The sequence below is a fragment of the Stegodyphus dumicola genome, chromosome 4, assembly GCF_044657685.1.
Source record: "Stegodyphus dumicola isolate Sdum_Otavi_A_Nest chromosome 4, ASM4465768v1".
In the NCBI taxonomy this organism is placed as follows: Eukaryota; Metazoa; Arthropoda; class Arachnida; order Araneae; family Eresidae; genus Stegodyphus; species Stegodyphus dumicola.
This window is the reverse complement of record NC_140771.1, coordinates 193,116,001-193,251,527: the sequence shown is the minus strand read 5'-3', so window position 1 is coordinate 193,251,527 and position 135,527 is coordinate 193,116,001. Positions and strand designations below refer to the sequence as shown.

At 32.1% G+C, this 135,527-nt stretch overlaps 1 protein-coding gene across 1 annotated transcript; it reads right to left on the bottom strand.

The window, feature by feature from the left end:
* Window positions 1-22,271: 22,271 nt before the first annotated feature.
* On the bottom strand, window positions 22,272-88,309 carry LOC146997785 (choline/ethanolamine transporter flvcr2a-like). Its single transcript, XM_085814398.1, has 10 exons — window positions 87,647-88,309; window positions 59,573-59,924; window positions 53,139-53,317; window positions 51,874-52,018; window positions 48,343-48,410; window positions 44,035-44,138; window positions 39,795-39,905; window positions 39,128-39,233; window positions 25,940-26,051; window positions 22,272-22,525 (listed from the first exon to the last, which is right to left on the bottom strand). Exons 1-10 carry the CDS (start codon window positions 88,307-88,309, stop codon window positions 22,461-22,463), a joined length of 1,905 nt encoding a protein of 634 aa, XP_085670524.1. The 3' UTR covers window positions 22,272-22,460.
* Between the last annotated feature and the right edge of the window lie 47,218 nt (window positions 88,310-135,527).

Genomic DNA, 135,527 nt, shown 5'->3' with positions numbered 1-135,527 from the left:
AAAGTGGCTGATCAAAATAAAATGCATAAAAACGGAAAGTTATAAATCAGGAAGCTAAACAGTTCGAACGTTTCGGTATGGAAATTTAAGTTGAAAACGCTGCTAATAGAAGACTTTAGAAATCATCCAAGATAAAGTATCAGACTTTTATTAATACAAAGTGTTCAAAATGCTATCACTAAGCGTATCTTTAAAACGATGCGCATGGACAACAGTAAAATAAATTATTTTGAATAAAATTTTCAAAAAATTAACAAAAGATTTAGAAAAAATCTATGAAAAGTAAATGAAGATAGAAATCGATTAGCAAATTATTCTTCATCAGTTATTTAGTACATTTTAGTACAAAACTAAAAGAAGGCGGTAAAATAAACAGTCACGTTACCCCATGTTGCAACCAACGAATAAATTAAGAAGCATAGGTGCGAATTTAAATATAGGTATATATATGCACTTCTTTTAGTTCTTAACATATTCAACAGCCTTAGAAGCAAGAGCATTTTCTGCACGAGTCATAAAAGAAAATAATCAGCAATTGCAACAGAAGATATATGAACGAATATTTAAATACGCTGTTGGTGGTTTGTTTTGTGTGTGTGGTCTTGAAAAGCGTATAAAAGTAATTCTTAAAATTACAAATACTTCATAATGTAGAAGTGTCAGAAAACAAATTCAGTTTAAATCCAAATTCAAAGTCCTTCGACTGAACGCAATTTTGAATGTAATCATAAAGAGCCCAATGAGGAAGTGACATTATATAAAAAATGGCACATTCTCAAACGAAGTATTTCTGTCCAGAAATGATTGCAAGTTAAAACGAAGCGAAACTTTAGCTGTAGTGCTTTTCCGGCTAACAGCTTCGAACGGTGAAAGCTCAATAAGCAATAAATTTTAAGGCAAGATTACACGTACACAGACGTAAAGTCATTTTCCGAATTACGTGCGAATAAGTAAACAATGTAATTATTATCAATTGTTTAAAATTAAATTCTTCAGGAGTCATGAATACATTTTTGGATTGCAAAACAATAGAAAGAAGTTGTATAATTGAACTGATAAACGGGTGATATGCACCAGAATTTAAAAGAAATGATTTATGTTAGGGAAACAATAAAATCTCTCTCAGTAGCTTTCCTAAAAAAATAAATGCTCGAAAAAGAAAAATAATATTATGTGTCTAGAAGATACACTGCGAAAAAAAAATCACTTTAAATTACGCTAAAAGCGGCGTTTTTTTAACGTTTTGTGTGTTACCTTTATTTATTAAATAGCATGTTCTACGTACTCAAACCATAAAATTCAGTTCAACAGGAATATCGCATAATTTTAAAATGAGCACATCTTTAAAATTTCCAATGCAGAATGCGCCCTGGAGATAATTTTTTTTTCCGTACAGTTATAAGGTATTTCTCCCACTTTCCTAGCGTGCCTTCGTGGTGTAGTGTTTCTGCACACTGGGTCGGTATTCCAGAGGTCAGGGGTTCAATTCCCGGTGAAGGCGCTTGCTAATTTTTCATCTCTCTTGCTGCACAAAAAAATCCTATTGTTTCTACACAGTGTTGCCATTGCTCGCTTTGAAATCGTTCAGTTTGTTAATCAAAAATTTGTTGAAGTATTACAAAATATGAAATCGATAATAAAACAAATTTCAAATTCAAATTAGGGCTTCCACATGCCTATATTCTATGGAGGATTATGTTATTAAAATTTTGATGGCTCTAGGAACCGTTGTTTTATCACAATGCGGGAAATATACATACATTCTTGCAGATTCTTCACTATTTAATTTCTTTAAATATAATGTGGGGCGATAATATTTGGTGCCACGGACGTGAAAAGTGAAAAAACTCTTATCGTTGAACCGACGCAAAATGCCAAAACAACATTAAGAGTCATTCAGGGCAAATTACCCTTTTGGACTAAAAATGGAACAGTTCTATATCTCCCGTTCTACTGGGCCGATTGACGAATTTCAAATTGTGTTTTTCATGCATCGAAAGAGCGACTTATGATATATATTAGATATACACAGTAATTGTAATTGTTTTAATATAAGTATTTTAACACAAAAATTGGACCTTTTCTGAAATGACGTGTCATTTTTTTTCATACTTCGATTCTACGACTAAAATTATGCCAAAATATTAAATATTGTAAAATTTTATGAGAAGTTTAAGGATAAATTTAAAAATTTATCTTGGCGCATTTTTTCAGTTTATGTCAAGAATAATTCACTTGGCGAACTCCTTAATTTATAGCAACCTACTTTCGTTTTCTTTTTTTCATTGTAAACGAGTGGGAAAAAGTCATCGTTCATTATTTCAAGTAATTTGGCTAAGTGCGTAAACCACATGTGGCGTTATTATCGATTATAACAAATATGCCAAATTTGAAAACTCTCCAATATGTAAGTTCACGTATATTGTAGGAAATTTTGAATAAAAAACTGAATTTTTGCAGATATGCTTAGAAATGCATCTATTTTAAGATGATGGTAAAAATTTTATAGGTTATAAGTAGAAACGTTTCTTCGAAAAATTTGTAAAATTTCTTTAAAAACACAAATTTGAAAAATAAATTATAAAAAATGGGCGAATTTTATTTGGAATGAACCTATATTTCGAAATCTGAGTGAAGGAAGAATCAAGGAAGTTTAATAAAAGAAGATATATTAATAAATATATATCAAATTCAATTAACAGTGAGGAGCCAAAATTTTGATAACTAATTTTTTAAAAACTACTCGTGCGGTTTTTACAAAACTTGGCAGTTTGGCATAATTTGAGCCGTGGAATCGAAATGCGGAAAAAAATTGGTATGTCATTTCAGAAAATGTCCGATTTTGTGTCAAAATACCTATATGTAAATCTAATACATATCCTAAGCTGAACTTTCAAGACATTGAAAACGCGAGTTGAATTTTGTGAATCGGTTCAGTAGAACGGGAGATATAGAACTGTCCCTTTTTTTGTGTAGTGTACGTTAAAAACTATCTTTATGAAGTACTGATTTGTAATTATTTGTATAATAATAGTAATGCTTACCTTGTAGATATATTAACAAAACTTCCACAGACTGTTTTCATAAACGGATTAAACTATGAATCAATAAAGTTGTTGATTTTTGGCAAGTAAATATCTTGTTGGAGGAAATTACTTCGATAGCTGCGTACACGATATTATGTGCATTCACTAAAAGCAAGGTAATTGAAATATCATATTCGAAGGAATTGAATTAGCCTTTTCCGAAAATCGTTAGATATGATTCATGTAAGTACACGCTCCAATTCAAATTCTATTTGGGCCCACCAGCGGCCGAGCGGCGAAATCGCTGAACACTGGTAGTTCGGTCCGAGGTTCGAATCCCAGGAACGGGCTAGCTGCATGGGCGTTTTCGTTGTTTTCCTCATGTGTAACGTGCATACGAGCCAGTTTCACTTAGAAAGTCCTCCACGAAGGCATCCCTCCTCTTAGGCAGATAGCCCTCGAAGCTTTGCCATAATCACACACACTCAAATTCTATTTGCTAGCAGTAACATATATTTTATCTCGTTCGTTGACGACTGTTACAGATTAAAAATGATTAGTACTTAATATCTTCGAAAGCGAACTGCTTAACAAATTGAAACAATATGCTGAAAGATCAGTACAATATTTGACAAAAAGGTAAAAACTCGTAGAAGAGATTTAAAATTTTCTTCGAACATTCAAAGAAAAATTTAAAAATTCGAAAATCGATTTTGAAAATTACCTAATTGGAAGCTTTCCTGCCTTTAATAGATAAATGGCTCTCTCGCCGCGCACCGAGAAAAGTATAAAAAAAGAACTTGATGCTTAGAACTCTCTTGACACTTGCACCTCGTAGAATTATGGATACTTGACCCCTGAAGTTTGAAAAACTTGTTATGATTTCCATGGCTGCTGCTAGATGGGGAAATTATATAAATATATTGCGTTTCGTAATGAAATGTTGTTTTGTGCTGCTCAATTAATTTAATCTTGGATTATAATCTATATTGATGATTATTCCCCTCACTTGAGTGTTCTATGCAATTTTGGAAATGGTACTATAGTACTTTCCTATTTAAACATGGAATTTCTTGAGTCATGACATCATCAACACATCATTTTTGGTGCCGAAAACCCGGAATTTGGTTTGCCTATTAAAAAGTAAGAAATTTGATCTTTTTGTATCAAAGAGTAATAACGATCTGTTAAAAATAATTTATATAGTCTGCTTTGTAAAAGGCAAAAACAGAACTTGAAAAACTGATATCGAAACGATCTTAATTAAAAGGTGGAGTAACAAAAACTTTAACTTAAGTTGAATATAGTTTGTTAGATATTTAAACAATATTTACGCATTGCGCAGACTTTATGGTTAATAATCCGCTTCAAATGCAGGTTAGCCTAAGTAATTCTTAACGGGCAAGATATTATTCAAAGAAGTCACTTCAATATGTGAAAATCACACCTGAACTAAAACTATATACAGAATTTATTTACAAAATGTTAGCAATTCTAAATTACTCTCAAAACGAGAATTCAGAATCATTGTTAGCGACTCAGTCGATTCTTGCTACAATTTTCTCGAACAGAGTGCAACAGGATTGCTCCAAAAGTATACAAAATCAAGTTATGCACTTCAGCGCTACCTAACGGTAAACTCGGCAATCACAATACACTGTCCCCGTATGAGCAATCACTGTTGTTCATCATTATTAAAAGAAAATAATTAATTCAAAATACAAAACAAATTAATCGTTATGTATTCAACAATTTTATATTAAGTATTTCAAATTCTTGAATAAAAATAAAATATACTAAATTATACTACATACGGTAGGCAAATAACATTCAAATTCAAAATGCAATATAAGGCTGGAATCTAGCATAATAAAAATAATAAATGAATTATATAAATAAATGAAAAGCATGCAAAAAGGTTTATGGCTGCCCATTCAAATATTCGTCCATTAATTCCACTTTAAATTTATATAGCGGGCTGGCTGAATGGGTGTTTTCGTGGTTTTCCTCATTTGTAACGAGTATACGAGCCAGTTCCTTTAAAAAGTCCTCCACGAAGGCATCCCTCCCTTAAGGCAGATAGCCCTCGAGTGTTTTGCCGTAATCTTAATAAACCGAACAAAACCAAATTTATATAGTAATTGAATGGGTCTCTTTATAATTCCTGTTGGTGGTTGAAGCACACAGGATCTAACTTTTGAATCACGTCCTAAACACGGCTCTTTAATACATCCGTACTTCCAAAGATGTTTCGGTAAACTTCCGTTATGGATCATCACTACCGTCACCAACTTTAAATGATGAGGATTCTGATGAAGTGACTCGACACGCAGAATAGTGCTCTAACAGGTATTCTTTACTCCAGCTTTTCCAAATGTGGTTAATGGCTTGCTGACGATATTTACATTTTTTTAAGCATTCTTCTCTTGGATTCAGATCCAGTTATACAGGGAATCCATGAGGAAATGATGTTAGTAGTTTTCCTACTAAATAATGGGCTAGAGTTAAAGGCTCTGGTTCAGAAGGCTGTTCGTAGATACAACACAATGGTCGAGAGTAGATAACTGCCTCAATTTCAGTCAATGACGTTTCCATTTCTTCAAACGTAAAACAAGTCTTACCAAGAGCCTTTTTCAGTAGTGTGTTCACTGTGCGAAAGATCCTTTCTCAAAAAACCGCCCCACCAAGAGGATCTACGCACAATAAATTTCCATGTTATTTTGTTTTTGAGAAATAATCTAGAGGTTCTTTTGAAATGTTCTTCCAAATTTCTTTCAGTACTGAATCAGCTTTGATAAATGTTTTCGCATTATCGCTGTAAATTATTTTAGAAAGTCCTCTTCGTGCAATGAGCCTTCATATAGCTTAAATAAAGGTGTCAGTGCTCAGATTTGCTACCAATTCTAGATGTACAGTCCTAATCACCAAGCAAATAAATAATAAAATATAAGATTTTTCTAGACCAGATGTTGTTGTGATACAAATTGGTCCCGCTCGTTGTTTCAAATGGTGGAGTTTCAATAATCCTATCTCTAAGTAGTGGTTCTATTACTTCCTTACCTGGAGCAGCATTAAATATTTTAGAAATTATGCAAGTTTTTAGAATACATTTCACGCATCTTCTTCCATTGATGATAAGATATTTCTCTCTAAGATGTGATAATGTGGTAGCTACACCAAAATGATATAATCTCTAATATGTATCCATAATCAACAGCTTAACAAATTTGTTTTGTCTGGAAGTACCCATGGGTGTTCTTCTCGTTTTTAGAATTCAGAGAACCGTAGTCCACCTTTCAGTACAAGCAATCTATTTTCGTCTAATTCGGGATTATGGTTACACAAATTTGATTCCTTACTGATAGATTTTCCACATTTTAATTGGTCTATTTCAACGTTAAATGCGTTTCTTGATTACATTTAATCCAATACAGTTCTGCTTTATTCAGGTCTGAAGCTGTCATTGGACCGGAATTTCTTTTATTCGAATTATGCATAAAGCGCATTATCAGTGCTGTGATACGATAAACACTTCTGAGACTGCTAAATTTCTCAACATCTAAAATTGTTTCCGGTATTACGGTGCAACATAATTGAGTAATTTCAGATTCCATCTTTCTTTCAATGATCGCATCTTCGCTTAATTCAGTTATTAATTTTGACGGCCATGAATGATCTTGAAGGAATAACCAAACTGGACCTTGCCACCAGACATTATTTCCTATAAGTGTTATCAGCTTTTCACCTCGTGTCACTTTTCTTTTCCTCTACCAATAGTTCCAATTTTTAGGATTTGTAAGGGATCGAATTTCTCTGATTCTATTGGAAATAAAGGGCTTCCAATCCATAGCTGATCCTTTAATCCAATGAAGTGTTATTGTTGAGTCTGTCCAAAATTTTATCTTCAAATTTTAAAAGTCTAGTGCCATCTTTAAAGTTTTAGACATCTTTGCCGCAATTACGGCAACCGTTAATTCTAATCGGAGAAGCGTAATTCGTTTCACAGGAGATACTCTACTTTTTTGCCCAGATGAAGCTTGTTTTAATTTCATTATATTTAGAAGTACCTAAAATAGGCTATTGCACTATTAGGACTAGCATCACAGAAAATATGGATTTGTACCTGATCTTTTAATAAATTTATTTCTTGTTGGAAATATTTTTAGGTATATATAATCTCTTAAGATGTTCCGTTTCAGAGCACCAACCCTTCCCTTCATTTTCCTAATCTAGGGGTAACTCATTATCCCAAGCCAAACTTCTTTTCCAACTTTCTTGCAATAAACTTTTAATTCGTATGGTGAATGGGGATATAAACCCTACGGGATCATAAAACTTAGCATAGTTTTTAAAACACAACGCTTAGTAGATTTGACATTCTCTAGGTTATCTATAAGAAGCTGAGTATCCAATCGAAAGGTATCAGAATCGATAATCCACAATATTCCTAAAACTTTAAAATGGGGATCAGAATTTTCTTGTTCACTGCATAGCATATTTTCTTTCTACATTTCTTTTAGTTTTTTAGAATTAGAATAAAATTTGCGTAAATGCATCCCAGCATCTTAAAGAATTTTAGCGCCAGTAGAAGATAAATAGTAAGCTTCTTCATCTGAGTTTGAACAGGAAATTAAATCATCAACATACAGGGATGTGTCTAACATTTCATAAACTTTATAATGTTCCTTCTTATATTTCTGAATATGACATTTGACAGTAGCAGCTAAAATGAAGGAGCTACTGGTAACACCGAATGATACTTGTGTAAATCTAAGAATTTTGAATAAGTCAACTGCCATATAAAAAATTTCAGATAATTTCGATCTTCTGGTGTTAAGCCAATTTGGAGAAAAGCATTCTCCAGATCCGCGCAGTAAGCGACTTTATGTTTTCGAAAATTGATAATAATATCTAAAATGTTTGGGTTTAAATTGGGAGCCTGGCCATAAAAAAATCATTTAAAGATTTAAACTGATTTTCTTTAGAAGAAGCATCAAAGACCATCCTCACATTAGTGGTGGATTTGCCATCCATCATAACGGGTCTATGCGGCATGAAACAACCGTTCTCAAAGTCATTATCTAAACATTCTTCAACTAACTTATTTCCCTTTTATTCAGTAGCAATTTCTTTATATTGTTGGATAATATCGTCATTTTTCTCGAGCTTACGATTTAATTCGAAAAAACAATTCTTTACTATTTTGAAATTAGTCCCTTACCCTTCCTTACTGTCTTTCCACAATAATTTCGCTTCATATCTGTTATTAACGAATTTTAAATCGGTTTCAAATTTATTAATGATTTCTATATCTGTTTTCGAAAATTCATCATCACCAATTCCAATTACTTCAAGGTCCCATAATTTCTTTAGGCCCTCCTTTTCTGCATTCACAACAGCTAATTTGAAAACGGAAGCATTTTTGTTTCTTCCCATTTCAGCATTATTTATGAAACCACAAAGTGACCATCCAAATAAGCTTTCACACACGGAAAACGATTTTGTTATTTTTGATACTGTTCCTGGATTGTTTATTTGCCAGGAATAATCGGCGCCTATCAATAAATGTACTTGAAAGCTACATAACATATTTCAATTAGACAGCTCGTATTTTTTAAATTTGCTTTTGACATCTGAGTCTAGACTAGGCGGATAAATCATTACAGTAGAAATTGTATCTGTAACCAACGCCTTAATGCTTACATTTCGCTCATTTTTACATTCTCTAATGTAACCTTGACGACGTCATAATTTTTTTGTTTTGCTTTAAGCGCGCAGAAAGAGTATACTAGTAATTTTTCCTTTCTTAACTATATTATTAATATCGTATTTAAAACTGTTAATTCTTTCGTAATTAAATGTCCGTTGACTGCCGCAGTCAAAAAGATACAAGGCAAATTTTGACTTTATATCGGATGATATTTTTATGCAACATGTTTGCAATATAACTTCATTAAATAAATATGAGTTTTTAATCTCATATTGAGAAACGGAAACTACTACGGTCTCACTTTCGTTTTTAGGAACTTCAAGGCGGCCTTTCTTTTGGTTTTACGCATATCGAATCATTATGGAACTTACTGCCATTTATTTTACAATGTTCATTTAGAAATTTACACTTTGCAGCAATATGGAATTTCATAAAACATACAAAACACTTTCCTTCGTTCTTTAGTTTTTTACGTTTCTCAGGAATCAAAAACGATTCACAGAAATTAGTATTATGTTCTGAACTGCTGCAAAAGAAACAGTTATTCTTAACATTAAGTTGACAAAGCAGATGCTGTAAGAATATTAAGTTTAAAATTTTGGTTTCTATATTCTTCTGATTTACATCATGCGATATCTTTACGGAACTATTCAAATGTAACGTAACTTTACATGATTCTATTTCTTCTTTAAAAAAGGATATTAGTTCATTGATGTCCCAGTCCGAACTTTTGGCGCGTTTTCTATTAAATTCTAAAGCAATATCTGATGGAATCAACTTAAGTAAAATTGGGCATAATAAAATACCATAACTTCCAGATGCAACCACTAAAGAGTTTAAATTGCGAATCTGAATTTCACAGCTGTCATAGAACTTCTTCAAAGTGCTTAAGTTAGAAGAATTTTTTACCTGACTCAAAATCAAAAGCTTATTCATATGGGCGTTAATAACGACATCGGTTCTACCATACCATTCTTCATTCTTTCAAAAGGACGATACCAGAACTATAGTTTTCATTAGTTAATGAAAACCCAGTTACAACATTAGCTGCACTTCCACCTATCAGTGATTTCAAATAGCAAAATTTATCAACCCAAGTGGCACATGGCATGGCAAACTGGTCCGAGAGGTTGCAAAGTGGTCGAGGTAACTTCTACGTCTTTACAACATTGCGAAGACGCAAAATATTTGCCCTTGCATCTTGGCAATTTGCCGACGTCGCTGAAACGTCATGATATGACCGCTTTTAGACGTGGTCGTTTTAGCAATTTTCTCATAATTCATCAGCGTTATTTTTAGAATGAAAAGAGACTAAATCTGCGCTTTCAAGAATCTGAAGTCCGCATCAGATTTACTTTGCAATATTTCATTACTTTATTTAATCTAAATAGTATATTAATCTAAGGTAGCTGCATCTAATGAAATATAAATTTAATATAAATACTTTTGAATTATTAAATTTAATTAGTACTAAAATACGTGCTAAATTATTGTTTAAAATTGTGTTAAAATAATAAATACTTAAAATATTGTTTATAAATATTATAGCAAAATATTTAAAAATGAAACTAATCTATAAAGCAAGTTATTATGTTATGCATTTTATATATTTTAAAAAATCATGTTACCAAAATCAATGCAAATCACATGTTAGCAATTACTTCACTACTGAAATATGTCTTCATTTATTATTTTTGATGTAAGGACGAATTGAATTAATATGGTGACAGAAAAGAAAAAATTAATAGAAAAATAGAAAGAAATATTAATATTTTTCATGAAAAACAACAAAATTAATGGATTTGATAAATTACTAAGAAATGGTGGCATAAAAATTAGAGAAACAGTAGATTGCTCTTCAACCGGTGACATTCCATGTACATTATTTACTTTACTGGATGCTTAATAAACGAACGTCACGGGATTTTCCGCGTTTTGGCTAGCTGCCAAATTCGAGGAATTTAACTGCGCAGTTACTTGAAAGCTAGACTTTCTAGCTGAGTGGCGAACAGCGGTAAACAGAACGGAAAGATTCCAGCAGTTCTTTCAAGTAATTTGATAAAGGTGCAATCTGTAAGGCATTTGAAAAGACTGACTTCATGTGTGAAATTGAATCAAGCAATGACTGATATAAATAATATTGCTTATATTAAAAGTAAATATCAATATCACTGTCAATCAAAGCACACACTGTGAATCTTCTCAATGTTCTGTCCCTATCTACTTACTTCAACTGTCTTCAGCAAGTGAATGTGCATTGCTGTGAGCTCCTGTTTGGAAGCCTTTGAATTGAGGAAAAGTCATCGTGAGAATGTAGAATTTTTGCTTATTTTGTTTGTGAATATCTTCTGGTTTTCAGGAAATGATAAAATATTTAAACTTTAGATAAATACAAGGAATACAAAATTAAAAAAAGAAGAAAAATATATTAATTATTAAGCTTATTTTTCTGCATAAATCAATATTTAACAGAAGGACATAATAACATTTTTACAACTGTTGAAAAAAGGTGGAATTTGGTGAACATTTAGGTGTCGTTAAGACGTCGTACAATGCTTTCACAACCAAAATATCACCTGCAAAAGAAGCAATAACGACGTCTATGCGACAAAGACGCAATAAAGACTGGGAATTCGCGGACATCTGGGAGTCTTAAAGACGACATATTGCAACGACATCCGCGACGAGTTTGCAACGTCGTTATGACGTTGCTGTGCTACTTGGGAAATGGAATCAAATGCTCATTACTATCTATAGCATTTGAAAACCGGTTTCAAAACTCAAGCCATAAGCAAGCATCACCAGAATATTTCTTGATTGTAAGCTTTGGAAGCTTCATAAAATTAGGTACGGTATTATTTAGGAAAAAATACCGGATAATTCTATTTTTCCATTCAATAATTTTTTCATTGTAATCCTCAACAACTACAGTTTAGGATTCAATATCTTCAAGGGTTAAACCAATTTCGAGTTCAGAATTTAGTTGTTTAAAGACTACCATACTTTTCAGTTTACTGGTCTTTGAGAACACTTAACTGATCAATGTTTTTTGTTCATGAGTCATTTCCGAAGTTTTCATTAAAATGGCTTCAATTTTTGTTAACAGTTGTAATAGCGGTACGCAAAACTTCGCGTTTCCGCTATAATTTATCAAGATTTTCCATTACCTTATACTACAATATATCAAAAGATAACAAGTTATAAATAAGTATGTTCTTACCTGATAAAGTTTTTCAACCCTGTTGCCTAGGACACATTATAATCCGCTTCAAATGCAGGCTAGTCCGAGTAATTCTTACCGCGCAAGATACGATTCAAAAAAGTCACTTCAATAAGTGAAAATTACATACGAACTAAAACTATATACATAATTTATTTACAAAATGTTAGCAATTCTAAATTACTCTCAAAACGAGAGTTCAGAATCATTGTTACCGACTCAGTCGGTATTCTCTAGAACAGCGTGCAGCAGGGTTGCTACAAAAGTATACAAAATCAAGTTATGCACTCCAGCGCTACCTAACGGTTAAATCGGCAGTCACAACAAAGATGAGCTCAAAATAAGTATAAAGAATTTGAATTCGCTTAAAGTAACAAGTGGTAGTTACAGGCGTTTATGAAATCTAAAAATTTTAAAATTACTTTCAAAAGATTAGAGTTTCAAAGAAAACGTACTTCTAAAGAAAATTAACAAATAACTGAACTTCCTGAATTCATAAAACACGAACACATGTGTCGCAGAGCCACTTCGTCTATAAACAATCCACGAAGTATTTGGAATTTTCCGAAGAACAGAAATGGAATAAATTAAAAGGAGAAGGTAGTTGTTACAGGTGCTCTCTAAAATCATATTTGTCATTCATTTGCTCGTCAAAAATACAACCATGCAAAAATTGTAACGAGAAAAATCATAATAAACTCTTTTGCCTTTCGAAATCTTAAGAGAAGCAAGATGTTAAGTCCGAAGCTACGAAAAATAAAACTTCTGTATCTGTTTCCCACTGTAATAATCTGAAACCTGAAAATAGTGTGCTTTTACAGACATGTTCCGTTGTTGCTCAAAATAAAAATAAATCGAGAATCGTAAGATTGTGAATTCTCTGGTAACGAAAAAAAATTTCGTCGCCCATAAATTAGCATGAGATTTAGAATTGCAAGTCATTAGAAAAGAATCTTTAAACGTTTATTCGTTTGGAAATCATCGCGATGACTCACAAGAATTTGATGTATATAGTCTAAAATTAGAAAATAAAAATGATGATAGCCGCCCCTCCCTGTTATTGTAAAAGCGATTGCAACAGAACTGATTTCATCTATTTCTGTTCAAGGACAAGTCTATTGTCAAAAAATTAGAAATTAGAGAATGTATGGCTAGAACCGGTTTGGAACTGTCCGCTGCTTGTCCCGTTAATGAAAAAATAGACATTTTATTAGGAGGCAAAAATTCCTGGCTGCTACAAAAAAGGAAATATTTCAATGATAATTGATAGTTTAGTTTTAGCAACAAAAACATTTGGATATACTAATAAGTGAAGTAGAAAACAATAATACTCGAATTATTGTGTTGTTTTTATCTACAGATGAAGAAAACACATTTGACTGAAATCATTTCGGAAATTGGATTCGATAGGAAATGAAGATGAAAATAAAACATTTTCGAAAACTGGTTTACTATTAATCGTTTGAACGGCTGTTTGAAATTTAATAATGGCCGATGCGAAACAAAACTTCTTTGGAAGAAAAATAAATTACACTGGTTGATAACGTTTTTGTTGCTAAACAACGATTTCTCGGACTAAAAAATAAATTAAAGGGATTGGTTTCCTATATAATATATGATGATATATTCTATATAATGAATATGATGATATAATTAAAGGACAAACTGAAAAGGGAATTGTTGAGTCATGTAAGTTTGTTGAAAATGAACGTAACTTTTATTATATGCCTCACAGGTTCGTCATATATGAAGGAAAGGTGACATCAAGGATGAGAATAGTTTATGATGCCTCAAGGTCAGAAGGAGCTAAATCGTTAAATTAGTGTTTAATATGAGTCCCAAATTTAAATACTAACCTGTTGGATATAATTTTCAAATTTCGCTTGCTCAAAGTTCCATTTTGGGCAGACATAAAGAATTTTGCGAAATGAGATACATTCCGGTGACGTCGGAAGTCCGGCGATGTAAGAACTGCTAATGTAAACAAACAAGCTTGTGCTGTGGTAGATGTGTTGAAAATTCGGAAACTTTGTTTATTTTTAATGACTTATGAAATTTGCATTTCATCTTTAATTATTATATCATACATTAATTAACTGTTCATTCATATGGTTAGTATAATTTTGGAAACTCTTGTATGTTATTGTTATCTTCAAGATACTCTTTTGTTCCCTGCTTTACCATGTTTTGATTGCTAATATTTATTTATGAATTCTTTCCTTGATCTGATAATTAACTCATTTATAAAACATGTAAAAATGAATACATAAAATCATCTTTACATAGATTGCTCTTCTACACTGAAAAGAAAGTTAATACTATAAATATTTTTAAGTCATAATTTTATCAGCTTAACAAGCAGAAACAGTAAATAGTTGGTTTCTGAAAATCGTAATAGTCAAATTTCCGGGGCACTGTAAATGCAGTTGGCCCTTAAATCATGTAAGGATAACGATACGAATTAATATATAATTTTATATAACTTAAAATTAAATTTTTAGCAACTGACTATTATCTTATTGATAGTATAAACTTCCAATTAACACAGTTTGTATTCTATAAGTGTCAAAAAGAGAAATATAGAGATTTGTTCAACTGAGTTCACTGCAGTACTAGCTGTGAAACTAATAATTTTTCATAATACATTTTTCATCATTTTATAATAATAAATAATAAAAAAGGACTATCTGTATACATTTTAAATATAAAAAAAATATGAAGTTATTTTTAATCTTGTAAGTTATATAATTTATGTGTAGAATTTTTTGTTTCAAAATCATGTAGCTCAAAAAGATTTTCAAGTGTATTTTTTGAAATGATCTACCATAGGAAATAGACTAGTGTAATTCTAATGCATATACCTAAGGCACATCACCTCAAACTATGGACTGACACAACCACTGATTTTCAAGGACTAAATATGCATGCTAAGTTAATATTTAAACTAAAAAAACAGCAGTCTCTCATGAAAATTTAGAATTAAGTATAAATTCTTATAAAAGCATCCTTTTATGTTAAAATGTTTTAGTATTACTGATGCTTCTAATGTTACAGCTATTGGTATCCTTAATATCTACAATGCAAGGTATTAAAATTAACATTCCGATATTTATGTGTATTCATTAAAAATCGATTACAATAGCTAAAATATTGAAACATATCCTGATGAAATTAATAAAATTTTAGCTGCATAAAATACTCTATGAAACTAATTAATATTAATAAGAGAAAACTGGCTTTGTATTTATGTTCTTGTAGATAAACAGATCTTTCACGAATTCGGCTATTTCAGTAATTTATAAGAACTATTCATGAACTATGAATATACTATTATTACGCTTACATTTAAACGTTTGGAAAACGTTATTCAAGGTCTCGGGAATAGTTTTCAGTTAACTGATATACACTTAATATTCTTAATGAAAACATTATTAATACCTGTAAGCATCATGCATAAGAAAAATTTATAAATCTTACCTCGTTTTCTGCATAAATTTGCACAGATGTTTCATAATTAATAGATTTCTTCATTTCGGTCTTAACACAGCTTGTTATAAGTACCGTGCTATCCGGCATTACTTTGAAACAAATATTGTTCACATGTTTTTCTTTGAATAACAAGACCCTTCTCATTGACATCAAGGATAGAGAAATCATATCCAAGCGTATTTTTTATTTTCTCGCAATAGCTATACATTTTTAAATTCGTAAAATCAATTAATTTCAGCGGAGTATCTGCTATCGACTCCACTGTAAACATAGCACACGCGAATATTGTTGTTATTAAACCACATGACCACATTTTTCCTCTTCTTCTCTTGCGGAATGTATCTCATTCAAATTGATAGTGAAAATAGAAATTTTTTAAGGTTCTTGTGGTTTGATGAGTCTTCTGACAATAGTTTAGGTTATCAGGTTTTTCGAATGTGCCGAGTGCCGTTTGGGGTGACAACAAGTCCGTGTATTCTATCCGCTACTATCAATCATGTAAAGAATTATGGAAAGAAATATAGCAAATCTGCTGATATGCTAAGAAAGTCCTTGTATGTTTATGATCTCATCAATGGAGCAGACTCCGTAGGCGAAGCTTTCTCATTACCAATTAATGCAGTTAAAACTGTACAAGACGCTGGTATAAACTTCAGAAAATTTGAATCGAATTCTGAAAATTTAACAAATAATTGGCAAGACATTGGCATAATTAGTTAGGAAGATAGTTTGAATAAAACGTTAAATGTCCTGTGAATAATATGAGATTCTGGTAAGGACACATTGAAATTATATGTGCAACAGCTTTTGCAACCAATTGATTGGAAACACATGACAAAACAAAAGGTTACATATTGTGGCTAAAATTTATGATCCAGTTAGGTTCATTGCGCCTTTTGTTATCAGAATAGAATTCCTATTACAAGAGGTATGGGAACTGGGTATTGATTGGGTCATAATTTTTCTCAGCGATTTCAGTGAAAAATTAAATTTTGGTACTTTGAAATCGAAGTTATTTTCAACTTGTGCATTCCTAGAAAGCATACGTTAACTACTTTTGCCTTTGCATATGCTTCACCACAAAAGCCATTCATCTAGAAGTAGTTAGCCATCTAACAACAGTAAACATTTATAGCGTCACTGGAAAGATTTGCTTCACACAGAGGAAATTCCAAGAAAATATTTTCAGCTAGACGAACGAACTTTGATAGATCTGACTGTGAATTTAAAAGATATTACATGACCAAACGTTTTTCTGAGGAAGCATTTCAAAACTTCCTAACCGATGAAAACATTCACTGGGCCTTCAAATCCTCCTGCTGCGCCTCACTTTGGCGGCCTCTGAGAGGACTTAAAGCGGACTTTTGGAACACATATTTTAACACGAAGAGTTTGATGCGCTTGTTACTTAAATCGAGGCGTGTTTGAATACGAGGCTGCAAATTTTCGAAAGCTTCTGGAAACGTTGTCAAATGATTACCTATCTCAGTTACAAAGACGTACCAAATGATTGAGGGATAAACCCTGTTTAACCCTCTATGACTTAGTCTCAATAAAAGACGACAATATGTCTCCATAAGATTACGCCTTAGACGAATAATTGAATTATATCCAGGTTCCGAATAAAGATTCGTGTTGGGAAGCTAAAACCTTTATTGGGCGAAATGAAGTGTCCTATACATAAACTTTCTCTTTTACCATTGAGCAGGGTTGAACATCAAGTCGATCGGTGGGCCACCAAGATATTTTGGGGTGACCGCCTTTACTAAGACCTAAGATGCGCATACTATAAAAGAAAAATATTTATGAAACAACGACAACAGCTAGACTGGAAAATCGGATTTTTACAATCGACGAGACTGTGTTTACTTAAGCAAATTATTCGATGAATGTGTAGAATGTAAAAGACACATGTCATGTACCTTCATTGGAAGCGCGCGATGTACATATGTCGGTTACAGATTCATTGTTTCACGTATGTTCGCTGCTGGCTGCATTGAATAGGTCAGCGTTTCACGGTCTAGCAGTCGCTAAAGTTCTTCAAATATTCAACTTGATAATTTTGTGTTACTTGTGTTTTTGTAGTAAAAATAGTAACCTGCCATATTTTAAAAGAAGGGTACAATATGGAATACAAGTGTTAAGAAAAGAAAAACACACAATTTTATACCGAATAGGAAGAACAGTCTTTCTTTACAATGGTGAATGTAAAGCCATTGTAAAGAAAGACTGTTCTTTCAGTTTACATGTGTTACAATGTTTTCTTTACATGTTTGCTATATATGTCATGCAAGTGTGGAACTTCGAAGAAAGGAAATGTTGAAAGGCATTTCAAAAGCACGCGTGGAAGTTTTGATACAGATTTTCCGTTAATAAGTTACAATGTTTTCTTTACATGTGAGTTATATATGTAATGCGAGTGTGGAACTTCGAAAAAAGGAAATGTTGAAAGACATTTCAAAAGCACGCGTGGAAGGTTTGATACAGATTTTCCGTTAATAAGTAATTGCGTAAACAAAAGTTAAAAGAATTTAAATCACAGTTAATCGGACAACAATCATTATTTTATTAAACTCAATACTAAGGTTGCAACAGTTGCATCTTTTCGAGTGAGTCACGTGTTAGGAAAACATGAGAAACCTTTTGCAGATGGAGAAATGATAAAAAAAAGCATATCTGGAAGCCAGCGATTCGTTATTTGATTCATTCAAGAACAAAAATGAAATTATTTCCCCAACTGAAGACTTAAACTTTTGCGTTGAATTGTGATGCGCGGTATAGAAATGATGAATTCTGATGTGGCTGATCAGCTAACCGAAGATATTACTAGCTATGTTTACTTTTCCTTGCAGTTTGACGAATTTACAGGCATGGTTAATATTTCTCAACTTTGCATTTTTATAAAGAATGATTTTTTAAGGATATGAGTGTAAAAGAAGAATTATTAACAATATTGTCTCTAAAGAAGAAAACACGAGGTGATAGTCACAGTAGATGACATACCGCATTTCCTTTCTTATCGTTGCATTATTCACCAACAGACTCTCTGTTGTACAATTCTAAATATGCGTCATGAAATGAGAATCTGCATGAAAATTGTGAAAGAAGAAAGGAGAAAGAAATCTTCGAGGAAGAAATCTTCAGAGAATAATGTTTCGTGCCCAACTAGAAGAAAACGAATCTGATAACGGAGAATTGTTACATAATGCGGATGTTCGTTGTTTAAAAAGGAGTGTATTTTTAAAAAATTCAGGGACCTACTACAAGAGGTAAAAGATTTTTTGGAATTAAATGATAAAGCGTATGTTAAACTTAGTGATGGCGTTTGGTTAATGGATTTAGCTTTTGTTGCTGATATAATAAGCCACCTTAATGAATTGAACTTACAATTTCAAGGAAAAATCAAACAGTAGTAGAATTAATTGGACTTGCTGATACTTTCAAAAACAAGTTATAGCTAGTATCATCCCAGTTGATGAAGAATGAACTAAAAAATTTCAAAAATATTTCTGACGAGTTGTTTAAAAACGGAGGTACGTTAAACAAAGTGAAATATTATGATGAAATAATAAAATTTCACTGCGAGTAAGAGATATGTTTTCAAGAATTTACTAGACTAGAACCAATTGTAACATTCATGTGTTACTCACTCGGCAATATTGATGTGGAAGAAATAACTGATAATATAAATTACATATTCTCTTTATCGCCTGAGGAAAACGAAGTTATTCTTCTTCGAAATGAACATAATTTTAAAAGCAGTAGTTCAGAACCTAAGAATAACTTCTGGAATCTAATGGACGAAGTAAAGTATCATAATTTTAAAAAATCTGATGTGTACACCACGACTTCCTTGTACGGAATATTAAATTATATGCATTTTTTCTTGCATTTCATTTAAAGTTATTGGATTGAATTAAACCTACTTCGCTGACACCTCATAAATCACAATAGAATAAATGCATTCTTTAAAATTCACTTTGTTTACCATAGCGAAACTTTGGCGCTAGGTTCACTTAACAGTATTATATTTCGTTCATATTATAACTCAGAATGCATAAAATTTATATCATCTAAAGAATTATCTAATCGTTGCCACATGTGCTATTCAAATACTATAATAAAGCTAGAACGATGTATAAAAGAAATTAAGCAAACAAAACAAAAAAGAAACAGTTTTTCACAGACGATTGAGTATTATTTCTCATTCAATTAATTCAGTTTTCACTTCGCGCAAGGCAAAAATACAGAAAAACTCAAAATATCTGTATTAAAAATTACGAAGTAAATCTTAAACACTTATTCCCTCGAAAAAATTCCAGAAAGGATTAAGCATGATTTAAATAATAAATGAAGGCGTTATCTTTCTTGTTGCGAAGCTAAGTTTCTCTAGGTTGGCAACAAATCCGCTATCCTGCTGTTTCAAATGTAAACAAGAGCAATGGCCGCCATCAAAAACATTATTAGGCTAGCGGCACTTAAACAATTTTAAAATTGTTGATAATTCTAAAAATATTGCATACAGATTTACTAAAGGCATAAAAACCTTAACCGGAAGATAAGAACAACATAATTCAATCATTTTTAAAGCAAAAAATGTACAATTTACAAACATATAAGAGTAAAGAAACTGAGATCACTGAGCCGGGTAACAGAGTGGCTATATATATATATATATATATATATATATATACATATACGTTTGGTGCGGCCGATTGCAACCAAAATACGAGGTGCACATCTACATGTTATAGCAGTCCTATATACAAAATTTCAACGTTCTGAGGCTACTCGTTTTTGAGTTATGCGAGATACGTACGTACGTACATACGTTCGTACAGACGCCACGAAAAATTCTCTTCAGAATTCATTTTATAGCAGTTTTATAATTTTTTTGGAGGAAAAGAGTGTTTTATTCTGTCCTTACATACATATATCACGGAGATACATCGTTAAATTGCATTTGAAAGAGGTCAAAATGGGATATTTTCGTTGAAATATGCTGCCTGAAACTTTTCGTGATTACAACACTTCCTTTTTACTTCGTACAAGGAAGTAAAAAGCTGCATTTCATTTGACATCGTTCATTTGCTCTACTTACCTGTTTGAATCTGCAATTTCAATGATGAATATAATTAAGATCAACATATCGTTCTTATCTCACAGACAACTACTTGACATCCACTACAAGATTAACAGTTAGTAATTACATACCGAGATATTCAAGATTGATGGACAGTAAGCAGACCAAGTCTTCTACTAACTATAAAAAGAACTAACTTTGGATGAAAATGATATATTTTTTAATGTATTTTGAATTGTTTGATAAGAAATGCATTATTTAAAATTATTATATTTGTGGCTATTATTATTATGTTTGTATTTTCTGTTTTACTTTTAGCTCTGTTTTAAATGAGTAAGTTTTTCTAGGTAGAGAAATACATGTGTTTATTATTAAGTGATAAGAAATATTTTAGACTTTATTTAGCTCACCGCAACATCTAAAAAAAAAAAAAGAAGTAGCCCGTACCCTGGAAAAGTATACCCGCCCCTGCCATTGAGTGGAATAAGACTTTAAAATTATGTATTCATATTTTTGTTTGCTTTCTGTTATTAATTCAGTATTATGTTTCATATTTAGAGTATGGATTAACAATGACAGATTTATGGTAATTTAGAAGTTTCATTAGTCTTTAGTATTTGTTTTACACACTGAAACTCTGAAGTACTACTGTAAGTACATTTTACGTGTAATTTATTGCGTTAAATTTAGTATTGTTATATGAATTTAATTTTTTTATAATGCATTTGTTATTTCATATAATTTCATTTGTGAACACTTTTGGAAAACTTTGTTTTTATATCTAAAATGAATTTGATCGTAATTGTTAGGCTGAACCAATTGTTCATCGGCGCGGAGTATGTTCTGCCTTGACTAGATAGATGGCGCTCTAACCGCGCGCTGAGAAAGGTGTAAAAAAGATAACTTGATGTTTAGAACTCTCTTGACACTTGGACTTCTTTGAATCACGGATACTTGAACCTTGAAGTTTGAAATACCTGTTGTGATTTTCATGGACAAGTATAAATATGTTCTGTTTCGTAATAAAATGTTGTTTTGTGCTGTTCAATTAATTATCTGACAGTATAATTTATATTGATGATTATTCCCATCACTTGAGTGTTCGATGAAGTTTTGAAAATGCTCTCCCATTTGAAACATGGAATCTTTTTAGTTATGGCATCATCAACACATCAGAAGCACCATTCGACATCAAGTTATTCTTCTATACTTTGAATAAAAAATCGTTTCCTTGTTATAATAGCAAGATGTCTTTTCTCATAATCGAAACCATACCAGGTATTTTGGAATGAAAAAAATCAGCAGTGCAAATTCTCTGGAAAATTGCCTACTGGGAAAATTAATTGAAAAGATTCACGTGAACTTATAGAAGTATTTTAGAATTTTTGGGAGTCAGGAAACATGAGAAATCAGCCATGCATTTGCTGGGATTGGAATTCCGAACTTCCCAGATGTTTACTAAAATTTCGTATTAAGGTGGTCTTACAAATTATGTAAATATACCATTATTTTATGCAATTAAATGCTGTTTTGAAAGCAAAAACTGAGTCATAATAAATAAGAAAATATATGAATGAATAGCAGGTGAATCCTCATAATTTTCAAAGTCATTTCCATTCATTTGAAGAAAGAATCTGTCAACAATGCGATTCTTTCATGGCACATTACAGTCAGCCTTTGTCATATGCTTCTACTTTTAATGAAGATTCAAAGTTATCTGCAAGCATTAACCAAAATTTGCCATTTTAGAGCTATATATTATTTATTTTAAAACGTCAAGAATTAATAACATTAGATAAATAACTTTTTCCGTCTGAAACTTTTTAAATTTAAATTTCTTTTCACATAAAGACATTAATATAATTATATTACATAATATTAAATAATTGCAAGATTTGTTTTTTGGATAACCGCAAGGAGGCGATTAAAAATTTAAGTTACGACAACCATCATGTCTGTAGTTTTCTTGCTCCTTTTATAGTCGGTTGCCATAAATCCTATAAAGAGTAAAAAAAGAAGATTAAAAAAGGCAAAAAATCTAGAGCTACTAAAAAGATTAAAGCATTTACTATTAGCTATCTTGATATAAATAAAGGCAGTTTTTACTTGCAATTTTTTTTTATCCTCGACCGGAGGTATTCTGGAAGGAAATTAGAAACCTATCTAGCAAGCACGGAGTAAATGAATACATAGGGAATCCTGACTAAATTTCCATTCTTTTCGATAACTCCACTTGTCATGATCTCGCTCTTGAAATTTTTCTCAAGAATGAGTTTCAGTTTAGTACTTTTCGACAGAAAAAAGATTCACCTCTTACTATCGTTATCCATGGACTACCTGAAGACTCGGATAATCAGCTCGGAACTGATAAATGATGATTTCCCGTTTCTTAAATTTACATAATTTGTCCGGAATTTCAATGGAACAGAAATGAAGCTGCCTTGTTTTTTTGCGTCTCTGACCAGAAATAATACCGGCAGAAGTATCTACAAGAAGAAAACTATTCTGGGTCTCCATGTTAAATTTCGACAATTTAGGTCGAATTATGATATGCTTTCGGTCGACACTGATATGCTTTCGGTGCCAAAGATTTGGCCGCTGATAGCTTTTCTGCAACAATCTACAGAGGTGTATGAAGTGTGTTCTGATCACCTAACTTACACTTGTGCTCTGGCAAAAGAAGAAAAACCCACTTGTATCAAGTGTAAAAAATCGCACATTGCCACTTATAAAGGTTGCGAATTTTTTCAAAAAGTTCGTAATACTAGGAAAGATAATAAGACTGCTCCCGAGCATCCCAATGAATTTAAAAGGAAAGCTGAAAAACTTAGAAAATCGGCTCCTGATGCTTCAAAAACTGCAGATGCTAAATTAATGATTCGGACATTACTTTAAAGTCTCATTCGTAAATCACTAATTTATGAAGCAAATTTGCTTTATTCTTCAGCAAAATTTTAGAATTTGCCAAGATTATTAAAGATTTGAATTTGCACAATGAGAAACTACAGCTTGCCCTGTAGTTTCTTGGACTTATTGAAGAATTGAATATTTAATTCACGTAATAACATTTACATACTTAGCTGCTGGGCGAGAATTTGAGTTTTTCTTTGCTCTGTTATTGTGAATGACAGATACAAGGTTATCATAAGAGAGGTTTATATGTACAGGTTTTGTCCTTAGATAATATATCTATAATGTGAGAATTTAAGCTTCAGATCTAATTTAAATTTTACTTAAGATGCATCAAATAAGAGAAAACTACTCTTAAGTGGTAAAAACGTATAGGCGTCAATATCTTCGAAGTTAGAAGAATGGAAAATCTAACGACTAAATAATAATACTAAAGGGAATGATTAAAATTTTGGCACCAATTTTTCATATAATTAGACATTACTATATCAGTAAGTAGCATCAAATTATTCATAATAGAATTTTTCTGAGGAACCAATGATATTTCTTCCTTTCCCAGAATTTGAAATTTAAGTGAGAAGACGAACTTTCTCAGGTTCCAAACAAAAGAACCTATGTCTTTAGCTCAGAACTATTACCTGTCAGGTAAAAGCTTCAGTAACCAAAATAAATGAAGAAATTAATTACACGAAAAAACGTTTTCTTCTTTTTACATTTTCTTTTAGAAATTTGAATATATAGGTACAATCTGATGTTTAAATTGGGAAGAGTCTCGTTGTTTTCACCATGGAGTTAAAAATTACGAAAATTCTTTAGCAGTACCATAAGTATAGAAATGTCTACTCTACGACTGGAATAGATGGTGGATATTTTTAAAGGAAATAGGGCACATCACAAGGGCTTGCGTTATTATACTTCTCAATTTCCAATTGTACAAATTTCGAAAGGTACGCATAATGATAACAGCATAAAGCTTAGCAGAGCGCTAAATTACCTTGTAGGGATTTATATTTATTTTAACTAACAAGTTAAGTTTAATTTTAAGCTTTCCTATAAGCCTTCATTCCTCTAATTGTCAATGCCAGAATATTTAAATTTCGTAGCACGCGTGAAGGAATGCAGATTCTACCTTGGGGAGAAAAAGTTTAAATACCGAGTTTTTAGAAGGAAAGTTAGAGAGTTAGGCTATTGCCGTCACCTCTGTAGCGAGAGCTTCTACTTTCGCAGTTATTGCTGGTTTACGTGGCGTAACAGCATTTACTTTGCCGCCACTAGTTTCGACGCGGTTTTACGTAACAAGAGTTTTCTGAGCCCTATAGCTTAGTTTCTACTACTTGCGAATATTTTCGAATTTTTATTTTAGTTCTTGTGATTTGAGTTACCGCCCAAGTCAGACGTCAAGTTGACGCATTGTGGATTTTAAAGAATTTAATAAAGGGTACTTTTAACCCTTCTCCTGTGTAGTTCCTACACGAATTGACTAGAAGATAAGCTAGTGGTTCCTACAACCTCATCAGTGGAAGTCATGTCAATCCAGCTAACATATGGTTCTAGATCGAACTCATATTCCTCTTAGTGATTTTATGAAAAAGCGTGGGTGAATATGTACCAATTTGTTTCAGAAACACCTCCACGAAGGCATTCCTTCTCTTAGGTAGGCAGCCATATTCAAATAACTTAACATCAAATCCTCGAGGATGCTAAATTCTACCCTAAGATAATAAGTCCAATAGCTACTTTACTTTTAATAGAATTCTACGGTATCTCTTTATTTGGGAAAAAATCTTTTAAAAATGCTAGCAAAAATATTTAAAGAAAAATTCTTTGTTATCATCATGGAACTTGGTATTTTGAGCGATTCAATTTCATGCAAAATGGGTACGATCTCACTGAACTGCTGAGCCCTTCATACTTTTAAATGAATACTTGATAACAGAATAAAGGATGATAGATTTATTACTCTTCATATTCAAGTTTTTTTTGCTAGGAAAATAACGTAGCCACCGAATTACCTAATCTGTGATTTTGTTTCTTTTGGGATACCCCAGTACACCGGTATTCTGCTCTAATATTATTATCTTAAAAAGCTTAAAACTGGCATAAAGACTGAATTCTTAAATTTGCGCGTCCATTTTCTCTACCAAATAATACGCAGTTTCGTATAATGACTGAAACGAATAGCCACTTTGATGGAGTCATTTGATTTTTTGAGCCAGAAAACATGAAACATCAACAGCTGCCCTCACCGGGACTCGAACTTCGGACTTCCCAATCGCTAGCCGGATGTGCTTCCTGATTCAGCTTGCTGCCTCAAAACAGACAGCGCAAAATAGGAGGCTACAGTTTACCAGTAGCAGAATGTATATTTATTACAGATATCTTAATTAATTTTATTTTTATATTTCATAGTGATTTTTTAAGTCCTCTTTATAAATCTCATAGAGAAATAACATATTCTGCAAACTTTAAATTTAATATGTAGAGAAATGAGAAATACGTACTTGATATGACGCTGCAAGAAAATAGATTAAAGCACACAACTCCATTAGCAGCCAGACCATTTACATTAGCCATTGCGAAAGAAGTTAATTCAGTCAAAATAATTCCGCAAACCTATAATAAAATAAGAGTTTTTAATAATGGTAAATTAAGATGTTTGAGACAGATTATTAAATAGAAGAAAAATTAAATTACTGTTATGATCGACTTTGTAAATTCCTTTAACTCAAACATGCAATTAAATTTCAATTACAATACAATAGACAATTATTACTTTATTATAATACAATAGACATTTACTACTTTATTACAATACAATAGAAAAGTTCTTGTTTGGATGAATGTTAATAAAGTAAGCGACAGTTGTCTCTCTAAAGGAAGAGATGCTTTTTTAGAGGAATTTTAAAAGAAGTAGGTTCGTCATCGGAAAAGCCAGGAAAACTCCAGCCAGCCCTTTCGCGAAGATTTCAGTCCAGGTCAAATTATCAATATTTACAGACTTTACCTTTCAGCAACTGGCTGGCCCTTATTTCAGTGATCCTGCGAAAAAATTTTACATTTCATTTTCTTTTAACTTGAAATAATTTTTAGAATATTTGGTGCTTTTAACTGTTGCAAAATGAGAAGAAAATAATAATAAATTACCTTGAAATTTACTGGAGTTGATAATGAAAGAATTTCATTTCAGGTTTATGATATTACCCCTGAACTATGTAGTATACAATTATTGTCATCATACAAAACTGATATTCTATGACTATTTAAATTATAATGATATTTTAAATCTTTACCATAAATATTCCTTTCCATTTACAAAAGAGTTTGCAGTTCTATATGTACAAAGATGTAACAGACCAGAAATTTTTATTTTAATTTAAATAAATTATTGAATGCAAAACTGAAGTTAATAACCCATCATTCTCTCGTGTAAACTCAAATATGCGCTATGGAATAGATTAAAAAGTTTTGTTAAAGGTTTGCAAGAGGGCAACGGGAGAAACAAGAAAGGATTCCAGTATTTTACTTCTGAAGTCAACTTATATAGTTTATTCCCGAAAAGAAGCACTGACAGGTTATGCATTTGAAGGGAACATTTGAAGGGAACTGTATTTCTAACAATTCCACATAGAACTGTCATTTCAATCTTTTGCCATCACATTAATAATAGCGCATAAAAAACCATACCAAACTATAAATTCATCCATTTGTCTACACGTTGGACTTGCGTGGATTGCCTTGAAGGCCATACTGGTATAAATGAAACTCAATACAGAGTGTCTATATTATGCTTTTTTAAATCAAAATACAAAAGTCATAAAACTGTCCAAGAAATGATTTTTCTAGCAAAGAAAAATTTTGTTATATTTTTGATTTCAAACTTAATTGGTTATATTTTATTATAAGCTTTTTATCTCACTTTTCTGAAGCTTTTATTCAAACTAGCTTTTATATATTTGGAAACTGTTTGCTCTGAGCATCTAATCTTAGTCTGCTTTTAATTTAAAAGAATGAAGACATAAACACCGTGGGTGTTTTATCACTGATCCTTGTACTCTTCACTTTAAATTTGTTTAAGACTGCGCATCGAGAAAATCTTACATTAATATTATTGAAGAAAGCGCTAGTGCTCTTGCAGTCCGCAGATTTCACAAATTTTAACTTTTTACACAAATTGTTCTAGGTGCCACTGTAGTAGTAATCAAAGATTTAAAAATTTTGAAATTAATAATAATTTCATCCACTTTTTTCATCAGAGTATTGTACATAAGAAATAAATATGAAATGAATAATTTAAGTAAACCTTCGTCTCCCCCAAACGAAAAAATAAACACTCTTATGCTTGTAATTCGTTCACAAGCGCGTTGAAGTTTTGAAAAACCCTTTAAAGATTTCTTGGAAACTACTTAAAATAGATCAAAGAAAAAACTTAGATTCAGATGTAATTCTATGAAAATTAATACAGTACCTTATAAGGTATTTCTCCCTCCTTCTTAGTATGCTTTCGTAATGTAATGGTCAGCAAACTCGACGCGTATTCTAGAGATCCAGGCTCGAAAGCCGGCGAGGGTATGGCTCATTTTTCGTGTTTCGTGCTTCAAAAAAACCTAATAAATCTAATGTGGCGCCCGAACTAAAAAAGGTGGTGGATTATGATTTTCCACCACCCAAATTTGGTGATTGGGTCTCCTAATCCCCAGCTGCAGTATATAAGATATTTCTCCCTCCTTCTTAGCATGCTTTTGTGGTGTAATGGTCAGCACACTCGGAGTGTATTCGAGAGGTCCGAAGTTCGAGTCTCGGCAAGGACATTGCTCATTTTTCATGTTTACTTCTTAAAATAACCTAATGACTTTACAACTGTCATTTAATTTCTATTTCAATGCATCTAGTACCTTATAATTATGCCTTGCACTATAATTTGTATGGTGGTGTTAAACATGTTTACAAGCCTGCAGATCACAATGAATTTATTGAAAAAAAAAGAAAGAAATGAAAATAAAGAAATTAAATAAAGAAATGATGTTATAGAAATCTTAATTATTTTAAATATGAGTTATAATTTCAGAAAGCTTAAAATTTCGAGTAAAATATTTTCTTGCATTCTGGGAGGGGTAAAAATTAGGTAAAATGTGTATTTCAGATCTTAAGTATGTAAAAATGATGAAGATTTTAAGTAGTATCAAGAAAAGCACTAACGAAGGTTATAGAAAATAAATCATTTGATTGTTACCATATACCAACCTTAAGCCTCATTTTTATTGATTTTATTTCATACTTAGAAATAAAGGCAATCACAGCAGCTTGGAAAAGTGAGTTTCTGGGGCTCACTTCCAATGCGCTAGTGTGAACCATGACCTCTCCATTGAGCTCGAAGTATCCACGACTAGTGCCATGATTTCCTATGAAGTCATCAGTGTATATAACGTTTAATTCTGGGAGCAACAGAGTCTTATATTCGACTATGAGGTTGAATTCTACACGGTGACAACGTCACAGTGGAGGATGTGGCTAGTAATCAGTGTTAATGTAGATATAATTCCACAAGCTTGCGTTTGTTTTCAGTCTTAGTCTGCGAACATTTTCACACATACATTATACAACTAGATAAAAGCAGAGAATCACGCAAGCGCATTCAAGATGCTAGTTAGGGATGTACGCCCAGCAGACGCTCAGCAAGAATGGGTGCTGTGCTAATTTTAAATGATTTTCCAATAAGACAGTAAAGCTAGTGTCCACATAGAGGCCCAATGTAAAGCTACGTATTCATCAATTGTAGAGAACCATATTGACTATCTGCTAGGATATTCCCGTCAAGCTGCTGCAGTCTGATCAGAGCGTAGGAAAGTTTACATAGCATTTTTTTTTACTTGTCTTATAAGTTGGTATCAAGAGCAACTATTGCCTATAAAAACACCTAAATATTTTATGTTTCTGAAAATATTTGCATTTTTGTTTCCTATTTTCACGCAGGGCATACGCACTTGTCTTTTTAAGGGACTTATTAACAGGCTTTGTGTTTTAGATGCAGGTATGACAAGTTTATATTCCTTTGCCCAATTGACAAATGCTGTGCTTGTGTTTCATTCTGATTTTTGCTGCATCCCTTTGCTACTATAAGGAAATTGTCTGCATACGCAAGTATACTTAAATTTTTATTTCCTTTATTCCAAAAAAAAAATGCAAATTCTAAATTTTTTACTGTGTTCCACAAGAGGGACTCCAGGCAAGACTCTTGAGAACATCCTTTATTTTTTCTTTTATATATGGGCTCTTTCATCTGCTGTGGCCTATCTGGTATCTAATAGATAGCAAAAAAGGAGATTAAAGGGTATCTTTCTTCATCCTATGTTCTGCAATCTGTTCTGCATATTTGATTACCACAACGAATCGAAGGCTTCCTGGATATTGAAAGATGGATGAGTATATGCAAATTATTACATACACTCATCGTTTATTACACTGTAAAAAAATCTGTAAGGTTACTAAGAAAACTCATGGAAAGTGGGATGCTATGGGTTATTTGAGTAACAGAAACTGGTGTTTTTTTTTTTTTTTTGTAACATTACAAGAGTTTTGCCTGTAATGGTTACAGATCTTTTTCTTGTAATATCAAAGCATATAGTTATGTAAGTAGAACATATTTTTCTCATGTAAATTCCCAAACGATATATCTGTAATGGTTACAGATTATTTGCGTGTAATATTACAGCAAATAATTATGTAAAAAGAACATGTTTTTCTCATGTAAAATCTCAACAGATATATCTGTAACCGTTACAGGTTATTTGCTTGTATTTATTATAGCAAGTTATTATGTGAGTAGAAGATACTTACGTAAAATTCCAATGGTTGTATCTGTAAAGGTTTCAGATTATTTCCTTCTAATATCCCATTAAGTAATTATGTGTGTAGAATATATTTTTCATAGATAATACTAAAGGATATGTCTATAAAAGTAATAGATCTTTTTTGTCTAAAATGATGCTTATTATAATAAAATATATTGGAATCAAGATGTTTTGAGTAAAACAGTATCTGCATGTGTATATCATTATACAGATATATGCAAGTGAAGCATAATAGTCATCAACATCTTCCTCTTCTTCACTAAATGAATCCTCATCAGAAGAAACTGTTTCAAGGAGATTTCGCAATCTTTTCATCTCTTCATCGTAAGGAATATACGGCGAAAACTTATACTAAAAGCTTGAAAACGAGAAGTGCGAAGTGACTCACTAAGAAACGCCAGTACACGCGCGGGTATGACATGCCCGAACAATACTGGTCCTAAAAAACCGTTGCACTTTTGGTTTGGCTTTTTAAATTAGTCAATTTGACCTTAGAATAGCATTAATTTAAAAGATGCGCTTTCAACATCAATGTTCTTTTTTCAAAAAGTAACATTAGTCTGTTGCAGAGTATTTTTGTTTTATGAAGAGAAACTTATGTCTGATATTATTGAAAGGCCTTTCATGTTATCATTTTTATTAATTTAAAAGTTCAAATTGATATGCTACTCCTTATATTTGCCCTGTAAAATAGCTGAAAAAAATAGTATGTTTTATTTGCATGTTTTAGTGTCAATTAATAAGATATGTTCTAGAACTTTCTTTTTAGTAATTCTAGCTAAAATAGACACATGTTGCTTTAGATTTAACTTATATGAGTAAACGTGTTGCATGTTGATATGATCATATTATTACAGTAAAAGACATTTTGTCAAATATTTCTATAAAGAACTCAGAACAGCTGTTCTTCATGTTTCAAAAATATATTCTCTCCTTCTAAAAAATTACATTTTCAGTAAATTAAAGAATTCAACATAGCAATGAACTTCATTTTGTTACTACAAGGAATTCAAAATGTTGTTCATACGCTTGAATTATAACGTCTAACTAATCTTTTTATTCTTATCTGCACTCAGTGTTTGTCAATAGTCTGCTATTGTTTGAAATAATGCATAACTTTTTTACTTACCTTCAAATAATTTCCTTTGAATTAACAGATAGAAGTCTTTCATTAAAAACCTAATGTCATGCTTTTTGAATAAGCATAAAACTTCGCCAGCTGACCTTAATTTTTAAAGCCTTGTTTCCCTTAAAATTCTTAATACAATTATGCCTTTAACAAATTTATTTCTAAAATTAATGCTTCAGTTTAGCTTAAAATTTAATGCATTTTAATTTTACCTATAATTTTATACAAACATAATATGTAATAAATCTAAGCTTAATATTTAACATTTCGAAAGTGATACTAAAAAAGTATTCCTTGTTATTATAAATTTCGAGATTCGCATACAAAATTGTGAAATATACATGTGACAACAGAAAACAAACTTTATGCTCTCTCTATATTACAGCATGTTAATTAAGAAGTTTATTGAATTTATAATTTTATTGTGAAACACTATGAAGCAAATAATATGCTAATTAAAATACAGAAGTAAAAATAATTTATTACTTAATTCATAAATTTTACATAAAACCTGAAAAAAGAATTAATTAAAAAAACATAATATAATTTAATAAACATTTCACAAAAATTCGTTTCGACTGCTTGGAAAAAATGAATGGTTTTTCCCCTCTTTGTGAACCATGTCTCCTAAATAAAGAAAAAAACATTTCTTTTAAAATCATAATCATGCTCTTAAAAAGCTTATAACATTATTTTAATAGATGTTTTAAACATGTGCTTATATAACACTTTTAATCATATTTCTTTATAATATCTTAATTAATTAAGAACAGCTTAAATTCTTTAAAAAATTGGATTTCTATTTTTTTTTTCAAAACGGTACTTAGTTTCCGAATACGCCTCGTAATATACAGGATACTTATATTCAGAATTCATAACTTGAATAAATTTCTCGAACTGTTTTAGCATTCGAAAAATATTACCTTAAATTTCTAAAACAATATTACATATTGGTCCAAATGAATCACTGGGACTCAGACAACATCTCCCCCCCAGCTTTCTTTTAGCAACATGATTCTGAAATTGTTTTAATGATTCAGGTAATGTTTGTCTTCCTTAAGGGGCTCATAAAACAAGTTACCTTAAATGTTTTGTTCGCATAGTGGTCATTTTCATCTTACTAACTGATTTGCTAGTGGATTTTGGGTGCATGGCCTATCATTGATGAAACAATAATAGTGAACAGCTTCAAGAAAATGGGGATATATAATGCTCTTGATGCCATATTCCCACTTATTTTTACTAATTTTATCTTCCAAAAATTAAACGAATAATTTAATTTCCAAAGGACACAGTCACAGTAGGAATATAACAAATGAAAAGTAATCATGGATAAACTACTACTATCACAATATTATTTATTTAAAAGAAACCTCTATTTCAATAAGAATACACATAATTACAACATCTAATAAGTTATCTCATTTCTTCTTTATAATTTGAACTTCTGTCCTTCTCATTGTTGTTCTTGCAACTCCTTAGGCCTCAGATCATACATAAATAATTAGAGAAGGTTGTGGTCCGATGCTTGCTAGGGTGAACATTCAGCTGATATGTCAAACTTGCACAGTGAATGGCAGTTGGTATTTGCTTTCACTATCATAGATCATTTTTTGTATTAGGCTGACATAATATTCAACAGTTAGAAGAGAAAGATTCAACGGGGCCTTAAGTGTGCAAAAGTTTGCCTTTGTTAGTATGACGAAAACAATCATTATGTTGATAAATCCATTTTAAAATCTTGGGATATTCATTTTCTGAATGCATTAAAAGGGGGGAAATTATGTAAATATTTTTTTAATTTTCAGAATCTGGTTCTAAAGCTGGGTGGGGTGGAATATGCAACGCAATACGGTAATTCTGAAGATCATTGCTCGTGGCAGTACAAACTAAACGGTGATAACTTGCATGCTGTAGAAGAAGACACAAATTGCAGTTCCAGATGCATTAAATGCTTTGAGGTCTAGGGAGTAGCAGTGGGCAATACTAAGAGTGAAATTCAAAGTATAGGGAAGTAGGAATGAAAATTACTTTTATCAGATAACTTAAATGTTAATGTTACTAAGCGTTCTTATTGGAATGTAGGTTTCTTTTAAATAATAATACTGTGATAGTTACCAGTAGTTCATTCATGAATATTTTTGATTGGTTATGATCTTATTGTAATCACATCCTTCAAAATTAAATTGATTGCTTAATTTACCCCTTGATTTTCATACTATAATATAAAAGGAGGAAAAAAGTCTGCAAGTAAACATAACTCCTCTTTCTATCTCTATATATAGACGTGTATTTTCGTGTGCAACTAAGCAAAACAAATGTGACTTTTTCTTCTTTAAAAAAATTGTGTAAATAAATAGGATGAGAATTAAGTTCATTTCAAAGACTTATGACACATGAAATATACATGATCAAAATAAATTAGAAAATTAAGTTCAAATAAATTTTAAGCTAAATTACGTGTTGCAATGTAAGTTGTAATAATTAATACTAACAAAACCAAACATCATATTCCCATTTTGCAAAGTATAAAAATTCTTCTGCAAAACTGAAAAAATGACCAACACTTTGGCTTATTTGATAACTTTCAAATTCACTCCTTTGTTTGCATTTAGAATTTATAACTTTAATTTTCCACAGAAATTTGTTTTTGATTTAAAAAAATTTCACTGGCATAATTTCATTCACTTCAGCATATATTAATAGATGCAGAAGGTTTTTGTACCTTACATAATTTTAAATCTTATGTAAACTAACGTAATTAATAACAAAATCAAAACATAGATCAGAAACTGCATAAAATTTAACTAATAATTACTACTAGTGTCACACGAAATGCTATGAAATTAATTAATAAAATAAGAATGAGATAAAATATATAGAATTAATATTCCACATGTGTGAAGTTTGGAAGTTTTACGTTAAATATTTTTTTAATTAAGTATTTTTAAAAATGACCCCTTAAAGCATGGGACCTTTCGTAATTAGAACTTGCAAATCCACTTCGCTAGTCTTTCATAACATTGCTTTTCTTTTATTAACAAGAAATATTGCATTCAGTTATTAAATTTAAAATTTCAAAAATAATGCTACTGAAAAGCATGAATACTTACTTAAATTTGAAATTAATTTGGTTGACTTGAAATAATATTTAAAAAAATAAATTTTCATATATACGTCTAAAAATCAGACCTTATTAATTTTCTTTTATTTGAACGATATCTGAATTCTACATTAGTTTGGACTAGTAAATCATTGGGCAATTAAATGCCAAGCTATAAGAGAACTAATGTAGTTTACAAATGCACTGAATTTTATTTCCAGTATTAACTTTCAAAGAAAGTAAAATTTTCTGCATATTTGCATCATTTGGATTGATAGAATATGGCAAAGCATGCAAAGGCTATCAGCCTAAAGGGAAGTATATATTCATGGGCGGTTTTGTAAGGAAAAGTAGCTTGCATTTCCATTTATTCATGGTGTATATATATATAGTATTTATATTGTTAATGCTAAAATCAATGCTTCATTAAAAATTCATTATTATTTTATTTTTAATACAACATACAGATACAGAATTGTTTTAAATCCCAATAAACAATAATAATTTATTTTTAAGAAAACTTACTTTATGATTTATATATTATATTACATGAATAAGAGAAATATTTGTCAAGAAATGTATTAAACTTGTATTAGCAGATTCATGCTATCCTAGTAACAAGACTATCATACTTCAAAACTGTATTAAAACTGGGCAAAATAAAATCAACATAAATTCTACATTAAATGTTTAAAAACTTATAAGTATGCAATGGTAGTTATATATACAATATAATAAATGTTGTCATTTATAAAATATTAATGAAATGGTGTTGGTGTATTTAATTATGGCAAAGCGCACGAGGGCTATCTGCCTAAGGGGAGGGATGCCTTCGTGGAGGACTTTCTAAGGGAAACTGGCTCGTATACACGTTACACATGGGGAAAACCACGAAAACACCCATGCAGCCAGCCCGTTCGCGGGATTCGAACCTCGGACCGAACTACGAGTGTTCAGCGACTTTACCGCTCGGCCGCTGGTGGGCTTTTAATGAAATGATATTTTTTGGAAATAATGCACAAAATGTTAGTTTTGTTTTATAATTAGTTTAACGAATTGTTAGAAAAATATTTTAGGTCATTTCCATTTTTCCCCTGTTGATATTGGTATATTATAATATATGGAATAATTAAGTTGCATCTAGTTAGTAAAACAAAACATTACGAAAAGTATGATACAGCATATTTTTAATCAATATAATTACTTCATTTTGGAATTATAATATTTTCGTAAGAAATTAATACCACTGAAAAAAATATTATTACACTAAAGGAATAAACGAGATTCTCGACCGCGTTGTTCAAGTTTTTGTAATTTTACTTCATAACACACTCGTACATAAACATATTAGACTGAATTATAAACCAAGTATAACTAATTAGGTAATCCTAGAAAAAGAATAAACTAAACCTAGTAAGCAAAAAATATATACAGTACATTCAGAATTCTAAATGTTTATACTATAAACGTTTCTCGCAAGGCCTGCCGGGAAAAAGCTGTCAAACGTTCTTTGGTCAGACGATTGCAAAAGAACGCTAACATGATTAGTTTTGTTTTCAACAACCACATTACCATTTCAATTAAATACTGCAAACAGTGATTAAATTTTGGAATAATTAGTTTTAAATAATAATACGGCCAATTTAAGGCGTAATTTATCGGATGCACAATGACAAAATACTACTATTAGATCTGCATTTGGAATAAATATTTTGCACTCTTTCAACTCATTAGACATTACGAACACTGATATTAATTAATCGCAAAGCTTAAACGTTTAAATACTTACTCACTACATATAACAGTGCAAAGTGCATGAGAATAATCTGCATAACAAGAACAAAAAATATTTCAAGTAGTAATTGTAAACATTTTCTTACTTACCTGCGCTATACAACCAACATGCATTCAGCCATGTTTTTTTCTGCAACTAGCTTTCAAACACTTTTCTCCTGATTGGCTAATTTCCAGTCAGTCACGTGATTCTTCCGCGCGGCTTCTGAAACATTATCCGTAATGCTACAAGCAAATCAGCTGTTACCGCTACAGTTTGCTTTCAACCTGTTACCATTACAGGAAATTCTTGTGTATCTTTTTGAATTCTGTAACTTTACAAAACTTTTGCCTGTAAAGAGCGAACTTTTTTTTTACCGTGTACATCAGTTATGGAATTTAACACAGTGAGTGCACGTCCGACTTAGAAACCAGCTTTAAAGCTATACTCATGCTCTCGCTTAGTATTCATAAGTAACTGAGACTTTGTAATATCACACGTAATGAACATTTTATTCAAAGCTGGAAGTAAACGGATGGATCGATGTGATGTGGTCTTTAAGTCGTGGAGGTGGCTAGTTAGAAATTGAAGAACCACGCGTTTCGGCCTGCGTGCTTGCCTCAGTAGATAGTTAAATCTTTCAACGTAATATTCAGAAGTTTGCTGAATTATCAGCGGTATCTCAGAACGCGGTTAGGTTAGTTACGTTTAGAGAGCCTCGTAGTTAGTCACTTGTTATTATTTCTTTTTAGTTTCTTATTTTTATTTTACCGCCGGGTCGGCGTAGTTTGTGAGCGTCAAGAGCACGCATCTGTAATTTCTAAAGTTGAATAAAAAGGGATTTAAACCCTTTTCAAGACATTGTATACTTTCCAGTTCATAGCAGTCACCACTATTGTTGCGTGCAGGTTGGAAGCGCGCAACATTACAAAGTGATCATTGCCGCGTTTCCAGAATACAAATATTTCAACTTTCGTTATTGTTACGGAAAGCGTCTGAGTCGCCTGAAAGCTAAGAAATATGCCGTTAAGATTGCTGAGTCCGTACTATGGAGATAACAGTATCATTGCTGGCTTGTATGGCACTGCTCTCAATTTCATATGGTCCTGGTCTTTATTTGGTTTAAGATCTCTTATCACATTACTGAATTCTTTGGTAGTAGAGTAAAGGCTCTGCGTCTGGGATGTGTGTATTTAATAAGCTCTTTAATTACTCTTAATTTGTTCCTGTACGAAGACATCCTAGCTGACACTGTCATTCTTGAAGATGGTAATATGTGCTACAGCTTGCAAGTTAAATATGGATTCTTCGCAGATAGCTGCACTCAAATTAGAAGAATAATATACCTTATCATGAGCTAACTTGGAAACTGCACCGAAATTTTCATTTGGGTTGGTGCTATGCTTTTGCCAGGACGCAAACGGTGCTTTATTAATTGCACTTTTATAAGCTGCCCTGTGTTTTCTAAAGGCGAGGAAGGGAACTCTTATTTTATCTGGATATGGGCAACTTTGAAATATTAGTCTCAGGGCACTGACAATTTTTCGTCTGAGGTAAGCAATGTTGTCTATCAGAGACTTCTGCTTAATGTGACATAATGTTTCCTAATAGGTTTTGGTCTCTTTTTAACTTATTTATTATTCGTGGCACATAAATATGCTTTTGATTGTTATTAATGTGCAATAATATTTAACATATTTACTAGGAATTCAGACTAAGTGAATTATCTAGCAGCCGGCACACAATTCACCTATAATTTCAAAATTATGGCACTTTTTTAAAAATATAAATTTAAATCAATAATTCAGGCCTATGAGATTCAGGTCTATGAAAAAATGTATAATGGGCTGACAATCTAAAGATTTGAATGAAGAATATATTTATTTTATGTGTCTGCCGCACAATGTAACGAGCCATATGCAGCTTACGAATTTAGGAACCTATGAACCTATGAATCGAGTAACCTATGAACATGTGAATCTAAGAATGAACTTAGGAATTATCTAAAATATAAAAATGAAATATTGATCTTTTTTTGTGCGTCCACGAGTGAACTTTGAAGGTAATGTCCATGATTTTCAGGAACCATTCCCTTTGAAAAATTTACTTTCCCTTTGCTTGGAAAGAAGTAACAAGGATTACTTCGCTGTTATAGTAAATTGTACCTTACGATCATATTCGAAGATGACGATTCAAGTAATAACGATTGTCTAGGTTTCCAAATACATTCGGCGCCCGACGAATCTTAGAGCACATTTCCGATTTATTACATGTTCTTAGAAAGTTAGTATAAACGAAGAGCACGTGCAGGCTTCGGGTACATGTGAAGTAGGGTTGGTATAGACAATTCTGTTTGCATTCTGCTATGTCATGATTTTGGCTAGAAATTCAGAAATATATTAGGAAAGGACGAAACGAATGAGAAAGAGAGGATGATGAAACTGAAGATGACATGAAGAAGAATAGCGTAACGTGTAAGGGAGCTATCGAAGATTGCCGACTTTCATAAAATCTGCCGAAAAAGTTTAATCTGTAATGATGTTATGAAGCTTCTGCAAGATTTTCGATATTATTTTTTTAACTGTGGCCCATAACTAATAATTAGGATCGATGAATTTTGTATACTAAAATTTCTACAATTAGCACCACTTTAGATGAATGAATAAATTCTAGTAATATATATTTAGTTTTCCGTAAAACTCTCTTATCCAGAATAGGCGTGGTTTCGTTGCTGGCAGTTAAAATGGATTCCGCTGTACATAGCCTTAAATAATAGGCTTAAAGATAAGTCAATTAACATGCAGTTAAAGTTAGGAGGCTTTGAGCAATGCTTACCATTGATGAAACATTAAGTAGACTTGCAGATACAATCTCTGACTCTGGATAAGTCAACTCAATTCCATATTCAAAACCAACAGTTAGATAGCTTGTTAAGAAGAAGCTGAAAATATAGAACTTTGATAGAGAGTATTAAGAATTAATTATAAATAAAAACAATGTGTAAAATACATGACGAAGATTTTCTTGTAAGAAAAGAAATTTTCTTCTTTGTAATTTTTCACCAGAAAAGATCTTTCTGGCTTTATATGACTAAGGAAAACACTCTAATGTTGCATATCACTCAGAATAATGATAACAGATTTTCATGAATTCCTATTCATGTCATTCCTATTAAAATATGAATCAGCATATAATTCTACATCTTCAAGAATACGTTTCATAGTCAGTAACAAATGAACTGTGAAACGTATTTTGATTACTGAAAATAAGATAAAGAGATGTAATTATTACAAAAATGTGTTATTTAATATAATGGAAGCATGCATTAAATTCTGTAGTTTAATAACTGAAAGACTGCGGATTATGCGTTATTTTAAAAGTTTTCATTTAATTAGATTAATTAATATAATTATTTTATATATTAAACTATGAAGCTCGAAAATCAGTTCCTATCTCTGTATTTTGAAGATAATGAAGAAAATATAATATAAATTGAACTTACCTTAATAAGCCGATTGTGAAAAACTGAATCCAAATCTTATCTAGCAGTAAGAAGCCACTAAAGCAGACGTACGATAAAAGAGACGCTACACAAATTTCTGCCGATATTTCTCTAAATTAAAAAAAATAATTAAAATACTGATGGAATTTTATAAATGAAATAAGCAAATATTTATCCAGAATTATTTATTTTAATTGTAATAATTGTTAGAAGGTACTCAGATTGTTTAGAAGAATAATGTCTTAGTTTCAGAAACTAAAATAATTTATTATATGACGTAAGTTTCTAGGAAATCTTATATTTGGAACAGTGTGAACATTTCTGAGAAGAAAACGATTGATGTAAAATAAGTGTTTTCCCAAGGGCAAAAATTCGAACGTTCTACTAGGTAACGATTTATTATTTCTATCAAAGTGTGCAATATGATTTATGATAGAAACTGACATCAGATTATATCAGATTATAAATTGCTTTTTAATTGTACAGTGTGATCACACTTTGGGAGAATCTTAGTTGATAGCGCATCGCAAATACATCGAAAATTTGACATAATGTACAGGGAGAGCATAGCGTTTCAAAAGCGTACGTTTTCATTTTGCACAACTTTAGCTGGACATCAAATGCCAGAGGCTAACGGCGATTGGAAAAGCCTTTGGCGACGAAAATCGAAAATTGCCTAAAATGTGAGAATAACCAAACATAAACGTGAACTCCTTACAAGATCAAGGAAACAATCTATCGTATAGGACCAAATATTATAAAAATTGTGATCTTTTCTTTTCCTTTTCTTTAGCTCCACAAGACTTTCGGTTGACTCTTTTGCACTTTGAGCTTAAGCAGACATTCTGTGGTAATCCATTACCTAGTAACATCAGACAAAGGGCCAGGTTTATGACAGGAAGACGAGCATTTATTGAATATTGAAATTCTTTCAAACAGTTATTAAATCATAATTTTGCTTAGTAACATGCAAAAAATTCAATAAATTTTAGTACCATACACACAGGAAAAATTGTAATACAATTAGGAACACAGTATGTACAATACACACAACATACACAGATATTGTTACAACATATACAGATTAGATATGCAAGATGTGCATTTCGTATGTAACATTGTAAATAAATATATACAATATTTAGTATTGTTATGAAATCATACAAACGACATGTGGCTAATTAACACAAAAAGAAATTAGCTAATTTAGAAATTTGCGGTTTCGGAAGCAATTTGAAATGTATTTATGTAATTTAAATTGGCCCGAGATGTTTATTAAGAAATTGTCTCTTCAATAAAAAGTGTGGCTTCTGGATTAAAGATAGGAATCTGGATAATAAAGACAGCGATATCATTCACGAAATAAACTCTGAGGCCTTAATCATCTACATCAGGATTTCTTGAACTTTTTTGGGTCGCGACCTCTTTTTATCACTGAGAGTTTTCCGCGACCCCCGGTACCCCATAATATTTAGGAAAATTTTGTGGGACCATAAACATTGCACAGATCTAACACACGTGACACGATGTTTTCATTTGTACTGTAATATACTATTGCAGTTTTAGGTCATGAACTTTAATTTCTAATTTTAAGACAGAACAATGTGAAAATTGTAAATAAATAAAAGACGTCACGTACAAAGCAAGTAAAATGAACGTTTCTATTATAAAAAGAATGCGTCGAAACGTTTTCCTTTTTTGTTTGCCTGTATTGTGTTATCTTTACCTATTTTGAGATACATTGTGTGAAAATATTTGGTAACTGTAAAATTATTAAGTAAAGAAATATCGAAACTGCTAAATTTTTGGCGACATCTTGCTGCAAGTCGCGACCCACAGTTTAGATTAATTTCTGGATATTTTAAAATTAATTTATGTTCTAAAAATGTTTACTAAGGTAAAAAATGTTTACTAAATGTAAGGTAAAATGTTTACTAAGGTAGGGCACTCTTCTTAAACAAAATTTTTAAAATTCATATTTTCGCACATGTCTTTAAATGGGTTTATATGAACAAAGTTTTGATAATTTGAAAGCTACTTTCTCTCATCATTGACTTGTTAAACTGGAAAAAGGGAAATATGCCTAGTTGTTCAAAAAATAATGATTCATGCAATCGTTTTAAGGCTGTCAGTATAAAATGCCATTTATGTACAGTTTGTGCGATACGCGAAAAAAAGTTAATAGCATAAATATTATGGTTTATTTTCACAAAGTATTTTCTTTTAAAAAAGAAGCAAAATCATTAAAATAATTCATTTTATTTTTATATACACTTTTATGCATTTTCTGCCATAAAGATTAGTTCTAGAGTGTAGTACATTTATATAGTATTTTATTTCTGATTTGCTTTCCCATTACCGTCAGACATTTTCCGTTATAAGACAACACGCGGCAAATAATTTTCTGTTAAAAGATGCGTCAATGTCACCCATTGGCATAAATTTGTTACTCTTATTCCTTATAACAATATTCTTGTTTTTCAAAGCATGTATTGTCAATAATTAAATTTTCATAGTGTATTACTCTGTTTTGTTCTTCATTAAAAACACTGAAGTAGTTTGTTAAAATATATAAAACTTAACAAAGATTTTAAAAGACTTGGCAACTATATTATTTAGCATAATTTAAGTATGTATGTGAAAACAGTAAACTGTTTTAACAAAGAGTACAAATACGGAGTAGTGGGAAAAGTGAAGAATTGTAGATCTACTTTAGCACTAAAATTTATCTTCCCAATTAAATCTGTTTTTCCTTCTATTCCAAGGTGGTTAAAAATATTAATTTAACTTTAAATGTTAAAAAGAAAAGAATCATTGAAGTATTTTAAAATTTCATATTTATAGAGAAAAATATACCGCAAAACCGTAAGCAAAATTTTTTTATAATAGTTTTGAGGTCTGTAAGTATACAAGGTGTAACACACACACAGAAAAAAAAAAAAAAAAAAAGCGAGACTGTGTAGCTTGAAAACAGAGTGGAGTTGGCAATAACTGTTTTGGTGAAGTCATGCCACACATCTCCTCTACCCATGCAGCCAGTTTCGACTTAACCGACCAGGCTAGTGGAGAGTACTGCGCCATTGAGTGAATACGTGCAACTGCATTCTGCCGGAAAAATGTCTAATGCAAATACCGAACAGCGAATTAACATCAAGTTTCTTGTGAAACTTAAGAAATCCGCCATTTTAAATGTTAACCAAGGTTATGGAGATGAAACTTTATCTCATGTACTTGTGTTTGAATGGCATAAGCGGTTTTCAAGGGGAAGAGACAGTGTGGAAAGTTCATCATGATTGAATGGGTTTCCTAGTGGTCAGACTGTTAATCAATAGTATTTACTACACTGAAGTATTAAAAACTTCGTAAAAAAATTAGGGTAAAAAGCCGCAGTTTCGGAGTGATGGATAGCTGTTGCACCAGGACAATGGACCCGCTCACACGGTCCTCTCTGTCAAGCAGTTTCTGATCAGCAAAAAACATTACTGTGATAGGGAATCCTCCTTATTCTCCTGATTTGGCTCCATGCGACTTTGTTTTATTTCCTAAAGTTAAATCTTACTTAAAGGGAACCCATTGTACCTCAGCTAAAGAGGTTCCGGCATAAACGGAGAATCTCCTAAAGGGCCTTCCAAAAACCTCGTTCCAGAACTATTATCAGCAATGGCAACACCGAATGCTGAAGTTTCTGAATGCTGTGTGAATGCTTTGAAGGTGATAATGTCACGGAGAACTGATTCTGTAAGTACAATGATTTATTGGACCAGTCTCGTTTTTTTGTGTCACACCTTGTATATTTTCGAAAAAGGATGAAAACGATTGCAAAACAGAACATATGCATATATTAGGTGTTTCTTGCTTATGACGTTTTTCTTTGTTCTGAAGGATGCGAATATTAGAATCAGAACTTTATTTCATCTACGTCTATCATATACAGGTATTTTTCATAATTTTCGACAATAAATGTTAAATTTAAAGCCCGTTCTTAAAAATGATTTTCATATTTCAACAATGTTATTATATTAATTTTCAGTTATTATGTAACGAAACTTTTGTTCTAGGAAGAAGATATCTGCGCTTTGCAATACAATCCTTCTCATAGCCTTTTAACTCCATTATTCCAAATATTAAGTACACAAGAATTTGACCAGTTGTAAGAATTTTCTGCTTTGTAATGGGAAGTTGTTATAATATTTGTGACATTAATACGCTGAATTTCCTTACAAAATGAAGTTTCTCTTACTTGAATTTATGAGTTAAATCTAGAATGTATCCTGCAATGACAGAACCAGCAAGTCCACTAACAATGAGAACAGCACCCATTACACCAATTTCCTTCTGCTTGCCCTATTTTTGAAGTGAATATAATAAAAAACAATTAGAAAGATGTATCGCAATGATTATTTAAATTTTACACTTAAATTTTGGATTAAAGAGATAATTTAAATGTGAGCATATATGAGCTTTCTGGTCAACGTATTGGTTGATTACTTTTTAATCCCCTTTTGAGCTTACAGCAGATAAAATTGAAATACTGGCTTGAAGGATAGGATCACTTATTAAAGGAAATGCAATTTAAGTGCATTTGGAATTAGGATGGTAGTGCTCCACAAACTAAAGTGTTATTACGGATATAAATACGGAATCGCCAACCGTGGAGTATTGTAAATACCGACTAAACAAATTCTTAGGAAATGATCAGTGGCATTTGGGAATAATGATGTAAATTTTTTTGTCAATGCATCATATATCTACAGTTGTTCTATATTTAAGAATTGGATTGAAGTTGGTGATAATGCATAAAAAATAAATATGCCTTTGTGGAAAGCATTAATCTGAAAAGAAATTTTATGATAACAGTAAATTTAAGATGAACTATCAAACAAAAATACATTTGAAAATAAATGTAAAATATGGTTAAGTTAATTGATTATTGCACGTTACAAAAACCTGCAGCATTAATTTAAGCAGTTCCTAATCATCAGCAGGAGTAAAAAGAGAACAAAATCTATTTGCCCATACGCTTTTTCATGTCCCCAGTAAATAAATTCTCGCATATTTGGAAACAAAGCTCAACCCATACGCTTTTTTAAGTCCCCAGTCGCATAATTGGGCACAAAGTGTCCAAATTTCACACATTCTGCAACACTTCACTTACGCTTCGCTGAAGTCTGAATTGTGAATACATCGTTAAGCCAAACATGTTCTTTGGCCAAGCGACGGTTACCATGCTGAAAATATACCTATCGCGCATGCGTGAATTATAAACCGTGCTAGGGCTACACGCTATTATGACAGTAGAACATTCTGGTGATGTATTGAAGCGATGAGCATTTGAACTCGTTCATAATATGTGTCTTACCACGAACAATGCTGGTTCTTTCCTGAACGTTTAAGCATGGTTTATAAAACATGTTCTCCACGTGATAGTACAACGACTGGTAGTTCCGATCCTAGACTGTCGGCCGCCCACATGCAAATTAAAATATACAGCCCTTTCTTACAGAAGTATAATATATTTGATAATCATTTTGCCGCCCTTAAATTTGAGCACACACGTGCTGTGTACCATCTTGTCCCCCGCTAGGACGACTGCACATCTTTTGAACAAAGAATAAATAAATTATAATGATGTTACGCAAGAACAAAACATTCTTACGTTATGTTACGAATTAGTTTTATTGCAAGTTGATGTTGAAACGTGTCCTTGAACTCATAACATATTTTAAACTTCTGTGAATGCAGTAGAGGTTATTCTAAAATGCATGTATAATTCATATTCTGCTGATTCTTTTGATCAGTGTTATTTTATACATCCTACAGATTTTCATTAATTGCTTGAATAATTTTAGAAATAAAATTCTGTCCCTATTAACATATTTGTATTTACTATTAAACATTAAAACAATTAATGTTAAATTTTTAATTCATATATCCAGAGATGTTTTAGAAATCTTATACAAAATTGCTAATAGTAGCGGTATTTGAGTTACTATTGTCTGTTACGAAAAATTGTTCAGAGGCAGTGCAAAACTATGTACTCCGAACGTGCCAAGAGCATTTTATTAGAACGTTAATAGCTCATTGCATGGAAGTAATATAAATAAAAAAATTGACATGTCGTTTTCCGTTTTAGAATTCTCACATAGACATGATTTAAAACGTTCAGCTAGATTATACGTAGACACCTTCGTGAAACACTTGCTTTGAACAGTCTTTGAAATTTTGTGTTATTTAAAAGCATGACTTACCGCTCCAGTATTTATCTGTAGATGCTTCGCATTAAAGATTAAGCTATAGAATGTTAAAAATAAATTAAAATTTTTATCGCTGGAACTTGAAATGAACCAAAGTAATTAAAAATATCGTTGGGCTGTACGAATACACTATTTTTAAAAGTATGAGCCTTTAAAACGAGAAAATTGTAAAAGTGATGCATTTTATTGTTAAACGTTTTTTCGTCGCTTAAATGAAACGGTAAAGGAAACGTAACGTTGGTCACTGGACCCAAAACATAGTATAAATCATAAAATAAATATAGTATATTTTGATTTTTATTTCAAATTTTAATTCAAATGTTTAGCACGAAAACAAATGAGCTCATAATATTGGAGAACAATGAAATCTTTGTTATCCAACAAATAATTTTATATGCAGTTCTCGTGCAAAATTAAATAAAAATTAAATCCTTATTATCCAATACATAATTTTATATGTAGTGTTCATCAAACTATAGTGTTTCACATATAAAGTGTTTATCGAGTGCTGGTATTTCATACACATACTGTTCATCAAACGATCGTATTTCATATATATAGTGTTAATCAAAAGTTGGTATTTCCTACAAATACTGTTCATAAAAGGTTGATATTTCATACATAAAATGTTCATCAAACGTTGACATGACCTATCTGCTGGTAAGTGATGCAATAAAGAAATTCAAAAGATCTCCCATTACATTAAATTATGCTTTCATAGCGCGTCGACAAAGTTCTAAAACTACGCTCGTACAACATCGAAATTTAAATTAAACAACGTTCTTACTTCCTAGTAATCAATATACAGTTCTTGAAAGTCTTAAATAACATGTCGGTTATACAACACTTTATATATTCGTAGAGCTGCTCGATACTTCTGTAAAATTCATTTTCTGGAATACTTCCAAGTCTTTAGCTTCAGGTTTTCAGTATGTTCATTTCTGTTAAAATAACGGCTGCTTAGAAGAAACTTTTACTTTCGGGAAGACAAAATTTCCCAGTTTCTACAGTTTCTAAATCTAGTGTATATAAAGTTTAGTTAGTGGAGAACCGGGACACTTAGCTTTGTTAGAAATTACTTGACTAGGAGAACGCACAGTCATGTAGTTAATGTCGAGTGGTTGAGCGTTTTGAAGCGTATGTGCTAAAATCTCTTCAGAAGAATATCTATTTTATTTTCATAAATTATGGAGTTTTCTGTTTATTTATCTATAAAACATTCTTCGTGAATTAGCTCTTTTCAAATAAAAACGTTGATCAATGTGGTCTTTACTCGAGATTTCGGGAAGTGAAATTTCCCTGGCTATGTGAACCTCCTGACACCCAATCAGATGACTGCCGTTTTATCAGAGGAATATAAGCAAAGCGCCAAGTTTTCATCTCCACACACAATTTATCTATAATTATTAGGTTACTAATTCCCATTTGGGATTCTGCTTTCACCTGCAGTCAATACCTATATGACACAACAGGAATAATGTTTTCCAGATCTTCCACAACAGTGTGATGAGCAAGGTCTTTAATGATGTGTCTTCATCTATGATTAAAGGAGAGACAGGCAACGGATTTCAGCAACATTTAATCTAAATATTTCAATGTTCTCATCCATTCGTAACTGCAAGCCGCTCTTAGGTTCACCATCAGCATTCTTACGTACATCACAAAGTCATCGGTACCAAATTAAACACATTACATTGTACTAATTCTTGATGCCTCTTTCCTTAATACGGCATTTGAAATGTTCCCGTTGCTGGTTTTCCCACATTATAAAAATTTTCTTTGCTATTCTTTTCTCAGCGCCAAATCCTTTATAATTTTCGGAATCTAAGTAAGTAGTTTATTACATAAGAAGCTGTATTCGTAAGCTGTAACAGTGTTTTAGAAAAGCAAATTAAAATTTGATAGTGGTAAATAGCATCCTATTCGTTAACAAGTTCGTTGGAATTTATTAAACATATTAGTACTAAACATCAGAAGTGTTTTATGTAGGGAAGTTGTATAATATGTACTGCTTCTTAACTATGTAATATATGTATATTTCATTACATGCGACTTAACTGTGGAAATTAGCAGACATGAGGATACTAAAAATTTCTTTTTTCGAATGAATGTTAGGCTGCTTTCGAAGTGTTTGTAATAAATAAAGGCCTATGGTAATATATTTTCTGATAAGTTTTCAGAGATTATCAGAGCAAATAATATTTTATTGTACGTAAAAATTTACAACAGAGTGAAAATGAAGAAAATAATGGATGGAAAATCCAATTTTAAAACTCAAAATTCATTATACTTACAGGAAAGTAAAGAATGGCTATTTCATTCAGTAATATTTCAAGAATAAAGTAAGTTGCAACCATTAAACCTGAAAATTTGAAAAGCAGTTTATAGTTACATTTATAGCAGTTGAGAAATATAAATTTAATAATTTTTATATTGTTCCCTTTTCTTGTTATTATACAGTACATAGTGTTCGAGCGTCTGCAGTAGAAGAGCAAAAGGATCTGCTATTGTACTATTTCCATTATTCATCTGACAGCAGATAGCTGTAACATAGTAGGTTACATGCTTGCACGCAATGGAACTAAATTTAAGTAGGTATTAAGAATGTTATTAAATCCCAAATGGTATTAGGATTAGCTCAAATCGATTAACTTATCGTAAATAGATGGTGCATCCGTCCTTCCTCGTGATCACTTCCTAGTAAAAATATATATTTTAACGAAACTTTAATGAAAGGAAGAGAGAACATTAATTGTTTTTTTTATTTACCCTGAAGTATGTACTTTGATTGCGTGGGTAACTTTTTTTACGTATTTTTCTGCACTTAGTGTTACAAACACCATCTCCTCTTACTGCTGAATCTATATTATGGCTTGAGTTATACTATTATTGCTGGCTTGTATTATCGTTATGTGTCAGCGATATTTAGCATACTATTGAGAACCTAAGTCCCAAACTATTTGTACTATCTTAAATTAATCTTTCAGAAACAGGAAACATTTTGTGCTTTTTATTTCAAAAATAAAAAAAGAAGTTATCTTACAAAAGTAGAATAAGAAATTTGAGTTTTGAATGTATTTAATTTTGAAATAGCTTAAAATAAATTTTACCTTTGCTGTAAAAAACATATTCACAGATGAAAATAATCACATTTTGGAAGTCTATGCTACAGATTTACAGATTTTCAATATAAAAATACTTCATCATTTGGCAGACAGTTAATTACAGTCAAATTGTGGTCTTTGCCCTGTCTCCATAGTTATAGAATGAATAATATGATAGACGACCAATAATTTAACACCACTTAGACGGTATAGTGATTAGGAGAGCTTGACTGCGATACCGAAGGGCTTCGAATCCCGGAAAGGCATGGATGTAAAATTGTATGTCCCTGCATAGGAGGTAACGGTGGCCGCCTATTAGGTTATTCCATAATAAAATGGCCACCACTTCTGGCCTTAGGTATGGCCAAAAGCTGTTATAGACAAGTGCCCGCCACTGGGTGTGTGTGTGTGATTATGGCAAAGCCTCGAGGGCTATCTGCCTAAGAGAAAGGATGCCTTCGTGGAGGACTTTCTAAGGGAAACTGGCTCGTATACACGTTATACATGGGGAAAACCACGAAAACACCCATGCAGCCAGTCCGTTCGCGGGATTCGAACCTCGGACCGAACTACCAGTGTTCAGCGACTTTACCGCTCGGCCGCTGGTGGGCGCCCGCCACTAGGAAACAAACAAACAAAAACAGCCAACAATTTAATAATGTCCAAATAGGCAATAGTGTGATTTTTGCTAGCCAATAATCGAAGCTAGGTTAGATTATTTGAATATGGCAAAGCACACGGGGATTAGTGGGAGGGATGCCTTTGCAGAAGACTTTCTAAGGAAAACTGGCTCGTATTCATGTTATACACGGGTAAACCAGGAAACCCAACCATGCAGCCCGTCGGCTCGCTATGGTTCGAACCTTGGTTGTAACTACCAGCATCCAGCGATCTTAACCAGTCTGTCCACTGATGATTCTAATTAAATAAACAATCACTGTTAGCTGGCTTAAACATCTTTCGATGTACACTAGAACACATCTTTTTGCAAAGATGTCCTTGAGATCCATAGGTTTTTATCTCTCCACAAACAGTATGAATAATCTATTTTGGGCTATTAAGCATCTACAGAAAGTTTGTCTCATTTGACCTATTTTCGTGTAATGATGAGTCGCAGTATGTACTTCGACTGTCGTTGAAAAATAGTTATATTTGTAATTTAGAGTTTGTACTTCTTTTGTATGTCGCATTCTGCTCGAAAGCTAACAATTCCATTTTCTATCATCATTGTGTCTAATAGTTTGTCATAACATTCATTTCAAATTCCAATTTTTTTTTGTCAATAATGAAAAGAAAACTCTGTATTTCGTAACATTATGCTTTAAATTCTATACATATTTTCCTTAATACTAATTAATGATTATAATCATTTCTGTTGTAAAATTATACATTCTGCCGTTTACTATCATTGAACTAACATAAAACGGAGTATTTTACATAGCACTGATTTGTATCATATTATTCCAACTTTTAAACGTCAAACGTGAAAACAGGTAAACAGCTAATAATTTTGTAATGTTTTCCAAATATTATTACTGTTATTGTGATATATGGTAAAAAGAACTACAGCTGCAAATTTTAGTAAGTATTATGCGGAAATTACTTAAATTAGAATCTTTTGATACTTAAAACAAAATCTTTACTAAAATGGAAACTTTTAGATTAACAGAATAAAACATAATATTTTAAGCAATAAGGTAGAGTTACTTAAAGTAGAATTTTTCAAGAAATAAAATATAATTAATCAGAATAGAAACATTCAAGTAATGAAATAAAATTACTTAAAATATAATTACTTATATAGAACCTTTTAAAATATGTAATACAAATTGAAATTCGTGTTAAAATGCTTTGAATTAACTATGTTTCAGCTTAATTTTAAACAATGTAAAGAGCGAAGCTTTCATTAAAAATTTTTAGAACCAAGCAGTAAAACTACTTCAATTTTTTTACACATCGGCTATATGAAATGTGTTACACAGTGCTTGGGTTGCAAAATTAATCTAAAAGCATATATATAAATATTTCACGAGATTTTTAAAAAATTAACTTTTCTAAATATTATATCTATTATAACTATTTATTAATTAAAAAAAATTATAATAATAGCATCTCTTACCATGCAGTAAAAGAAGCAAACGAAAATCATTATTTTTTACAGTGCGCAAACAAGAAGTTATGTATGGTGCTGCCCTTGAATTCTTAAATTCTTGAGTTCACTTGGTGGATGCAAAGGTTCCTTCTGAAATGCTAAAAGTTAATTTTATGCAATAGAAATAACTTAAAAGTATAAAAATTTTTTCAAAATGATTAACGTATGTTGCTAGACTCGACTAATCTGCATGCAGTTTTTCCTGGAAGCAAATTTATTCTTTAATGCGTATAATTTTTACCAATTAATAAACAGGATAAAAGCAAAAACTTAATAAAAATAAATTGGTTAAGCTTCCTAAAAGGGTACTTAAAATCGCATATGAGAACAAACATGTGAGCTTAGAGTTTCGTAAGAGAAGTATGCAAAAAGTTTACAATAACCTTTCCAAACAACAAAGAAATTTCAATTTAATATTTTCAAATATAATTTATACTATCAAATCTAAAAAGTATAAAAAATAAGCTAATTATTTCATAAAAGATAACCATTTTTAACATCATTTCTTTAGTATTAAAAATGAGTCAACTCTTTCTTAAAAGCACAAATGATATCAATAATTTACTTACTCAACGATATTAGGCCTAATACTGCAATATTCAGTACACTAAGTGTAACCGCAACTTTAAACTTCCCTTCCTCTATCAGCTCTGGTTTTGAACAGTCATTGGACACCACAAAAGGAGTAAGGAGAAAACCTAAACCAACTCCCATCTAAAAAGGCATAATATGATATAAGTTGAACATTCGTTTCTTTTTGCCGAATAACTGTTTCCGTGATGCAGCTGAATCAACTCATTGCCGTTGCTATAAGGCAGTGAACCAGGCAATGGAGGTGAGATCATGAGGCAAGTTAAATTACAGGAAAATTCACATGTGTAATGAAAAATAGTTTTGTCTAGAAATCAGAAAATTTGTAAAAAATCTTTGAAAACTTGTTTTTCTACTAGCAGTAATTATGTTACCTTAGATACATATATTATGGTGTAGAGGTACACTGAAGCCTCCCAGAATAGCTTCTTTGAAAAACAAAGATACTGCGTAATTATGTTGTCAAACAAGAAGGGAAAGTTCTGAAAACTGTCTTGAAGGCTTTTATTACATTTGACAACTATACTTGATTAATAACAAGTATCTTCTTTTATGTTGAAATGCGTAATTAGAAAAAAAAAGTCAGTTCTTGGAAACGGGCATAGAAGATTTTATCATTTGTTTGCTTGAAAACAATGTTAAATTTGTTTAATGCAACACCCATCGAAATGGAAAGATTATGCAGTTAAAATGTGTACAGAATGTATTTTTTTATATTTGGGTATGTTTACTCTAGTACAATCAATAAATAAGTATTATTCTCATTTCATTAATATGTAAATAATTACTGTGTAATTGGCAAACCAATCGTCATGGCTTTATGGTCCATTTTTCGTGTGGTTTCCTGATGGGAAATTTAAGAATAACTTACTGGTTAAGAAATCTTTCCCGATGATGAAATTTGGTTAAACAGAATTGATGTTAGTAAACTGATTTGCAAATAATCAAACATTAATTGCTGAAAACACATAAACCTATAACAGCAACTTATTTTGAAAAACGGCACACTATATTTTAATAGGAATGTATTTAATGTACAAGGGAAAAGGCAAGGTTATTCCCTTTGGATATCTGGAATATCAAATGTAATGCAAACTCAAGTTAGGAACTTATATGGTATCTCACTTGTAGCAAATTGTAAGACTACTAAAATTTAAAAAGTTCTTTATAACAGTTTGGAATTATTGAAAAATGAAGCTAATTATATTAAACACAAACTGAGCTTAAATCACAACGAAATTACCTGATTGCTGAAAACTCCAAAAGCGCAAGCACGGGATAATTGTCTACTTGGAAACCAAACGGCAGCGAGCACAGGTGGAAGAGCCAAGACAGAAACATTAGCTAAAGAGCCAAGGAACTGACTTACCATAACATAACGAAAATTGTTAGGCTTTAGAGCGGCAAACTGGCAGGCGGATGCTAAATAAAAAAGAAATAGAAGAACATAATGAAATGTATTTAAAGAAAAGCAGTAATATACACATTTCAAAATTCCATATCAACAGTTCGAAACCTTTTTAGCGAAATATACCCAAAATTTCTGTATCATTGCTGTACGTTACCTTACTAAGAGTATTATCCATTTCTTTGGCAAGTATTACGGCAATAACATTGCACTACCCCATAATAGCGACTGAAAACCTATAAATCACCAAAGGCCAAACTTCTGACGGCCAGCAGTGTCATTCTGTTTCAGTTAACGGTGATCTTTGTTTTCAGTTAACAAAAAATAGTTGAGTTAACTGCATTGTTTTACACTGGTGACTAAAAACCCATATATCATTAGTAACCAACGATTGTACAGTTACTAATGATCCTCCGTGTGATGGTAAGGTTATCCTGCCTTCACAAGGAACGTTGTCCTTCGATTTCATTTTATTTTAATAATTTATCTTAATTTACTGCACTGTTTTGCACTGGTAACTGAAAAACCATTGATCAATAATTTTGGGCGTACTGATGACCATGGGTTTATCGGTCAAGTTATCGTTTGTTTAAAGTCTTTCAATTTCATTTTATGTCTAGTTATTTATCTAAATTTACTGCATTAGCCATAGACCGTGACTGCACGGATTCATCATCGGTAACCATAACGTAGTATCTGTAACTAAAACATAACTTATCATAACTAACCTATAAACCACAAGCAGGCAGCCTATAAGTCACCAATGAGCAAAAGCTTTAATGTGCATTGATGTACGATTCATTTTAATTTAAAATTTGTTGAAAATTAGTTCCACTACTCCAAGCTAGTAATTTGTAGATTAATCTCCAGTCTGTAAGTCTTTGGTATTAAGTTCTGAGGTTCATTTAATTTGTTTAGCGAGTTAATTTATGGAATCTTTACTGTTACTTCTTTCATTCTGTTTTCCCACCAAAATGCAAATTAGCTACCCTGTATTTAAATGAGGGTTTGAGATTTTTAAGTCAGAGCATTTTGCCTTTTGAAGGCCAATTTACTAGGCTTGCTATTCTAGATAACATGTCCTGTCTTCACTCTATTGTTACTTGCCAATTTTTACTCCGGTAAATTCCGAACCAATTTCACGATTAAGTTGCTCTCTGTAGCCTTAGGCTATTAGATTTTTAAATTTAGCTTACGTTGACTTACGTTTCAGTTTCTCGCCATAAATGCTGGCTGGTTTGCAATCATCAAGTGGCTTTCTGTTCATTTCACTTTAGTTTTAAATAAACCGTTTTTTAAAACCTTCTTAAGTCTCTGTTTACTTAGAAATGACGAAATGTGCTTTAGGTTTACCAAATGTTTGGTCACAGTTTACAGTAGTGAAAGATTTCAGACCTCATAAAGTAATAAAATTGCTTCACTTTTATTTTAATTAAAAAATAATCGATCTGTTTTAGCTACCTTGGCTTGATGATCTCTGTTAATAGGTGTGAAGTGGTGACCATCAACCTCTGGATCAGGTGACAATTATAGTTAACTAATAAATTCCCAGTAATCAAAGCATTCAAATAATCTGATAAGCTCCGTTACAGTATAAATGAAAAATTCCATATAAACGTGCTGTTCCATTCGACATTGGTGACCTATTGGTTAGTTCCCGAGTGGCTCTCGACTGGTAAATAATTAGTGAGCTCAACACAATTGCTGGCAATGATGACCAACAGCTTTGATAACATCATTTTGGTTAGAGTTAGTTTTAATTTCAATACCTATTTTAATTTATTGCCCTGATCCATAGCCAAGACCTATAGGTTGATCCTTAGTGTATTTATTCCATCTAGAGGTCACACGACTAATACCCTCAATACAAACTATTATATACCACTAAAATACTCATTTATAACTATCCGGAAATTTCCTCTAAACAGGATTCTTTGTAGCGAAACTTCACTGAACATAAATTTCTGTTATCATTTTATATTCGTATTTAATTAGCAGGATTAATAGGATTTCAGTTTACATTAATTATAATAATCTGTATCAAACTGTATTACTATACGCTAGTGTAATTTTACTGGATGATTTTGTGTTTCCAAATAGTAAGGAAAATTAATACCAACGTACAAAAAAAATCCGCTAATAAAACGCTAATGTAAAGTAGGTACAAATTAATTTTATTTCAAATTAGAAAATAAAGAAAAGCACATACTAATAAATTAATTAACAATACAAAATGTATCTGCTAAATTGCCAAATATCTCATTAAGTCAGTACTTCAATAAGTCATTAACTTGTTATTAATGGGATATTTGATTATTAATATTCTTTGACAACTTATTTAAATTTGGCGTATTCTGATACAAGGCATGCCAGCACCATGTTGTTTTTCACAGGCTATGGGTCAACATATTTCTGCACTTCCTCTTTATTACCATCAGTGGTAATTGAGGCGCATTGATGGAAAAAAAAACGCTTTCACTCTTAGTGCACACCTGAGAATGTTTTTCGCATTTAATACAGTAAATTTGTTTAAAAACTTCGTCGTTTTTATTTTCTGTGATTTTGAGTGTTTTATCAGTATGAAGAATAATAACCTTTAATTCAGCCTCCGATTTGCTAATAAAACTAGATTTTTTTTTCCATTTACCAAGTCACTTACTTTATGTCTTGTTACAAGAAAGGATTTTTTGTGAACAATAAAATGAGCTCCTTAAAAAATATGTCTTGGAATCTTCTTTTAAATTCTTAGCTAAGTAACAGAAGTGTTTTCAACATGCTTTGATAAATCCTACTCTAGAATAAATTTCGAGTCTAGAATGAGGATAAATGCCGGAAAATGTTGATAGTCGTTTTCCAATAAGTTATCCTTTCACATACCGATTTTAGCCAGAAAAGCAGATATTGAGCTCATCCCTTCCGACACGTGTTTTCCTTGTAACATGGTAGTTATGTCTGAATTTTGCAGTGATATCAGTTAAAAATGTCAAGTCAGTAAACCACTTCATGTCATCCAATTAGTGGTCATAAATTTGTTTGGATATAAGAAAATTTTAGTGTTTGACAGCATTACAACAAATGTTGTCAACACTCAGCCAGATTAAATGATAAATTATATCACCATACTTGCTATGTAGCTCGTCAAACAAAGTTTTAAAAAGGTGATGATTCAGAGGCCGTACTCGCATAAAATTAAAGATGAGTACAATAACCTTTATTACGTGACTGCGCTTGAGATTTTTGGAGGCCAGATTTTTCTTGTTGATTAACGCAGTGATATGAATTAAATTTGAAAAATATGTCATCCTGCCAACAGAGTCTAATCAGCCAACCCAGTATTGTTTCCAATCATGGACAGACACCTTTGATTGTGATTAAGAAAAGTTCTTTTATTGGTACGTTGTCTTTAGTAATATACTTCTTAAATGCATCATATATATATCTTGTCTTCGAGAGTGTTTCGCCAGAGTCAGTATAGTTGAAAACGCTTCTTTGACGGAGAAATTAGAAAGCACCATTCTCATGAACATCAGAAGTTGCAGTGAGTCAGTAACATAGGTGGATTCATCTAACTGCAAGGGAAAAACTTTCATTTTTCCAAAGCAGATCTCATTTGTACTTAGACGTCGTTCGCCTTACCGTCCACACGTAGTACCATCGTGTTTCGTAACAGAGGCACATATTGAGGTTATTTCATTTTACCTGAGGTTCATTACACCTGAAGTCCATTTCATTACACCTGAGGTTATTTCATTTTTGTTTTTAAACTCGTGAAATAAAACCTCTGACATTCCTAGCATAGCTCCCTTTACAATGGCACCGTATGAATATGCCTTTTTATGTGATGTAAGAACGTAACTTTGAGGGATACCTTTGTGTGATTCTTTGCTTCATTTTTGGGAGTAAACAGACTGATTTTTGAGTTTTTAGAAAAGATGTCAATGTGTGAACTGTATGTCTACGTAAAACAGCCAGGTGGCTAGCGCATCGCGCAGCAGCACCGCAGATCCTGGCTGAGCAAGGTTGACTCAGCCTTTCATCCCTTGAGTGGATCGATAAAATGTAAACTAAGTTCATTTGTGTACTAAACACTGGGGGTCCTGAGACAAGCTGACGACTTGTTCAGGGTATATGCTCACGCACCCCAGGGCCCACGGTCAAGAAAAGGATATCGGAGCATTGTAGGCCTAGGGTTACTACGGTTGTTGCGACACTGAGCTCAGTTTTAGCTTTTAAAACAGACACGAGTAGTTATTTACTCTTGAAATTAGTATGAACAATTTTATAATGACGTTCAATATTCGATTGGTTTGGTACCACTACTGAAGCAGTGCATAATAAACAAACTGATTTCTCCCTAACCTTTGTAAATAACACCTCTTCTTCCCATTCGTTGTTGAACTCCTATGTTTTCTTTCTCTTCGATAGACTTGGCACTATTGACCTAACCGACAACCGTCGAGCGCATGGTCACGAGTGATTCATCGTTTATGCGGATTTGAAGCGACGTCAGGAACGAATAAGACTTGCGTTAAAGCTGGCACTCTAATACTACTCCGCCGCGCAGGTGAAACCGCGAAAATGGGACAGTGTGAAGGTACGACTTAGTAAAACATAAATACAACGGATCTGTACATCACGTGTACCTTTTTTTTGATTTTTACATTAGGATTTAGAGTAAAGTTTTTGTCTCATCACGATATACTGTGATTGTGGTTGGTGGGCTCCTAAAGATAGGACTGCGGACTACCAGGCGACCGCCAGCCACCGGATGGACACCACTGTTTTAGGCTATGCACTGCAAACTATTGTCTGCAGACTGCATGCAGCCTAGTCTGTGTAAATCAGTGTAAGAAAAGTTTAGTAACAACGTCGATTTTAATTTTTTAAATTTCTAATTATGCATAAATATTTATAACACAACATTCACCAATGTTCAATTTACTTTTCGTATTGCATCGACGCACGATTTTTTCCAGCAGTAGCTGCGAATACTATCCTATCGAGGTACGTTGGCTACCATACTATAAGGTTCGTAAACGATTTTGGGACTTGAAAGGAGAAATACGCCAGTTTTTAACAACCCCAAATCTGGAAAAAAGTTTTTTTTTCTAATACAGTATGGTTGCCGAATTTTTCCATCATGGTCGATATAACAAACACGTTTCCGATTTAAATTTCAAACCGCAAGCAAAAGATTAGATCATTGCTAACACAAGTGACCAAGCTAAAGAATTGAGATATGATCTAAGTCTTTGGAAAATGTAATAGAAATTGGAGATATAACGAACTTTCTGATATGCAATATGAAAAAAATCAAGTTTAGCTGAAACCGCATAGTAATAACGCGCGGAAAAACATTTAAGACTTAAGACTTAAATCTGTATTTGAAATAAGTTCAGCAAATTTTCAAGTCTTTGGAGAACAAGGTTGTTTTGTTTTCTTCAATTTTCTCAATAAATATAGAATTAGTACCTAATCGTATTCAAATGGAAATAATCGAGATTAAGTACGATTAAGAATTCAAGGCAAAATTCAATGAAGTTTGGATGCCTGAATTTTACAAATGTTTACCAGCCAGGTTACTAAACACTAAACATTCGTAAATGGCATTATTTCCATTTTTGGAAGTATTTATTGGTGCGAATAGCTGCTTACGCGTATAAGAGGAAATGCCTTTTGTAAAGCCCAGAATTACTGACATTCACCTTGAGTCATCTTTGAAAATAATCACAGCGAATAAGCTATCTTCTGAAGTGGGAAGGATGATAGGAGGGAAGAGATGTTAAGTGTCAGGTAGAAAACATTAATTTACCGTTGTAACTTTCTCATTTTCTAAATAAAACTAATTGTTTGTACAAAGTGGAAGTTTGTTTTCGGGCTACATAAACTTATACCTTATTTATGCAATCTGTGTTAGCCTTTTAGATTGACATGCTGTCTGTATGCAAAGTATTGACATATTATTTTGCCAGCTTCAAGAAATACTAGACCAAGAATTGGCACACATGCAGAGTAATAAATTAATATAATAACTGCAGTAATCAAACAATGATTATCAGTAATAATCTGAAAATAAATTTACTTTGTTATTCAGAATATTGGACTTATTAATAACTCTGATGTTTTACATGAAAAATTAGATGTTATTATTTATGATTTAATTTCTAAAATAAATCGTAATTCATGTTTACCTTTTTCCACTGTATAGTTAAATGTTTTAAACTTTTAAATATACAATTAAAATAAGAGAAACATTAAGATGATCTTACCTATAGTATTAAATAGCGAAATACATAAAAGAGTTTTCCGGAGACCAATTTTATGGATACTGGAGGAGACGGGAACGACTAAAATGATATATGTTACCATATACAAAAGACCTGTCCAGTTCACTGCTTCTTGGCTAACATTATAGTAGCATTTTGTTACATCGGCTGTTATTGTATATAAGGGATACATTATACCACATAGCAGAGAGAGAGAACTGAATAAGGAGAGCATCCAAAAACGACGCTTGTATACTTTAACTCTCATCCCTGTAGTTTCAAATTTTTCTTTTTCGTCTCGTTCACAGCTGCTGTTTTCTTCCGTGTCTGAAAGCATCATCCAGTGACGTTGTTGCTGAAAATGTGCGTTTATAATAGTTTATTGAATCGTAAAATAATCATACATATATAACATACATAAGTTATGATTGCATAATATTTTGGATTGTATAATAGGTAGCTGAAGAAAATATTGGTGTATAGTTAAAAAAATGTTTGAATTATTTTATATGGTAAAAATCCTTTCCTTTAATCTAAATCCGTCAGAATCGTCAGATAGTTCGGATAATACATTTCTGTAGGGTCAATGCAAAACATTATTTTCAATATATTAAAGAGTAAAAATAAATGCATATAACATTATTTATCATGTATAAATGTATTACACATCCACACTCGTGTGCAAAATGAATAGAGTTTGCGCATTTTGTCGAACTTCTGAAAAACTAATGGACAGATTTTAATAAAAATTTATGTGCCTTTTCATTTATAACAGAGCAAGAGATCTAACATTCAAAAGTTGTTTTAAGTAAGCATGATGATCAGTAAAGCTCATAGTGCAGGCATGACCAAAATTCCTTTTTTTTATACTGAACTAAATGATTGAATTATGAGGATTGGATATTGAACTAAAGTCTATTATGATGTATGGTCCCCTCTTACAGCCAGACAGGTCACGAAAATTGATAGCAGACAGGACAGGAGACAGTTGAGGAGTTCCCGTGGCAGTCAATATCACTCCTGCAGTAAAGCATTTCAACACCGGGATGTTTCTCTGCTGAGGGATATGGCGAAATCAAATCGCCCTCCCAGGAGCGTCTTTGACATGCTCTGTGGTGTTAAAGTTAAGAGATCTGACTGGCGAATCCATGCGGTGAATATTCTCCCTTTTCATTTAATCGTCAAACAGCTGAGTCCCAATGCGGACCAATGTTGTCGTCCATTAACAAGAATCCAGGACCAACTGCGTTCCTGAAAAGTCGAACATGAAACTGAAAGATCTCCTGTCTATAGCTCACAGCAGTCAAGAAACATTTATCAAACACATACACCGCTGGGCAGCCATCTAACATAATACGTGTCAAAACTACTACACCGCCATCACAGTAATGATTTTTTTCCCTGGAGAGGAAGGTATGGTACCGCAGTTTATGCTCTCGCCAGATATATATACATCAAGATTCAGTGTCCAGCCGGAATCTCGACTAATATGTAAAATCCACAGTTCCCTAGGGAAAGCTGGTCCAAGGCTGTTGCATATGGTTTTTGGATCTTACTAAACGCGTTCTCCTGTGTGCTGCAATGAGTTGACATAAATAGCCGGTCTTCTGGCATGCATTCCTATCTCCTGAAATTTTGGGCACGTCTACGTTGTAAAAATCTTGTGTCGCTTGTGGATGTGCGAAATAAGGACCTTTATTCAACCTGATCCGGGTCTTTTCGATATGAATCCAGTGTCCTGAATTTGTTACCACAAATTGCTAAAGACACTATGTGTTACACTGAGCTCTTTAAATACACGGGTTTATGATAGGCTTGCCTACCATCTGCCGACAAATCGCCATTTCATTTCGTCATCGATACATTTCTGAGAGCTCATTGTGGAAGCTTTATAAAATTTACCTAGTTCTTGCGAGAAACATGGCGAATATTGTGAAGGAGTACGAGCACAAAAATCGCCGAACCCCAGTCGTGAACTTATATCCTCTTGGATTGTCATTGCTTCGGAGTTATGCACGTGTACGTTTATACAACCGACTCTGAATATTTGCATAATTCTCGGGCTGCAAAATTAGTACCTTTGTGACAATAATAATAAAAATTAGACATAATTTGCAAATTCTCTTAATTTTGCACACGAGTGTATATTACATAAAAGCACTTACACATTTAATGTTACATAAAAGAATGTAAAAACTTGCGTCGTTACATTATTGTTGCTTCGTTCACGTTCTTGATCAACTTTGAAAGTTTCATGATGATTGCCATCGAGAAGTTCGACAGCTGATTTCACCTCAGAAGTTTTGAAAAATTAAACCACTATTTTCTATGCCTATACGCTTTAACAAACCTCGGCATAAGGTTTGAACACAGATATGAACCCAAAAAGTGTGGTATTTAGTAAGAAACAATTAAACATTTTGCTGGTTTTGAACATGTTGGTTTAATATGAATTGTTTCTTTTGTTTAACGGAAACATTTAGTCACATTAAGAAATACTGAAATCTAAGGGTAACAGATCAAGGTGAGCTATTTGATTTCATTAATTTGCTACACAAATTTTCTGCAATTTTGATATCTTTCTACTAATACATTTGGCAGTATTAAGATAATGCATGGGACAGTACTGCTCTTTTGTTTAATTCCCATTTAAGTCTACTGAAAACTGACTGTTCGTCTTGGGTCAGAACCCAGGCGAATAGGATGGCTGCATGTTTGATTTATGGGCTTTTTCTCTAGGCGTAGCATGAATGCCAGCCAATTTCCCTCAGAAAGTCCTTTACAAACGCATCCCTCCGAATTAAATTAAATTCTTCCGAATTAAATTCTTTCTTTAGTTTTTCTTCATCCTTAGGCAGATAACCTACGCATGCTTTGTTTATTTAAATAATCATACGAAAGAAATAAGTATTTAAAAATTTGAAAGAATGTTTCCGCATGTTATTGTGTTTGTTTTCTGATCTCCTTTATCCCATTTCAGTACTGATTTTTCTTAATGGGCTTTTCTTTATTAAATCAAATGAATAATCAAAAGTATTAATTGACCAAAATTAAGGAAACACACTGAATTATTTTAATATATATACTAAATGATTGCCTTGTTTAGTTGATTTTGTTGATAGAGCGCTGGTTTATTAATAAGAATTTCGTGACAATCTTGTGTTTAGTCAGATGTTCGCGATACGATTTTAGGAAACATATTTTGCTAAACTGTGATGGCTGTGTCACAATATGGCAATTATCGTAAAATTTCACATCCATGTTTTGTTTTTATATTTAAAAACAAAACATGGATAAGCAAATAATAAAATAGGCTATGTAAGAGTATCACTAGTAACTGTTCAGTGATTAACACTGGACTTATTATAAATGATTCAGAAGAATTTCATTTAATTTGTTCATTGGTTAAGTTATCCATTTTATGAATTTCTATGCTTCAAAAGATTTATGTATTTCTATTTTTTAGACTCATTTAATACGTAATATATTTGATAATTTAAAACTTCTTGGAATATCTTCATTAATATTTTATTCAAATATGGTTTGTAAAATGGCATACAAATCCTATGAATGGGAATAAGAATTGCTTTCTTTTAAATAAATCGCGTACTGAATTCAGTAGAATTTGAAAAAAATTAAAAATACTATTACAGCGAATGCACAAACGAGAAAAAAATGAAAACAGTTTTTCTATTTTGTATGTTGCAATATATGATTTTTATAACTATTGTGAAACTAAAACGTTCATGTAAAATTTTATTACAATATTTATTTCATTGAGATGAACTGGGATAAAACCTACATTAATTCAATGCACTTTTATTACATAAATACAATTTTAAAAATATTAAAATTAATATTTGTTAGCTGATATAAAATAAAACCAAAATAATTCACATTTCAGAAGTGAAAAAACTTATTCCAGTTGTCACAGATCTGAAGATCTCGTTCAGTTCAGCCTAGTCCAACAATGTTTACGACAGTGGTTGGAGAATTAAAACTCCTGTCTCATTTAAAGTAATTTAAGACATATTAACGCTTATTTAAAAGCAGATAAATAGTCGACAGTTATTTTCCCTACAATGTAGGAGTTGAAATTACAACAGCTTGGAATTCGCCTTCTAAGGCTGAGCAACTCCCGAACGTCTGCTCGAATTAATTACGTTTACAAGTAAGCAGAATTTCGAAGGACATGCGATCCGATTCGTTTAGAACATTTTTACCAAAGCGTTTTGACTCATTGCTCTTCCCTGCCCCCCTTTTCTTGTCAACGCTCTTCTACCGTTTCTACAATGATATATCCAATGCCTTATGAATGATATTTAGGAAAAATCTTTAAATATTTATATATATATATATATATATACTGTAATACATCAAACTATTAATTAAAATTTATCCTGTAGACATATAATGTGATCAGAATGTCGATCTTACGTCAAAGTCGAACTAAGGATATTTATACTTTGGCAGCAGCTATGGCGGACTATCATCTGACGGGCTTGCTCGCTAATACAATATTTAGTAATATCGCTTTTTAAGTTAAACTTACTTGATTTCGTCTTTCATAATTTGAAATTTAGGTTTAACTCATATAAAATTCATTGCTTTTTTACTCTTATTTATTTTAACAATTTGTATTTTTGAACAATTTTCATAAAATATTTGCGAACAATTTTAAATCATAACCCATAAAATTGTTATCATCGTCTTAAGGTATATGCATTTCTAGGACTACCTGCCAAACATTAGAGTATTTTGTTCAAAAGTTCCGAAGGTATACGCGAATTCATATACTGCAACGCTTTGAAATATGGCATAATTTTTCTGAGCAATATTGATGTCAAATGTGATTTACGCACTTTGTTAAAACTTCAAAGAATTACACAGTTATTTTTTACCTTAAATTTCCAAATAAACATTTACTGAAGATTCTGATACGGTATTTCTTTATTCTCTTTTTTTAATGATGCATATCCATATTATTAATAATAAATGAAACGCTATTTTTAAGTTAATAAAAAAATAAAAATTTTTTTCCTTTTCTGTAAGAGTAAATTTTTACCTTCGCCATTTTGTCGTTTGCTATTTTACTTGACTTTTATATGCAACGAAATTTATTTGCACATTTGAAAATGGTGTATCACATACAGTGGATCATATTTGTTTTCAGACACTCGTGTTTTTCGATTTAATTAGAAATTATCAGTAACTAAATATGAACAAAATGACTATTTTCCTTTTTTATATTGAACCCATACAATCTTCCCCGACTATGGTCCTTAAAAATACTTGTCTTAAAAGAAGTTATTAAAAGAGTTTTTAGCATTAATAAGTAATATATTTTTTTTAAAGTGATTTCTTACTTAGGTCAAGAAAGAACAATTTTTAATTATTTTTTATTAACATTATTAACATTTTTTCGTTTCTAATTTATGAAGCTGACGGTGGTCTATAATTTCTCATTCTATACATTTCTTGTAATGCTTCATTATTGCAAGGAACCTAATAATAAGTATGAATTAACTTTAATATGTGAAAAAACTGTATTAATAGCAAGTGTCATCCACTACAAGTTTAAAAAAATGTATTTGAACTTGAGTGGATGAATAAAAAGTATTTTATTAACGATTGAAAATTTGACAAGATATAGGGAGATTGTGAGCTAATAGTAGGGATATAGACTTTTTAAAAATGTCTATTTAGAAAAGTCTGAAACCGAATACTGTATGTGAACTCACTTAAGTATTCGGATACTTTGAAGAAACAATTTATATTTAATTAAACATGAAAATGACGGGACATTCAGTACTTTGTTGGACATCTTTTAGCTAAAATCGTACTTTTTATGTGCTTTGGCATGAATTCAATTAATGGTTTCGTGTAAGAATATTCCATTTTTTTCCATTTCTCCCTAAGACTTGCTTTCAATACAGCCTTCGAAGAAGTATCGTATTTCGTTATGCTTTGCTTCAACACACGCCATACGTGAAGTCTGAAGAATACGAGCAGTTATGATAACTTCAGGAAAGTTTCATAATAATCACAAGTGAATATTTGGGACTGCATTTTTAGGATCGTTATCTTGACAGAACTTGAATGTATTTTGCATTCGAAGTTATATTCCATACGCTTCCAGGCTTTCATTAGTAATACTCACATATTTGTATTGATGCACATTGTTTTCCAGAAAAATTAAATTTCCCATCCCAGAAACAGTGAAACATATCCAAATCATCACGCCTGAACCTTCGTGCTTAACAGTAAGCAATAGTTTTTCCGAATTAAATTCTTTCTTTAGTTTCTACCTCACAGTAATTCCACCTTCGGATCTAAATACATATTAAATCTTGACTAGTCTAAAAGTACATCATTGTTTCAGTATGATAAATGTTTGCTTACATGGATTTAGAAATATATTTTCCTTGTTTCCTTGATGATGAAGCACTTCCTTCTTGTTGATTGCCCATTGTATGCAAGTGCTTCTAATCATTTCATGATTAACTTTTATTGAAAATTGTTTTTCTAAATCCGGTGTAAGTTTTACAGCTCTAACTTGGGTATTGTTCAATTTTCGTGGGATAAATCTCAAGATTCTTTCGTTTTTAGCTTGGAATGTGACCCGGACATTAGTGCATATTCAGTATTTCCATGAAACTTCCATTTTTTTATAACACGAAAAATGCTTTAATGCATAAAGGACTTTTTGGGAACTTTGAACACGTTTACTATCTCATCACCTCTGCCAAAATACTGGATAATTATATTTCTAACACATCTTCCCTTAATTTATAGGTCCTTTACATGTTCATTTCAGATATGGAACTATGAATAAAATATTCACTCAAAACAAAAAATTAAAACAAAGCACGTCGTCTGCTAAAATATATCGATAAAACATTCGATTGTTTTAATTATTATAAGAGTTACTGATTAACAGTTTTGAACAAATTATTTTATTGCAAAGAATATTTTAGTGCTACTTATTTTAAAACAAGCAAGGCTCTAAATTTGAGACAAAGTAATATATTAGAACAACTTTGAAGTCTATCTGCAATATTTATTATAAGATCTACGCAGATCAACTTAAAAATTAGAAGCCTTTGGAAACAAATATGAACCATTGTGTGTACGTAATACATGGGAATGCTTCAACCAGTGAGCCAACAATGTTATAGATAAGGCATGCTATCTTCTACTACATAAGTGTTTAGTAGATTAATTTACTAGATTCAGTTTACTAGAACAAAAAACTTTCTAGAAGAATGTTACTGGAATATAAAATGTTTTCTTCTTCTCTGTGTGTAGCAAATGAAATAAATAAAAATGATTGAGAAGAAGTTTTATACCTGAATATATTTTGTGGCATCAATTATAGATTTTCAAGCAAACTGTTGTTTCTATTTCAAAAGTTTCAAAGCATAGTTTTTAAACTGCCAAGCCGTAGTGTAAATAAATGTTCTCTTACATTTGATATTATTGTATTACTTTACATTTATCATTCGATTACATTTGCTTTTATTGTGTTCTTGGAATTTATTAGGATTATCACATTCAGAGACGCTACAGGAAACCTTTCCGAGAAACGACCTTCTAGTTCTCCTTCCACTTATTAATTCTTGGGAGAAATCGCTTTGGAAGAGATGTTCTGGCTAGGTAAGCAGGACATTTTGTCAAGGTAGGTGAAAGGTAGTAGGGCATTTTCCTTGAAGCTCTCTCCCTCGACGATTTTCTCCAGAGAACTGGTTTCCGCGTAAATCACTTATTTATATATCCCGAAAGCGATATTCCCGGAAATATTTCTTTTGTCGTGCTGTCCAGGTTAGCTTTCGGAAGTTATAAAGTATTTCTCCCACTTTTCTAGCATGCCTTCGTGGTGTAGTGGTTCTGCACGCTGGGCCGGTATTCCAGAGGTCCGTGGTTCGATTCCTGGCGAAGGCGGTTGTTTTTTGTCCATATCTCCGGCCTTAAAATATACCTAATGTCTCTACAATGTGACTCCAGCTTAAGCTAAAGATGGGACGATTATCTCCTTGCGTCATTAATCATGGGAAGAGTAAACAGATGTTTAAATGAAGGGACATGAGGCTTATCATACAAGCTGAGAGTGAAAACAGTTATGCAGGCTTAATTGCCTGACTGTGTAGTTGACTTTTAAATGGCTGAGCAGACGGTTTCTAATTTTACATTATTTAGTTGGAAACCATTATTCCAAATGCGTTGTATTGCATGATAATGCATACTTCCACCTGTCAGTAACCACTTTGCACTGCTTTAACAGAAACCGCTTTCTAACGAAAATAAGTATGTGTATAATACGACCTAATGCAGATGCCGGAGTTTTCTCCGAAATTTCCTCTTTCTACATCCCTGTGAACCAAGGTTCTGTGTTTGACGGTGAAATTGCTGCGATTCGTACAGCTCTGTACCAGCTACCATGCCACTTGGAAAAATTCTCAAAAGCTGTTATACTCCGTGATTCCCGAGCTGCTCTGTTGGAGATCGATCGTTTCAGATAAAAATCCCATCTCACAGGATAAAATCATATTGGATTGTCATTATTTTGATTGGATAATGGATTGTCGACTTAATCTACAAAACCTGGCTTCACTTGAGAAAACTATTGTTGTCCAGTGGGTTCCTGCCCACTGTGGGATTCCTGGTAACAAGAAAGCCGTCTTCTTGGCAAAAAGTGTGCTTTAATCATGCAGAATATTTCTCGTCCTTTGCCTTTCCATACTGTTAGGGACCTTATTAAAATATCTATCAAAGTACGTGCTCAGGAAGATCTCTATCATCGTGTTTCTCATAAGTCTTGGAAGAATGCTATCCTGAATTTCTATAATGGCCCAAGGCGTAGAGCGGTCGCTGATTGACCTTGCAACCGGAAATGACTGCCTACAATATCATCTTCATGGATTCAAAATTGTTCCTTCTCCGATATGCACTCTGTGCAACTCTGAAGAGGTGATGGATGCCGCACATATACCCCACTGTCCTGCTCTGCGCAAGACCTTTTTCGCCGAACGTTACTGGGAGGCAAGAAATATGTTAGATTAATGGACTCTGTTGCATCTGTTTTTTTTTCTCATTGTATTGCTGTATTCTATGTTCTTTGTTCTTGTATTTTTGCTGTAACTGTTCATAATCTGCTATTAGAAATAAAAAAAATTATGTGTATTCAGTCATCCCGCGTGCTCTTCAGACTTGTCTCATTGAAATGACTTTTGCTTTCCCCAAAACTAAAGTATCCTTAACGAAAATTTTTCCTGACATGGAAAAGTTAAAAGGAATGGGATATTGTACTCTTAGAACTGTGCCAAAAACAGAGCAAGCCTTATCTTTGATTACCTGTCGTATTTGCATTTAAACACAAAGTTGCATCAGTGTGAACTCTACAACGTTTCTATTCTTAATACACTTTGATTGCTAAATTGCCATACTGTGAATATACACTAATTCTATTACTTGAGTTTCAGTTAGTCGAAATTTTTTGTGGAAGGGTATTTGACGGCCGTAACTAGGAATTCAGTAACTAGGAAGTGAATATCAAATATATTATTTGAAATTGATACTGAATCAAAGTAAAATTTTTTATTTCAGTTTTTTTGAGGAGTGTGTTCCTTCACTTTTGTCTTATTGAATTTCGACTCTATTTGGATTGATTTTTCGTTTCTGTTCCGTAAAAGCAAAAATTCTGTGCACTTACATCATAAGGCATAATTTTAAATTAAGTATCTAACAAACAAAATAAAACCTAAGCTTTAAAGTTTGGCAGTTTAGGTCATATCCTTCTCTCAGTAAAACATATGAAACATAAATTTTTATATCAACACTCTTATAACGAATGTTTCAAATAGCTAGTTTTTCTTATACTATTACAGACGTTTTAAAACATATGATCTTTAATATGTCTTAAAAGTCTAATACTGGCCTTTAAATTGTCAGAATCATGTCATTTAGCCTTTGATATTCTGCCTTTGATATTAAGATAGGACACTTAAATTGAAGAGAACAATAGCTGAATTCTGTTTATCAGAAAAATTTTGGAAATACTTCATTTCTCTATCATTGAAGTACGTTTTAATAAATATCATTATTCCTAACAAAACGTGATTAACTACTTTATTCCTGAATCATTTCATAAATAGCCTTCATCATTTGGTAAGTACGTTTTTAACTCAACTATCTTTTCTCTGGGTTTAATTTTATTTCCAGCTAAACTGTCTTAAAAAAGCCGTATCACCGAAAGTTATAATTAAGGTTTTAAGAGAATTTGATAAAAATGCTAAAATTTATGCAAATGTAACTGTCGAAAAAATTTAATATTTTTGTGTCAGTGCTGAAAACAAATGTTTCTTAAAGAAAGAAACCGGAAGAGAAAACAACAGTTTTCGGTAAACCTGCTCCAAAGAATTCCTTTACAAGAGGTGCTGCCCAATGTTTCGAAAGACTCGGATTTCTTTGTACCGCCCTACTATGGTTTGGTTAATTGTTGAAAGAGTTCCCCAAGGAGGAAAGCCATTGTCTCGAATGCCGGCATTGCCATGCCAATCAAAGCCAGCATTACCATTGTCTTCTCTAAGACTCTTTTAGTTTGGGGGAGGGTTTAAATTATGTTCTATATCTGGTGAGGTAAATCTTTCCTCTTGCATTTAGTTAGGAGGACCAGTCATAATTTTCTAACTTGTGGGGTGTCCTTCAAAATTAATCCTCATTCTTAAGCAAGTCAAGTAATTTTCATTAAGTTTTCTTCGCAATTTGGCTACCACTAATGTTGCAGTTATACTGTTTTTCCCACTGACAGCTAACCTTACTGATAATTCATTGGTAATCATTGGAGATCATGGATTTTAGTGGTTGAGTATGATGAAATTTTTGACGTCGAGAAAGGATGAGTTTCTTCATTGGATTGACAACGATTTCAAATATTGGTCAAAGGTTTTAATTCACTTTTTGACATTCGTTCTCAAATCTTCGTTTCAATAACATTCCATCAGGTAACGAGGGATCAACAGACTTCAATTTTATTCTTTTTCAAAGTTTTTATCAAATCAACGCTATTATCTTTCGCTGATAGAGCCACATTTAACTTTCTTTGCAAACTGAACATTTGGAACATTAAAAACCCAGTTGCCCCATCAGAACATGTACGTGATATTCCGAAGGTAAACATTTACTGTGCCTTAACAAAATACAATGCATATAGGCCATGTTTCTTAGCATAACCGAGTGTGATTTTCCTTGGAGGTGCTTGGAACAAAAGATGTTCTTACCTCCCCTTTAATAATAGTTACAAAAAATAAAGCAGCGACCTAGGAGGTGGCCGATACAACTGATCAAGCTATCTTGGAATTTAGTTTTATTAACTAGTTATCTCATATTTTGCCTTTGTTTTCACTTTTACTTTCGTTGGTTCCCGCCTGAATGCAAATTAGTTAATGCATTTAAGCACAGATTTCTTGATTTCAAGAGAAAGCTTTTGGCAATTGACGCTGGCGGCTCGTTATTACTACTCCCAGGGACTGCATTAGTTATTCCGTCTTAAACGTTGCCAAGACTGCTTTAGCTCTAAGTGTTCGTGGGTGTCTGGGAGCCAGAACCAAAGCTTGTAGATGCAGTTTGTCTTGTAATTTAATATTTTAATTTTACTTGAACTATTGTTTCTGATCTTTTGTAATTGGCTGAGTTTGTTTGATGTATACAGTTTATGTAACCGTCAAGTTGACTATTAAACACATAAAAATACCTTTAACTTTCTTTTGTGTTAATGCTATTTTATAACAATTTCAAGACTAAAAGATAAGCTGTCTTTGCAAGTTGAGCATTTAACAGTTAAAATAGAGTGGATTTTCACACCTGAGCGGTAAGAACTCAATGCAAGAACCGTCGTGTCACTGGGCCTCCACAATATAAATTCTTACATTATGTAATAGAATGTCTGTATATGCCCAATTAATAATTAAACCTTCATATGTATATCATATGCTTATGTGCGTTTCATTAGGGATGAGCAAATCTGTGAAGGATTATTTATTTGATAGAGCTTTGCAATTAATATTTTTATTTATTACGTAATCCGCCATTAGGCTCTACAACGGAAGGGGGAGATTGACATTGGCACATTACTTTATTATGCCGTGATTAGCTAGCTCACTTGCTAGCTGTGTTCCGGCCCGGTTTAAGTAATTGTGCCTTAATGGCGCTGAAAGTAAAACAATCCTGACATAACGTTACATTAGAACATCATACATTAGGAGAAAAAAAAAACACAATTACAAGTTAATGTCAATCATTGTACAGTAGGTTGAAAATTTAAAAGTCCCGCTATTCGATTAAGTCAAGAAACTGCAGAGCAAGCTGATGGTTTTCCACCTGCGTATTCAGGCTTTTCAGGGCCTTAGCAAATTAAAAAATTTTGCCAAAGAAGTTAGCAAAACTTGAAGGCTTTCAACAGGGGATTCAGTCTTGGGGATGGAATCAGCAGTCTTAGAAGTAGGAGCTGAGGCTTTCACAGCATCAGGAACATCAGCGGCTTTTACCCCTCGATTGTGCCTTACAACTAATATAAAATATTACTCATTATAATCTAACTATTAATATAATAAAGAACCAAAAATAAATCTAATAAAAATTTAAAATGTAATTTCTACGTTTGTGGCAAAGTTTGAGATGCATAAAAGTAATTTGGAACGAGAAAAATATAGCTATTCTCCATATTATAGTGAGTGCATGCGAGGGAATTTAAGATGTGCCTGACTATTGCAGATATTTAGAAACTCTGGAACTGTTCAAGAAACTATTTCAAGATATTTTTAAATACAACGTGCAAGATTGATTAAGAACTCATTTTCCTGTGCAAATTCAGAAGCATAATAATTTAGAAGATTTTTTATTGAATTATGAAGTTCTTTCATGTTAAATAACCAGTTAGTTTATGTTTTGGATCTATACTGTCACTTCTCCTTTCCGTTTTCCCGCCGAAATGCTAGTTAGTATGTATTTAAAGGAAGATTCCTGAAGTTTAATTCAGAGCGTTTTTTGCCTCTTGTGGCCACAATACTAGGTTGCTACTTTAAATATGAATTCGTGTCTTCTGCCTTGTATTTTAATTGCCGATAGCTAAATTCCACGCCGACTAAATTTTGAGCCAACTTACCCGATTCTGCAGCCTTCGTGAATTTTTTTTTCCCCAGTGGCAGATTGTAAACAATTACAAATGTAACCCAGTCCATTAATGTATACAAGGCCGGCTTTGGTGGTCTCTTTATTATGGAGGCACCTAATAGTTAGGCCACCGTTGCCTTTCCTATGAAGGGACAGACAGTTACAACCATGCCTATCTTCGGGATACAACCATGCCATTCTATCCATCTCTGGGATTCGAACCCAGGCCCTTCGGCATCGCAATCAGCTTCCCTGACAACCATACCGACTGGGCGGCGTCTTCGTGAACTAATTTATTTGAATTTAAATTTACCTCGTCTCAAATGGTTGGCTGAGTTGTAAGCACAAAGTGTACCTTCTGTTCTGATTTAGTTTTAATAAAGGGTCTTTAACAGCCAAGTTTCAGGAGTTACTTAGTGATAATTAATTCCCTTAACGACTGCCAAGAGTTGCATAATTGCTTAAGAAAAAAAAAAAAAAAAAAAAAAAAAAAAAAAAAAAAAAACTGAAACTTAAACTTAAATTTAGATTTGGATTAAAAAACATTAATTAGTTACAGAAATAGATATCTGAACTTATTTCCAGATTTATCTTGAAATTCCTCATAGCAACTGCCTTTGCTTTATTTAATGGAATGCAAATTCAGTGGAACTACATCTGTAATTGAAAAAAAAAAGGAGATTGAAAGCAAATAACTAATCGGAGAAACTGAGAATGTTATTAACAAAAATGTAGTTGAATACTGATAAATTTGTAGAAACTCAGCTTATTCTTTAAATTTATTTTGTTAATAGTTTAGTTCCCTTACAAAATTTAGTTAAATATGATTATGTATTTATAGTTGTAACTTTACAGTGACGTTAAAGATACAGATATTTCTTAATGTAGAAATCAAATCTTTCGAGAAAGAAGATAGCTATTATTCTTAATCTGCATGGTGCTGCCATCTGTTAACAATAATTGGTACTTACCCTACAGCAGACTTTGAGGACAAGTAAACAAATGGGGGTGAAAATTCTAGCAGTCAGATATCAGCAGCAGCAATTCTAATTTATCATTTGAATCAAAAAGTAACTAATTTATGCTAAGAATGAATCTATTTTATAGTATCTCGGTTTTTCTTTTCTCAAAACTCCTCATTAAATTAGCGACGTAGTCATGGAATCGCCATTATATAAAATGAACACTGACAGAATCGATACGGCTAAGATCGACGTGGCTTTCGACTTCGACATAACTCTCAATCCAGTGCTACATTACTTTCGATTCATCCTCGTATGGCACTGTTTGTGATTAATTATTATAAATTATAGCATGTAATTTCCTTTAATTTATTTTTTTTATTTAATGCTAGTTAAAAGTTTCTCATTCAGTTTTTTTTTTTAATAAAATGCCCCCCCTCCCGATTTCAAAAACAAATACTGCTTATTATAAAAATGGCGATTTTTTATATTGATATTGTTCTGAAATTTTGAAAATATTTTATGCACAGCCAATAAAATTTATTAGGAAATTATATTTTGCAAAATTAGTAACAATTGATAATTAGCTATTAACCTTAAAAGGCTTACTGATCTTGTCCTCTGAGTTAAATTTAATTAGTTTTCTACACAGAAACTCTATTCTTTGAAATTGACCTTATTATCACTTTCCCCTGTGCGCCTTCTTATGGCTTAACCAATAAGAAGCTTTTGGAATCTCAATGAAGACAAAGCTGAATTTTTTTGCTTTCTGTTCTGAAAAACGGAGTTATAACGTCTACAGTGGTGACCGAGTAAACATTAGGGTGAAGGATAAGTCGTTCTCTTCTTGATTTGATCGACTGGCTCTCGTACCTCTCCTCAGTCATCGCTATAGCAGAGAAAATTATTAAGAATTTCCCCAAGTGGTTAACTGGTTTCACATTTAGCTAGTACTTGGAGATCCGTGGCTCGAATCGGAAAGGGGCCATAGTTGAGTTTTCCTAATCCTTCTATCATTACTACAAGTCAATATTTCTTTCTTCACGAAGACATCCCACTGATTTAATAGATAGCCCTCACATACTTTGCCGTAATAATTGAAAATATAATGACTCTGCAACTTGAGCTGCATGTCTAGCTGTTTCATTACTAAAGGTGCCTTGAAAATTGAATGTACTGTGTTTAATGTATTTTCTAAGATACGAATACTCTGCTTCATTCAAACGGTATGCCGTACATATTTGAGGATCAATAATAATAGGCAAAATGATTCATACAGTTACATGGCTAATGAAATAATTATTTAATTACTTTTCACTTCTTCTGTTTTAGGAAATATTTTTAATATACAGTAAGTCTAAAACGCAATTTAGAAACTAAAAAGGGCTTCCGATTTTTATGCTGACAAACGTTTTCTGTGTAGGAGTTTCATCCACATTATAGTTGACTAACTAAGGCTTCGAGAAGATTATCTGTCTGAAACAAAAGATACTTCCTGATAGATTTTTTTAGGAGAAAACTAGATATTATTATCCACATTACGCACAGATAAAACCACGAAAATCTCATGCAGCTCACTGGGATATATGTTACATTATATTTTCCCGTATTTCTGAACATGTGTATGAGACAGGAGGAAACATTAGATATAAGTATGAAATAACATTTTTCTGCTGATGGGAGTAGATATCTATAAAAAAAATTGAAATTTCATATGACTGAAGAATTTATTAACGTCCACTAAAGGGGGGAGGGAAAGAAATTATTGTCATACAAGAAGTAAAATATTCATTTAAATAATAATCTTACGAAATAGGCATAAGTAACTGGAATCTTAAAATAGAAATAATTTCTATGAAATATGTAGAAGACAAGCGGTGTAAACTTAAACGTATAACTAGGAAAAGAAATCAAAGTCTAAATAATTTTAGAGGGGAAAAAATATAATTATTTAAATTTAAAAATTACCTGAGTTCACTAAAGATGTTTCATAGTAACTGTTTAAAACTGAGAAAATTATTTTTTGTTTAGTGTTAACAGTTTTAAACTAATAGAAAACACGTTTATACAAGAGATATTTGAAATGATTAGCATTCCGTTATAACTATTTTTTGAAGCCTTATGCAGCTTGTTTTTGATTACATTTAATTTCGAGCGTTCTTCCCTGGTGCGACATTTTCTGTCTCAAATAATTCGCGTTAGTTGTTCTCAAAATTTGGGTCGTGAGCCATTAGGAAATTAAATGTAAAATTACTAGAACCTTCAAGAAATGTTTAAAATGGTCCTTTTTATGAATATTTGGGTAGTCGAAGTTATTATCTCTAATAGAAATGCTGCGTGATTCTTTTTGTGCTTGTATACTATAAGATATATGTAACCAATTTCACAAATCAAATTACCTTAAAATAGTTTCAGAGGAAAAAAATTATCCATTGTTTCCCACCATTCTTTCTTTTTAATTTAAATTTTGACTATGAAATGTATTGCATACCTTCTCAAACATTTTTCAAGTGGGACCTATTTTATAAGATAGTATTTTGTATGGCCCACCATTATCTTAATCTTGCACCTTTCGAAAGCAACGTTTTTAGCATATATATTACTAGCGTACTAATATTTTTAAATTGCAGTTCATTAAAATTTAATATTATATTAAGCAATTTAATTCATAGAAAAAATGTATACATTTTTTAATCATTCAAGGCCAGTAGTGTTTCGATAATCTTACCTTATTAATTAAAAAATACGTAAGTTTTCGTATTCACATTAAATAAGGTGGATAAGGCTGCCATTTCTTGCATTAACTGTTATTAATAAATTTCATAAAATGTCTCTCTCGGGAGAAAAAGGGAGAGACAGTTAGGTGTAATTTTCAGATTCAGAGATTGTCATCTTTCGTTTGATATGAGTAGTAAATTTGGGTTTTATTTTTTGTCCGTTTTAAAAATTTAAAAGGCCACCTTGCGATTCAGAAAAGCCAACTAGAACGTATAGTGCTGCCATCTCGTGAGGAATCAGCTTGAAATTATAACAGTTGGTATAGTTTCACACAACTTTAAATGCCAGTTCCTAGAACTATAAGGAAATTGCTTATCTTAGTTGCGAAGTAATTATAGTTAACACAAATAGTATTACTGTCTGTTAAACAAAAAGTTATGTGAAGGTAAAATAAACCTTTCCATTAGCATGCTACTGAATTTTTAAAAATATCAGTCTAGTTATTTTAGCAATGTGTGAAGTGTCTGGTATGCAAATGTAGGAAAATAACCCTTCTCTGACTCCAATAGAAACAATATTTTATTTTATACTATGTTATAGATACTTTTATTTATAAATTTATTTACATTTTACATGCACATTGAATCGCGTGATAGAAAACCGAACTTTGTTTATTTCGTTCTTCGAAGACACCAGAAAATATTGCCATTCCGCTTTAACTAAACTTAAACTTGACGGAACTGAAGCGACACTACACAGCCCCTTCCTAGTGACAGCGATTATGGAAGATAGTCTTTAAAGTGATTGGAGAACTTCACATGTCTGCCGGTTCTAGTAGTCTTGGTTTCATGATGAGTTTCTGAATTTTCTTCAGTGTTCTTGAGTCCAAGTGTTTCCCCGAGTTCCGCTTTCTTGGAATGGGAGTTTTGGAAAGGAATATCAGAATCTTGCACTAGGAAACATGGCTTTAGTCTGTCTACTGAAACTCTTTTAACTTTTTCTTGGATTTCAATATCGAAATACTTATCCTTTCTTGCTCTTACAGGATACGGTCCAAGATAGACAGGCTGTAGTGAAGAATTATTAATGTTGCTGTATAGGAATATGTGAGAACAGTTGTAAACATGTTTAGAAACAAAGACTGTTCTATTTCCATGGGTGGTGGTAGAACTTGGCCTCATAGCTCTTATTATTTTCTGAAGGTTTTGAGAAAATTCAGACTGTTTCATATGAGGTACTGTTGAAAAGAATTCTTCTGTTAATGCTAAAGGGGTTCCGTATACACATTCTGTGGATGAGCAACCTAAGTCTTCCTTGATGGCAGATCTTATGCCTAAAAGATCGAAAGGCAATGCTTCCAGCCATGATTGGGATTCGAGTAGATGACATTTGAGACTTGCTTTTAAAGTTCGGTGTTGTCTTTCGATCAGGCCATTTGCCTGTGGATGGTACGCAGTTGTAGTGTTTGTATGAAAACCAAGATATTTTCCTAAATCTTGAAAAAGTTGGCTATCAAATTGCCGACATTGGTCAGATGTTATGCAATTTGGAATTCCAAAGCGTGAAAACCAAGTGTAAATCAAAGCTTTAGCAATAAATTCTGCTGATTGATCTTCTAACGGTACCGCTTCGATCCAAGGTGTATAACGATCGAAGATGGTTAGAAGATATTTGAATTTTTTACAAGGAGGTAGCGGACGAACCGGATCTATGTTTAAATGCTGGAATCTGTGTGGAGGTACTTTGAATTCTCCCAAAGACGAAAATATTTTCTGCCGAAATTTTGCACGGATGTATGGTGGATTATAATTTGTAGAAGTATCACAGTAAATTTTCTTGCCGCTGTCCGGTATAGGGATCTGTATGATTTTTAAGTTTGGGTTGTTTTTATGTATCTCCAAATCTTCATTTTCTTGACAATCTACTACAGTTTGTAAGTCTATTGCAGATGGTACCGAAATGGTGTCTATGCGAGAGAGTGTCAGCGACGGTAGTTTCATGTTCTTGTATGAATCGGATATCGGTTGAAAACTGGCCTATATATGACAGTTGCCTAGCTTGTCGTGGCGAAGCTTTTTCCAAATTTTGTTGGAAGGCAAATGTTAGTGGTTTGTGATCCGTGTATATTGCAAAAGGTCGTCCTTCTAAGATTTATTTGAAATGTGTCACTGCTGTTTAGATGACTAAGAGTTCTCTGTCGTAGGCACTATATATTTGTTGTCCTGGTGTCAAATTTTGGGAAAAGAAACTTAAGGGGACTCATACACCTTAAAACCCATAAGATCTTCGAATATGTGACTGTTGCAAGAATTGGAATAACTTATATATTTTAAAAGCAATTACTTCCGACTTTTTACAGCTCAGTACATAATATAGCTGCTTTCTGAAACAATGATAAGAAAGTTTGTGTTGCCACAAATATTTTTATAATTTAATACGCTTTTTTAATTTAATCCGTGACAAAATTTTTCGTCATGTTTCCACCTTGCGCGCACAGTTTAAAACATTCTAGAGCATAATTAAATTCCATATTTAATATAGAGCTTTTATAACATTTGGAAACTACCTTGAACCAAAATTTCTAAGAATTTCATGTTAAATTTTTGTTTTACTTGGAGTTAAGTTTATAAAATGTATTTTATTAAAAAATCTGTAATATTTTCTTGCATAAAATTTTTTTAATTTAAAAATATTCATCAGATTTTTGGTTCAGTTAGAAAATAGTGTCCATATAAAGAATTCCATCAAATTTCAAGTATGTACCATTAATCATTTTTAAAATATCATGCGCGCAAGATGGAAACGTGACGAAACATTTTGTCACAAATCGGATTAAATTACAAAATTATTTGTGGAACCACAAACTTTCTGGTTACTAGTTTCCAAAGCAGGTATATCATGTAGTCAGCTGTAAAAAGTTGGAAATAATTCCTTTTAAAATAAATAAAATATCCCAATTCTAGCAACAGTCACATATTCGAAGATCATAAGGGGTTTAAGGTGTATAAGCCCCCTTAAGGGTTGTTTTTCATTGTTCACAATCTGATGTAAAACAGCTCCGATGGCAGTATCAGAAGCATCAATTGTTAGCGATATTTCAGCCTTTTCGGATGGGTGAGTTAAGTTTGTGGCATGAATAAGTGCATCTTTTAAGATCTGAAAGGCGTTTCATCTTTCTGCCTTCCAGGTTATTTCTATTCTGCAGTTCTTTTTAACACCACTGAGCAATGTTATTAAAGATTGTTGCAGTTTCGCTCAATTTGGTGTCAATCTGTGATAAAAATTCACCATACCTAAAAATTGTCTTAAACTAGTAAATGACTTTGGTTCTGAGAACTTTTTGATGACATCAACTTTCGTTGAAAGAGGTTTAAGTTCTTCAGCTGACACTTAGTATCCCAGGAATGCAAGTTTTGTTTGACCGAATTTACATTTTACCGCATTAATACACAAGCCATATTCATTTAGTCTCTCAAGGACTGCTCGTATATATTTTCGATGAGTTTCTTCATCTGGAGAGGCTATTAGAATGTCATCCAAATAGCAAAACACGAATTCTAGTCTATTCAACACACTGTTCATGAAACGTTGGAACGTTTACGCCGCATTTCCTATACTGAACGTCATGAATGTAAATCAAATAAGCCAAAGGGAGTGAGAATGGCCGTCTTCGGTATATCTTCTTCGAGAACCGTAATTGTTGGTACGCTCTAATGAGGTCTATGGATGAGAAAACTCTTTTTCCAGCTAAAATGGAACTGCAATCTGTTAAAAATGGGAGAGGGTATCTATCAGGAATCGTGACGTTGTTTAACGCTCGATAGTCCCCACAAGGTCTCCAATCACTTGATTTCTTCATAGCGAGTTGTAGCGGGCTCGACCAGTTACTTTTCGATGGCCTGCATAAACCTATTTGGAGCATAAATTCAAACTCCTTTTTAGCCGCTTTAAGTTTCTCGGCTGATAGTCTTTAGCGAAAACTAGTGGACCTCTGGTTTCGATATAGTGTTCGATGTTATGATTTTTAACTTTATTATTAACTGCATTCAGTTTTAACAAATCCGGAAAATCGTTAATGATACTTTTATATGGATCATTTACGACATTTAAAATTGGAATATTACTATTTTTATTTTGAGAACAAGGAGTTCCATTGGTTGTTAACAATGTAGTAACATCAATCCACTTGCGATTTTTGGAATCCACCAAAAGGTTAAAATTTGCATGAAAATCCGTGACTATTATCGGTTTGTTTACTTCCGCAATTACAAAAGGCCATGTGAATGATAGTCTGTGTCCAAGTTAAAGCTTGAGTAATTTTTAGCCATATGTTTTGATTTTCGTACCATTTGCAGCAAAGAATTCTAATTTTGAGATGGTTTTTTTTATCTGCAGGTAAGGGTGGAATGACAGAAATTTCTGCCCCGGTATCTATTAAAAATTGGGTAGCCGATTCTTTGTTGCTGATTAAAAGACGACTCAGCTGCATCACTTGTCCCTCCGTCGTCAATGAGAGACGGGGAGCTGGTTTTCCGGATTATTTGTCTGTGATTTTGATGAGTAGTTGCAGGATTGTTTACACTTAAATGACTTATCACCGAGCTTTTTATGGTAGTAACAAATATCACTAGATCTGTTACCACTGTAACTCCTATCTCTTGATTTGGATGGGTTACGACAATAAGGACGACTGTGACGTTGCTTGGATAAAGCAGAAACTTGTAAGCTAAATTCACTAACCTGTTTTTGTAAAACTTTCAATCACTTCCGTTTTTACCGTTATGGAAGAAGCAGCAGCTATTTGGGGAGTAACAGGGTTTAATTCCCAAATCTTATCGGCCATTGTAGCCACTTTTGACAAATCTTCATCACTAACGGATATAATGCTACGCATATTAACGGATAAACGTTGTAGCCACAATGTTTTTAGAAAAGTATCTGTTACTTTATCACCCGCCAAATTACGCATCTCACATAGCAATTGAGATGGCGTTTTGCCACCCAGTTCTAATTCACTCAGTAATTTTTGGGATTTTTGAGTCTCTGAATCAGTATATAATGAAATTAGTCTATTTTTAATTGCCTGTTATTTATTATCTTGTGGTGGACTTAGCAAAATATCAGATACCTGTGACAAAATATCGGGTTCAATGTAACTTATAACATAATCATATTTCGTTTGATCTGCATTTATTTTTGCATTTCTAAATTGTGCTTCTAGTTGAATAAACCATATTTTAGGATCTGGCTTCCAAAAAGGAGGAACTTTAACGCTTACCTTAGCGACAGACGCAGTTGTTGCTTTAATTTCGGTTTTCTCTTCGTCAGCCATTGAAGAATTCGATCACGCCGGGATACACAAGTGGAGTGTCTCGTATGCAAATGAAAGAAAATAACACTTCTCTGACTCCAATATAACCAATATGTTTTTTCTTACGAAGTTATAGATACTTATTTATAAATTTATTTACATTTTACATGCACGTTGAATCGCGTGATAGAAAACTGAACTTTGTTTACTTCGTTCTTCGCGGATACCAGAAAGTGTTGTCATTCCTCTTTAACTAAACTTAGTTAGAAACTTGACGGAACTGAAGCGACACTAGAATGTGCTTAAAGTATACAATGTATCACTGCTACTCAAAAATATAATAAAACAATCCTAAGCAGTTTGCCGGAAATTCAAAACAAATGTTCATTTCAAAATAAGATGTTAAATACAAGACAACGCATGCTTACTAACCTTTGGCTCGGCCTTCTATATTTCACGAAGCAATCGTGCCTAGGGGGCTAAAGTCTATAAAGTATTTTAGGAGCAGATAATTGCAGCGGTGTAACTGGCCAGTGATAACTTTAAAAAATTATGACTTGAACTCAATTTGGCGCTCATAAATATTAACTAAATTGCGCTCTGAAAATCTGAATTAACTAGTTTGATGAGAGCTAAGGAAAGAAGTGAAAAACGAAGGCTAAATAATAACATAACTGGAAATAATTAGCATAAAGCCGTACAACACTATCAAACGTATATTTTATACTTTAAGTACATTGCTGAAATAACTACAAAGATATTTTTAAAGAGTTTCGTGTAGAAATCATACATCTTCTTAATCAAGCTCGTTGTTTACAAAAGTAACATACTTACAATATGTACAGATTTATATGTCACCATTGTAACTCATGTGCTGATAGTGCATGATGAATTTCAAAACAAAGTCTTTTCTGTTAAAGTCAGTGATGTCAAAATGATAAAGCTAATTTAAAAATAAGTTGCTTCTATAAAAAGCCTTCTATATAAAACCTCATAGAATTTCTTAAATAAAAGTATGAGCAAACTGACTTGAAAATAATTTAAGTTTTCTTAATACTGTAAGAGGTACAAAATTAGTATTTTTAACAGTGTTACGCATACTATTATATGTAGTATCTCTAACAGTGTTACACATGCTGTTATGTTTAAGTCCATATTGTATTTAAACTGTGAAACGATATGTCATGCTGAAAGTTTATCAGGGTGTGGTTTCATTTAGAATAATAAGTATTTAAAACGTAATACAGCTGGAGCGTAGCTAGGTGTAAATATATTAATTACAATCTGTAAAAGGCGGTATAATGAAATCACCGAAATCAATTATTGCAGAGCACTGATAGGAATATGAGTGATTGCGAATGTAATAGCACTTCGAATGAAATAACTAATTTTTTTATGGACTGAATACATCACGAACATGAGTCTTGTTGAATAAATACTTGAATCAGAAAAACGTTTTACAGGAACTACAAAGCGATCAAATAAATCCAAGACCGGTTTTGTGTAGAGAATGTAAATTAGTAATGTACATTAAGTACAAAAATAACAGGATTTTTGAAATATTCAGGGTGAGTACTTACATATAAACAATTTATGTCATAAAGATTTTCATTAATAATAGCGTAGTGAGAAAATGAATGGAAGTTTAATACTATATTGTTCCGAATTTTATATAATGTAATATGAAATGTCTGAAGACCGCGAAATTCTACCGAAAAAATAAGATTTCCTGTTAAGTCTATTTAACACTGAGGTAAAGGATCTTGTTAAATCGGAGAGATATCGTCAAGCTGATGATGCTTTTGATGACTAATTCTTATCGACAAATTTGGCGAAAAATCGATAAATGTCGCCAAACTGGTGATAATTTGATGACATTTTGGTTCGGTCTCTATACAACTATAACTGGTACAGTAACTGAATAACTGCAATTGGCCCCTATATGTAACTGTATGTATCCGGCCCTACATGTATCCGGACATTAGATGTAACTTTAACCGTCTATGCCTTCCAGTAATTTCGAGAAGTGAAAGATACTGGACACTCCTACCAGTCCAGTAACAAACCGGTTTTCTAAATTTGCTGAACGTTTTAGAGTACTAATTTGTGGTTCGTTGATTTTTCGCGATTCCTTGGTGTTAGTTTGGAATATATTCTAAACTCCAAAGAATTTTCAATAATTCGACGCAGTTTGCCTCGTTTTATTGGCTTGAAGGTAGTTGAATGCATTTTAGTACGTTGAAGTGGAAATTAGTGATTGTGCTCTGTTATACTGACAAAAGCTATATGAGTATTTATGCGGAATGCTCCAGAAATGTAAAATTTTTTGGGAGATAAAATGCGTGCAAAAAGTACCTAAGATTTGCATAAGACAAGTAGTTCTAGAAAGCAAGTTTTTGCACGTATTATTTCATGTGGAATAGCGTTTTGAATTAATCATTACTTTTTGTAAACCGAGGAAGAATTAATCAAAAATAATACTTTATATGGTGTGCTTTCAAAATAAACTTAACAAAATATTTATGCAATTGTTTTGATCTCATTTCCTCCAACTTCGAAGAAACTGTTAACATGTAACATTTTGTTTTCTCTAAATTGTTAACATGTAACATTTTACTAATTCAAGACTCAAACAAAAAAATCAGCGTTATATTTTCAAATTTTCACAGGACTAGTTTTGATGGTTTTACTAAACCACAATCGTCAGCTGCAAAAGCGCAAATGAACGAGATATATAATAATCACTAATTCAGAAGTCAAACAACAAAAATCAGCGTTATATTTACAAAATTTTCACAGGACTAGTTTCGATGGTTTTACCGAACCACCATCTTCAGCTGCAAAATTTGCGGTTTTCCAGCTGAAGATGGTGGTTCGGTAAAACATTCGAAACTAGTCCTGTGAAAATTTTGTAAATATAACGCTGATTTTTGTTGTTTGACTTCTGAATTAGTATTTATTCGGCGTGTTATTGTGTCTTAATTATATAATAATCAGATAAGATAGAAAAGCCTGGAAGAAAATAAGCTAGTGGCGCCATCTGTTGATGAAACCACTAGAACTAAAGCATAATTTCTTTAAAGGCCGAAGGCAAAGATGGATTGGAATTAGGATCGTTAACTAGAACAGAAAGATTTTTTTGAATGTGAAATGCCTGTAGAAAATCCAGTTCTCCAAGTGCAGATGTTTTTTGAATAATTTTGGCAGCAGAAAAATTGAAAGTGTGATTTTCGGTCCAACAATGTTGGGCAACAGAAGACTTCTGTGTTTCCTTTTTTCTAACATATGCCTCATGTTCCTTGACGCGAAATTTTAAGGATCTCTTAGTTTTCCCAATGTAGTCTTAGTGGTTAAACAAGGCAATATTACTTGCATAACAAATGGGAAAAGTACCTGAAGCATCAAAGAACTAAAGAAAGATTTAATAACGCTGATTTTTGTTGTTTGACTTCTGAATTAGTACTTTAAGGAATGTTTTAAGTTGCATTCTAAAAAGTGCAAAAGAAAATTAAACGTGCAGGGAAGAAAGTCGCTCTTCGCCAGTACTTAAAGCTTAGAAACAGAGGAAAATTTTAAAAAATATTCATTTTAGTGTCTCATATGCAGTCGATAATCCTTCAGTTTCACTGGCCGTTGGTGATAAGCCAAATTATTTAAATGCTGAAATAATAAAAGTGAAAATCAAAGATACATCTCCAATTCTGTAATCCTCTTTTAGAAATTTTACTGCCCTTAATGTAAGCTCATTTGCTGATATTTGTGGACACCTATGTCAAGCTAACTTATGAGACAAGGGTTGGAGGTAATTCGTTATATGTTAATTTTAATAAACATATACGGGGGACCAAAACAAGGCGAAAACGCCGTAGATTAACATTGAATAAACGTATTTTGAATAATTTTGAAGGAAAAAAGTATACAGCTTAAACTAACTAAAGCCAAAAAATAATTAATAATCTAAAATCGGTGTCCTTCGCCTCTCCCCCGAAAATATCGTATCTTGTTAAAGCTGACTTCTTATTATATTTGTTAAGGAAGGTGAATTTTTTTCTTTAATTACTAAAGTTTTTAAAAAAGCTGTTCATAAAATTTATTCCCACTTTTTAATTAAATTCTATTGAGATACAGCATATTGCCCTGGTGTCAATTTAATGACTGGCTTTCAACAAATTTAATGTAAAAATTTTAGTTAATTGCGAAGGAGTTACGAAACCATCTCTGTCAAATTTGTGTTGTCAGCCAAAAATTACAAAGCGTTTTAAAAACCATCTTTGATTCATGCAACTTTATATTTTTTATTTAGTTCAAGAGAAAAAAAAAGACTTGGATAAAAAAGGAATAAAATAGAAATATGCAACATATTCTATGAAGTGTTTTGACAGTCGCTTTATTTGTGACTCAGTTTTTCTATCACTCATAACAGGAAAATTTTTGTGTCAGAAAGTTTAGAAAAGTATCAGTGAAATCTTATACAGATTATAGGTATAAGTGTCTCGAAAAGAAAAAAGATCTGAGAAAAGTAAATTTTCTTCGATCTGCTAAGAATGTGTCTGACTACAAAAATCATTCATAGAACAGTAATCATCTAATCGGAACTCAAAAGAGTGCGCGGTTCTGAGTGAATAACTAAACTGATTTATTATTAACACTAACGCATCCGATATTTATACGGTTATTAAACCATTTCTGAAACCTTACAGAAAAATTGCTCCTGGAGCTTTGGAATGGATTTCCTGGAACCTCTCAGAATGTCGCCGAGTTGGTAAAACAGGAATATAGTGGCAACTTACCCCAGGACAAGATCCAGGTCAATAGCCCGCCGTGACGAGAGAGTGACAAACACGTGAAAACAGATTTAATTCTTGCTTTATTGGATACTAAAAATACTGAAGAGATATTCCCTTTTTTTTAAATCCGGTATGTCACATGACGATATGAGGCCTCCTCACTCAGAACAAAAAAAAAAAAAAAAAAAAAAAAAAAAGATAGATCCTTCCACACAGCCCTTCGAAGACTTGGTATATTTCAGCTCAAACACATGCAGGTACTCTTCATCGGGATGCCGGCGAAAATGCCAAGCCCGGTAAAAAAAGGAGATTAGCTTAAATTTTGCAGCTACAACATCAAAGAGAAAGAAAATCACTTCCTTCATACACAATGGGAGACCAAAGAAAGCTTGCACGATAAACTCCCACAAGTTTGCATTTTTACTCCACTCTTACTGTCTTTCTCTATGCAGCATCTCCATCTCGCACCTTCACAATTTCCTCCTTCTCCTCCCTCCTGGTAGAAGCTTAAATGCTTAAATGCTTAAATGCTAATTGCTTATGCTTATATTAGCCCAGTTGGGCTTTAATAAGCTATATTGATCTAATCCCCTAAGGACAATCAGAATGTCAACTATCAGCTAGTTCCCAGCCAGGAAATCGGAGCGGGTAAGGAAAAGAGGGCCCATCGGCCATAGTGACAAAGTCCAATCATCAAAGTAACTTAACTCTTACCCCTGAGACAGTAATAATCACGTGTATGGAGCTATGAAGATGCAAAAGAAATGAAAATACATGAAATGTGCATAGGATACAGTGTTGAACATGTAATAAACAAATGAAAGTGAAGTAATGTACGCTTAAAAATGTGTTATTTACATATTTGAAAACGAGTGGGCTAAGTGACAAAATTGTGATCCCTCATTCTGTGAGCCGTGAAAGGCCTGATATTGTAGTCCTCAGGAATGCAGACATAGTTCAGTACAGCATTAAAGTTTCCTTTACTGCAATTCAAGCCTTTGTCAAAGAACTTGCTGTTAAGTTTTTGCAGATATTTGTCAATATATTCAACTTGTAAATCATCGTGCAGGAGTTTGTTACGGATGTAAAAATGCGCTCCTGTCATGGTGCGTAAGATTGTGTTTTGAGTTACCTGCAATTTGTTGATATCTGAGCTCGTAGCAGTCACCCAGACAGGGGACGCATAACACATAATTGGTCTTAAAATGGAAATATAAATCTGTCTTTTCCTTCTCAGATCTAACTGCGAGCTGCGCCCTAGCAGTACTTGTAATTGTTGAGCAATTCCTCTGGTCTTGTTTGCAATGTAATTGACATGCGTACTCCACGTGAGTCTTCGATTCAAGTAAACACCTAAATACTTGGCCTTGTTTACCATCGGGACACGTTGGCCGAATAGGTATAGTGGCTGAACTGAGACCAGTATTTTCTTCCTTCTAATAAGAAGTAGCTGTGATTTAGTCGCATTGATGGAAATCTTCCACCTGGAGCACCACTCCTCAATGTCCATAATTATATCCTGCATAACAGAAATTGCCCTGTTAGGCTGAGTAGATCTGACCGCTACAGCGGTGTCATCCGCATAGCAGGCCAGCAATGTATTTCTGCTGAGTTTATCCCGCGGGAAATCAGCCGCATAGAAAAGATAGAGTACTGGGCCAAGACAGGACCCCTGGGGGACGCCTGCAGCGATAGTTTTGTATCCAGAATAACTTTGCTTGCAGCTAACAGTAAAGTAACGATTTGCAATATAAGATCTGGTGAGTAAGATCAGTTCTCTAGGCAAATTCATCATTATCAATTTATATATTAAGCCCTCATGCCAGACACGGTCAAATCCTCCTGGTAGACAAAAAATACCGCCTTTTATAAAGTTCCACAGTTAAGTTTTGCCGCCCAATGAAAAAAAAAATCCACCGTCAGAAGGCAACCAATCGCAAAATACCTTCAGCTACCCAGGCAAACAGAAGTGAAGACGCTAGTTGTCTGACGCAATACTTTCCTCCGCTTACAACAGTTGTCTGATGAAATCTGTTCCCCACCTTACAACACAAGTTGGCGAAAAAAAAAATGAAATTGTCACCAAAGGAATCTGATGCAAATATCTAAATATTGCCATAACGTAGTAAATAATTAATTCAATGTGACCTCATTACACTTATCGAAAACATTTTATGAATATGCAGCCTAAAAAAATGAATGCGTAAGGTCATTAGAGGTTTTAAATCAAAATTAAAGGGTTGTCTTAAGTTTCAAATGTATTTGCATACATTTCAAGACAAAAATTAGACATTTTGACCCAAATGTGGTGGAGAAGAAAATTAGAATAACCAAATTTGCCTATTTTAACTTATCTTATAAAATTTTCCAAAAGTCATGCGAGAACTTTAAACGCTTCGAGGAGTCTGATTAATAAAAAATAATTACACATGGAGTTACCGTTTATGGTTTCGAATGCTAATGAAAAACACACACAGAATTCGTGTATATTACGCAATTTAAGCAATCCCAAGATTCTAATTGTCCTAAATAATTTAGGAAAAAAAAAAAAAAAAAAAAAAAGAAAGTAGAATTTGTAAAAAAAGCAGACTTTGAGTTTTTTTTTTTTAATTCGCGCAGTGTGAAAAACTGTGTTTCCAATTATTTGTGCAAAAAATGAAAGAAAAAACATGTTATTAAAGCGAAAATAATTCCGTTGGTACCGTAGTACAGAGAGTAGGTAGTTCACATCAGAAGGAGTCAGACGATCAAAGCAGAAGTTCATTAAATGTACATGCTACTGAATTTCAAGCTAAAAATTCAAAAATCAAAGCAAAACTTTAAGAGGAGCTACAGATACTAACAGCGGGAAAAACCCTACTTATGTACTTCTTTTGTATTCATTGGACTAATGAAGGTTGGACTAATGAAGATAATCTAATTAGAGAGACATTTTTTTTTTGTGCACTGAATTAGCGGACAAACTTAACTTAAAAATTTAAAACGTGTAAAGACAAACATTTCAGTTTGCAGTATATCAGGTATTTCAACTATAGGGTATTTTCTTCTTCATTTCAACATGCCTTCGTTGGAATGAGGTGTAACGTTAATACATTTGGCGCGTATTCGAGAGATCCAGGTTCGAGTCCCAGAGATGGCATTGCACATTTTTCATTTCTTCAGCATTAAAAAAAAACTATTGTCTCTACAGTGTTAAACATTTGTAGAGTCATTACGTTTTTCTTTTCGTTTCTTTTTTTTTGGGGGGGGGAGGAGTAGGATACATGAACAATGAACAATTCGAACCTGAACCTTTCGAATACCCACCAAGTGTGCTATCGTTACACCACGAAGGAGGCAGGAAATACCTTATATACTCCTTCTTTTAAAGGGGAACAGGGGATTAGGGAACCCAGCCGCCAAATCCTGGTGGTGGACAATAATTCGTCACCACCAGGATTTGGCAATTGGATTCTCTAATCGCCAGTCGCCCTTTAAAAGAGGTAGTATATAAGGTATTTTCTTCCTTCCTTTTTGATGTAACGCTAACACACTTGGCTCGTATTCGAAAGGTCCAGGTTTGAGTCCTGGCGAAGGCACTGCACATTTTTCATCCCTAATGATTTCACATAATTATGATAATTCGAAAAACATTTTTAATATACTCTCTGAATTATCATTAATTAATCCAAAATGCGATACATTATTAAGATGATCACTGTTCCAGAATTTCCAGATTTTCTGTGTGTACTTAATAACTTTTTGCCGTTTAGAAAATCTATTTTGATTTATCTGGTTTATTAAAAGTTGTGAGATGTCTACCGACCAAAACGTCACCTAGGGTCAAAGCTTCAAGATTGCTGCATTCAGCTGGAGTAACAGGTCTTTAATACTCTTTCAATTTCTCATAAAATAGTCTAGAATTCTTCCAAAGTTAAACACTGATTACCAAGAACTCTTTTCAAATGATCCAAAATCTGGTGACCTCAGTGAATGAATTTCCGCTCTATACACTCCCAGTGGTCTAAACATTCTCTAAAACTCGCACAATTTTTACGTTTTTTTTTTTTTTTTTTTTTTGTTTTTTTTTTGTTTTTGTTTTAAATTTTGCATTAGTTCCAATAAAAGCTTTAATGCCATTCTTAAAGATCTTAATAATAAAGGTGTTGATGTTATCTTTTCTCATGTATGTGGGCACACTGGCAATCTAGGGAATGAATCCTAAAATCTTCAAGTAAATACTCCAATGATACTGATTAAGTCATTTTTCAGGGAAAAAATAGGGATGATACAATGCTCAAGTGGAATGAATTATACAAGAATTCTACAACTGCCTAATTGACTAAATTATATTTTGTTTCCATTCCTCATAGACTGAATAATAAACACTTTTTCTGCAATTTTGAAATTACTCAATTTCTAACTGGACATGGTAATTTCATTTCATATCTGAAGAGATTTAGATTATCTAGTACAGACTTGTGCTCATGCAGTTTTGGGGGGAGTGCAAAATGTCGATCATTTGTGGCTCTATTGTACAAAGCTCACTGAAAGACGAAAAAAACTCATTTCTAGTTTAAACTCTGTGAATTTTCTTCTCTAAGATCAAATGGCTTTCTCTTTCTTCTGTAAATGTATCTCTCACGTGTCATCTGTGAATTTGTAAGTTTATTTTCTTTTGTGTTGCGTTGTTGTATTTGTTTTTTTTACTTACCTCTGTAAGCCTTGTGTAATACTATGTGGTGCGCAAGGAATTAAAAATATTCAGTTAAAAATATCATTTATTATTCTAGCAAACACACACACACACAAAAAAAGTTTTTGAGCTTGCAGTAAAAGATTGGTCTATTACAAAGTGTATTGCTTGTGTGCTCACATATATACGTACACTTCTTCAAAATTTTCCTACGTTGATTTTAAGTTTTATAGCAAATGAGTCGCAGAAATCAACACCAGTGGTAATAAATAGGTGAGATGGTGTAACACGCTTTTTAGGCAATTCAGCCATTAATTGTTGAACTGTGACCGGTTTGTTCTTAAAATAAATCACGCACTTGTATACGAGATCTCTACAAGAATATACTAATCAAATAAATAATTCTTGAAATGTTTCATTTAATCACTTCTAGTACATCATTTAATTAAGAAGTCACAAATAAATATAAGATTATTTCATTTACTTATATGTAATACGAATTTTAAACTTGTCATATTGAAAATGAGTGTGAGGAATGAAACAATGCTGGATGATCTTGTGGGATTTAAACATAATCTTTTATATAAAACGTATATTCGTTGTCTGAGATATAATGTAAAAATACGATTAACCAGTTATTTTTTAATGTAATTTTTCACTCCTCCCAGCATGCCTTCGTGGTGTAACGGTAGCACACTCGGCACGTATTTGACAGGTCCAGGTTCGAGTTCCGGCGAGTGCATTGCATATTTTTCACGTCTTCCAGCTTCAGAACAACCTAATGACTGCAATTTTATCTCATCTAATTAATAATTTTACTAAACTGAGTAGATAAATGACATTATCGATTGGTAGACTGTAAATCCTGTTTCAGGTTCTTAGTATGAATAAGAGACATGAGATAATCAGGTATACATTAATAACCTACTTAGGCGAAAAATGATGTTAAATTCGATGAACAAACATCGTGCTGTCCGGGGAATAAATTCTTCTAAAGAGACTGGACGTGCTTAAACTAGCAATAAACGAATACTGTATTTTTTTCTGGAATGCATTTTAGATACAGGAGATTTTTAGAAAAGACAACTTCATAAACCAAAGTGCGAAATTTAAATACTTAAATATGTCGCAGTTCGTCATATCATGGTCTAACAACAATCATACAAGCAATTATTGTATTTCACAAGCAATTTATTGCTCAGGAATAGAGGTGAACTCTTTATGTTGGAAACATATAGCATAAAACTTCTGAAGAAAATTTAATAGGTTAAGTCTGAAAAGTCTCATTCTAAGTGGTTTCTCTCGTTCTATAGTGCGCTGTCACACGAAATAGGTCCTAAAAAAGCACCAGAATTCCAAGTCATCCTCATTATTCACCAGATTTAGCATTTACAGATTAAGTTCTTTTCCCGGAAACGAAATCATACCCAAAGAATCATATTTTATTTGCACTGAAGAGATTAAATGTAACCAGAGAGGAAAATGAATTCTAAGATGGAATTAAGCAGCGATATGAAGGTACCCAGTATTGCAGATACTAAGCTGGCTTGAGATATTTATAATTCTATTTTGATATTCATCCATTTTACATTCAATATTACTTGCATAATTGTAGATTATTAAAATTACTCTCCCAATTTAAAACAGAGAGGGATTTTATGCTTGCATTATTTCCCTTTCGTAAACCTTAAATCAACTTTCTTTGGAGTAAGTATTTTACATTTTTCTAGGGTAATATAATTTTAAATCTCCAAGTATTTTAGAAAGTTTCGTTCATTCTCTATATATTAAGACTTTTAATGTCTCCTATTTCGTGTTAAAATTCATGAAGTGAAAAATAATTTTCATCAATTTTCATTAGTTTTAAAATCCAGTTTCATGAAACATATTTTATGCTTTAATAACGGAATTTTGTACAGATCTGTATTCTCAGGAACAAACTTGAAACCGCAAGGGAATAAGCTGGTGTTTCGCTTCTTCCGTTTAGATAAATTAAATTTTATTATCATAAGAGCTTTTAAAGTTTCTCAGCGGTTTCAGTTATATGTTAAAATGAATAACATTAATTCTATCCAAAGATTAAGAAATATCTTACCTACCAACCGATAATTTAAGGAAACAGAAATCTTAAACAGAATAAATTGAACAAATTTGTCGAGTACATTACTTTTTGAAGTAAACAGCAATATCAAATTCTTGATTTTATTAAGCATTTTTTGTGCTCAAATTAAACGCGAAACAATATTTAAAAACTTAGTAATGCTGCTTATTTATTTCCCTTTTCAACCTACCCTTTACAGAGTCTTTTGAGTCTATGTATCATTTATGATGTAGCAAGGACTATTAGCGTTTTTGATGTCCCTGGACCATACGATCCATTAGGAAGTTGTATGTAGGAGGTGCTTGTTAAAGTCATTACTGAAGCGTAAGTTCCTAATAATAAACGGGAATTTAGGAATTAGTTTGAGTGGTTTTCCCAACACATACTAATCCCTGAAGCGTTGATTTAGTGATTTAATCATTGGCTTCTGCTCAAGAAGGTTATTAAATAGTCAACAGAGTAAACGTTCGACATGACCGTAACGGATAGGTAATTGGTAATTCGAGTAACGCGCTAATCACTGACTGGATCTTTAAAAATACAGCTAAAAATAAATGTTAACAAAGTGCCGGTTGCTCAACAAAAACGCCTTAGGGTAAAGAGGTACTTTATGAATTAATCAAGAATTGATTGTTTGGGAAGCAAAAAGGCGAAACAAATTTACAGCTTTCTAATACACTAAATTTCTTTTCTCTTCCCTTTGGAAAGTAAAAGACATACTTAAAAATACAACTTTGCTTAATTTTTCTGAAGAAGGATAAAATGCATGTAGAGACATTAGGTATTTTTTGGAAGCAGGAGAAATGAAAAATTAGCAACGCCTTCGCCGGGAATCGAACTGTGGACCTCTCAATTACTCGCTGAGCGTGCTGACCACTACACCACGAAGGCTCGCTAAGAATGCGGGAGAAATACCTTATATACGTAGGAAGCGAATATTAAGAATTTCAGTCGAACACATCACTTGATCATTTTAGAACTTTGAACAAATATCTGCGGAGAAATAAGTTGCAAACTGAGGTGACGTTTAAAGAAAACATAAGCACTGATGAAATGATACACAGTTATGATTCAAACCGTTGTGATGTAATAAATGATACGAAAATTTTGCTAATGCAGCTGTAGGATCAACTTAACGAAATCAATGAGACAGTAAGTCACGTATAATAGCTACCCAGAATATTTAGCATACCCAGAATACTTAACAAATTGTGTAGATGTATATTTTCTATAATTTACACTGTTATCCATAATTATTGAATTGCATATGTTTAAAACATTTGAAATTTGATCTGAACAAGCAAAAGTATACAGTTTACTTTCGTAGGTTATAAAACCTAATATCTGACACTTATTCAGGAAATACAATATATTAAAAAAAATCATATATCGAATTTATAAAGAATGTAAAGCTAATCTACTGTGTGTTTCTAAAATAAAATTTAAAGAAGTCTTCGTCCTCTTTGACAAGCTGAAAGTAGTTGAAACCAAAAGAGGTTAAGTTACCCTCTAGCTCTCAAATTTGATATATTTCGCAAGATAAATAATACACATTCAGGAGAAATTAGTCACAGTCTCGGAACTATAAGAATATCATGCAGTACACTTAAAAGAGTAGAAAATAATTTCACTCTACACGAAAGTCAGTAGGATGTAATTCTGGATTCTTTTTAGTTTTGTAAAGAAAGGATTTTGCAGAAAAATAAAATTTATAATCAAACTAAAATTTCAGCGACGAGTTATACATTACTTTAAACATATTAAGTTAAACATATTAAGTTTTTCATACTTGTATAATTTAAATCTTTACGAAGATACCTATTAATGAAAGCAATATATTATCTTAGAATGCATACGTTGCTCCTTTAGATTAGTATTGCTTACGGCAGCCTTCTTATTTATGAGGAGCTCTTCTTTCTATTGGTGTTGCAGTAGAGCTTGATTGTTTGCATCGAAATTCAAAGACTAATATCATAAAGAGGTGGATGAATAATTAAATAAATGAAAAAATGTAACGTGAGGACTTATATATAGATTTAATTATATTTCTTTTCTTCGCACCGATGTAATGAAGATATTATTTCTAAGCGAAAATACATTTTTTCAATATACTGGGATCTCAATACTCAATATACTGGGATCACCGAGAAATTCTAAATAATATGAATTTCGGAGGAGAAAACTGAAACTGCTTTTGTGGTATGTCTTATACAATACTTGTATATCTAAACTATTGATATAAACTATATCTAAAACTTATACAATACTTATTGTAAACTGCTTTTGTGGTATGTCTTATACAATACTTGTATATCTCAAACGTTTATTGGGAAAAAGAAGACAGGCGTAGTGAACAGCCAAGACGCATGTTGGTAAATGCATGCCTAAATTAGGTAAATTTGTTGCAGTAATGTATAAAGAGGGTGAAGCAGTTTTCTGGCTAGATTTGGATCCGAATTATAAAGCAAAAATGTGTCTGAATGTTGCAGACGTACAACAACGCTTTTGTAGTGCAACAAATAAGTGAGAGATATATTCTAAAGTCACCGAATTAAAACAGTCTGTAAATGACCAGAGAGCTAAAAAATGTTGATTGATGTAAGATTTTGGGAGGAACATTATGCGAAAGAGTCCTTTTTCCGAGGTTAGAGTTTGACAGTTTTCTCTCTCTCAAAAATAAAGTTTAATAAAAGACAGACAGATATATTAGTTTTAAATATATATAAAAACAATTTTAAATTTTAAATTAGGTAAGCGGCAACTTTGTTTTTGAAATAGATTTTAAATGGCACTCAGTCGATTTTGAGAGTGATCAGACACAGGTTCCTTTTCCAAATAATACGCATTAAATCTGGTTGCAGCACCACTGTTAACCTTAAACCCTTTTCAGTTTATTTCCCTTCATTATTCATCGGAATTTTCGCTATTGCTTTTGAAAAGGTATTTGCTGCAAACTCTCAGAAAGCCTTTAATTTGGATTCCAAAAATTATCATCAAGGCCCAGTAGGGTGTTTCTCTCAATATTTATGTTCTCTTCTTGAGGTATTCCTGCAATTCCGGACTCACAAGAGCCCAAGCTGTAGGATCACTGAACACCGGTAGCTTGATGTGGAATCAAACCTTGGTGTATGGGCTGACTGCATCAGCATTTTCTTGATTTTTCTCTAAATTTAATGTGAATACGAACTAGTTCCTTTCAGAAGATTCTCCACGAAAGTGTCTTTACTCTTGAGCAGAGAGTTTCGCATGCTTAGCTATAATCTAGATAATTCCTTCCGAACCATTCTTCATAATTCCAACATCAATACACTTAGCATTAAAAGTTCTACAAAATTTTACAGGAAATAAACGTACAATACCAAAATACATAGGGCAGATTAAAAATTTTATAAAATATATAATAAATAAGTAATATAAAGTGCACTAAATAAGTAAACGTAATGAAGAATAAATATAAAGGAAAGTAAAATTACATAAAAATAATATTACAAATGAATAATGATATAAATTGACCATATTTGCAATACCTCGTAATTTCATGTAAATCTTTTCTGATACGTGGAAAAAATGGAAATACATGGAAAAAAGTAAAGATAGCTTTATAGCATAAATTCCAAATGTTGATCGTCATTTCCTTTTGCATTTTGAGGAAAATAATAAGGTCCTTATCTTTGTGTTTCGCTACATTTAGCATTAAACAACTGTGTTTGAAAATCAAACTATATTTATGTCCCAATAAATGCAGTTTAATCGGATTTCCACTGAAATAGTAATATCAAAGAATGGATATGTTATCACTTTGCTAAATCCGTCTTTTGTTTTTCAATGGACCATCAATTTTTACAGGAAGCTTTATGGAGAATTTTCTAAAGTTATTTCACAACAATAATACGGTAAAGGAAAGGATTTATGTTCAGTGTGTCATTGTTACGAAACTATATGTAATTTAGTTTTATCTTACGAGCAGGTACGCCACGATAAGTAACGAGAGAGAACGCTTGGACATTACATTAGGTTGGATTACACAAAACATATTCCCACCCAGTGGCGCACACAGGGGAAAGGGTTCAGAGAATTCGAATTTCCTCATGGCTCTTCATTTGTTTTTTCAATTTATTATAATCCTATGCATATAGCACGGCAAATAATTCCAAATAAAGGTAACAAAAATTTCAATTCTAACGAATGAAAAAATAAAATTTCTTTTCCATTTTTCTTCCCCTTCAAAACCGAACTGCGTGCGAACATAAAGTACCCTCTTATTCTCAGAACGGAATTATTTATTTGCTTCCTATTGTAGTATGTAGTGTATTCTTGAAGGAATTGGTTATGTTGCCTCCTTATTTTGTTAACATACAAGGTCGAAAGTTGAGTCTCTCACCACATGCACTGGTAAGCCCACGTGACAACAAGTCAAAAATTCTTATTACTTGTATTTCATGATTCTACATGACTATTTAACGCCCATATTCTTTCATTGCAGCGTAAATTAATTTTAAGTTGTAAAAATATGATTTTTAAATTATGTAAAAATAAGTGATCAGAATCGTAAAAGAAAACAAGTCGCATTATTATCTTTTGCGAAAAAAGTACGTGAAAGTGGAAAGAATTTTCTGGAACTGAAAGAAGATTCTCGGTCTACTGCAAATGGCTTGCCTCAGCCTGAAGAGGTATTGGGTGATGATATATGAGAGAAAATGGAAGTAAGTGAAAATTTAAGGTGGTAACTCAATAAAAATTATTCTTCTCCAATCACACTTAGAAAATAAAAAAAATTCAAATTTCAAATGAAATGGCATTCGAAATGGCATTGGTTGTCATATTCTCAAAACAAAAATGTATGGTGCTTCTAGCAAATATTCTGTTCTATGTTCGACGAACGAAGTAGGTGCCCACGAACATCAAAGCACTCGAAAATTAGTACCAGATCCTTTCAAAAAGCGGAACCCCGCTGTAGAAAATTTAGAATCCTCGATTCATTAAAATACCACCAACAATGTCTCGAAATTTTAATCAAATTTGAAAAAAAATAATTCTATCATTAGTATCGAAAAAATAGTAGACAAAAGGAATACTAAAGAAGTTTATAAAAAAGGGGTCGACAGATTTTATGTTCTATTATTAAAACTGTAATTGCTTTAAATTTCGTGTAGAAGTTGGAGATGATGTTCTAGAAAAACATTTTAAAGAGAGTGGAAGAAATACTTACATCAATTGAAGACAACAAAACTCAATAATTTCATTAGTCAATGAAATTATATTAAAAATATTGACAACCGTGTAAACAAAAGTGTGTGTTTCAGTAACCTTTCAGACGAAACGACTGTTATTGCAGGGTTTCAGCAGTTATCTTTACCTGCATGCTTTATTAATAATTTAATTCATGAAGAATTCCTACAATGTATTCCATTTACTAGTTGTACTAACATTGATCTAGCATCAACGATGCTAAAATCTTTGGTATCATTCGGAATAAATTTAGCATTTTTGATGGAACAAGGTTATAGTGGAGTTAGATCAATGAGTGGGGAACTGCAAGGGGCAAATGCTCATATAAAGGAAAATAATCCTCTTGCTTTATACTTCCACTGCAGTTCGCACAGTTTAAATTTAACAATATCCAATTCATGTAATATATCGCAGATCTAGAATTGTATCAGGAATTTATAAATTTTTTTGGACATCAAATGGACATTGTCTATAATCTAAAATTGAAGAATGTTGCCCAAGTCGAAAAATCAAAAATTGGTTGGCATGTGCATGACAGAATGGGTTGAAAGACACGATTGTATAATCGCCCTGGCGGAGCTTTTTCATACCGTTATAGCAGCCGTTGAAGAAATTTAGTTTTGGGAAAGATAGAGACGTCTCAACGCATACATCTTTGATTCATGCCTCATTATTAAAATCAGGTTTCTTAATATCCCTGTTATGTTTAAATAATTTGTTTGCTTTAACTAAAAACATTTGGGAATATTTACAATCAATTACTCTTGATTCGAAGAAAGATCTAAATTATGCAGACTCAGTAATTGAAAGCTTCGAGAATTTTAAAATTAATGTCGATTGTATTTTTAAAGAAATATATGACAAAGCTGAAAAAATATTGAAAAGTTCAGAAGGATAAAACGCAGAATTGAATATGCTCAGGTTTCATGACGGAAAATGCTCCGGTTATCCTGATAATGTCTAAGGTGCTTAATGCCGAAGATTACTACAGATGAACTATTTTTCTACTTCTATAAACAACATGATCTCTCAACTCAAAGTACGATTGCAGAAGCAAAATAATATTTTAGGAAAATATACATGCTTGATGAACCCACCTTATGCAAAAAATGTAAATGACTTTTTGAAATTGGCCGAATTTTATTCAAAAGGCGAACCTTTATTTTTAGCGTACAAAGATGTTTAACTTTCCGAGCTGAAACTTTTTAAGAGGACGTTAAAACATAATTCCTCACCATCCACATTTTAATATTATTTTCCCCTCAATGAGGAATTTTATCCTCATATTAAAAGACTTAAAATGCACTCTTCCTGTAACGAATTGCACAAGCAAGAGATCTTTCTGGATTTTGAGAAGGGTAAAAACATGCTTAAGAAGTACCATGCATGATGAACGGTTAAATGGTGTTGCACTGTTGAATTCAAGCAAGGTCACTATCACTCCTGAGGAAGTTTTAAATGAAATCGAAAAAAAAAAAAAAAAAAAAAAAAAAAAAAAAAAAAAAACACAAGGAAACTAGATTTTATTTTGTGACTCTTTGTAAGCCCATAGAAGCAGACTGATGACTGTAAGCGAAAACATTATAATCATCATATTTTTAGTTTTGTAATTACAAATTAATGTGAGATTTTTCTTCTATGACTATTCCTCGATTGACGACTGTGTACATCTATAATGATGAATTTGCTTTGCTGTTTATATTTTTGAATTATGAGAAAAGTAAATGAATATATTATTGGGCTTTCTGGTAATTGAATTAAGTATCTGTTATTAATAATTTATTTTATAAATTAATGCTAATTATTTATTCAATAATTTATTTTTTACTATTTTTTGTTCCCGATAATCGATAAAATCAAAAGAATATGTTTGGCGGCGTACAGGGGTATGGTACGATAATGATGGGGTGTCGACCCTCAATCCCTCTCCCCCCCCCTTGAAAAATTCCTGTGTGCACCACTGTTCCCATCTGTTTACTAAAAAAAATGTCTCTCCAATAAGAATTTCAGCGATTAAGTTAAAAACTTTGAGCATTCATTTATATGAAAATTTGTACCTAGCCTAACTCCAAAAATTCATTTTTCGAAAGCGATGTAGATCTTCTGTATTTTCTATAAAACGAATTTACTGTATTTTATGCAAAAGAACCGACTGGCTTTATTTTGTCCATATCCACGAAAGCAGTATTTTCCAAGAATATTTCTTTTTGTGCGAGAATTGAATGCAAATCGATAGATAAATCTCATTCTTCTCATAGGTAAGTGCATAACAAACTAATTTACATGTGTCAGTGTATGTCATGTTTGCTTCCTTTAATTATTCAAATGGTGTTCGGTAACAGAAATTTCATTTATCTAATTCTGGTCTGCATTCTTCGCTATAGATTTCCAATCATACAAGAGAAATCTAACAACCTAAGTGTGTGTGTGTGCGTGATTATGGCAAAGCCTCGAGGGCTATCTGCCTAAGGGGAGGAATGCCTTCGTGGAGCACTTTCCAAGCGAAACTTGTTCGTATGCACGTTATGCATGGAGAAAATCACGAAAACGCCCATGCAGCCAGCCCGTTCGCGAGATTCGAACCTCGGAACGAACTACCAGTGTTCAGCGACTTTACCGCTCGGCCGCTAGTGGGCCTTCTAACAACCTAAGAAAAATTAGCGAGTATTTTTAGGTTCAGAAATTTTAATTTATAATAATAAAACGAATAGAAAATAATTATTCCTAGTGGTATATTAATTTTTATTTTATCAATCTCATGAAATGTAGTAGCGAAACATAATATCGTAATAAACATTCGCGGGTATTTCTTAATTTTATGAATTGCAATTCATATTAACGTAAGAAATAAAAATAATTTTCCAAATGGATATTCTCATTTTTATCATTCCCTTTTATTTTATCAGTCTCTTGCAATATAGTGAGATTTGGGTAGTAATGATCAACTTGTATACTATGCAAGCTGTTGCTTGTCCAGTCAACAAAGACAATAATAGATACTAATCGCTGTCGCTGTTTGGAGAGTGAGCATCTGCAAACAGCAGCTGCAGTTTTAACAACAGTGGTTTTTTTTTTAATTGGTAAAGGAGATTATCTTTCTACATTTTAGCATCTATGATTCCGTAAATGTAGAAACCATCAAGTAATGTTTGAACGCTAGGTTGTTTCAAAAGTAGAACGTTCACCACGTGAGAGCATTTAGAGAAATATTTGTACAAATGATAGAAGAAAATAACTGTACAAATGGATAAAAGAAGTTTTTTTTACGTCTCTTCGATGTCTTAGCCATATGAAATAAATTTAAGTTTAATACTACTTTTTAATGTAAACTTTCCTCCATTTGCTGCACCTTTATGCAAAATCCTGCCACGCAATTTACCAAACGTGGGTCTTTTTTATTCTTCATTTTTCGTGCATTCAAACTTTATTCCTGAAGTCAGTTTTTCGAGATCGCAACTATTTGAAGTAAGTTTAGGTGAAGTTTCAACTGAGATTTTATATCCCGCATTTATAATTAAGCGTTTAAGATTTTCTAACTAACAACTAATTTCTAACTAATATTTCTGACCTTTTCAATCTTTGTGTTGCAAATGTAGATGGTCCTGGCAGGCCTTCAAAACCATTATAGTGATGAATGTTTTCATCCACATGATTTCCCACCACCGGCCGAGCGGTAAAGACGCTGAATACTGGTAGTTGAGCCCGAGGTTCGAAAGCCGCGAACGGGCTGGCTGCATGGGCGCTTTCGTGGATTTTCCCATGTGTAACCTGTATACGAACCAGTTTCCCTTAGAAAGTCCTCCATGAAGGCATCCCTCCCTTTAGGCAGATAGCCCTCGTGTGCTTTGCCATAACTGAATAATCCACTAATCCATTCACATAATGATGATTTATGTAGTTAATGTTTCGATTATATTATATATTTGTTCTTAGTGTCTTCTTTTGAAATCTGAACTGAAAAAAATGGCTGGAGGCTATTATTAAAAAGCATCTTATTGTGTTGACTAAAATAACATGCCAAGCCCAAAGAGCTGAAGATACTAAAACAACAAACAATAATAAGCATAAGTTGAAAAAATTTCAATTTTATGCAACTTAAACTGATATTTGTTGCTTTGGAATATCTAAAAATAGCATGTTTTAGTTTATATCACCTCGAGAAATTTTAAAAAAGTACATAGTAAAGTTTATTAAATGTAAACATTTTTCAGTTTTCGATGTAAAATGAGTAATAACATTAAAATATTTCATTGAGTAAAACGACCCTTCTGAAATTAGTTTTTATTTGAGGACCATGCTAGTGACTTCAGAAAGCATGTTAGATGTATTATTTAAATGAACTCATAAGAAAGCTGAAAGAATGATAAATAAATCAAACATTTGTTTAAACTGTGTTAATAAAATGCTGCTAGCCTGAGTGAGCTTTGGTGTGGTTACCATAAAATCAGCCTTTGAACTTCAAAATCTGTGTTAATCAGGCAAAGTTAAAAGCAGGACAAGATTCCAAATTTTGTAATTAATAAATTAATTTCACAATTATTTCACAAATTGTTTTCGAAGTATGTTTTTCATTTTGCATTCCTTGCATTATCTTTGTATTTGGTACGTCCACTAATCAATTTAACCTATTTTTGACACATTGAATATTATGCATTTCATACCCATGTTTACCTTTTTTAAGGCATTTATTAAGGCAATTACATATTATATATCCATACTAATTTCTGCACACAATAATTTATCATTACCAACTCCAGTTTACATAAGCGTAATGATAATGCCTGTACATAATATTTTGGGTAACATTGGTTATATATACGTATTTTTCTGAATGTACGTACAATAATGAAAATTTTTTCGTGATAGGCATGTAGAAATTCTTCAAAGCTGTTTATAATACATTCAAGGGTTACTGTGTTGGTAAGCATGGAAAGAAATAGGATTGTTTACTACCTAATTTGATTCTGGTTTACTGCAAAATTGCCGTTATATTGCAAATGAGAGCTGATTAAACAAGGTTGTGGAATTACACCATTAGCATATCTCAAAAGGGATTCAAATTGAGCAACTCCTGCATTAGTGTTTAGGATGCTGACTTAGATAGTTATCATGTACAGTGTCTGATGTAGTGCATAACTAATCTCATTCTAAAGCGTTACGTTTACGTTGCCTAATTATCATGCAGTGTCTGTGTCTGCATTAGTTTATAAACCTAATAATTCATAAATGCTGTTACGTAACTTTAATATTTTCTTAGATCCCATGTCATAAAATGAGCTTTGAAGGAGTGTGGTGGATTTTCAATTAATTATAAATCTATTGTTACATTTTAGAATATTTCACTTCCATTTTAATATTTTTATACACGTATCTTGTGCGTTATTGTTTATTTTATTTTATCGCATTTTAAACTGCAAGTGACAAAGTAACATTTTAAACTGAAAGAAGAAAGTTTAACAAAAAGTCAATGAAATTTTATTTGAATTGTTAAAAAATTAAAGCGTTTCTCTCAGTAAATGCGATTTCTTTCTGCGATTCATATTTTTCAGCAACCAAATTATTTAAGGTTTGAATATTAATACTTATCATGAACGTTACTGAGGAACACTAGATGTAAACTCTCAACAATTATTTACCCGAAGGTATTTATGACTTACGCTGTAGAGACAATTAGGTTATTTCGAAGAAGGAGAGACGAACATTAAGAAATGCCCTCGCCGGGAGTCGAACCACGGACCTCTCGCACCGAGCGTGCTGACCACTACACCACGAAGACATGCTAAGAAGACGAGAGATATACCTTATATACTCCGCCTTTTAAAGGGCGACTGGGGTTTAGGGGAACCAGTCGCCAAATCCTGGTAGTGGAGAATCATCATCCACCACTTCTTTTAGTTTGGACGCCACAGTAGAGACTTAGGTTATTTCGAAGCAGGAGAGATAAAAACTGAACAATGTCCTCGCCAGGACTCGAACCACGGAACTCTCGAATACGCGCCGAGCGTGCTGATCATTACACCACGAAGGCATGCTAAGATGGTGGGAGAAATATCTTATAACGCATGCCAGAATAACTGAGTGAATTTTAAATAATTCTTTTAAAAGGGATATTTTACAGAACAGAATAAGTAATGAAATTAGAGCCTGTATTGGCTTAAAACAATGACTTTGAATATGATCTACCTCTCAAGGAACGTTTCTTTAACAATATTAAAATTTTGTTTCAAAATATAAAATTATATAATCATAGCAATTAAAAGGTTGTTTATTGGACTTTTCACAGACTTTTCATTTCTAACGTTTTCACAGATATTTTTGTTAAACTAATGCATAACTTATTCAGTTCAATTATGAAGTAAAATTCACTTTAAATACATTAATTATTAGTTATTTTGTTTACAGAAGCACGAGGAATAATGGATTTTCACAAACATACACCGTTTACTTCAAAATTATTAGTTAAGTATAATCTTACATTTTTAAGGATTAGTATTTAAAAATATATGCAATAGGTACAAGTATATCTTTTACTACAAATATGATCTCCAAATACATATAAAAAGAACCTGCCTGTTAGAGCTAAGAAGATATTCCTCGTCAACATTGTATAAATTTCATTCCAGGCTTTCTGTAAAAAAGTATAAATCTTTTAAATAATAATTCCTTCACTTATTCGTATATGTATCTGATTTCTTCCGATTCAGGAATATTAAGCTAACGAATATTACGTGTCAAAAATTTTAACATGTATGATATTCATATTAATTTTTTTAAGTCACTGGAATGAAATGATCCGCATGATTTGAGGCATATACACAAAATTTACTAAGTCAGAAAATTTGACAAAAACCATTGAACTGCCATTTCATTTTTTAACAATTCCCTTGTAAGTATATAGATGTGTAGAATATATAGGTGTACAGCGAACAGATGTTTACCAGCTTCTGGCTAGAAACGATTAGGAGGAAAAATCAAGTCCTGTTATTCATATAATTTTTTTCTAATAAAAGCATGGTACTAATACTTGTTGTGTAAAGATAAATTTTAAAACACTTTTAGCATTCTGGAAAACGGTAAATTAAAATAAAGCATGAATAAAGGGGGAATACTTGACTAAGTACTTCTAACTAAGAATGGGATTTCTGATTGTTTTAGTGTCTCTAACTTTAAAAAATGCAAATTATTTAGTTATAAGTAAATTTTCTAACTATACCTAATTAGGGTTTCAGTTATGTTGCAAATAAAACATAATTTTTACAACTTTACGTTTTCAAGAATTACAAATTTAAGTTTGTAACGTTACTATTTGTACGGAACGTAAATTTTATTGTAATTTGATAGATGCCGATAGATATTTTAGAGAGCTATTAAATATAGTTACAGTTAATTGAGCAAGATTTTGTAATGTTAAAGTTAGTAACGTTACAAACGTTAACGTTAGTAAATACATGCAAATGTACTGTTTAATACCTTTTAAAATTACATTTGTAATAAATGAAAATTGAGCCTTAAGTATGTAAAAATACAATATTAATTTTAAGCTGCATGAAAGTAATAGCATTTAACCGATTTGAAATGATCAATGTATAGTTTAACTGGCCTCCGAATTAAAATTTTTTCATGTGTTATAAAAGTGATTTAGTCACGAAACATTTTAAATATAGTTATTGTTATAATTATTATCTAGAATTTTTCAAACGTTCAATCATTTGTATAATAGGAATAGCATTGCCTTTATACAGCATTCAAAATAAGCATAGCAAAAAATACGATGTTTTCAGAGTCGCGACTTCATAATTGAACTTTTTGTTTAACCAAAAAAATAATAAACAACATCAAAATATCGCATGTATTAGTTTAATGAACAGTTTCCATGAATGTGCTAAACTACATGCGTTAATTCCCTAAAGAGTAATTTTAAAGAGCTACGGAAATGTTCGTAAAAGTAAAACTAAAATTTTTAAATACTTAAAATATATTACGTTAAAATAAAGTAAGGATTTTAAACCAAAGTCCTTTGATTTAAAATAATCTTCATTCATCTTAACTGAAAATTTCTCTACTGCTAATTACATTGTATGTAAGAAAGAAAAGTGGGTTTGTTCCCGTAAAGTTTATGGATTTTTATCCTCCGGGGAGGTTGGAACGATACTTCAATGAAAACGGCTGCTAGCTTAGCTCACGCCCAGAAATCCAGGCCCAGTGTTTAATTGATGAGTTGAAATTCGGAATCTTTTGCTATAATTAATGTCTGCTTGGATATCTTTTTGTCTTTTAAGTTCATAAATCTCTTTGAGAGTTCTTTTAAGTTTATACATTTTAATTTTAAAATAAATAATCACAGGTATGTTCACATTTTTATTAATAAAATTTTTTATATCGATATTTCCTTAGTAAAAACCTATCCAGATTAATTACCTGCATGCACAGAGTTTCTTTTAGAAGTCTGCTGAATGTAATTGACTTTATGCTTTCTTGGAAGTCTGCGGTAGTTAAATATTTTTACTGTATTGTTACTTCTTTAAAGTTCCTTAAATGGAAGGAGAGGAAATAGCACAATGAAATAACGAATAATGTAAAAAGTACTGCTAGTTCTCTTATAACAATTAAACATTAGTCATACTTTAAAATAATACAGAGATTGAAAACATAAAGCTATTTTCATGAAACAGTATTTATCAGTTGTTTATCTTTTATTTATCAGTTGTCTACTAAAGTAACATATAATGAACTTTATTCTTTTACAGAATATTCATCTAATTTATAATGCCTTATAAATATTCCTGTTGTTCCTTTGAAGTATCCACCTACCCTCAGAGAAAATTTGTAATGTAAATTATACATATATCAGGGAATAGTACAGTTTGAAATAATAATGGAATTTAGATATGAAGTTGATTAGAAATCACTTACTAAAACGAAAAATAATGAACCAACAACATTTTTTTTGGACAAAAACTAACGACTACTTACTTTTGCCACACATACTCAAATAAATATTTCTTTATTGGGGTGGTTTCTCGCCACACAATATACAAACGTAAGCTTTATATTAATCCTCGCTAATGAAATTTAGACAGCCCGAATGTCAGAATAAATTTTAGTTTGAAGCGTTTTCTCTGAGCTGTCATCGTCTTCGTTGATGGCATATTTCGCTTGAAGTAAATACGAAGATTTTGCACGTGGACAGCTTTCAAAAACTTGCTCTTCGGTGTCGTAGACTTGATCTCGTGGCAGTGGAGTAGTGAGCATAACTGGAGCCCGGGGCAAAATACCTTTTTGGCGCCCCCCCCGAACAAACCACAGTGATATGATGAAAATCTTGTTTGGAGACCATTTGGCGCCCCTCTGCGAGCAGCGCCCGGGGCATCACACACCCCTTGCCCCCCCCCCTTTGCTACGCTACTGTCTTGTGCATTGAGGTAGGATAAAAATTGGTTGCTATTTTAATTAGCAGAATTTAAGTTATAATACTTTAATTCTAAAATTTGGGACTGTTTAGGAGAGATCAATTTCGTTATGTCTGGTCTTAGTTCGATTAGTTTTACTCATAAATTAGGATCCAATTTTAATTTTGTTCTGTATTTATCTTTCCAATATAACATGGAAGAAAATCCTTGTTCGCACAAATAGGTTATGCAAAAAAGCAATAAAAGTTTAATAGCCTTATTTGAAATGCTTTTAAATTCTTTTTTTCGGTACAGCCAAAAATTAACGGGTATGTTATTTTTGAAATTTTCAGTTAGAGCTCGATCACAGGAAATTTCTCTCAACTGTTCTTTTTCTTCACGAGATTCCTGAATTTAATAGTTAAAAATACTTTGTTTATTTATTAACACCTATTTTTCTCTTGAGTACCACCAGTGGTAAACGTACCACCGGTTGAAAATCGCTGTTTTAGAGCATCTTTTTGCGTTGGAGAACTTTTATATTTCTCTATTGATTGCAGTCAAGTTCTTCGATGAAAAGTCCCTCTCAGAACTCTATATATTCAGCGGAACTTAAGTAAACATTTTTGAGCGAGTTTTACTGCAGCAAATTCTGGCCACTGCGTTTTACTCATGGTTGATTTTCATGACTGATGGTTCGCCATAGTGTGGTTCTGATCGATATTTGGACGATTTATCTAACCAAATATTTTTTATGGAAATGTTTCAAAACCATGAATTTGTTTGGTAAGTGCAAGAGTTTTGCCTATTTTTTATATACAGTTTTAGATTTCATAATAAAACAATCATTCACACAGAATTTGTGCTAGTATATACCATATTTCATCATCCCGAATGCAAAATGTTCTAGAATTCTAGAAATCTCAAGATTGTTTTTCATTATAAAACCACTGTTTTTAAGCATTTATCCTGAAAAACTTCTGAATTTCAAGATATTGGATTTAAAGCTGACTGCAAATTCTTGAAGTTTTGTAAAATTCATGCGATAAGGTTTTAAATATATATATACATATAATATAGAATATAAGGTTTCCTAAGCTAAAACTGCACACATGTGTACAAGTTTATGAGATAAAATTTCGTCTGGAACGTATTAAAAATCAGCCTGTTGCTCCATGTGCTATGGTTACGTACACAGAAGAATAAACTAGTTTATTCTGTTTTAACTAAAGTTATAATAAAATTAAAAATTTTAGATAACAGATGCATGATGACTATCATATATTTATAAAATTTGTTAAAAAACTGTTTTTTATACAAAAAGTATGGATCAGTTCATATCCTATTCTTAAAATACCGAAAATCTTCAAAGACCTTCAAAATTGAAGATCCAAAATGGCTTCTTTATTTTTAAAGCTCTGAAACTTTTCGAGATACGTTTCATATGCAATAGAGTTGTAAATAGCTTCGGAATTTTGCTTCTGAGATAATGTAGACGTATTAATAAGGAAATCTATATTCCTACGTTAAGTTAGCGGAAATGAGATTTTACCATTTAAAGACAGAAAAACAGAAATACATAAGAAGTTAAAAGTTTAAGAAAAAAAAAATTTTTGATAAAGAACTTTAACCAGCTTTATACAGATTAAATTACCAAATGTGAAGCTTGTTCCTTTTGTCGCCACATGCTTAATTATTTCTCTTCTAATGACATTATTGGCTGCCCCGTATGCGTTATGCAATAACCTTAACTTTGTTATTTATTGCATACTGATTATAGAAAAAATATTAAGATACCAAATAATTATTTTCATTGAAATTTTCAGAGCCCTCCCAGTAGCTTAGTGGTTAAGATCGCTGAATATTGGTAGTTCGACTAGGGTTCGAGGGGTAAACGGGTTGGTTGGTGTTTTTCCCCATGTGAAATACGGACCCGTTTCCCTAAGAACATCCTCCAGGAAGGCGTCCTTTTCCTTAGTCCTGGTGTGGTTTGCCATCTTCTATTAGTCTTACCTAAATTAATATTTAAAACCTGACCAAACCAACCAATTTTTAGCGAAGGAAAGAGTCGCAATTCTCAGTCTTTCTTCTAATTAACTAGATTTGGCACTTACAGATTACTATCTACTAGTGAAGTGCCACTTCAAAAGACATTATTGTAATTGCAATTAAGGTTCAGGGCAGTGGACCAAGAGACGTGAACAAGACAAGATGTGTTTTGTGAAGCAATGAAGTAGCTGTACGGATGTTCCAAGTGTTGCCTAAAATTATAGAGATTATATAACGAAACAGTATTATATTATTCAAAGTTCAATTTTAGTGCGAACAGTCAGTAGATTTTGTAGATGCAGTAAGCCTAATTTTCATTTTTCAGCTTGTTTTTATTCATTACAATGTAAAAATCTGAACAAAAGCAGAAGCTGTTGTATATTCTGCAATTCTGCCTCTAAATCAGTCCCTCTTTCATGCAGTAATTAGAAAATAAGAGAAGTAACGTGAAATACTCGTTTTTGAAAAGCTAAAAAATGTTCTTTTGAAAGTTCACGTACCGCAATTTAGATTTTGTGCTTAATAAAGCAAAAATATCTTTCTCACCTGGGTGCTATTCATTCAGCAAGAAAAATTCACTTTAAAACAGAATCATCTTTATCTTCTGCCTTTTCGAACAGCTCTTTGCACTCATTATTAACAATTAAAAACTCATTGGCATAAATGATTATATGCTGTTGAAATTACATGAGATGAAAAATGAGTAATTAGTTTTGACTTTAGAATTCTCTCTCTCGAGTTATTTGGGATTGAGGTTAATGACGGTTTCGCTCTGTGATCCGAATTCAGAAAAATTTTCTCCTCTCAATTATCAGAAAAGAAACTGCTTCGGGAATTCATTTTAAGGTAAAATTATTGGCCAGGAGCATTTATTTTCAGAAGTGCATTTCTAGTTTGTCATCAATTATTGTACTCCAAATGAATGCTTTCTTTTCCTAAGCAACGTTTTTACACCATTGTCATCCAATGACTGATTTTAATACTTAGTTTTCCATTTATTTCATAAAGAATACTAACTTCAATTTAGACTTCACCAAACTTAGAGCAGAACTTCATACACATAATTGATAGGTAGTTTATTACCTTCAATGACGATTGCGAACTTAAGCTAAAACACGCATACGAAACTGGCCTGAAATAATTATCCAATGAAGTGGATATTGCAATGCAGGGAGTTTTTAATAAATTTGTTTTACTCTTTGAATCAATATAAGAACTGAAGTAAATATTAATTGAAACAACTGCGTAAATTTTTTCAGTAGGTATATCATTACGTAACTCATAAAATTAGTTATTGAAAATCCATCTTTTAATTCACCAAATTTTATTCTTTCTTCGCACATGATACTTTATTAGACGTATCTGAATGTTTTGGTGCACAAAGAGGTAACAGTGTTGCTCTTTTTCTGATATGCCTAAACTGAAACATATTATATATATAAGTAAAATATATATACGTATATATTATATATATATACGTAAAATATAAAAAAATGCTATTGATTTGCTCTCCCAACCTCTCGTTTTGAGGGGGGGATGATGTAAAATATAAAAAAATACGACGGCTTTGCTCTACGCGAACAGGCAACCTCTAATTAACTTTCCGCAACTTTAGGATCTGTCCCCTAGATCAGTTCTTTCGAGAACATTCTGGCATATTATGTAATCTTTACAATAAATGGGGATTTCGAGCCATTTTTCATAGACTGCTCCCTGACATTGCTGTTATAAGACCTTGCGCTGCTCTATCCATTTTTCTTCCTTTTGTTACAATAGTTATAACGTCGAAAGCTTAAATTTAACCTTATTTTAATTTAAATCATTATTGGATATGTAATTTTGGAGAATCTAAAAGAATAGTGATCTGCCATTTTAAGTGAATAAATATATGGAGTTTTTAAAAGTGAAATTATATATATATATAAGGTATTTCTCCTACCTTCTTGGCGTGCCTTCGTGGTGTAGTGGTTTTGCACCCTGGACCGGTAATCCAGAGGTCCGGGGTTCGATTGCCAACGAAGGCGTTGCTAATTTTTCATCTTGCCTGCTTCCAAAAAATACCTAATGTCTCTACAATATATATATAAATATTTATGTATTTATATAATTTGATTTATATATACATTTATATATACATGTTTTTGGACTGGATACAATCAAAATTTTAAAATAATTTTATTTGATTTTTAAAACTTATTTGCTAGTTTATGAATAATGCTTTTAGTCTTTTTACCCGGCCTGTATGTTTTAAAAATTTGCATTTTGTTTTCTCCAATTTGGAATTAAAACATTTGCTCCTGGTTTTGTTTTTTCAAGTGTTGCCTTATTAGTTTTTCAAGTTTGTTTTTGGTCTCTATCCAATCAAAACATTTAAAATGAATTTTCTGTTATTTCGCAATATTTTTGAATTTGGCTTTAGTTTCGATGCTACTATTTTTACACTGCTTACTTTAGTCTATAGGGGTCTGTAAGGGTGACAAATGCAGAATACTTTAATTGTTTTTCTAGGGTAATATTTTTTCTAAGATTATTTTAAAATTTTTATTTGTGCCCTTTTCAGGTCAGGAATAGTTTTTGTTATTTACACTTTCGCTGCGCCAACCCCCTGATGACGATGCAGAGAAAGATGTAACTATAATTTTATAATTTTTCAGTTGTGGTTTTGGCATGTTTTGACCCTTATTTCTCAAAGTTTGCCACTGGGCTTTTATTTTTGGGTATTTGCATGTGGTTTATTTCGAGTTGAATATTAGATTAATTTTAGATGATTAATTTTATTTTTTAATTTTATTTTGCATTGTATATCTTTATATATATATCTCACGCTTTGCTAAATATATCACTAGTATTCTCTTTTTTGTTTTCCTACCGCGCTGCTATCATGGATCGTTCTCTGTCTCGTCCACGGTCTAATGAATTATATAAAATTGTGGGATGCATAGCGCATCGATAATTATAGTGTATAAAAATGAATATGTGCGAATAGAATTGGTTGCATTCGAAGGATTGAATTTAATTGCGATTTAAAGTGGAATATTCTCATTACTCTATTGCAAGATTTGAAACAAAAGTTCATAATCACCAAAATTTGCAAAGCCAATAATAATTTTAGCATAATATTAAAATTTTTTATATCTCATTTATTAATACTGAACTAAATAATGCCATTACTTACAAACTCACCAATTTACAAGAAAATGTTATTGCAAAAATGCTAAAAGCATTTCACAAGAAACTGCAAATCTCACAACCATCTAACTACAATAGATTAGCAAATCTATATGCTCTCCCAAAATTTCATAAATCACCGCTCAAATTTAGATTTATTGCTAATGGTACAAATAATTATAAAAATAATATAGGTTACATATTTGCAATTAAGCTTAAAAAAATCTGCAATTTAGTCCAACAACTCGTTAACAAACAACACAATTATAGTTGGATTATATATAATAATGCTCCAGTTATCAACAGATTTTAAAGTCTAAATATTAAGAACATTAACTGATATGACTTTGAAAACCTTTATACTTCTCTACCATTAGAGGAAATTTTTACTAGTTTAATGCAACTCCCACAACTTCCTGACATACTTGACATCCTTTGTATTGAAAGGTGGAATACTTATCTGAATTGTGCATTATTTAATAGCAACATTAAATTCAATAATAAGATCTTTCAGCAAGTGAGAGGAATTCCTATGGGAGCAAACAGTTCTACACAAATATGCAACCTATTTCTTTTTACTTATGAATATAAATTCCAAACTAAGTTTAAATAAGAATGAATTAAATCTATTTGCACATACTTATAGATACATAGATGATATTATATCTTTCAATAATAATTCTGCTTTTGAGCAATTCAAAATTTACCCAAAGAGTTTAACACTTAATAAAACGAATACGAATCAAGATACTATTGAATACCTAGACCTGCTAATTATTAAACACAGCAAAATTAAATTATATGATAAAAGAAGGAATTTCTATTTTCATACTATTAAGCCAACTATTTGGAACTCTAATATCTCTAGAAAAGTAATAGAAAACACGTTTCATAGCCAAATAATCAGAATAAAAAATATATGTACTGAAGTAGAAGATTTAAAGGAAGAAATAATAAAGCTAATTAATGTTCAAGTTGATAACCAAGTACCACCAATATTTATTAATTTATATATTAAAAAGGCAGGCATTAACTTTATAATTTTTTGGCTCTTTTTGGTATGATTACCTTAAACATTAGCTGGAGGGTAATGGAGGATATAGAAAAGTAAAGGAATTATCTTGTAAATTTTTATTGTAAATAAATTTGTAAATATGTATATTTAATCAAAACTGGATTCCTTCCTTTTACTAATAAAGGGCCAATTCTTTTCCAAAGTCTCAATTATAGCCCGAATTGGGTGAAGATTTTAATCTTCTTCTAATTTTTTATACTTTAGCCAGTATTTAGTAAAGTTTTGATTTTCCAGTTGAAATCAAGTTTATTAAACTTTCAATTTTTTTCTTTTTTTTGTCTTTCTTTAAATATAGCTTTTGATGAACTTTTTTAAGGAATTTTTGAGACAAGAAAATTTCTGGGAATTTAAAAAAAAAAAGTTTTTAAGTAATTTATTTCAATAAATTTTTACTAAAAAATTTAGGAAATTTCTTTAAGAATTTTTAAATACTTTTTTTAAATTTTAAATTTTACTTAAAACCTTTTTTAAAACTTTAAAACTTTTCAGTTTTTCTTAATTACTTTTTAATTATTCGCAATTTTCACAAAAAAAAATTTCACTTAACGGTATTATTTGCAATATTTACACAATTTTGCAACAGAACACATATTTCACATTAAAACAAGTTTACATTTATTAATTCGCAATAAACACTTAACAATAAACACTTAACACTTTACATCAATCAGTACTCTTTTTGTGATTTTTGCAAAGCAAACTTACATCTCTTGATTGGCTCAGCTACTAAACTCCTTTACATAAATAGTTGATCAGTTAAAATTAAAACTTGAATTACATACTTTTAGGATTTTTAATTTTTTCTAGTTTTATATTATTTAAATATTTTAATATTAAAGTTTTCAAAAAATTTTTCATAAAACAAAGATAGCAGCTTGGCACTCTACTTACATAAGCGCCATCTATATAATTTGCAGAACACACTTACATCACTTTGGAAATACTTTTGCAGACCCCAACGCTAATATAGTAGGTAAGTTAGAATTAAAACTTACTATTTACTTGCTTTAAGTATTTTTTAAACATTTTTTATGTAGTATTTAAGTATTTTCTAGATATGAAATTATATTTTTAAGTATATATTTGTTTTTTATAAATTATGAATTAATTCTTTTTGTTTCTTATTGGTTTATATAAATTATGTCTAGTTCCTTTTTAGTTTCTTTTTATTGATATGCATATTCGTGTCGGGGAGGTTTCTGTAGACAAGAGTTTCTAAAATACTTTGGTTTCTAAATTAATTTTTCTGAAAAATTATTTTTTTTTTAAATTTATTTCTTTAAAAAATTTAATTTAATACTAGACTTTACATTGCTTATTTCTCAAAAAACTTCATTGGTATTTTCCTTTTAGAACTTTAATTTTTAATTGCTATTTTTTAAAGGTACCATTTTATTGGTATTTCTTTTTGGACTTTCTTCTCTCTTTACTTTTGGTTTTGACTTTTACCTTGCCTGCATGAATGACGAAACACGAAGTGAATGATTGAAGAGTTACGTTTGGAGGCAACTTCCCCTTGATAAGTCTGTCTCCTGCCTGCTCAACAGTCATTCACTTATGCATTTTTTTAAAAAAAATTTAGATTAATTTTAATTTGCTAAATTGGTGTATTTATTTTCATGGTTTGGTTTTGCACTTTACTTATGCTATCTGAATTTAAATGATATTGTAGATTAGTCCGAAAACTAAATCTTTTATATGTTTGCACATTTTTAAATTATTTTAACTTTAAATTTGCTTTTTTACGTATATACATGTTTGTTAAAATTTAAATCTGTTTAAATTTAAATTTCATTCCTTGCAGCAATGGCGTAAAGAATTAATTAATTAAATTTGTATATAAATTAAATTTATTTAAATTTAATTTTCTTTTGAAACATGTATATATATATATATATATATATAATTAATTAATTATGCGTTACTTCTTCATTCAGAACAGCAGAGTATTTTTCAAGTGAAAATTAAACGTACTACGTTTTCGTCTTAAAATTACCTCGAATCTGACGCTCCTGATTCCAAACTAATATTTATTTGAAGTTTTGTGGAGCAGATGATAACCTTAAATTTTTAAAAACTAAAAAAACTGGGAATTCTGAACATATACAGCTATGCTGCATTTAGAATTTTGTAATTTTTCTGTTGAATTGCATATGGCGTAAGCGTGAAAAAAATTATGCTTAATAATAAGGCTAAAGAGAAAAAAAAAGAGGTTAGTAGGAGTGAGTGTAACAACAGAGCAAAAACCTTAAAACCTTTTTGGCGACCGTTAACATCTGAAACTTTTCAGATATTTTCTTTTATTTTTTATTATTTTTATGTAATTTTTGATATTATAGATTGGTTGGAGTTGTAACTTATAAAGTAAGTCATAATGAATTACCTTTTGTGTTCCTGATATAAATACTCTTGAAAATAAATAAATGGAAAAAAAGAGATTGTAGATTTGAAAAATAAATGTTTAAGCTCCATTAAAGAATTTAGAACCTGCGTAAAAAATGGCTGCTTTCGAACAATACAATTTGGAACTTTGTTTTTCGTATTGTATAACTTAGATAAAAATAAATTTTTGAGGGTCATTAGTGCCAGCTATAAAGTTTTCTATTTTATTAGAAAAAAAAATAGTTTTCTAATGTGAGAAAAAAATGTCTGATACAGATAAATTGCTGGAATTTTACTCCTTCCAAACGAAGTCAATGAGGCATAGGTCCACGAGATATGCACTGTATCACAAGAAAGGAAAGATATTGATCTAATTCTATTTAAATGTTGATAAATCTAACCTTTTAAAACAAAGTTAAATTTAATTATAACAAATGTTCTTAAATTGAAACTATGCAGCATTTCATGAACACTATTAGCAAAATAACTGGGCGATGAAGCGATTGCTGAGTTTTGAAAGTTTGCAAGAATTTTAAAAGTCATTGAAGCAAACTTGTAAGTATTTTAGAACGATCTCCTCCTTATAATTGTTTCAGTTTCATGCTTCAAAGCACCAACTACGGTTACATCTGACATAAAATTTCGTTGTGTTTTTTAAAGTTTTGTGTCCTCGTAACACACTTGTATGAAATAGGATTGTGAGGTAAATATAATAAAAATAAATTTTAGCTAGATTAAAATGCATTTTCATTTCAGAAATTTAAAACTTTTCACATCATAATTAATTTTAAAATGTTTAATAAAACCTATTTTCAAAAGCATTTAATATTTTTCAATTTCTAATTTTAGTTTATTATCAGTTTCTGTGTTCTCAAATAACTATACGTCTAACATTACTTGCTAATGAATTTTCACTACTGCTGAGTAAATAAAAACTGAATCAAAGAAGTATCAGTGCTATAAATTGCGGGGTAAAAATATTAAAATTATATTAGACCAGGTCGAAATTTTGCATTGGATAATAAATGAAATGCAGTCTATCAACCACCGTGCAAAAAAATTTCTACATTACTGAGAAACCGAGGCCTCTGACTTTTATTCTTCTGTTTGTAATTCTATTTGTATTCTTCATTTTTTTGTTTATACTTTTCTGTAAACAAGCATAACATTCTGTTTGAAGTGCGAGGTGTCTAAAATATTGTATAGTATTAAATATGGGCCCCATATTTCACCCTGTGTCTCTCTTTGCCTAAGTGTGATGAAGCAAATATTCATTAATCGCTTTTTTTTATCTGAAGATGAGAAAATAACTATCGATGAGAAAAATAACTATTACAATACTTTCTTGTACAAAGTAAAGGAAAAATTGCAATCGCGAAAAATTTCGGGAATTGTATTTCAACGTTTCTGTTACTGTTTGTAATTCTATTTGTATTCTTCATTTTTTTGTTTATACTTTTCTGTAAACAAGCATAACCTTCTGTTTGAAGTGCGAGGTGTCTAAAATATTGTATAGTATTAAATATGGGCCCCATATTTCACCCTGTGTCTCTCTTTGCCTAAGTGTGATGAAGCAAATATTCATTAATCGCTTTTTTTTATCTGAAGATGAGAAAATAACTATCGATGAGAAAAATAACTATTACAATACTTTCTTGTACAAAGTAAAGGAAAAATTGCAATCGCGAAAAATTTCGGGAATTGTATTTCAACGAAAATATCTATTTAAACCGCTCTCGAAACCATTTGAACGATATTTTTGAGTGACGTCTGTGCGTACAGACAGAATAAAGGACTGTTTTCCCAAAAAGGATTGTAGAAGGGATTTAAAATGTATTGAGAACAGACTTTTCTTGACGTACGTATGAATGTATCTCCCATAACTCAACAAATAGCCGTAGAACGTTGAAATTTTGTATATGGGGCTGGGCTATAACATGTAGTTGTGCGCCTCACTTTTACTTTGCAATCGGCTCCCCCCAATAGCGTAAAAAATATATATATACATAAGTATATATTCCCACTCTGCTACCTGGCTCAGTGAGATAGTATATTTATTCTTATATGTTAGTAAATTGTGCATTTTTTGCTTTAAAAATGATTGAATTGTGTAGTTTTTATGTTCCGCTTAAGGTTTTTATACCTTTAGTTAATTTGCATTAAATTTTTGTAGAATTATCATTATTTCAAAACTTTAATTGGCGAGAGAAAGCTAACGAACCGCCATTTATTTAAGTTTGAAACCCAGTGCAATAACGAATTAAGTAAGTTTCTGCACCTTCAATGTCTTTCTGCCGAGTGGGACTAAAAGTAAGCTTTCAGTTTTGTGCACTGAAAAAAATCTGTCTCATTGCCCCCTGGCCGAATTGCTATTTTTTTGCGTAAAACTCTAATCTAAAAAAAAGTTAACTGTTTTGACTGTATTTGGTGTTTTCTGTTTTTCTGTATTTCGCAATGTTTAATGAAGATGTTTTGAGTTTTTATGCATTTTTGCTTTGCCGCGAATTGAGAACTGAATTAATTGAATGTGAAATATATCTCTAAAAATGCGTTTAAATGAAATGCAGCAAAAACTGTGTACGATTTAATAGGCGACACAAGGAAGTCATGTGGTGTCCACATCAGATTTTTAATGCTTGTTAACTGGAATATCTGGGAGATAACATTTGAAGAGAACATTCGACGAAAAAAATTTAAAGTGAGATTTAAAGTTTTAAAGAGAGATTCTACAAGAAAAAACGTGTTTGGGGGGGGCAGAAACAATATGTAAAATGTATGGTGTATGATAAACAGAAAAAGTGAGAGTAACAAAGTAAATTATTCCATGTTAATGACATTATTATACATTCAAAACCATTGCTCACAGTTTATAACATTTAAGTGAAATCTTACTATTTCACTAAACACGAGAAATCTCGAAACTGGGTACCTGGCACTTAATCAGAATTTTAAATTTCCAAAACTTTGCTATTTCACACAAGAGCTTTACTTTTCATCACCGGGTCATCCCCCGGAACGATCAGTATGAGAAGGCAGAACTAACCCAGCGCGTGGTAACTAAAACCTGTTCCTTGTTGTGTGAACTATAAGCTGTGGTAAACTTTGAAACCTGTTTATAATGAGTAGGCATTTGGAGGGAGGCTGGTAGTTTCATAAAAGTACCGTGTGGATGGTTTTATAAAGGCATCGTCTAAATAAATGAATAATACCTTTGCGCAAATCGGCCAAAGACAGAATGATTAATAAAGACACTTCAGTACGGAGCGCCCGAACCCTGTAAATATGCATTTACATTCTTTGTCGCTAAAACTCAATTCAAATCAAAATATAAAGAAATTTCGCTTACCTGTCAGACGCATTCTCGCTTTTTATAATTTTCTCTATATTTTATTGACGACACAATTAAATTAAATTTACAAACAAAGAGAAGCACATATAAACTTTAGTTAGTGTTTCGCGTTCGTGTTTCATCTCTTGCAGTCATCAAGGTTCTGCACTAGTCCTAGGAATTTAAGCGCACACAGCGCCATCTGCTGCAATACAGTTTGTACAGACTGGTCCCCGAATGACCAGAGGTTCATTCAAACATTTACATTAATACAAATTTAACCAAAGAAACTCTTACAATGTGAAGTTCAGTCAATTCACATATTAAAGAAACTACACTTATTTACTATAAAAACAAATCATTCATCTTTAAACAATTTGTAAAGTTATCTGCAATAAAGTATAATAAAAATAATAAGCTGGCAACTCAATACTTGTACATACATTAAAACTTATATCTTATATCTGAGATAGTCCTGTAACAATAATACAGATTAATAAACATATAATAAACAATTAAACTTATTCTCTGATTTCAAGATTATATACAAGCTGCACAGGTCTTTTAATAACTGATGTACCTGTTTTAATGTCACAAGACCTTACTTTTCCATCTCTGCAGGAAATACTGTTACAACTCTTTCTAATTTCCAAAAATGTCTAGGTAGCTTTTCATCATGAATTAATACAATATCATTAACTTTAAATTCAGTAATTTTACCTGAAGGTTTAACACAATGAACAGATCTCAGCATTAATAGGTATTCATTTTTCCATTTATTCCAAAACATACTTACCAATCTTTCTCGATAATTAAATCTTTTAATTAGCATTTTCCTATTAACTAAATTAGAATCAAAATGAAGCCTGGCAGGAGGCAAACTATTTACTCTGCGCCCCAATAGCATATGAGCTGGAGTTAGAGGCATAGGTTCCTGTAATTCAGAATAAACATAAGTTAAAGGACGAGAGTTAAGAACACCTTCTATTTCAATAATTAGAGTTTCTAACTCGTCTCGAGATAAAGTAGTTTTTCTGAGAGTTTTTCGTAAAGCAAGTTTTACAGATTTAATTAGTCTTTCATAGAAGCCAATCCACCACGCAGCTTTCTCAGCGATGTAGCACCATTGGATTTTGTGGGAGGCGTAAAAGTCTTTTACTGTTGGATGACTAATGACAGTCCACAAATTTTTAAGTTCAAGCTCTGATCGTTTGAAAGTTTTGGCATTGTCCGTCAAAACCTGAAAACATAGACCTCGACGAACAATGAATCGTCGAAAAGCAAGAGGAAATGTTTTTGTGGTCATGCTGCCAACAAACTCTAAATGAAGAGCTCGCGTTACTCCACAAGCAAACAACACGATGTAGTTTTTCTCATCACTGTCTTTGGTATAAAGTGATCCATCGAAATCTATACCTACTACAGAAAAAGGAGGTAATTCTTATGTTCTATTTACTGGTAAAGGAGCAGTAACTTGCACACCAGGAGAAGAATTAAATCGTTTACACAGAATGCATTTTCGTATGATATTTTTAACAGTTTGTCTTCCTTTAATTATCCAGTATCTTTCGCGTACTTCTATCAAAGTTTCAGAAATTCCACCATGGAACACTTTGTTGTGTGCATCCCACACTAATAAATTCACAAAGTGATGTTTTGAGGGCATAATAATTGGGTGTCTTTGAAGGTAAGAAAGTCTTGACTTCTGAAGTCTTCCACCAACATGCATTATCCTGTCATTATTAAGAAAGGGATTCAGTTCTAGAATAGAGGAATACTTAGAAATTGTTTTACCCTGTCTCAAAGAGGACAGCTCTTCCGCAAAAGCTTCACTTTGAACAGTTTTTGTCCAGATAATTTCAGCCTCGTTAAGTTCTTCAGTGCTTAGTTCACCACTTCTTTTAGTTTTAATTTTAAGGTTGTATATAAATCGTAGTATTCAACTTGTAACACGATATAATTTTCTTAAACTACTATATCTATTCAAATCCATTAAATGCGTCAAATTCGATTGCACTTCGCACACAAAAGACGATAATTCTTCCAGTTTACTTCTTTTTTCGCAATATACTTCTGGAGAAATCTCTAGACAAATTTCATAATTAGAGCCTTTCGGCCAATCCCTTTTCTTCAACCGAAGCCATTTTGGACCTTGCATCCAAATCGAACTGGACATAAACCTTTCCACGGTAGCTCCTCGAGATATGAAATCTGCAGGATTATCCTGCCCACTACAGTGATTCCAATCAGCAGGATCAGTTCTAGACTGGATTTCGGATACACGGTTCGATACAAAAGGTTTCCATTTTGAAGCTTTCCCTTTAATCCAACGAAGAGCGATTAAGGAATCTGTCCACATATATACTCTAGACACAGGAAATTTAAAATTTGTTTTCAAATATTGGAAAAGTTTAGAAGCAATAACAGCTCCCATAAGTTCAAGCCTCGCTAGTGTCAACCTTTTAAGCGGTGCGATTCTAGATTTCGCAGTGATTCACTTGACACGTAACGGAAGTACGCAACTGCTCCGAAAGCTTTAGGAGAAGTGTCAGAAAATATGCGTAGTTCTAATTCTTTCACCAACTTCCATGGTATGGAGAAATATTTTCTTTCGATTGTCAAATCTTTCAACAGATAAATCTGAGAGCACCAATTATCCCATTTTTTCTTCAAGTCAGTTGATAGCTCATCATCCCATCCTAAACCAAGTTCCCATATTTCTTGCATTAATAATTTTATGAGAACAATAACAGGTGATGCAATTCCCATAGGATCAAATAACTTCGAAGCTGTCTGAAGTACACTACGTTTTGAATTCTTCCTATCACAGGTTATGTCCAGTAGAGGTTTTACATCTAAATTAAAAGTATCTTCTTCGGTGTTCCATATTATGTCTAAAACCTTCAAAGGACGTTCTTTAGTTTCTGTCACATCAGACAAACCTCATTCCCTCCATAAATTTCTCAACTCATCCGAATTAGTATTAAATTTTCTTAAATTCATATTCGCATCTTTAAGAATTTTTATAGTGCTCTGTGAAAGTTCTAAAGTTTTCTCTATTGTATTTGCTCCGTAAAAAAGATCATCTACATAAAGTACCGAGTCAAGCATTTCACAAGTTTCGCTTTGTTCAAGTTTATATTTTCTAATGTGGTATTTAATAGTCGCAGCAAGGATAAATGGACGCGATGTCACTCCAAAGGGAACGCGAGACATTCGTAAAATCTTGTAAGTTTTTGAATCACTTTCATCTGGAAACCAGAAAAAACGTAAATTGTTTCTATCCTCTTCCGCTATTCCTATGGTCAAAAATGCTCCCTGAATATCACAGCTGAATGCATATTCATACCGCGAGACATTTTCCATTAAATGCTTCCACCCCTTAGAATAATTAATGGGTATTGCCATTCCTAGTACCTTCCTAAATCAGTTGTCCAAAATGACATACCAAGTTGCATTTGGGTAGCTATATTTCTTCTTTCACTTTTTAAAAATTTTCCCCCTCAGCGGTCTGTAGGACCGATCACAGTAGATACGGTTCAAATTTCGGCCGATAGAGTTCACTTTTCGTTATTGTTACATATTTCGCTTTTTCATAAATATTCTTGAAATGGCTTCAAATGCGTGCAGTAAACGTTCTATATATCTTACCTAAGATCAAATTGAATATATAGTTCGAAATTGGTCTAATTTAGAGTTCTCTGGTGAAAGTTCCCGTGATGAAATTATTGGGAGCGACCACGACACAACTTCAGAAATATGTGCCGATGAAAATGAAAATCCATGTTCTCCTTCTACAAGAGATTTTTTTATTGGAAAAAATGAATTCAAATGGTCTATTCAGAAGCCCAACAAGGGTGTTCGAACTCGTAGTCACAATATTATTCTTCGTTCAATCTATTCAACTGATCGTCTAACCCGACGTTGGCCTATGGCAATATTCTTCAGAAACTTGGATTATCTGTGCAACAAATGCATTCGTATTATTTCAATCTTATCCCATTGGCTCCGAAAATGAAACGAAAAGATTTCATTAGCAATTCAGTTGGTGCAGTCTCATGTAAAACGGAGGATAACTTCATTTCTACCTAAGGAACTCAAACTTACAATAAGAAGAGTTTTCGGAATAAATGATGATGAAGGAAACATTGCGATTGAAGACGATAAATTAGATAAAAAATAAGAACGTGCTATATTTGTCCACCGAGTAAAAAAAGAAAAACAGCTTACAAATATATAGCATGTAGAATCAGTGTGTCTACAAAGCAGTAGAAAAGTATGTATAAAATGCAGCTCGAATTATAAGTTTTAAAATAAAAATTAATTTTTTATATTCTTATTAAAGCATTCTTATCGCAAATTTTAATGCAAAATAAAATTTGAATTTTAAAATTTACTTCTTACATCCAGATACGTAAGCGAAGGAATTATTATCATAGTATATCTTTTATTTTAATGAACTGATTTAAGCATAAAAATTGCTTTATATCTTCATGAAAAAGTTAAATATATGAAATTAAATAATATTATTCAAATAAGAAAAAAAAACAGTATCTTATTTTGTTCTTAGCAGAAGCGGTCTGAGAGACCGCTCACAGTAGTTATGCGACAATTTAAGTCACAGTAGTTAAAGGTTAAGAGCACCCATTACCTTTTGACGATGCATCGAAAACCAATCTGACTTTCGTAGTGTCCCGATCCGATCTTGCTACAGATGAATGAGGCATATAATAAGAATTCTCTTCAATGTCGAAAGGACATTCTTCAACAATATTCAGTTTTAATTGCTCCTTAACTATATTTTTATATTCATTATAAACCCAATCATTTTCTTTCATTTTTATACTTCAGTTACGAAATCTTCGTTTTCCTACCGCGAAGTTATTAGACAAGTTTTCTGGTTTACCGTCTCAGAATAATTTAGTTGTATACATTCCATTTTCATATTTTAAATTACTTTCGAATTGAGAAATAAATTCCTCATTAAATTTGAAATCTCCACTGTGAGTATCATTTATTCCCATTGAATCTAACTGCCAAAATTGCGTTAGTGTTTCATTTAATGCGGCGGAACAGTCAATTTTCTTAATAGAAATATCCCGATTCGCATTTAAATCTGATGGAGGGATTCGATCTTGAACAACCCTTCCAAACAGAGTATCAATCAAATACAAAAATTTGTTTAATCGCTGTTTTTCTTCCGTATGAATATCCCAAAAAATACTGTGCTCCAACAAGCAGAGACAATTCATTTCCTGACGATTTACTTAAGTTTGACCATTGAATGTTCTTCCTCGAAAGTATTTGCATTAATTTGTTATGTGATACTTTAAACTGCAATTCAGAAATACAGTCCGTCAAAAGTACTTCAATCGTTATTTTCCTGTCCGAATCACATAAATTACAAAGTGTAAACCGAAGTACGTCATACTTTTTTTGTGTTGGCACTCTAGAGCCGAAAGTGTAAACAGCTACACTTTCTTGTCTAATAACGGGTAGTTTCATTTCTACGGCTATTTCTTTTCTCAAAAAACATCTCTGTGACGCATTATCTAACAAAATATTTCTTTACTTTTATTACTGCCTATTTGCTACGGAAGACACAACATTTAATTTATTCGCGTCGACGGTCTGACGAGCCTCCAGAGCGGGGGAAGTAGAATAAATATTGGGTTGATCGCAAATCAACTCGTGATGCATAAAACATTTACAAATTCCACAAATAGATTTCTTTTTACACTGTTTTTGGACGTGCCCCTTCGAAAGACAGGCATATACCATATTTTCTAAGAACTAATTTTCTCTGTTCTAACGATAAGGGACAAGAGGTAGAATCGTGCTCTATTTTCGGTTTTGTACAAAATATACATTTTTTCACATCAACAATAAATGCAGAAGTAGTAGGAATGTTCGTATTTAATTTAGTTTATCCGCTGTGATCAACTTTGGTTTTATTAAAGCTCCCATACTTTTGATTAGGTTTCTGTAAAGATTAAATTTAGTTTCCAATCGCGAATCTGCAGTGTTTAAATTAAAGTCTCTACTTAAGTACTCGTTACGTTCACGACACTGAATTTCAATCTTTAAAAATTCCAATAAATCAGATATTTTGTTTTCATCTATCGAATGTGTTTTACGAGAAAATTCTAAGGAAAAATCTTTGGGTATCGATTTTAACAACATTGGGTACAATAGACAACTGTAACTATTAGGATTAATTCCGTTATTTTCTAATCCTCGAATACGTGTTTCACATTTTGAGTAAAGTCTACGCAACGCTACAGTGTCATGTGATTTTCGTACTGGACTTAAGTTTAACAGTCTTCCCATATGCGCATCTATAATAATATCTTTTCGACCAAAGCGTTCTTTTAATATGTTCAAGGCAATTTCATAGTTTTCGGAGCTTAATGCTAAACCACGTAGCCTCAGCTGCGTTTGTTAAGCACGATTTTAAAAACTGAACTTCTCTACATTACTAAGATTCATATTTTTATGGATAGCTACTTCAAACTGAGAACAAAATTCGTTAAACCTTAATATATTGCCATCGTATTGAGGTATCTGCAAGCGAGGAAGTTTCACCGTATTCTGCTCACTTCTGGTTTCTACAATATTCGTTCTTTCAGTTTCGCGAACAACTTCGCTTTCTTCCGTTTTCAGGATTTTATTCGCGCGAATTATCCAAGTAATAATATTATATTTATATTCTTGCTGTTTTTCAATTTCCTTTTCTATTTCTTCCGTTTTGCATAGTTGTTGAATTTCCTCATTAAGATAGTTTAAATTAGTTTCTTTCTAACAATTTTATAGTGTCAGTTGCCGCGCGTCTGACAGGTGCTCTAATCTTTTTTAAAGCTTCAATATCCATCATAACAATTTAAATTATTCAATTCGCTAAATACGTTTTTCAGTATTAAATTCGCAATTTACTTATCTAAAGGACTCTTCCGGATTATCGGCACCAAAAAGATTTGTAAATACGCATTTACATTCTTTGTCGCTAAAACTCAATTTAAATTAAAATATAAAGAAATTTCGCTTACCTGTCAGACGCATTCTCGCCTTTTATCATTTTCTCTATATTTTATTGGCGACACAATTAAATACATTTATAAACAAAGAGAAGCACATATAAACTTTAGTTAGTGTTTAGCGTTCGTGTTTCATCTTTCGCAGTTATCAAGGTTCTGCACTAGTCATAGGAGAATTCAAGCGCACACAGCGCCATCTGGTGCAATACAGTTTCTACACACCCTGATAAAAATCAGTTTCAAACTTTTAAAATGCATCTTATATAAAGGTGCGAGCACTTATGTTATCACCAGTATGCAAATAGAATTCTAGTTTTCTGTCCTGTTTATTAAATTCTAATTACCAGGATTAAAAGTGCTCGCACCTTTATGCAGCTATTTTTGGTTTTTTTTTACGGGTTAGAAAATTGTCCGTATAAGTAAGTATACGGACATCTTTATGCTGGGTCACGCTTATAAAGCTTGATGTCTTCTCGAGCACTAGCCGACTGTAATAAAGGTGCTGTAACTTTATTACGGGCATGAATATAAACGCTTCCTGGAAGAATGTTAATAGGTTGAGAAATGAAGATAACCATAGAATAATACGGCACTCTAAGGCGCTCTCTTTTCCTTGACACAAATATCGTATAATGCAGTATATGCTTTATGAATTCGGTTGAAATTCTGCGCTGTAAGTGACCAATACATAGGTAATACAAGATTTTATGCCTTATAAATTAATTATAACTAAAAGTAGCGACTGAGGAGCTCTGAAACTATGTGCTAAAATATGCATGACTTGATACACATGTTAAAATCAGTTTCAACAGAGGTAACGTTACACAATCTAATGCATAATGAGAATACAAGGAGAACACTGAGATTTTAATAAAAGAAATTGAGTCAATAAAATGAAACTAAGCAAAGGAAACTTTTTCTATTCTTAGTGAAACTTTTATTAATATATTTGATGATTAAAGATTAAAGTTATTTCAAACAGTAATTATTCAACTAACATTTTCTAAGGAAGGGTTTCATGAACCAGCATATTCGGAGTTGTGCTTTAAATATTAAATATATCATTAGCATACTTTCCAGTATTAAATATACAATCAGTATCGATGCGTATATGCATAAATTCTAGCTCATACATTTTAACTGAAGAAACTTTCATTTTGTCTTAATTTTTCACACATTTTTGTATTATTTTTGTTTCTTATTGATTGTTAAAAAGTAACTACTCTAATTTTGCTTTGCATTCCATTTCCCTTAAACTTTACATAATGATAAATACATTGCGATGTATTGATTTGGCACAAATATCATTTTGGAATTTTATTTTACCGTGATCTTACAGAAAAAATGGATCCGAAATCAACAGTCTTAATTTTCTGCTTTTCTCAAGTAATATCTGAGGCACCGAGTTTTTAAATATGTAAATGATAGAAACTATTGTAACAGGGGTAACACGTATTGGAGAAACATATAAGATAATTTTTATATATTTCCCATTCGGCATTTATTAAATTTCGCATTCAGGAATAGGTTTCTAAGGATACAAAGAACAAAACCTGATTTCTAATTCTTCTTAACTTGCATTTATATATAATTATACGATACTTAGAATTCATTGCTGAATATAAGCATTCACTAAAATTAGAAAATTAAACTCTCACATACACGTCACGTGTCTGTGTTCTTAGACTGCATAACCGCAGAATATAATAATTATACTTGTTGACAATTTTTAATACATTCCGATTTGTTATCGAATATTTATAGCTGAATCGATTGTTAGTGAAGCAAGCTATTTGGAACTTTTAGGTAGAAGGCGCCATTGGCTGGAGACAGGTGCCATATTATGACTAAATTAATGCCGCTTTCTGTTGCGATAGGAATTTGGAGCAAGTCGAGGGAATCGTTGCTGGTGTCTAGTTTGACGATAATATTAAACTGCTTTGAATGACTATGAATTAAGCATCGCAAGATGAATATATATGGAGGATCTGAAAGATATTTTATCATTGTTGGCAAATCGTATTTCATTGCCAATTCGCATTGAAACTGGCTTCAAAGGGATTGATGCTCCGATTCCAATGCGAAATTCAATTCACGCTTTGATAGAAATTTACGCATTCATGAAGTGCAAAGTTTCTTTTCGGGAAAATCATAATTATATCAATTAGCGAATTAACGATAATTAGTATTAGCTTTTACTGAAATATAATCTAAAAGAGCCAGTTTTTATGTTATGTGTGTGTGCAGCTTTTATTTTCACAACCGTTCATTCTAGATATATATTTCTACTACAAAAGTGTTTTAAATTATGCAGTTAATCGTGGTTTTATATTTTCAAGTTTAAACGTATGTTACAAAAATGACGAAAGTATGTTTCAAGTATGTTATAAAAATTAAGAAACGTAAATTTTTATATTGTCTTCTGGTCCGTATAATAAAAAACATTTGTTATTGTTCAACGGAAATTGACCAAGATATTAATATCTAGAATTTCAGATTTTGCGTATCAGTCAAACAAACATCTTTTGTCTTTGAGAGGTATTTTGAAAAAATCAGGATTATTTCAAATTGAGGTTTTACAATTTAATATCATTCAATAGCATTCCTTTGAGATTTACCCATGTGTAACATTCCTTAATTAATGTGGCATTCCAAAAGTAATTTCGCTGAAATTGTTTATGAGTTTTTAAAATGCGAATATCAGTAATGTGTGTTTAGCATCTCAAACATTACTGATATTCTCATTCATTTTTATTACTTTAGGCCTATAAAAAGTCATGAAAATATATTAACTGGACTCGAAATTGTTTCAATTTTAATTTATTTAAATTTTATTACGAGTTGACTGTTCTTTTTGTGTTTTAAAATTTTTTTTACGAATAGTAGCTTAACGTTACTCTATTACTGTACTGAGAACCCATTTTCATATAGTAAGTGTATCGCAATGAAAGACAGTTCAGTATTTGATTCAAACACGTAAGTTACGTTTGCGATTTAAGAGATTCCAAAAGATCTTGGAAATTTGGGAAACCAATATGCTTAAAAGGGTACAAAATAGCAAATACAATTCAAATTCCACTCGCAATGAGTATTAAATGACAGGTATGTCTTAAGATGTTCTTTCTCATGTTTGAATAATAGAGTAAGGATTTATGATCATATGTGGAATGTAAGCAAAAGGTAAATCTTAAAAACACAGAAATATAATAAAGTGAGTAAAAGTTTTGACTTTATTTGCAGTGTATTAAATGTATCTATAGTATACCTAAAATATGTTCTAAAATGTGAATCTCCATGAATAATGGATTTACTTCGGGTTAAGGCTAAAAATATGGATTACATTCATAAATTTACATTCTATTATATAGATGTACACATGTTATCATAAATTAAGAAAATATCACAAAAAATCACGATTACTGAAAAAGTTACATGTAGAATTTAATGAAACTCAGCCACAATATACAACACATAGTAAGGTATCAAATAATATAAAAAGAAATTATCAGACAAATATGGTAGTATAGAAATTAGCCCATGTATAAAATGAACAAATCGAAGGCGTCAGTTTGCTATAGGAAAAGTACCTTCAATATGGCATATGATCCGATTCTAGAAGCAATACAGCACATGCAGGGATGTGTGATGCTTTCAATTATGCGGTCTATCAGTTCCATAGGAAGCGAGAGCCATTGCTCTTGCAAAGCAGTTGCAAGCGCGGCAAGGGTTTGAGGGGGCGGATTGAGAGCAGGTAGACGTCTCCCTAAAGCATCCCAAACGTGCTCGATAGAATTCAAGTCCGGGGATCGAGCTGGCCACTCCATGCACATAATTGTTTCCTGTTGAAGATAATCATCTACGATGCGAGCCCTGTGGGGTCTTGCGCTGTCGTCCTGTAACAGGAAAGCATCAGCTATTGCCTCGGCATATGGGTACACATAAGCATCAAGGATATCATCTCTATAAATATGAGCATTCACGATTCCCCTTAGAAAAACATGTAGGTCTGTGCGTCCACCCAAAGAGATGCCACCCCAAACACAGACACTGCCCCTTCCGTCTGCATCTCTTTCATGGATATTTGACGGATGATAACGGGTTCTAGATTCTCTCCATATCAAATAATGCGTACTATCGCTTTCTAGACAAAACCTGGACTCATCCGTAAAGAGAACCGCCCTCCAGTTGTCAGGCGTCCAGTGGACATGTTGTCGTGCCCACTGAAAACGGCCCCTCCTATGGCGTGACCTGAGAGGCACACAAATGGCTGGTCGCCTCGCACACAATGGCAGACCACTTTCGTGAAGCCTTCTACGCACAGTTGACGTTGACACGAACCTTCCGGTGGCTGCAGCAAAGGAGGATCTGGGAGACGAGTCGGAGTAGCTGTTCTATTCCTGCGTGCACAAAATGTCAAATATCGGTCATTTTCGCTCGTCGTAGCAGTTGGCCGTCCTTGGCTGAACCTTCTAGATGCCAAATCTGTGGTTTGAAATTGCCTCCCAAGTCTATGAACCACAGAAGGACTCACATTTAGTCATCTGGCCATTTCTGTTTGACTTTGTTCTGCCTTTAGTCTCCCAATGGCTCTCCATCGCAGTTCTGCAGGCAAATGATGCCTGGAGGTCATTGTTACGAATTGGCTATCTCAGATTTCTGATGTTACTGTCACAGTAAAATATGTGGGCTTGCTCTCAAACACGAACTTTTATGCTCTTTGCAGATGACGTATTCCGAAAGCAGCGCCACTTATGTGCATATCGGAGTTTTACTCAGCTACTCTTACTTGGCAACATATTAAAATTTTACACGGTTTGGCTTATTTTTGAGGAAGTTATCTCTATTTTGTGTGATTTTTCCTTAATTTATTATAACCAGTGTATATTTGCTTAAAATAGTTAATAAGTATTTTCCTAATAACTATCTCTTAAATAAAATTATTTATCATTATTTGTTACTCAAGAAAGTGGCCAATAGCTATATTTCCCCAAGTTTCTTGCTAAAGTTCTTTCTTTTAGTAATATTATATATTATTATAACAATAAAGGCTATGAGCAGAAGTTTTAAGCAGATAGTTTTAAGCAAATGTAGCTACTATATCTAAATGACAGCTAAATATAATTCCTGTTATATCTTTTTGCCCTCTTTATATTACATATTTTTTAAGAAATAGAAAATAAAAGAAAATACTGATAGAAAGTAGTCAAACGCTTACAACCTAAATAAATCAGTTAATAATAGCTTATCCTTGAGACACCTTAGATGAGGGTATGTTTGCATTCTAGCTTTTCAATGATTTGAGAGCATATCAACGAGAGACAAACTTGCCAGGTTGTGTATTATTAAGCATATTGAATAAGCTCACTTTGTTACTTAAGCTCGATTTGTGGAAATTAAGTTTATATTCAGCATTGCTAGATAGAAGCTTGCTTTATTTTTTCTTCATGCATAGATACATTTAATAGCAATGACCTCAGAGACATGTAATTCAACAGTATTGCCAATCTCCAAACTATAGTTTGATGCCTCATCTGCTATTGCTCAAACGAAGTCTTGTAATTAAAATGTATTTAAAATCATATATTTAATAATATTATGTGTGCAAGAGGTTTTTAAATTTAAATAAAAAATGTATAAATTTTGCATCAAATAATATTCTGAATTGTTTGCTGACGAACAAACGAATTCAAAATGCTGAGCTAAAAAAAGCCATTTCATGTTTCCGTATCTAAACTGAAGCCACGATGCCATCTGGAATGAAATCCACAGTCCTAAATTTTAATCAGATTTCATTAGTCAAGATAATAACTGAATAAATACGGATCTAATAATGGGCAGTTTGAATTGATTAACTCATTACAGTGAATGACGGGAGCAGATTTCTCTGCTATTCTGCTCTATGCTTTAACTTAATCTCCTAGTAGATATCGGTATCCAAACACAGATACCTAGAAGTTTATTAGAAGCTGGATTTGATTTCGAAATGGTTATTATGCAGTGGCATGGTTTTCTAATCAGTGAAAGAAAACTAAAAATGTCCTTTTGTTTTCGTGTATATATGACGCATTGTCTTGACTTCTTAAAATAAAGATCCTTCATTCTTTTTTCAGTTATACTGCATGTATTCTGTATGTATTAAAATTTATTTAATTTGAATCGAACTTGTAATTTGTATTCTCCTTCTCCATAAGCTGCTTATTGAGAAGTGACCTTCAAAAAGTTAATATACATTTAATACCTTAACAAAGGCTTAATTAGCTGCACCTATGTTGCTAATGTGTGGTCTTTATAAAGGAATGTTAAGATTAAAACAGAGAAATTCTGAACTGTTTGCTAATTTAAAAGTTTGATAGACTTGTATAAGTTTATAAATACGTACTTAAATGTACCTTCATAAGTGTTTGAGAATCAAGAAGAGCATTATTTGCGAAGAAATGTACATTATATGTAAAACTAACGAGTGCTTTTTAACATCTGCATAATTTAATAATAAGTAATGTTTATATATACACATAAACGATGCTGCGTTAGATAACAAACAAATTTATGTACTTATTGAATGAAAAACTGAAAAACCTTTATGTATGGAAACTAAATAGTACCACTTTGAAAAACACGTTTATTTCTCAGGGCTAATCTCTTTAAATTCATTCTTGTAATAGATTTGCGTGTAATTGAGTTTCTGTAACTGACTATGAATTTCTACATGACAGAAAAGTACATAGCTAATTAATTACAGATAGTCCCATTTCCCAGAATTATATTTTTTGTCTTCAAAAGTTATTTCGATGTTGAAGACTTTAGTATACACTTGTATGCAATAATTTATAATTCTTTCAAAAAAAAAAAAACTTTGTACTCATAAGAACTGTACTTATAAAACGCGCATAAAGCTAGTAAACATAAGCAATACATTAAATCGCTGAGAAACAACTGAAGATTTTAATGTAGTATATCTGTATCATATGTAAATTCAAGAGAAACATGCTTATAGTTGCTCGCGTATTCACCGTATTTTGTAAGTTTAGAGCAAGAATGATATTTTAAATTCTAATAATATTGTTGCTGTGAATACAACACACGTAGCAATGTTTTCAATCCTTGAAATTAAAAGTGTTTGGTAGAAAATGTTTGTTTGAAAAGTAATTTTTTCTTGGAAGTCATTATTTTCTTGGTACGCTTAAAGATAAATTGCATATTTAAGAAAAAACATTTCATTGGTGCAAATTTCCGAATCATAAGTAAGCACTTTTATCCACTAAGAAGTTAGTCTGTTTTTACGCAATCAATCTTTCTACATCTCGATTGAGGCATGCCTGAAAAACGTGACGATAAAATTCGCAAAAAGAAACTAAAGTGAAAAAGTTCTTTATCTACAGCTAATACCAAGATAAAAAATTCCTCTTGTTCTCATAGCTTAAGTCCACTCAGAGATTATAAGAGTTCCTGTGCTAAAAAAAGAAATCTTCGTAACAAAGCACAAGAGGAATTCGGCAATAAATGTTACTTGCCTGCTTGTAACATAAATCTAATGAAGAAAACAATACATTGTAAGAGAGGATATTTTTTTTCAACATTCCATTTTACTTTAATTCGTTCAGCGCAAGTGGGCTCAGAAGAGAAGAAAAAACAGTCAGCGTAATTTTGGAAGGAAAATGATTTTCTACGAAATTGTTTTATCGTTTTGCCATTGAGCTTATGGTTTAGGAATGCATCTTTCTAGATTACATGATGCAGCATTTGCGAAAACAAAAATTATTGCTTTTAAAAATGAATATGGAAGCTGCAAAATATGTTACACACTATATGTTAAAATTCTGTATGAGAGGGTTTATCGATGTAGAAGTGTACAACTGCACAGTTATTTTCTTAAATTCTATGCAAGGAGAAAATAGCAAGCTAGATTTAAACTGATAAAAGAAAAGGTTACCATTTCATAGATTTGAGACAGCAAAGAATGAATTTTAAAATGCAAAACATCCTGATGGCTATTATGACTGAATAGCATAGTACGCAGATTTGAGTTTTATGTTATATATACCGAAAAAGAGACAGCTGTGATTTATAAAGTGATTTTATGAAAACCATGGTCAGAGTATCATTATGGAAGTAATTTAAATCTCATACCTTGTCGTTAGAACTTAAGCACATAAATAACAAAACTGATATTTGTGAATAGAGTTTCAAGAAAAAATGCACATAGTAAACGCTCATGATCACTTCTTTGCCATAACTGGAACTCATTCATGTCATCAAATTGTGCACTGAACAATTTTACTTTCTTTAGCGTCGCTTTAACAACACTATGTTTTATATATGAGAAGATATAAGTTGACATCAATCAATCTAAAACGTAATCAGGGCTAAGGTGCTTTCATACGTAATCACACTTCAAAACTTTCACACTGCGTCTCTTACCGCTCCCGGATGTAAATTTCGTTTCATAATAAATTGTTTGATTTAAGCTGTCAACGTGATATTATTAAACAATTTAATACCCTCAGTAGATTCTTTCATAGTTATCTATGGACACTGATACTAGAAGAGAAGTGCTACTTCCTAATTTGTAATACAGAACTTGTG

Excerpts from the sequence above, each read along its gene's own strand:
- LOC146997785 (XM_085814398.1), bottom strand. The coding sequence starts at position 88,309 with ATGATGAATTTGCCTAGAGAACTGATCTTACTCACCAGATCTTATATT. Across the intron at positions 53,318-59,572 it reads TTCGCTATTTAATACTATAG|CATCCGCCTGCCAGTTTGCC; the intron begins GTAAGATCATCT and ends TTTTTTATTTAG. Across the intron at positions 39,906-44,034 it reads GATTTAACTCATAAATTCAA|AGAAATATCGGCAGAAATTT; the intron begins GTAAGAGAAACT and ends TTTTTAATTTAG.